This window comes from Callorhinchus milii, unplaced genomic scaffold (assembly GCF_018977255.1).
Source record: "Callorhinchus milii isolate IMCB2004 unplaced genomic scaffold, IMCB_Cmil_1.0 Scaffold19, whole genome shotgun sequence".
In the NCBI taxonomy this organism is placed as follows: domain Eukaryota; kingdom Metazoa; phylum Chordata; class Chondrichthyes; order Chimaeriformes; family Callorhinchidae; genus Callorhinchus; species Callorhinchus milii.
This window is the reverse complement of record NW_024704760.1, coordinates 12,681,392-12,810,394: the sequence shown is the minus strand read 5'-3', so window position 1 is coordinate 12,810,394 and position 129,003 is coordinate 12,681,392. Positions and strand designations below refer to the sequence as shown.

Sequence of the window (129,003 nt, the reverse complement as noted above, 5' to 3'; positions counted from 1 at the left end):
GATTACATGTGTATAGCGCCTTTCACGTCGGGAGGACGTCCCAAGGCACTGGACAGTGACAGCATTTCACACCTGAGTTGGGGTCAGGGGGTTGGGGTGAGGGGAAGGGGGGTGACTGATGGCATGGTCGAAGAGGAGGGTTTTGAGGCGGGACTTGAAGGAGGCTAAGGAGGGGGCGAGGCGGAGTGACTGGGGGGTGGAGTTCCAAAGGTTGGGGGCAGAGTGGCTGAAGGCTCTCCCACCAATGGTGGGTCGGGGACGTGGAGCAGCCAGAGCCGGCTGAGCGGAGGGAGCGGGTGGGTTGGTAGGGGGTTAGGAGGTCATAAGAACATAAGAACATATTTTGAACTGGATCCTCTGAAGGATAGGGAGCCAATGGAGTTGGGTGAGAATGAGGGACATGGGGTCATGGAGTTTGGTGCGGTAGAGGACATGGGCTTCAGAGTTAGTTCTGGATTATCTGCAGCCTGTGGAGGGAGGAGTTGGGAAGGCCGACACGCAGGGCGTTTGCATAGTCGAGCCTGGAGGTGATGAAGGCATGAACAGGAGTTTCAGTGGCCTGAGGGGTGAGGTAGTGGTGGAGTCGGGCGATGTTACGGAGGTGAGGGAAGGCAGAGCGGGTCATGGCCTGAATGTGGGGAAGAAAAGACAGTTGAGGGTTGAACAAGACCCCCAGGTTCCTGACTGACTGGTGAGTTGTAGTGTACACCATGGAGGGCGATGCTGCCAGAGCCTGAGGTCCTGAGGCGCTGCCGTGAGCCAATCAGGAGGGCCTCAGTCTTGTTCACATTCAACTGTAGGAAGTTTGCCCTCATCCAGGACTTGATGTCCGACAGACAGTGTCAGGACAGCAGTGGCCCTGGAGTTGAGGGTGGGGGCAGAGAGATAGAGTTGGGTGTCATCGCGTACATGTGGAAGTTGACCCCATGTCTGTGGATGATGTCCCCGAGGGGGAGCATGTAGATATTAAAGAGGAGATAAGGACAGAGCCCTGGGGGACGCCACACGTGACAGTGCGGGGGCTGGAGGAGAAACCGTTAGAGGCAACAAAGTGGAGACGGTGAGAGAGATAGGATTCAATCCAGGCAAGGGCAGGTCAGTGAAGATTAAGTAAGGAGGAGAGGCGGTGTATGAGGATGGAGTGGTCGACAGTCTCGAAGACGGCAGAGAGATCGAGGAGGATAAGGAGGCAGAGGGAGCCCTGATCACAGATGTTCAGAACGTCATTAGTGACTTTGACCAGGACTAGCTTTGATCATATCTAGTGACTCATGGGCTGACTGGAATATTCTAGGGTAAAGAAGAGTTTCTCACTCCCGATATCCTGGCCAACAACTCCCCAAAATAAAATTGGTCCCTCACTCCATGGCTGCTAGCGGGACACTGCTGTGTGCAATTATGCTGCGTAATTTCACCCACGAAATACACAGTTAACTGCATTTCACAGTAAATCCTGTGAAGTGCTTTGAGATGTGCCTTCGCCGTGATAAGGCACCATATCAAATGCAAGGATTATTATTATTGTTTATTAAAGGCAGACAGCATAAAATTAACATTCAGTTTTTAAAAACTTACTGCTGAGGTGAAAAAAGATTTGATAACCACAGACTATGTTTATAAAGGATGTGTTTTTCCATAATATAACAATATAATAATAATTATTGCACGGTTGAGATGCTTCGTAGAATATACTGTAAAGTGTAGTGACTGTGTATTTTGTGGGCGAAACTCTTTGACAACTTGTCACTCTAAGCGAAAAGGGTTTAATGACGTGTTATCCAGAGTGGTGGGTTAGGCACCGGGATAAATGGGGCTGGGATGTTGACAGCAATGATGACTTAAGTGGTAGTGACAAGTTAAACCGGGGTAGAGTTATTAGGAGATGACTGTGTTGCTGAAGTCACCTCCTCCACCTACCTGACCTCCTCCTAAATCTCTCCGAACCCGTACGCAACCTAGGCGTCAGGTTCGACCCCCAATTATCCTTCCTCCCCTACATCCAGTCCCTTACCAGCACCGCCTTTTTCCACCTCCGTCGCATCGCCCGGCTCCGGCAATACCTCTCCCCAAAAGCCACTGAAACCCTGGTCCATGCCTTTGTCACCTCTCGGCTGAACTACTCCCAACGCCCTCCTCGCCGGTCTCCCATCCACTGCCATCCATAAAATCCAACTCATTCAGAACTCTGCCGCCCGCATTCTCACCTGCACCAAACTCCGCTCCCCGATCCCCCCAGTCCTGGCCCCACCCGTCCTCCCCACCCCAAACCCCACTCCCCGATCCCCCCAGTCCTGGCCCCACCCGTCCCCCCCCAAACCCCACTCCCCGATCCCCCCAGTCCTGGCCCCACCCGTCCTCCCCACCCCCAAACCCCACTCCCCGATCCCCCCAGTCCTGGCCAGACTGCACCGTCTCCTGTCCCAGAGAGGATCGATTTCAAGATCCTCACCTCGTGTTCAAGTCCCTGCACTCCTCTGCCCCCCCCGACCTCTCTGACCTCTCTCCTCAAAACAGTACGCGTTGCCTTCATTCCTCCAAGTCTGGCCTCTTCCTTGTCCCCCGAGTCCTCCGCTCCACCCTCGGCGGCCGCGCCTTCTGCCACTATGCCCCGAGGCTCTGGAATTGCTTTCCTCACTTCCTTCGTCTCACTCCTTCTCTTCCCATTTTCAGGTCTCTGCTGAAGATCTTTCTTTTCGACCGCACCTCTGGTCACCTTCCCCCCACCCCCGGCCCCTCCCCCTCCCCCTCCCCCTCCCCGTGGCTCGGTCCCGGGATCCTAAACTGTAAAGCACTCTGAGACGCCATCCGGCATGGAGGGCGCTGTATAAATCCAAGTTGTTGTTGTTGAGGCATTGAACCCTAACACTAACCCACACACTTTGGCATGATAGAGGGCAGCACAGCACAGGCCTCAAATCAAATCCTGCCAACTTCTTAACAAAAATATATCACAAAATTGTTTCATCTGCTGCCTCATCACATCACAACAAACTGTTGATGTTATGGAGAGGGAATATGCTCCAGGGTGAGTGATCCCAGCTGATGCTGTGCTGAAATAATCAATGTGTATGGCTCCTATCATGTTGCCAATCCCGTGTGCAGAGCTGTGTGATTAAAGTGCAGGTTGGTTTTGAACGGTGTCCCTGTCCTTTACTGTCTGAGCTGCGAGTGCTCTCGAGTGTAGACACTGTCGGAACTCATGCACAATGTGTCTGGCCTGGGAGGATTGGACAGAGGGTGGAAAGGTGCTTTACTCTGTTTAACCCACACTGTATGTTCTGTATGTTTGTGGGGATCTGAGGAGTCGAGGGCGAAAGCTCGGATTCATCGCTCTCCTTTGTCCGCAGGACGTGAAGGCTCAGACCTCCATCCCACTGCTGGGCTACAGTGCGTGTCCATCGGCCAACACCGACGCGGGCTTCGGCTTCCAGATCACCCAGTCCAAGAAAGTCTACACGTTCATCGCAGAGAGTGCAGAGCAGCGGGAGCGCTGGCTGCAGCTGGTGAGGAAGGTGGCCAGTGGGGGCCGCACCGGGGAGGAGGAGGAAGAGGATCTCGAGGGGTCGGAATGAGCAAAGGAACGAGTCATTCAGCGGTGATCTGACAACACAGCTGTCACCCGAGCGATGACAGGAACCTGGGAGGCAGCACAGAGCCCCTCGTCACACACCGACAGGACAACGTTTGGTTACTGAGCCACGAGGGCTGCAGGTCCAAACCCAGCCCCACCCCACCCCACCCGCCCCCACCCAGCCCCACCCAGCCCCCACCCACCCCACCCCACCCACCCCACCCCACCCACCCGCCCCACCCGCCCCCACCCAGCCCCACCACACCCCCACACACCCACCCACCCCACCCACCCGCCCCCACCCAGCCCCCACCCAGCCACCCAGCCCCCACCCCACCCAGCCCCACCCCACCCCACCCGCCCCACCCAGCCCCCACCCAGCCCCACCCCACCACCCCACCAGCCCAACCCCACCCAGCCCCAACCCCACCCAGCCCTAGCCCAAACCAAACCACACCCAGCCCCAACCCTACCCAACCCCACCCCACCCAGCCCCCACCCCACCAACCCACCCAGCCCCACCCAGCCCCACCCCACCCCACCACCAGCCCACCCCACCCAGCCCTAGCCAAACCACAACCACACCCAGCCCAACCCTACCCAACCCACACCCCACCCAGCCCCACACCCCACCCAACCCCACCCCACCCAGCCCCCACCCCACCAACCCACCCCACGCCCCACCCAGCCCCCACCCACCCAGCCCCCACCCAGCCCCACCCCACCCCACCCAGCCCCACCCCACCCGGCCACCCCACCCAGCCCCCACCCACACCACCCAGCCCCACCCCACCCAACCGCCCCCACCCAGCCCCCACCCACCCAGCCCCCACCCCCCCACCCACCAGCCCCACCCCACCCGGCCCACCCCACCCAGCCCCACCCCACCCCACCCGCCAAACCCACCCCATCCCGGCCCCAAACCCACCCGCCCCCATCCCACCCAGCACCCACCCCACCCAGCCCCACCCACCCGGCCCCCAGCCGCCGCCATCCCACCCAACCCGCCCCAGCCCCACCCCAGCCCCGCCCCCACCCCACCCACCCCACCCCACCCAGCCCAAACCAGCCCCCCCCACCCAGCCCCGCCCCCGCCGCCCCCACCCCGCCCCCACCCCGCCCGGCCCCACCCCACCCCCACCCCGCCCCCACCCCACCCAGCCCGCCCCCGCCGGCCCCCACCCCCGGCCCACCCGCCCGGCCCACCACCCCCACACCCGCCCCACCCCACCCAGCCCCACCCAGCCCCCACCCAGCCCCAGCCCACCCAGCCCCACCCCACCCAGCCCCGCCCAGCCCCCACCCCACCCAGCCCCCACCCCAGCCAGCCCCCACCCCAGCCCAACCCACCCAGCCCCACCCCACCCAGCCCCACCCCAGCCCCACCCACCCACCCACACAGTCCCACCCCACCCAGCCCAACCCCACCCAGCCCTACCCAAACCACAACCACACCCAGCCCCCCCCCCTACCCAACCCCACCAGCCCACCCACCCCAGCCCCGCCCCGCCCCCGGCCCGGCCCCGCCGGCCCCGCCCGACCCGCCCCCACCCGGCCCGGCCCCCACCCACCCGGCCCGCCCCCAGCCCCGCCAGCCCCACCCCAGCCAGCCCCCACACCAGCCCACCCCACCCACCCCACCCCACCCAGCCCCCACCCAGCCCCACCCCACCCACCACACAGCCCCACCCCGCCACCGGCGCGGAGCCCCCACCCCACCCAGCCCCACCCACCCAGCCCCCACCCCACCCAACCCCACCCAAGCCCCCACCCCACCCAGCCCCCACCCCACCCAGCCCCCACCCCACCCAACCCCCACCCCACCCAACCCCCCCCACCAGCCCCAACCCCACCCAGCCCTAAACCAACCCCACCCCACCCAGCCCACCCCACCCAGCCCCACCCACCCAGCCCCACCCCACCCACCCCACCCACCCAACCCCACCCAGCCACCCACCCCCACCCAGCCCCCACCCCAACCCAACCCACCCCACCCAACCCCCACCCAACCCCCACCCCACCCAGCCCCCACCCCACCCAGCCCCCACCCCACCCACCCCACCCCACCCAACCCCCACCCCACCCAGCCAACCCCACCCAGCCCTAAACCAAACCCCACCCCACCCAGCCCCCACCCCACCCAGCCCACCCCACCCACCGCCCACCCCACCCAAGCCCCACCCACCCAGCCCCACCCCACCCAGCCCCACCCCACCCAACCCCACCCAGCCCCCACCCACCCAACCCCACCCCACCCAACCCCCACCCCACCCAGCCCAACCCACCACCCACCCCACCCCACCCAGCCCCCACCCCACCCAGCCCCCACCCCACCCACCCCCACCCCACCCACCCACCCAGCCCCAACCCACCCAACCCCCACCCAACCAACCCCACCCAGCCCAACCCCCCCACCCCACCCAGCCCCCACCCCACCCAACCCCACCCCACCCAACCCCCACCCCACCCAACCCCACCCACCCAGCCCCCACCCCACCCAACCCCCACCCCACCCAACCCCCACCCCACCCAACCCCCACCCCACCCAACCCCCACCCCCACCCAGCCCCCACCCCACCCAACCCCACCCCACCCAACCCCCACCCCACCCAGCCCCAACCCCACCCAGCCCTAAACCAAACCCCCACCCCACCCAGCCCCCACCCCACCCAGCCCCCACCCCACCCAGCACCCACCCCACCCAGCCCCCACCCCACGCAACCCCCACCCACCCAGCCCCCCCAACCCACCCACCCAGCCCCACCCCACCCAGCCCACCCACCACCCCACCCCACCCAACCCACCCCACCCAACCCCCACCCCACCCACCCCCCACCCAGCCCCCCCACCACCCAGCCCCACCCCACCCAACCCCCACCCCACCCAACCCCCACCCCACATGCCCCAACCCACACAGCCCACCAAACCCCCACCCCACCCAACCCCCACCCCACCCAAGCCCCCACCCCACCCAGCACCCACCCACCCAGCCCCACCCAGCCCCAACCCCACCCAGCCCCACCCAGCCCCAACCCCACCCAGCCCAACCCACCCAGCCCTAGCCCAAACCCCAACCACACCCAGCCCTAACCCAAACCTCAACCACACCCAGCCCCCACCCCACCCAGCCCCACCCAGCCCCAACCCCCCCCACCCCACCCAGCCCCCACCCCACCCAACCCCCACCCACCCAACCCCCACCCCACCCAGCCCCACCCCACCCAGCCCCCACCCCACCAACCCCCACCCCACCCAACCCCCACCCCACCCAGCCCCAACCCCACACAGCCCTAAACCAAACCCCCACCCCACCCAGCCCCCACCCCACCCAGCCCCCACCCCACCCAGCACCCACCCCACCCAGCCCCACCCAGCCCCAACCCACCCAGCCCCACCCAGCCCCAACCCCACCCAGCCCAACCCACCAGCCCTAGCCCAAACCCCAACCACACCCAGCCCTAACCCAAACCTCAACAACACCCAGCCCCCACCCCACCCAGCCCCACCCAGCCCCAACCCCCCCACCCCACCCAGCCCCACCCCACCCAACCCCACCCCACCCAACCCCACCCAACCCAACCCCCACCCCACCCAGCCCCACCCCACCCCCCCACCCCACCCAACCCCACCCCACCCAGCCCCAACCCCACCCAGCCCTAAACCAAACCCCCACCCCACCAGCCCCCACCCCACCAGCCCCCACCCCACCCAGCACCCACCCCACCCAGCCCCACCCAGCCCCAACCCCACCCAGCCCACCCAGCCCCAACCCCACCCAGCCCAACCCCACCCAGCCCTAGCCCAAACCCCAACCACACCCAGCCCTAACCCAAACCTCAACCACACCCACCCCCACCCTACCCAGCCCCCACCCCACCCAGCCCCAACCTCACCCAACCCCACCCAGCCCCCACCCCACCTAGCCCAACCCCACCCAGCCCCACCCAGCCCCAACCTCACCCAGCCCCAACCCCACCCAGTCCCGCCCACCCAGCCCCAACCCCACCCAGCCCCACCCAGCCCCAACCCCACACAGCCCCACCCAGCCCCACCCAGCCCCAACCCAACCCAGCCCCACCCAGCCCCAGCCCCACCCAGCCCCAACCCCACCCAGCCCTAGCCCAAACCCCACCCAGCCCTAGCCCAAACCCCAACCCCACCTAGCACTAGCCCAAACCCCAAACCAACCGAACCTTGGTTAGCCCACGCTTAGAATACTGTGTGCAGTTCTGATCCCCACATTATAGAAAGGGCGTGGAGGCCCTGGAGAGGGTGCAAAGGAGATTCACGAGGATGATCCCAGATCTGAGAAGTTATACCTATCAGGAAAGGCTGAACATACTTGTGACTCTTTTCTCTAGAAAAGGAGGGGTAAGGGGTGAACTAACTAATGAAAGGTTTGATAGGGTCGACATAGGGAAGATGTTTCCACTTGTGGGGGAGACCAAAACCAGGGATATCAATATAAATAGTCACAAATAATCAATTAATTCTTTCACAGAGACTCCTTTCTGTGAAGATGTGAGAATGTGGAAATGCTCACAAGGAGTTATTAGGCAAATAGCATTGATGTATTTAAGGGGAAGCTAAATAGGTACATGAGGGAGAGAGGAATAGAAGGTTATGCTTGATGGCTTAGTTGAGGAAGGGCAGGAGGAGGGTCAAGTGGAGCATAAACACCGGAATAAACCAGTGGGCCGAATGGCCCGTTTCTGCATTTGGACCCAGCCCCAATCCCAGGCCCCATGTCCATCCTAATGCAACAACAACCCATCCCCAACCCCCAGAACCACCCCCAGACCAACCCCAGTCCAACTACAGCCCAAAGCCACCCCCAGCCCAACCACAACCTCAAAACCAGCCCCAACTCCATCACAAGCTTTACATCACTGCTCGGCCCTGGGCTCTGGTCAGACTCGACCGCCTGAGATATTACACAGTTTTCCCACTGGTTGGTGTAATAGCTGGGAAACCAGTTTGCCCACTGGTTCTCTGCTCCCTCCAACATCTTTCTTCTCGATGTACTGATCATTCCTGTTCAATCACTCTTGCCGCACAGCCCTGAACAGAGAGTCTGCACAGATTGAGTGCTGACAGTCTGTCATTAACACCATCCCCTGAGGGCGACAAGGGGTGACCTTATCCAAACCCCGACCCAAAGCAGCCTTGAGAGCTGAACCCCACTGCCTGCTCCATGTTATTAAGTGGCCACGGCTGATGCTATAATGATGTAATCAATGCTTATTGCTGCCATAATGTTACCGATCCCATTATTTTTCCATGTGTAGAGCCATATAATTAAAGTGCAGGTTGGGTTTGAACGTTCTGTCTGAGCTGTGAGCATTTCTCGTGTATACAGTGTGACCTGTGAGCACAAGTGTATAGTGTAACCTGTGAGCACTTGTGTATAGTGTGAGCACTAGTGTATACAGTGTGAGCTGTGAGCACAAGTGTATAGTGTGAGCACCAGTGAATACAGTGTGAGCTGTGAGCACTAGTGTATACAGTGTGAGCACTAGTGTATACAGTAGTGTATACAGTGTGAGCAATAGTGTATACAGAGTGAGCTGTGAGCACTAGTGTATACAGTGTGAGCTGTGAGAACTAGTGTATACAGTGTGGGCACTAATGTTTACAGTGTGGGCACTAGTGTTTACAGTGTGAGCACTAGTGTATACAGTGTGAGATGTGAGCACTAGTGTATAGAGTGTGACCTGTGAGCACTAGTGTACACAATGTTAGCATTAGTGTATAGTGTGAGCTGTGAGCATGTGCATAGTGTGAGCACTAGTGTATACAGTGTGAGCTGTGAGCACTAGTGGGTACAGTGTGAGCTGTGAACACGAGTGTACAAAGTGTGAGTACTAGTGCATAGTGTGAGCTGTAAATACGTGAATAGTGTGAACACTGGTGTAATACAGTGTGAGCTGTGAGCACTTCTGTGTACAGTGTGAGCACTAGTGTATACAGTGTGAGCTGTGAGCACTTGTGTAAACAGTGTGAGCACTAGTGTATAGTGTGAGCACTAGTATACATTGTGAGCACTAGTGTATACAGTGTGAGCTGTGAGCACTAGTATATACAGTGTGAGCTGTGAGCACTAGCGTAAACAGTGAGCACTAGTGCATACAGTGTGAGCTGTGAGCACTAGTGTATACAGTGTGAGCACTAGTCTATACAGTGTGAGCTGCGAGCACTAGTGTATACAGTGTGAGCACTAGTGTAATACAGTGTGAGCTGTGAGCACTAGTGTATATAGTGTGGGCTGTGAGCACTAGTGTATAGTGTGAGTACTAGTGTATACAGTGTGAGCACTAATGTACAGTGTAAGCTGTGAGCACTTGTGTATACAGTGTTTGCACTAGTGTATACGGTGTGAGCTGTGAGCACCAGTGTATACAGAGTGAGTTGTGAGCATTAGTGTATACAGTGTGAGCACTAGTGTATACAGTGTGAGCTGTGAGCACCAGTGTATACAGTGTGAGCACTAGTGTATACAGTGTGAGCTGTGAGCACCAGTGTATACAGTGTTTGCACTAGTGTATACGGTGTGAGCTGTGAGCACTAGTCTATATATTGAGCTGTGGGCACTAGTATATAGTGTGAGCACTAGAGTATACAATGTGAGCTGTGAGCCCTAGTGTATAAAGTGTGAGCACTAGTGTATACAGAGTGAGCTGTGAGCACTAGTGTATACAGTGTGAGCACTAGTGTATACAGTGTGAGATGTGAGCAGTAGTGTATACAGTGTGAGCACTAGTGTATACAGTGAGCTTTGAGCACTAGTGTATACAGAGTGAGTTGTGAGCATTAGTGTATACAGTGTGAGCTGTGAGCACCAGTGTATACAGTGTGAGCACTAGTGTATACAGTGTGAGCACTAATGTACAGAGTGTAAGCTGTGAGCACTTGTGTATACAGTGTTTGCACTAGTGTATACGGTGTGAGCTGTGAGCACTAGTGTATACAGAGTGAGTTGTGAGCATTAGTGTATACAGTGTGAGCACTAGTGTATACAGTGTGAGCTGTGAGCACCAGTGTATACAGTGTGAGCACTAGTGTATACAGTGTGAGCTGTGAGCACCAGTGTATACAGTGTTTGCACTAGTGTATACGGTGTGAGCTGTGAGCACTAGTCTATATATTGAGCTGTGGGCACTAGTATATAGTGTGAGCACTAGAGTATACAATGTGAGCTGTGAGCCCTAGTGTATAAAGTGTGAGCACTAGTGTATACAGAGTGAGCTGTGAGCACTAGTGTATACAGTGTGAGCACTAGTGTATACAGTGTGAGATGTGAGCAGTAGTGTATACAGTGTGAGCACTAGTGTATACAGTGAGCTTTGAGCACTAGTGTATACAGAGTGAGTTGTGAGCATTAGTGTATACAGTGTGAGCTGTGAGCACCAGTGTATACAGTGTGAGCACTAGTGTATACAGTGTGAGCACTAATGTACAGAGTGTAAGCTGTGAGCACTTGTGTATACAGTGTTTGCACTAGTGTATACGGTGTGAGCTGTGAGCACTAGTCTACATATTGAGCTGTGGGCACTAGTATACAGTGTAAGCACTAGTGTATACAGTGTGAGCACTAATGTACAGAGTGTAAGCTGTGAGCACTTGTGTATACAGTGTAAGCACTAGTGTATACAGAGTGAGCTGTGAGCACTAGTGTATACAGAGTGAGTTGTGAGCATTAGTGTATACAGTGTAAGCACTAGTGTATATAATGTGAGCACTGGTGCATACAATGTGATCACTGGTGTATACAGTGTGAGCACTAGTGTATACAATGTGAGCACTAGTGCATACAGTGTGAGCTGTGAGCACTAGTGTATATAGTGTGAGCACTAGTTTATACAGTGTGAGCACTAGTGTATACAGTGTGAGCTGTGAGCACTAGTGTATAGAGTGTGAGCTGTGAGCACTATTGTATACAGTGTGAGCACTAGTGTATACAGTGTGAGCTGTGAGCACTAGTGTATATAATGTGAGCACTGGTGCATACAATGTGATCACTGGTGTATACAGTGTGAGCACTAGTGTATACAGTGTGAGCACTAGTGTATACAGTGTGAGCACTTGTGGATACAGTGTGAGAAGTGAGCATTAGTGTATACAGTGTGAGCTGTGAGCACTAGTGTATACAGTGTGAGCATTAGTGTATACAGCGTGAGCACTAGTGTACAGTGTGAGCACTTGTGCATACAGTGTGAGAAGTGAGCATTAGTGTATACAGTGTGAGCACTATTGTACAGAGTGTGAGCTGAGCCCTAGTGTATACAGTGTGAGCTGTGAGCACTAGTGTATACAGTGTGAGCATTAGTGTATACAGCGTGAGCACTAGTGTATACAGTGTGAGCACTAGTGTATACAGTGTGAGCACTTGTGTATAGTGTGAGCTGTGCGCACTAGTGTATACATTGTGAGCTGTGAGCACTAGTGTATACAGTGTGAGCTGTGAGCACTAATGTATACAGTGTGAGCACTAGTGTATACAGTGCGAACTGTGAGCACTAGTGTATGCAGTGTGAGCACTAGTGTATACAGTGTGAGCACTAGTGTATACAATGTGAGCTGTGAGCACTAGTATATACAGTGTGAGCACTTGTGTATAGTGTGAGTTGTGCGCACTAGTGTATAGTGTGAGCTGTGAGGATTAGTGTATACAGTGTGAGCACTAGTGTATACAGTGTGAGCACTAGTGTATAGTGTGAGCACTAGTGTATAGTGTGAGCTGTGAGCACTAGTGTATACAGTGTGAGCACTAGTGTATACAGTGTGAGTTGTGAGCACTAGTGTATACTGTATACAGTGTGAGCACTAGTGTATAGTGTGAGCACTAGTATAAAGTGTGAGCACTAGTGCATACAGTGTCAGCACTAGTGTATACAGTGTGAGCTGTGAGCACTAGTGCATACAGTGAGCATTAGTGTATACAGCGTGAGCACCAGTGTATACAGCGTGAGCAATAGTGTATACAGTGTGAGCACTTGTGTATACAGTGTGAGCACTAGTGTATACAGTGTGAGCTGTGAGCACTCGCGTATACAGTGTGAGCTGTGAGCACTAATGTATAGTGTGAGGATTAGTGTATACAGTGTGAGCACTAGTGTATATAGTGAGCTGTGAGCACTAGTGTATAGTGTGAGCACTAGTGTATAGTGTGAGCTGTGAGCACTAGTGTATAGTGTGAGCTGTGAGCACTAGTGTATAGTGTGAGCACTAGTGTATAGTGTGAGCTGTGAGCACTAGTGTATACCTTATACAGTGTGAGCACTAGTGTATACAGTGTGAGCACTAGTGTATACAGTGTGAGCACTAGTGTATACAGTGTGAGCACTGATGTATAGAGTGCGAGCACTGGTGTATAGAGTGTGAGCACTGGTGTATAGTGTGAGCACTGGTGTATAGTGTGAGCACTGGTGTATAGAGTGTGAGCACTGGTGTATAGAGTGTGAGCACTGGTGCACACAGTGTGAGCAGTGGTGCACACAGTGTGAGCAGTGGTGCACACAGTGTGAGCAGTGGTGCACACAGTGTGAGCAGTGGTGTACACAGTGTGAGCAGTGGTGTACACAGTGTGAGCAGTGGGGTACACAGTGTGAGCAGTGGGGTACACAGTGTGAGCACTGGGGTACACAGTGTGAGCACTGGGGTACACAGTGTGAGCACTGGGGTTTACAGTGAGAGCAGTGGCGCACGCAGTGCGGGCACCGGCGTACGCAGTGCGGGCACTGGTGTGTGCAGTGCGAGCACTGGTGTACCCAGTGTGGGCACTGGTGTACACAGTGTGGGCACTGGTGTACACAGTGTGAGCACTGGTGTATACAGTGTGAGCACTGGTGTATGCAGTGTGAGCACTGGTGTGTGCAGTGTGGGCACTGGTGTATGCAGTGTGAGCAGTGGTGTATGCAGTGTGAGCAGTGGTGTATACAGTGTGAGCACTGGTGTATACAGTGTGAGCACTGGTGTGTGCAGTGTGAGCACTGGTGTGTGCAGTGTGGGCACTGGTGTACACAGTGTGGGCACTGGTGTATACAGTGTGAGCACTGGTGTGTGCAGTGTGAGCAGTGGTGTGTGCAGTGTGAGCACTGGTGTACCCAGTGTGGGCACTGGTGTACACAGTGTGGGCACTGGTGTATACAGTGTGAGCACTGGTGTGTGCAGTGTGAGCAGTGGTGTGTGCAGTGACTGATCGCGTGTAGTCTCGGTGGTGTGTGTTGGGTGTGGGTTCCTCCCTCTCTCAGTGGCTGTGGTTGACTCTCTGTTATGATCGGTGTTGTAGGACATTGGGAGATCTCTTCAGGCGGAGCAGTGGTCAGAGAGCACAGGACACTCCCTCTGGTTTCACGCTGAGCAGTTTAATGAATCACACTGTACAAACATTGGGTTCGAAAATGCCTTCAGGGAGCCCGGCCGCTGGGGAGGGGGAGGGGGTGAGAGGGGATGTCCGCGCTCTGGGGGATCGTCTGTGTTGCGGTCACTCGCTCCCTCATGTTGGTGGGAGAATCAGGGAGCGAGTCTGTGCTGCTGTGCAGCTCTCTCCCCACACGGGGCTCAGGCGATGTGCCGGCCAGGCTCTGGCTGGGTGTCAGGGCAGCAGTTCGGTGACATGGCCGCCAGCAGCTGGGATGGGGCTACAGAGCTGCTGTGTCGCGGGTTGGCTTCCGCACTCTCCCATTGGCTCAACTCTGTGTCGCACACCTCCACCATCTCCACCAGGAAGCGGGGGTCTCGAGGGTCTCCGGTCAGCGGCTCTCGCCCTCGGCAAACCAGCAGCTTCACAAGCGGGAAGAGGAGTGCGTAAAACAATGTGGTCACTTTTTGTGGGACGCTGTGCACAATTGGCTGCCACGTTTTGTCCACAAACATAGGAACAGGAATAGACCATTCAGCCGCTCAAGCCTGTTCTGCCATGCTATAAAATCATGGCTGATCTGTTCCTCAACTCGCTATATCCCTTAAATAATACCCTGACCTAACAAATATATATCTCAGTCTTAAAAATGTGAGTTGATCCAGCATCCGCAGCCTTTTGGGAGAGAGTTCCAGATTTCCATTACCCTTTGCGTGAAAAACTGCCTCCTGATCTTACTTGAAGCTCTTTCAGATGTCTCGACAACATGAATAGGGCACTTTATCAAATTCAGGTATTATTATGATTAAAATCACCAGCACTGCCATGTCAGGCTCACTAATTGTGTAACTGTATGGAGTTACTGAAGTTGCTCTATAGGGTGGGGGTTAGTCACTGGGGAGCTGTACCCAGTCGCTGTTTATTTAGACATTTATTTACACAGGTTAACATGCTACAAAGCAGCCGTGCACAATACACAAGCATTTGTATGCCATGTACATGTGTGTAGTGTGTGGCTGCCATATAGATGTGTGTGGTGTGCAGCTGCGGTACACATGTGTACAATATATAGCTGCCTGATACGTGTGTGGTAGGTAACTGTCATGTGCAGTGATCATGCTCTAACAGGGAGTGTGTGGCATTACCTGCTGTAGGACGTAGCCAATGGCTGTGGGGCTGTGGTCGCTCACTCTGTTCTGTCTAGAAATGAGATACACAACTCGTTACAGATTGCAGTACAACCAGCAACAACAACAAATTACATTTACACAGCGACTTTCACGTTCGGACGTTCCAAGGCGCTGGACATTCAGGGATTTGGACCCAAGCCGGGAGTTGGGATCAAAGGAGGGTAGGAGGGTGCAGTCGAAGAGGAAGGTCTTGAGACTTGCCTTGATGGAGGCAACGGAGGGAGAGAGGTGACGGGACTATGAGGTGGGTGTCAGTGACACTGCAAACGGCTTGATTCCCAACTTTTCATCTGGGTATTAACATAGTGAATGGTCACTGGTCACCTCCTGACAGAAATCTTCTCCAATAACCTTCCTTTTACCTGCTGGCTGGGGTCCGGGACTGGGGTCACTGAGATCTCTCGTTTAGGCTCTCTGACCTCCGACCTCCGGGGAAGGCGTCTGTTCAGTTGATTGGGCTGTTTCCTCGCTATAACAGTTAGAGGTAACAAAATATTTTGTTTCACCCACAAAATACACGGTTAATCTACAGTATATCCTGTAAAGTGCTTTGAGATGTCTCAACGAAGTGATAAGGTGCTATATCAAATGCAAAGATTATTGTTAGGTCACCGGTGAGTAATGAGATATTAGGGAGAAGTCTTTTTTTCTGGTTTGATATCCCTTATCTAAGGGCTTTACAGCAATTACTGTGAAATGTTGAGAAGACAAATATGGCGGCCATGTTTTATACAGTGAGGCCCTACAAATAGCCAATAGGTGAATAATACAATACAATCTACAGCGTCTTTTGTCACAGACGGGTGTGTGAAAGCATTTGACAAAGCTGGACCTGAGCTGGGGAGACCGAGGGGCGGGGGGATTGGGGGAGGAACAGAGGACCGAAAGCACGGTCAAAGATATACATCTTGAGATGTGCTTTAGGTACGTTTTGAGGTATTTGTCTGGAGGATTGTTGGTCAGGACATGGGGAGATAATCTCTCCCATTTTCTTGTGGTGTAAAAGGATCTTTAACATATGTCTGAACAGGCAGATGGGGCCTCAGGTTAGTCCACTACAGCGTTCCCCCAGCCCTCCGCCTCAGTCCTGATATGGGGCTTGAGCCCTCCACTGTCTGATCCAGAGCCAAGACCACTATCAGTGTCTGTGTACTACACAGAGTCACCAACATGCAGTAATAGGTGACAGGCTTGCCTCTCATAATCCAGTGGGGAAAGTGAATACTACCTCATCAAATAACAACAACAACAACAACAAGATTCCATTTATAGAGCGGAACAGGTCTATATATATATATATATATAAAGACAAAGGTGTGTTACTGACCTGATCCAGGTGCTGGATGCAGTCTGACACTTACAAATCCACCTTCCTCTTCTCCTGCAGGCATCTGGGCTGCAAGATCCTCACTGAATTCATCTTCATAGTAAACCCTGCAACACACAGTCACAGCCGTTCCTCAGTTCTCGGGCTGTGGATTTGGCCAAAGCAACTAGCAAAGGTGGGGGAAGGGCATGTGTGTATGTGGAGGGGCGGTGAGGCATAGGGAGGAGGTGGGATGGGGGGGAGGTGGGAGCTGTGGAAATGAGTGCCGAACAAGGGGAGGGTTGCTGGAACCTTCAATAACAACAACAGCAACAACAACAAAATTACAGGTGTGTAGCGTCTTTCACAGTAGGAGGACGTCAGCTGGACAGACAGAGTTACGGACCTGAGCTGGGGGTGGGGGAGGGTGGAGGGCAGGGGAGGTAGCAGAGAGACCGAAAACACAGTCGAAGAGGAGGGTCTTGAGATGGATCTTGATGGTGGCGAGGGAGGGGATGAGGCGGAGGGACAGCAGGATGGAGTTCCAGAGGGTCGGGGCAGAGTGGCAGAAGGCCCGCCCGCCAACTTGCATTTAAACAGCACCCATCACGCAGTGCAGCATCTCGGAGCTCTAAACAGTAGCGGAGCACAACCCGAGCCAAGGGGTGAGAGGAGGTGACTGCAGGCACAGTCAAAGTGGAAGGTCTTCAGGCGCGATCTGAACTGGATGTCATCTGACACTTTCAACTAAGAGAAGTTCTTCTTTGGAGCTTGGTGAGTTACCTGGTCAGAGGGTTGGTTATAACAATAATAATCATCCTTACATTTGATATAGCGCTTTTTACGCCTTCTCGACGTCTCAAAGTGCTTCACAGGATATGCTGTAAAGTGAATTGACTGTATATTTGTGGAGTCCTGTAGCTCAGTGGTTAGAGCATTCGCTTTGCAAGCGAGAGACCTGAGTTCAATTCCAGGCAGAGGGCGAAACCTCGGGCAAGTTTCCTTACTCCACACAGAGCCTAATAATAATCCCTCCAAAACAAAACAATAATAAATTGGTCATTTTCAATCTACGACTGTTTGTGGGACATTGCTGTGCGCAATTGGCTGCCGCGTTCGCCCACAAATATACAGTCAATTCACTTTACAGTGTGTTCTGTGAAGCGCTTTGGGACGTCCTCCCGACGTGAAAAGCACTATATCAAATGCAAGGATTATTATTATCCCATCCTTTTATTTTTGTGAGCTCTCACCTTCTGTTTTGATTTTAAGTGCGGTGCGAACCAATGCGAAGAGGGTGGCGTTAAACGTCACAGTTCCATCGCTGTTCATTGGCATGTTCATAGCAACGAGACGCTGTTAGAAGAAGACATTGCTGTGCGCAATTAGCTGCCGCGTTCACCCACAAATATACAGTCAACTCACTTTACAGTGTGTTCTGTGAAGCGCTTTGGGACGTCCTCCCGACGTGAAAAGCGCTATATCAAATGCAAGGATTATTATTATTATTATTATTATTTGTGGGCAAAATGCAGCAGCCAATTGCTAACAGCAGAGTCCCACAAACAGTGGTGGAATGAAGTGACCGATTGTTTTCTTGAGGGATTATTATCAGGCGTGTGGAGTGAGGAAACTTGCCCAAGATTTCACCCTGGCCGGGAATCAAACCCAGGTCTCTCGCTTGTGAGACGAGTGTTCTAAGAGCTATAGGACACCTGGTTACCTGGTCAGAGCGTTTTACCTGCTGGTTGCCCCTTGAGCAGTATTACCTGGCCAGAGCAATATTGTTGGCATTGTTGGTGTTGGAGTTTGGGGCGGAGGGGAAGAATTCACTGGGAGTGAAGGGGGAATCACTGGGCCTCTCGTGTGGAGCCTCCACCTCCTCCCCTCCCCCGTCCGACATGCTGAACTGCAACGGCCGCTGACTTGTGATTTGCTGCTGATAGGAGCCACTCCTGTCCATTGGGAACTGATCCATGTGGACACCGAACAGACCTCCCGACCTCTGTAAGACATGTTTGACAGACAGACAGGCTGAGATACGCAGTGAAGCCACAGTCAGCATTGCTGCGGGAGGTCCATATACCAAATTAAAAGAGTAACTGGGAATTAAATGAGGGGTACGTGATCCTAATAATAATCCTTGCCTTATCACGTCAGAAAGACATCTCAAAGCGCTTCGTAGGAATTGTGAAATAGAGTAATTACTCCATGGCGTGAGCAACCAATTTTATTTGGGGGATTGTTGGCCAGGTACCTAGGAGAGAGAAACTCCCTTCTCTTTTCGAATAAGTGCTCTGAGATTACCGTGCATGAGGGGCTCCATATAAATGCAAGTTATTGTTGTTCAATAGTGCCATGGGATCTTTAACGTCCAACTGAATGGGCAGACAGGACCTCCTTTTTACATCTCATCTGAAGGACGGCACCTCCGACAATGCAACATCCCTCCTAACTCTGCACTGGAGTGTCAGCTTAGGTTATACGAGTTCAAGTCCCGGCATAATAATAATAATCCTTGCATTTGATATAGCGCTTTTCACGTCGGGAGGACGTCCCAAAGCGCTTCACAGAACACACTGTAAAGTGAATTGACTGTATATTTGTGGGCGAACGCGGCAGCCAATTGCGCACAGCAATGTCCCACAAACAGTCGTAGATTGAAAATGACCCAATTTTTTTTTTATTATTGTTTTTTGGTTTTTTTGGAGGGATTATTATTATCTTGTTGATACTCGTCAACAAGGTGATGTCTCACCACTGTAATCATAGACAGACTGCAGACATGGTGCTTGAACCCACAACCTTCTGTTTCAGAGGCGAGAACACTACCATTGAGCTAGGCTGAAACATGTAGTTCATGTAATCAGTGACTGAGAGATACCCACTCTAAAGATGGCATCCTCCACTCCACCCTCTTCCATTGCTCCCTCTTCATCCTCAACAGGCAGCTCTCCAGATATCGTGCGATGAAGCTCATTGGCAGCTTCCTCTTCAATGCTGCGCAAACCAGCCTAGCAGCAACACAGAGACCGTAAGAAAGTGTGAAGCATAGAAAGGCCATTCATATCATTGAGCTCACAACCGCACACAGTGAACAGACATCATCGCATTCACTAGAACAATAAATAATAATAATAATCCTTGCATTTGATATAGACGTCTCAAAGCGCTTCACAGAATGGACAGTAAAGTGAATTGACTATATTTGTGGGCAAAATGTGGCAGCCAATTGTGTACAGCAGTTTCCCCACAAACAGTCGTGGATTGAAATGACCAATTTATTGTTGTTTTTTTGAGGGATTATTTTCAGTCGTGTGGAGTAAGGAAACTTGCCCAAGGTTTCACTCTGCCGGGAATCGAACCCAGGTCTCTCACTTGCAAAGCGAGTGCTCTAACCACTGAGCTACAGGACTCCACATCCACATAAAAGGTTGAGAGGTGACCTGACGCAGCTTTCACCTCTTAGACAAAAGATAGTTGTTCAAGCCCCATGTGAGGACTTCGAAATCAAGTACAAACATGTTGTGTAGGCCGGCATTCCAGCGCAGTGCTGGTGTGTGTGTGTGATGGGGGGGGGCATACATTTACGTGGAGACAACATATTAAGAATTATGGATGGAGAGAACATTCAGTATTACCACATTCATAAACATGCAGACCCTAGCAATAGTTTTCACTAGCATGGCCTCCGCTCACTCCCCCTCCACCAAGGCCAATGATAACCAATGATGGTGTCTGACTGTATTTTTGTTTATTATGATCATATTCTCCTCCCCAGCCTGCACGTGCACACACACACACAAACACAAACACACGCACTCTTCTTCAACTCCTTTCATGTCCAACTAAACGTGAGGTTTGGTGAGAGACGAAGAGATACCTGTTTCTGGGTCTCTATCACAACATCGTTGCATTTAGCCGTCCTACCCGCAGATTGTAAAACAAGCCCAGCTTCCAAATCAAGATTGATTTGAAGAATTTTCCACATACACACACATACCCACCCCCCACCCCACACACATGCTCATAAGGACATAAGAATTAGGAGCAGGAGTAGGCCATTCGGCCCCTCGAGCTGCCCCGCCATTGGCTGATCTTCTGACCTAACTCTAATTACTCTAATTACCTGCCCTCTCCCCATATCCCCCAATCCCTCTGTTTTTTAAAAATCTATCAGTCTCAGCCTTGAAGATTCAAGGACTGACATCTACAGCCTTCTGGGGGAGTGAATTCCATAAATTCCATAAAGTCACTGCCCTCTGAGTGCAGAAGTGTTTCCTCAACTCTGTTCTAAAAGGCTGACCCATAATTTTCAGACTGTGACCCCCGGTTATAGATTCTCCCACCGGGAAAACAGACCCTCAGTGTCTACTTTATCAGCCCTTTAAGAATCTTATATGTTTCAATAAGATCTCCGCTAATTCTTCTGTACTCTATAGAGAATACAGCCTTAGTTTATTCAGCCTCTCCTCATAGGTCAGTCCCCTCATCCCAGGCACTAACCGAGTGAATCTACGCTGCACCCCCTCGAGGGCAAGTATGTCCTTTTGTAAATAAGGACCAAAACTGCACACAATACTCTCGGTGCGGTCTCACCAAAGCCCTATACAGTTGCAGCGAGACTTCCCTACTCTTGTACTCTAAACCTTTTGCAATGAACGCTAACTGCCGTTCGCCTTCTTAGTTGCTGCTGCACCTGCAAACTAACTTTTTGGGACTGGTGTACAAGGACACCCAAATCCCTCTGAACACTAACACTATCTAATCTCTCCCCCTCTAGAAAATAATCTGTTTTTCTATTTTTTCTACCTCGGTGAATAACTTCCCCACATTAAATTCCATCTGCCACCTACTCGCCCACTCCCCTCGCCTGTCTATATCCCGTTGCAATCTTTTTGCATCATCCTCAGAGCTTACTCTCCCACCGAGTTTAGTGTCATCCGGGAATTTAGATACGTTACATTCAATGTCCTCGTCGAGATAATTGATGTAATTTGTAAATAGCTGAGGCCCGAGCACTGATCCTTGTGGCACTCCACTAGTCACATCCTGCCAATTCGAGAATGACCCGTTTATCCCTACTCTCTGTTTTCTACCCGTTAGCCACTCTTCAATCCATGCTAATATGTTCCCATTAATCCCGTGGGCCTTAACCTTGTGCAATAGCCTTTTGTGTGGCACTTTGTCAAATGCCTTCTTAAGATCTAAATATACTACATTTACTGGTTCCCCCCTATCTAACCTGCAGATACATCTTCAAAAAACTCTAAAAGATTAGTTAAGCGTGACTTCCCTTTTGTAAAGCCATGTTGACTCTGCCTAATCTTGTTATGGTCTTCCAGGAATCCCATAACGACATCTTTAATTAAGGACTCAAGAATTTTCCCTCCCACTGATGTCAGACTAACTGGTCTATAGTTCCCCATCTTTTCTCTCCCACTCTTCTTAAATAGTGGTGTCACGTTTGTAATCTTCCAATCAATGGGAACCGTTCCAGAATCCAGAGAATTTTGGAAGATCAAAGACAAACCATCCACTATCTCAGTAGCCCCCTCTTTATAAACCCTCGGATGTAGGCCATCAGGTCCAGGGATTTATCAGTTTTAAGACCTGATAATTTACCTAAAACCATTTCTTTACTAATATTAATTCCTCCAAGTTGCTCGCTAACATTGTCTTCTTGGTTCCCCTCTATTCTTGGTAGGTTTTCAGTGTCTTCTAAGGTGAAGACAGTAGCAAAGTACTTGTTTAATGACTCTGCTGTGTCTTTGTCCCCTACTATAATTCCCCCCGTCTCTGCCTGTAACGGACCCACATTTACCTTTGACAGCCTCTTCCTCTTTATATATTTATAAAAACTCTTACAGTCTGTCTTTATGTTCTTCGCTAGTTTGCCCTCATATTCCATTTTCTCCCTCTTAATCACTTTTTTGGTTCTCCTTTGTTGATCCCTAAAGTTCTCCCAATCCTCGGGTTTACTACTCATCTTAGCTGTTTTATAGGCTTCTTCCTTTAACTTTATACTTTCCCTAACTGCTCTAGTTAGCCACGGTTGGGCCACCTTTCCCGTGGCATTCTTATTCCTCAAAGGAATACGTGCTCGCTGGGAATTTTGCACTATCTCCTTAAACGTCTGCCATTGCTGGTCTACTGTCAAATCCTTAAGTCTAATTTCCCAGTTTATTTTGGCTAAATCCTCTCTCATACCAGCAAAGTTGGCTCTACTTAAATTTAAAACCTTTGCTTCGGACTTAACTACTTTTCTCTCTAACTTAATGCTAAATTCCATCATATTATGATCACGTTGCCCGAGAGGAGCCTTAATTTCCAGTTTGCTGATCAGCTCTGCTTCATTGTACAAAACAAGGTCTAATGTTGCCTGTTCCCTGGTTGGCTCCTCGGCAAACTGATCCAGATAATTATCCCTAATACATTCTATAACCTCTTCCTCTATCATATTTTTCCCAATTTGGTTGTGCAGGTTAAAATCACCCACAATTAATGATTTTCCTTTACTATATGCTCTGCTAATTTCCTGATTTATACCTTGAGAGATACTGTGACTGCTGTTCGGGGGTCTATATACTCCCACTCGAGGTTTCTGCCCCTTGTTGTTACGTACCTCTACCCATACTGACTCTACTTCCTGCTTTTCTGATTTAAAATCTTTCCTCTTTTTATCCCATCCCTTATTATCAGGGCCACCCTCCCCCTCGTTTACCACATTGCCTATCTTTCCTATACACCACGTACCCTGGAATATTTAGCTCCCACCCTTGATCTCCCTGTAACCGTGTCTCGGTGATGGCTTCCAGATCATACCCGTTTGTTTCTATTTGTGCATTTAACTCATCGATCTTTTTTCACCTTTAATTCTGACTTTGAGCTATTAGTACTATTCACCAGTTCACAATCCCTGGGCTTCCTTTCCCTGCTTGACACCCTTTGCTCATCTCCACACATACCTTCATATATACACACACATACCCACCCCACACACACACACACCTTCACACATACACACATACCCACCCCCTCCCCACACACACACCTTCATACATACACACACATACCACCACCCCCACACGCACCCACATACATACACCACCCACACACAAACCCACATACACACACCCCTCCCACATATACACACATACCCGCATACACATATCCCCCCACACACTCACATACCCCTCACACACCCCCCACACACATACCCCCCCAAACATACACAAACACACATAACCACCCACCCCCCATCTCCCCCCCACACATACAGACTGTCTATCATCCCAGGTACCGATTATCTTTTTATACCAGCTACCAAACTAATGCCAGTTACTGCACTGTTCCCTAAACACCAAGCAACAACAACAAGATTACATTTGTATAGCGTCTTTCAGGTGGGGAGGACGTCCCAAAGCATTGGACAGTGATAGCATTTCAGACCTGAGCTGGGGTCAGAGGGGAGGAGAGGGGAAGAGGGTGACCAATGGCATGGTCGAAGAGGAAACCCACTATGTTCATCAACCTGGCACAGCCAATTATTGCATTACATCCTCTACCACACATGTTCCACACCTCTACCCCACCCCCACATGCCACACCCATGTACCACACCCCCATATACCACACCCATGTATCACATACACACATACCACACATATTACCGCCCATGTAGTTTCATATTCTAAACGCTTCTTACCTGAAGCTCAATTTCATTTTGATTTGGATTCTTCTTTGATGGTAAAATTCCATAATATTCTTCCTGACGTTTCTTAAACTTTCGGAAATGGTCTTGGATGAGGAAGGTGGCGTAGAATTTGCCAACCGTCACCTCATCGTCTGCACAGAAAATGTTAGCATAGGTTTTAGTTGCTTTACGTCTCCAGCTGTCGATCATCCCAGGTGAGAAGCAAGGATTGGAGCACTGTAGCTTATTTTTACCTTTATAAAACACTGGTTAGGCCTCAGCTGGAGACTGTGTTCAGTTCTGGGCCCCACACTTTAGGAAGGATGTCGAGGCATTGGAGAGAGAGCAAAGGAGATTGACCAGGATGGTACCAGGAATGAGGGGCTTCAGTTATCAGGAGAGGTAGAGAAGCGAGAATTATTCTCCTTGGAGCAGAGAAGGTTAAGACTTAATAGAAGTTTTCAATATTATGAGGGGATTCGATAGGGTGAACAATTCCACTGGCGGGAGGGCTGGTAACCCGAGGACACCGACTTAAAATAGTTCTTAAAAGAAACAGAGGGGAGGTGAGGTAATGTTTTCACACAGTGAGTTTTGGGATTTGGAATGCATTGCCTGAAAGGCCGGTGGGAACCGATTCGATAACAACTTTTAAGAGAGAAGTAGATAATTATTTGGGGAGGACAAGTTTGCAGGGCTATGGGGAGAGAGCGGGGGAGTGGGGTTGATAAGGGCTATGGGGAGAGAGTGAGGGAGTGGGGTTGATCAGGGCTATGGGGAGAGAGTGAGGGAGTGGGGTTGATCAGGGCTATGGGGAGAGCGCGGGGGTGTGGGATGGATCAGGGCTATGGGGAGAGAGCGGGGGTGTGGGGTTGATCAGGGCTATGGGGAGAGAGCGGGGGAGTGGGGTTGATCAGGGCTATGGGGAGAGAGTGAGGGAGTGGGGTTGATCAGGGCTATGGGGAGAGAGTGGGGCAGTGGGGTTGATTTGGAAGCTCTTTTCAAAGAGCAGCACAGACACAATGGTCCGAATGGCCTCCTTCTGTGCTGCATAATTCTATGATTCTATCATTGTCATGTGTGGGGCTGCCTGTGTCAGTCTCTATCTGACTTTGATGCCCCCACCCTCTGGAACTCGACCCCCGAATCAGAATACCTCTGCCTTGCTCTCTCCTTCAGCTCCTTCATGGCCGGTCTGAAGACCTTCCTCTTTGACTGTGTCTTTGGCCACACTTCCACCACCCCCACAAACCCATCCTCCATCTCTCTTGATACGAACTCCTAGCTCAGGGGCAAACCCTTAACTGTTCAGTGCCTTGGGACGTCCTCTCAATGTGAAAGGCAGTGCATAAATGTGATTTGTTGTTGACTTGTTCATACAAAGTATGAATTGCAGAGCTCCAAAGGCCTCCCAGGGCCTGGTCAATAATTGCACAAGAGAGCCAATGATCTGATGATCATTGTTTGCTCTCTATCCTGAAGCTGTTGAATGAGGGTTACAGCACAGATATCAGAAAGTAAAGCTGAAACAGGTTAGCCAGTAGGATACAATACAATGAAAACTATATAGAACCTTTCATGTTTGGAGGATGTCTGAAAGCCCGTTACCAGTGCTGGATGGGCAGTGGAGCTGTGGTTAAAAGTTGAGGTATGGGGGGAGGGTATGGTGGAGTCCAGCTTGCAGGACTGATAATAAATAGTTTATCAAAGCAAGATGATAAGGTGGGCATTCTGGAAGGATAAGGTTATATTTCTAAATAATAATAAACAATAATTAATAATTTATAATCTTGGGATCTGGAATTTATGCTGGGGTATAGTTTCATAAGCCTACCACCCTCCGTTGCCTTGTATCATCATGGACAGTGAGTCTTAGCTTGATTATGCTTATGGGAGCATCACAACCAAGCCCAAACCTGCTCTCTTCCTTTGTCTGACCTTCCAGCATGGGAACTGGAGATCAGACAGGAGGAGGAAGCCCAGCGCTTTTCCTTTCTCTGCAGATCAGGAGTCTCCTACTGCTGGTACCTGCTGGAGAGAGTCTCGGATACGTGTCCAGGGATAATAATAATAATCCTTGCATTTGATATAGCGCCTTATCACGTCTTCGAGACATCTCAAAGCGCTTCACAGAATATACTGTAAAGTGAATTGACTGAATGTTTTGCGGGCAAATTGCATCAACCAATTGGACACAGCAGTTTCCAACAAACAGTCATGGATTGAATGACTAAATTGTTATATTTTTTAATAATGCAGTGAATGTAATGGACCTAGTTTTCTATTGGTTTGCAAGGCACACTGTAACTCCATTAGAAGACCATCCATGCTTCTCATTCACTATATCTTCATTTGGTTAAAATGATTCAACAATTTATTGCAAGTGTGGATTTAGCAAGCTGATCGACACACTGCTCTGTGCACCCATGCTATAGTTATCCCTGCGCCCTATCATATAACCCACTCACCTCCAATTGGAGGAATCACTTGATCAAGAAGTTTCATGCTTGTCCGTTTCCAGATTTTCTTAATGATAGCTCTCAGCTCTTCATTGGACTTTTCAAAGTTACCTGTGTTGAGAATAAAGTAACAAGGTTAAGGCACAAGGTTAAGGAGGATGTCTGCCAGCCCATCAAGCCTGTTCCCCTGGTTTAGTTTATCTGGACTTTGCTGACTTGCGATTCGAGATTTACTCTCTGCAAGTCTTGCTGTGATTCTCACAAACTGCAAATCTCAAAATGAAAGTTGCAAATAAAACAGTGAGACTGCTTTACATATTACAATTTTAAAACCTCCATCGGCCCTCAAGGTTCACCTGAATGTTTCCTGTTACCCACAGGACTGAACTCCATTCTTTTTAACTTAATATTGTTCAGAATTGCAATTTGCTGACAATAATCTGGATGTCAGCCACTTAGCTCAAAAGACAAACAAGGGTGACCCAATGACCAGAAAGTCAGTTATTTTATAACTGATATGCATGATAAAAATTGGACATGCCCAACAAACAGGAAGTGATGTCAGTGATGACCTGGAAGTTGGCCATTTTTCTTTTAATACAAGAACTGGATTTTCGGGTTCCCCGAGTACTGAGTTATAATAAAACTCCAGTGTAGTTGGTGAAGCCTGTCATTGCAGGACACATTTATCCTGTAGAGTCCTGTAGCTCAGTGGTTAGAGCACTCGCTTTGCAAGTGAGAGACCTGAGTTCAATTCCAGGCAGAGGGCGAAACCTTGGGCAAGTTTCCTTACTCCACACAGAGCCTAATAATAATCCTCCAAAACCAAAACAATAATAAATTGGTCATTTTCAATCTACGACTGTTTGTGGGACATTGCTGTGCGCAATTGGCTGCCGCGTTCGCCCACAAATATACAGTCAATTCACTTTACAGTGTGTTCTGTGAAGCGCTTTGGGACGTCCTCCCGACGTGAAAAGCACTATATCAAATGCAAGGATTATTATTATCCCATCCTTTTATTTTTGTGAGCTCTCACCTTCTGTTTTGATTTTAAGTGCGGTGCGAACCAATGCGAAGAGGGTGGCGTTAAACGTCACAGTTCCATCGCTGTTCATTGGCATGTTCATAGCAACGAGACGCTGTTAGAAGAAGACACAACGATCACAGGCTTGAAAAACAATTTGTGATTGCAAGCTCGAGGTCTGCCTGAAATTCCACCTAGTCTCACGAATAACCTTACAGGAATATTTTTAACCTCAAAATTTGAAGTCGCACAGAATGGCAGAACATTCTTAAATTCCTAACCAATCGCAATGGAAGTGTGAAGGTTCAGTCCACCTGCCTGCCTGAATGTCAGGTTAATTGGCCAAATAGATACAATCCTGAGTTGCACAGACATATGTTTCAGAGAAGCCATTATCCTCCATTCAAATCCTAGTGCAGACAAACACCTTCACAGCTACGTTTTTCATGACTGGTAATGGTAATGTAATTTTTGCCCACAAAGTGAGTCTGACTCAATGGACTGTTTAAGTTCTGTCTTAGGATATCTGCCATGCATGTGGTGCTCTACTTTACAGTCGGGTGACCATATGTCCCCGATTTCTGGGATCAGTCCCTGGATTAGATATCTTGTGTGTGCTGGGGCCACATGTACCCTGTCTTGAGTTCAGCAACAAACTGAACAAGAACAATAATACTCTAAACCAGATACACTCATCAGAGAAACACAGCCATCGATCCAACATTCTTCTCCAGTAACTGCCGGTATCAGCAATTGTGAGGAGTTCAATTGTTTCTTTTTTGCAAAATATTTCACCCACAAAATATATAGTCAATTCACTTCACAGTATATTCTATGAAACTCTTTGAGGAGTCTCAAAACATGATAAGGCATTATATCAAATTTTATTATTGCAAGGTTTATTATTGTTATTGTCACCCTAGCTTACAGGTCACATGGTGCAGAACATACATTAATGGAATCTGGTAGTTACTCTACCCAATCCCAGCCATATCTCCCCCATTATAAGTCAGTGCAGCCAATCCTCCAATCTGCACAGTGTACCAGCACAGCTTTGATAAAATGTTTCCAGTTATAAAATGCAGGATGGACCTTACCTTACAAGCCACCCGATGTGGGCAGAACTTGCCGAACCCCAAGGGTGGCTGAATGCGTCGGAGGAGTGTAACCACATCCAGGTGCTTGATTCTCCCTCTGTGAGGAGAAACAAGGTGTTGAGCAGGGTAACTATGGACATCAAGAGAAGGACTATATTGGGAATTGAACTGCTTTCTCTGCACAATCTCAGTGCATTCAGTGGAAAGGAAATGACACACGCAAATATCTATAGAACAATAGAAATCTACACCATAATAGTAGGCCATTTGAACTATTGTATTAATGTCAGTTTTTGCACCTCTAATGCAGCGATCCATCCCAATGTCTATTTGGGAGGGAGTTTCTCTTGGTGTCCTGGCCAACAATGCCCCAATAAAATTGGTCATTCATTTCATGACTGTTTGTAGGACTTTGCTATATTCAAATTTGCTGCTATTTGCCTACATATACATGGTAACCACAAGTTACAGTAATAATAATGATGATCCTTACATTTGATATACTGCCTTTCACATCACAGGATGTCTCAAAGAGTTCATCACTGTAATAACCCAGGATGCTTTTAATTTCAAAAAACTTATCCAGTTTCTTTTTGAAACAACAACAATTTGCTTTTATATAGCGCCCTTCACGCAGGGTAGCATCCCGGAGCGCTTAAAAAAATAAGAATTTCTAGACAAAAAAGACCAAGGTCCATCCAGTTTGCCTTCCACCATCCTGGCAATAGCTTGCACATATCATGTCCCATACTAGACGCTGTATCTTCAAGATATTATTTCCTAACAGAAATCTATCTCATTTGCTTTTGAAAAAATCGTCACATTCTGCTTCCGCTGTCTTCCTAGGGAGCATGTCCCATACAGTTTTACAACTCGCTCAGTGAAATAGTGTTTCCGCAGATTTATTCTGAATTTACCTCCCTTCAATCGCAGGTTGTTATGGTTCTACTGTCCTGGACATGATAAAACAGCTTATCATGGTCTACATTACCCAGTTCCTTTAGAATCTTAAAGACTGAGCAGTATCAACCCTCAACCTTTTCTTCTCTCCAGTGCGAACACGCCCAGTTTACTTAATCGCTCTTCATAGTTCAGTCTCTCCATCCTTTCATTCATTCTGGTTGCCCTTTAGAGTTCTGTGAAGTTTGTTCCACTGCCTACGCTAATAGTTTATCCACACGTCTCTTTATTAAAGTGAATTCTCCTGCATTTCTGTTTCATTTTATTGTCCTTAAGCTATGATCGTCAGAAACACAGAGAGCCAGTGGGAGTGCTCCTGTGTGCTGCCTTCTCACTTACTTTGCCTCAGGATCATATTCAGCCCAGATTCTCTTAAACTCATCCAAGTGGTGGGGGCCCAGAATTGACCAGTCACGTGTCAGATAGTCAAAGTTGTCCATAATGACAGCAACAAACAAGTTGATGATCTGTAAGAAGAAGAATTCAGTTCTTGGAGATAGGGATGGGCTTCCTGTGCAATAGCCAACAGGAACAGAGTGGGGAGGAAGCAACTTCCTATCATGGTCTAGTACTGGATCAAATACCCTTCAGTCTGATTGCGATCCCATCCCACCCACACCACCACCCGGGTCCACATTTCTTACTGACAGTGTTTCATCCATGGCTCAGGAATCTCTGGCAGGACGTGGAAAAGTGAACAGATTCCACAAGTGTTTGTTAAGAAGAACCCTCCTCCCGAGGACTCATGATCCTGGGCTTCCAGGTCACTCATTACAGCCCTTGACTGTAGGACTTATTCTGACTTATTCTACTCAACAACACATGTCTAAAGCTAAAGCTCTGGCTTCAAAGATACCTTGACTTGACTGCCTTTTCTCCATAAACCTTTAATATTTTTACATTTCATGGACCTGTCTATCTCCCTTTTCATAATACCAATTAATCAACATTATTACAGCCCTCTGTGTGAAGCATGTTTTCTGATCTCACTTCTAACTCTAATTCATTCCAGCTCTAATTTTAATATGTTGCCTTGTTTTGGATCCCATTCATATCTTGTTCAAGTTTCTTAACTTTTCTTTCAACATCTCAGATGAAGAACTTTTATCAAACATTTTCTGAAAGTCAGTTGAATTATTTTTCACTATGAAATGTTATTCCATACAGAATGTGTCAGATTCATGAGGTATTAGCCACTGCTTCTAAATTCACGCTGACTACTCATTGTGACGTCTATGCCATTTACAGCCTATTAATAACCTCTTTATAATGCACTCTGCATTTATACAGTGCCCTTCACGTGGTGTAGCGTCTCGGAGCACTAGAGTAGTGCTCTATTTACAATTTCCCATTCATCACTCTTTTTTCTGTGTTTCACAATATCACTGACCAAAATATTAATTAAAAGTACAGTATATAACCCAAGGCTACTCTCTGAATCCTCATAGCTAAGATACAGTGAATATTTAGCATTGTAACTGACCTGGGTTTTATATAGAGTGTCAGAGCAACAACAACAACTTGCATTTATGTAGCTCCCTTCATGGAGGGTAGCGCCTGACAGTGGCAGAGCTCGATGCTGAGCCCAGAGGGGAGGGTGGCGAGGTGACTGTAGGTCGACGAAGAGGAAGGTCTTCAGGCGCGATCTGAAGATGGGGAAGGGGTAGCAAGGCGGAGCAGTTCAGGTGAACACTAAATCATTGCTCATGGTGTTTCTACCCAACGTCACAAGTACTGAGGCTGACTGTGGATGGTCATGAGTAGGCCGATGGCTTACCAGGAAGGCGCAGAGCATGTAGAAGCTGATGAAGTAGAAGATGCTGAAGTTGGTTCCACAGGTATATTCCTCTCCCGGCTCAAAATCGGACTCGGGGTCGCAGAGTTTGCCAGGCTGGCATGCTAGCATGATTTCCTGCCAGGCTTCCCCGGTGGCACACCTGTCACACGGCAAATGCTAAGGTCACTCACTCAGCACAGCCCAACATTAACAAATTACATTTACACACACTAGACTGCCAGGGATTTGGACCTGAGCTGGGGGCTGGGATCAGGAGGGTAGAGGGCAGGGATGGTAGAGGTGACCAAAGGCATGGTTGAAGAGGAGGCTCTTGAAACAGACCTTAAAGGAAGCAAGAAAGCGAGCGAGGTGAAGGTACTGTAGGATGGAGTTCCAAAGCATGGGGATAGAAGGCTGAAGGCCCGACTGTCGATAGTGGGGCTGGGCAAGCCAGGCAGGGATCCTGGAGCAGGGAGGAGCCTGCTGAGCAGAGGGTGCAGAAAGGTCTTATATGGAGTTAGCAGGTCATAGAGATAAGAGGAGCAAGGCTGTGTAGGACTTTAAAGGCAAGGACATGCGCGGCTAGACTGTGGCTATGCCAACGCCTTACGTACCTAAAGAGCAGCAACACAGCCTGCGGGAAGGTCTGGAAGTTATTGTTGCGATTGATTTGCGCTCCGTCCACATTCGCGATCTTCCCGAACACCTATTTGTCAGATAAAACAAAGCAGAGCTTTAGAGATACACAGAGAGAGGGCAGTCAGCAGCCACACAACCATGTGTGTATCAGGGAGAGCTTTGTTACTGAATTACTAAAGTACATCATTGAGCTCAAATGTATGGATTTGATTTTTATGTTGATGAGAAAGTGACATATTTCAATTGCTGCTGCAAAAATGAAACGGCTTTATTTACCAGAAGGTAAAGGAGTCAATACCTCAGATATTTATGTAACAAAGTCACAAGAGAGATATGGCCCATTTGATCACATCCTTTCAAATCATCCTTTCGGTGGTCAGGCCATCAGCCTTTCTGGCCCCAATCTTTGGAACTCCAGCCCACAGTCCCTTCACGCTGCTCCCTCTCTTGTCTCCTTCAAGGCCTCTTAATGCAGGATCAAGCTGTTAGTGAGGCCTAGTGTCCTGGCCTCAACCACCTTTCCTGGTAACTTCTTCTGTCATTAATTACCTTCTGTATAAAGAAATACTTCCTGGTGTCTGTTCTAAATTACACATCACATCCCTGAATCTGTGCCCTCCTGTACTGCTGCCTATCTCGATGACATAGATATCTGGCTTTACTTTCTCAATCCCATTTAGCATTTTGTGCACCTGGATAAGATCTCCACCGAGATGTCTCTTTTTGAGGCTGAAGAGCCCTAGCATATCTAGCTGCTCCTCAGGCTCCATCCACACAGAAAGAAGATGACACATCAATCTTACCTGCATCCCAATGACAGCGTAGATGAAGAACAACATCACGATAAGCAAGGCCACATATGGTAAAGCCTAGAGTAAATAAGATTAGTAATGAGATACAGTCTGGATCTAATATTACCTGGCTCGTTGCAACCTTACTGGGATCTCGCTAAACCAATGTTATTTTGTATAAACACTCTACAGACAAAAATGATGCCCGATACCATTGCAGCAATGTAAATTGGGTGTGGTTGGGAATGCAGACCCTCAGTTTGGAAATAGTGTATCAACATTTTACACTGAACATAAGAACATAAGAATTAGGAGCAGGAGTAGGCCATTCGGCCCCTCGAGCTGCCCCGCCATTCGATAAGATCATGGCTGATCTTCAGACCTAACTCTAATTACCTGCCCTATTGCCATATCCCCTAATCCCTCTGTTTTTTAAAAATCTATCAGTCTCAGCCTTGAAGATGTTCAAGAACTGACATCTACAGCCTTCTTGGGGAGTGGATTCCATAAAGTCACTGCCCTCTGAGTGAAGAAATGTTTCCTCAACTCTGTTCTAAAAGGCTGACCCTTAATTTTCAGACTGTGACCCCTGGTTATAGATTCTCCTACCGGGGAAACAGACCCTCAGTGACTACTTTATCAGCCCTTTAAGAATCTTATATGTTTCAATAAGATCTCCCCTAATTCTTCTGTACTTCTATAGAGAATACGGCACTAGTTTATTCAGCCTCTCCTCATAGGTCAGTCCCCTCATCCCAGGAACTAACTGAGTGAATCTACGCTGCACCCCCTCGAGGGCAAGTATGTCCTTTTTTAAATAAGGAAACCAAAACTGCACACAATACTCTCGGTGCGGTCTCACCAAAGCCCTATACAGTTGCAGCAAGACTTCCCTACTCTTGTACTCTAAACCTTTTGCAATGAACGCTAACTGCCGTTCGCCTTCTTAGTTGCTGCTGCACCTGCAAACTAACTTTTTGAGACAGGTATACAAGGACACCCAAATCCCTCTGAACACTAACACTATCTAATCTCTCCCCCTCTAGAAAATAATCTGTTTTTCTATTTTTTCTACCTAGGTGAATAACTTCACACTTCCCCACATTAAATTCCATCTGCCACCTACTCGCCCACTCCCCTCACCTGTCTATATCCCATCGCAATCTTTTTGCATCATCCTCAGAGCTCACTCTCCCACCGAGTTTAGTGTCATCCGTGAATTTAGATACGTTACATTCAATGTCCTCGTCGAGATCATTGATGTAAATTGTAAATAGCTGAGGCCCGAGCACTGATCTTTGTGGCACTCCACTAGTCACATTCTGCCAATTCGAGAATGACCCGTTTATCCCTACTCTCTGTTTTCTTCCCTTTAGCCACTCTTTAATCCATGTTAATATGTTCCCATTAATCCCGTGGGCCTTAACCTTGTGCAATAGCCTTTTGTGTGGCACTTTGTCAAATGCCTTTTTTAAAATCTAAATATACTACATGTACTGGTTCCCCCCTATCTAACCTGCAGATATATCTTCAAAAAACTCTAAAGGATTAGTGAAGCGTGACTTCCCTTTTGTAAAGCCGTGTTGACTCCGCCTAATCTTGTTATGGTCTTATGGTCTTCCAGGAATCCCATAACGACATCGTTAATGAAGGACTCAAGAATTTTTCCTCCCACTGATGTCAGACTAACTGGTCTGTAGTTCCCCATCTTTTCTCTCCCACCCTTCTTAAATAGTGGTGTTACATTTGCAAACTTCCAATGAATGGGAACCGTTCCAGAATCCAGAGAATTTTGGAAGATCAAAGATCGAAGATCAGCATATTTGTGGGCGAAACGCGGCAGCCAATTGCGCACAGCAGCGTCCCACATACAGTCCTGGGTTGAAAATGACCAATTTATTATTGTTTTGTTTTGGAGGGATTATTATTAGGCTCTGTGTGGAGTAAGGAAACTTGCCCAAGGTTTCGCGCTGCCGGGAATTGAACCCAGGTGTCCCACTTGCAAGGTGAGCGTTCTAACCACTGAGCTACAGGTACTGATGGTAGGACATTGAAAGTGAAGAATGAGCAACAGACCAGAGATGGAAGAGAGGCAGGTAATGTTCGACTAATTTAGTGACCGTTTTATAGGCAACAGCGATCATTTTGCGTCCATGATTTCCCACAAACATCCATTAAGCGACTGTCTAATTTATCTGGAGCATTGTTTCTCAAGACTAGGAAAAACAACTTTCTCTTTTTCAACAGTCCCACAGGATCTTTAACAGTAACAAAAGCAATCTTACCTGGAATGATTTAATGAAGGTCCACAGCAATGTCCGCACCCCTTCTCCTCGGCTCAGCAGCTTCACCAGGCGCATCACACGGAAAAGACGGAAAAAATTGATGGAAATACGTGAACTATCCTCTGATTCCTGGGAAGCAGTGATGGGAAAGGGATCAGACAGAGGTCTTGGGGAAAAGTTGCTACCCCACAATTGCTGCTTAGTTATTAAAAACAAGTCAGTGAGGTCAACATCAGTGTTATTGATTTTAGATCAGGAGGGAGAGGGGAGAAGAGAGAGTGGAGGAGAGAGTGCGGAGTGGAGAGAGCGGAGAGAAATAAAGAGGAGATTTGGGAGAAGAGCAAGAAAGATTTGAGGAGAGTGTGGAGAGAAAGAGAGAGGAGATAGAAGGGAGGAGAGAAAGGAAAGAATGAAGGAGAGAAAGAATGCAGAAGAGAGGAGGAGAGAGCGTGGAGGAACAGGGAGAGCAGTGGGGAAGATCAGCAAGGAGAGCAGGGAATAGTTCTTTCACCATGAACCTTTCTAGCAGTTTAATAGCTGCTGTGCCTGAGTGAGTGTGTGAGTGCAGCACATATTCTCTCCCTTGTCATTGAGAGTGATAACCATTCAGTGCTTGGAGAGGTGGGTTTGTTGCAGAAGCTGACATCGTGGGCTGGTTCACAGTGCAGTAGTCAGTGTCTACTTCATAATCCCCTGGATTGGGCCACAAAGGTATCTGGAATTAACATCTGGTTAACGTTTGCTGTGACGGGGCAGTGGCGGTGGGGAGTGCTATAAACAAATAGACTCCCATTATGCCACTTCCTTCTCTTAATACCCTCCTTTGATTGGCTGTAGAACTGCCTTTGACCTGTGAAGTGGGAAGTGAACTGTGGTCCTCCTCACTAAACCTAACCCAGGGGCAGGACAATCACGTGGAGAGAAGCAAATGTACTTTTCTTGGCTAACGATGGACGTGAGCCAGACATGGAACAGGCCTCGGGCCTCTGGGTATCAAGGCGGACACCAGCAATCCTTTCACTACAAGGTGGTAACAGGAAATCCCTGGGGTTTGCATCATAGATTTACTGCACTAGTACAATTTACAGCTTGGTGCTGGCAGACTCAGGGTCTCCCCCAATGTGTGATCACCTCCACACAATGGCAACAGATCTTTAATCTAGAACATGGAATGAGATACCAGGTCTGAACCAGGGTGCAGCGCCCAGGCCCTCAACGGGAAGAACTGACGGGAAGAAGCGAAGGGAGTTAGTGCAGGAGAAATCGGAAGCTCATGGGAACAGGAAGAATCAATCTACTGGGATCACAATCGATGTTAAGCAGCCACTGCAGGAAGAATCAATCCTCAGGAAGTTTACACTGGGCTCAGTTATGGGCAGACTAAACAGGAAGAAATCCAGTGTTATTAGTACATGTGGCCGTCTCCAGCAGCCTCCCTGGTTTAATCTGAAACAAACTGTGTGTCATCTGCAAGGTCTGTTATGGGCACACGATCTTCAAAGAAGCAAATGCATGGGGTTTGGGCTGGACACATGGCACAATCCCTCAATGAGGAGGCTCCGAGCTACAGGCTCCGAGCTACACTGAACACATGTGCGTTATCAGTGTGACTGAGCCAGCAAGGTTATGTTGCTGCAATAAATTAGCACTTACTCCCTGGGCTGGTCTTCGGGCTGGGAGCTGGGCAGGTGCAAGAGTTCATCGACCAGCTGCCTTATGGAACAGTGACAGAAATATCCAGGCAAACCTCACAGCTGCCCTGCAGTGAGGCACCACCAAACCAGGGCACAGGCAGCAGTGAGGAGTCCGTGAATTACATATAATGAATAGTCTCTCTCTGTATTTCCAATTTGGAAATGTTCTTCGTAGAATTCACACTGGGCTCTGCCTTCATCATCACTTGACTGAACTTTAATCAGCAAGCGAGAGAGAGAGAGAGGACATTCTGTTTCTTGAACGTGGATTGTGCTAGATCGATCATGTTGTCGTCACTTGCTGCCTACCCCATTCTGTTTGCTTCTCTGAATCCTTTAGAGGTGATTTGACAGTGGATGCACACCACAGAATGAGTGCTGTACAGTACTCTGAGATTCACAGGCACAGTGCAAAGCTGAAGAGAGTTGCAAACCCAGCACACGGCACCATGCAGCCAGATATTTACATTGGGATCGCATCCAGAGCTCAAACAGTAGAGCCCGCCACTGGAAGCAAGAGCAGTCTGTCAAAGGAATAAACAGGTGAACATGCAGAGCGAGACACAGAGAAGAGACGCAACGTACAGCCAGTGGCATGACCTGGGTGACCACAGTACACACACCCCAGGCAGAAGCCCAGGCAGGGTGTTTACAATGGATAAACACGTACAAACACACAAGCACCATGTAAGGCAGCAGCGTGTAGCCCAGCTCAGGCTAGCCTACTCAGGCTTGCTGTGCCTGTTATTCAGGCCTGTGACAGCTGGGACAAGCAGATACATTTCACAAGTGCATGGTGGAAATAGCATATTTCAGTGCTGATTCTAAGCCGTGGCTCTGCTCCAGGCACCGGTTGGAATCCATTCCACAAATTACGTCATTTCTGAAGAAGTATTGGTGTACTGTACAAAGCAACAGAATATTATGACAAATAACTAGCGGCAGGGACAACAAGAACAATTTGCATGTATACAGTGCCCCTCACGCAGGGTAGTGTCCCAGAGCACTTGACAGTTGTGGAGCACAACACCAAGCCAGGGAGATAAATTAGTTAGACAGCAGCAGACACAGTGAAGTCTCTCCTATACAGTGCCTGGCACACTCTTTGGGAGGTTGGCATCTCAGAGCAGTGCTGGCCACAGCTATGACCTTTCATAGATTCATAGATTCATAGAATGTTACGGCACAGAAGGAGGCCATTCGGCCCATCGAGTCTGTGCGGCTCTTTGACAGAGCAACTGACTTTCACTAACCCCACTCACCAGCTTTCTCCCCATAACCCTGCAAACCCGTCTTCCCCAGATACCTGTCCAGTTCTCTCTTAAAAGCTGTTATCGAATCGAACTTCACTACAACAACAACAAGATTCTATTTATTGAGCGCCTTTCACGTCGGGAGGACGTCCCAAGGTGCTGGACAGTTGGGTCAGGACCCGAGCATTGGGGGGAAATGGTAAGGGTGAGGGGAGGGAAGGGAGGGAGCGAGGAGTGGGTAGAGAGTCGAGAGGGGAGCTGAAGGCACGGTCAAAGAGAAAGGTCTTGAGACCGGCCTTGAAGGAGGAAAGGGAGGAGGCGGCGAAGGCACTGGGGGATAGAGTTCCAGAGCCTAGGGGCTGAGAGGCTGAAGGCCCGGCCACCGATGGTAGGGCGGTTGGGGCGGGGGATGTGGAGCCGACTGGAGCTAGAGGAACGGAGGGTACGGGCGGGTAGGTAGGGGGATAGTAGGTCGGAGAGGTAGGAGGGAGCAAGGCTGTGAATGGCCTTGTAGGTGAGGGTGAGGATCTTGAATTCGATCACTACCTTTTCAGGCATATCGTTCCAAATTCGAACAACTCGCTGAGTGAAAACATTTCTTCTAACCTCCCCTCTGCTTCTTTTGGTAGATATCTTCAGACTGTGACCATGGGTCACAGACACACCTACCAGCGGAAACAGCTTTTCCCTATCTCGCCTGTCGAAACCTTTCATGATCTTGAAGACCTCTATCAGGTCCCCGTGTAACCTTCTCTGCTCTAATGGGAAAAGTCCTAACTTCTCCACTATCCTCATAGCTAAGGTTCCCCATTCCTGGTATCAACAACAACAACAAGATTCCATTTATATAGCGCCTTTCATGTCGGGAGGACGTCCCAAGGCGCTGGACAGTTGGGTCAAGGACCCGAGCCTTGGGGGGAAAATGGTGAGGGGAGGGAAGGGAGGGAGCAAGGAGGAAGGAAATGGTCAGGATGAGGGGAGGGAAGGGAGGGAGTGAGGAGGGGGTAGAGAGTCGAGAGGGGAGCTGAAGGCACGGTCAAAGAGAAAGGTCTTGAGACCGGCCTTGAAGGAGGAAAGGGAGGAAGCGGCGAAGGCACTGGGGGATGGAGTTCCAGAGCCTCGGGGCTGAAGGCCCGGCCACCAATGGTAGGGCGGTTGGGGAGGGGGTTGTGGAGCAGACCGGAGCCAGAGGAACGGAGGGTACGGGCAGGTAAGTAGGAGGATAGTAGGTCGGAGAGGTAGGAGGGAGCGAGGCCGTGAATGGCCTTGTAGGTGAGGATGAGGATCTTGAATTCTCGTGAATCTCCTCTGCACCCTTTCCAGTGCCCTAATATCCTTCCTGCAGTAAGGTGCCCAGAACTGGACGCAGTACTCCAGCTGAGGCCTAACCAGTGTTTTGTATAGATTAACCATAACCCCTACTCTTATACTCTATGCCCTACTAATAAAGCTCAGCACACCAAATGCCTTGTTTACTGCCTTATTTACCTTATCGTGGAGTCCTGTAGCTCAGTGGTTAGAGCACTCGCTTTGCAAGCGAGAGACCTGAGTTCAATCCCAGGCAGAGGGCGAAACCTTGGGCAAGTTTCCTTACTCCACACAGAGCCTAATAATAATCCCTCCAAAAATCAAAGACAATAATAAATTGGTCATTTTCAATCTACGACTGTTTGTGGGACATTGCTGTGCGCAATTGGCTGCCGCGTTCGCCCACAAATATACAGTCAATACACTTTACAGTGTGTTCTGTGAAGCGCTTTGGGACGTCCTCCCGACGTGAAAAGCGCTATATCAAATGCAAGGATTATTATTATTATTATTACCTGCCCCACTACTTTTAATGATTCGCTTACTTGAACACCCAGATCTCTCTGTATGTTCACCCCCCTTAAGATTGAGCTCCCAAGTCTATATTTTTCCTCCCTAAGTGTATCACCTCACACTTATCCACATTGAAATCCATCTGCCACATGTCAGCCCATTCCACCATTCTGTGTATGTCTGCCTGCAGTTGGTTACAGTCCTCCTCACTATTTATTACCCGACCTAACTTGGTATCATCTGCAAACTTGGAAATAGTACTCCCTGTGCCCAAGTCCAGATCATTAATATATATTAGAAAGAGCAGTACCGATCCCTGGGGGACACCGCTGCACACTTCCTTCTATTGCGAGAAACACCCATTAACCACCACCCTCTGCTTTCTGTCACTCAGTCAGTTCATAATCCAAACTGCCACTGTCCCCTTAATTACTGTGGGCCTCCAGTTTTTTTATTAACCTCTTATGCGGTACTGTGTCAAAAGCCTTTTTAAAATCCATGTAAATAATGTCCACCGCATTTCCCTCATAGTCACCTCTTCAAAACATTCTATTAGATTTGTTAGGCAAGATTTGCCTTTAACAAATCCATGTTGGGTCTCTAATTACCTCGTGTTCCTCTAAGTAGAGATTTATTCTGTCCCGGATTATGGTCTCCAGTAGTTTTCCTATTACCGAGGTTAGGCTGACTGGCCTGTAACTTCCGGGTTTGTCTTTCTGCCCCTTTTTGTAGAGGGGGTAACATTAGCCACTCTCCAGTCTCTTGGCACCACTCCTGTGTCCAATGACGATTGAAATATAATGGCCAAGGCCTCCGCTATTTGAACCCGTATCTCCCACAGCAACCTTGGGTGAAACCCATCTGGTCCTGGTGACTTATCAATTTTGAGCCCAGTCAATCTTTTCAGAACTTCCTCTCTGTCTATAGTAATCTGATCTATGTCCTCTACCCTCTCATCCAATACTGCGGCATTTGGGGCATCCGTTTCCGTTGTGAAGACAGATGCAAAGTACTCATTCAGTACATCAGCCACAGCCTCTGCCTCCATAACAAGATGGCCGTCATTGCCATTGATTGGCCCCACCCTACCTCTAACTAACCTTTTTTCCTTTATGTGCTTGTAAAATATTTTAGGATTCCCCTTTATGTTACCCGTTAACCTCTTCTCATGCGATCTTCTAGCCTGTCTTATCACTCTTTTAAGATCACTCCTGCATTCTCTATAATGCGCTTTGCTATCCTTAGTATCTTGCGTCTTCCAATTGTCGTACGCCGTCTTCTTCTTTTTCATCCTAGACAGAATATCCCTGGTCATCCAGGCTGGCTTGGTTCTCGCACATTTCCCTTTTGTGGGAATATATCTATTTAGACCCTATTTAGATCTATCTTTGAAGATCTCCCATTGCTCATGAGTCGTTTTACCTGCCATTCTTACTTGCCAGTCCACCAACTCTAGGTACCTTTTTAGTCCATCAAAATTAGCCCTTTTCCAGTCAAGCATTTTCACCCTTGACTGTACTTTGTCCCTGGGGGTTAGTATTGGCATCATTTGCATGTACCCTTGGAGACATGGCTGCCTCCTTTACAGCTCTTACCACACGTCTGATTACAGCTGATGTTAGTCTTCTCTCCATTCCAGAATCACATTCCAATGACACAGAAATAGAACACTTACAGCATGGGAGGCAGCCTTTGGCTAAATGGGTGCTTGGTTCCCCACTGGAGCTCTCTCTCCTTCAATCCCATTCCCTGGCTCTCTCCTCACCATGTCCGTGCTGGTGCTCGCTCCCCCACTGGAGCGCTCTACTCTAACCCCATTCCCTGGTTCTTTCCGCATACCTTTTGATATTATTTTCCCTCAAAGTAATTATTCCTTTTTAAATGCCGTGCTGGTTACAATTTCCACAGGTATTTATGCTGAGGCACTCCACATCGTAACCAACCTCTGTGTATGTGAAAATAAATCCTCTCCCCCCCTCCACACCCACCACCCACTCTTAAATCTGATATTCCTCAATTGTGCTCTTGTTACTGATTTGCTGATGAGTGGCAATAGTCTCTCTTTTTACCTCATTACAGTTTTTGTTAATGTGAAAACCTCAATAAGATCTTTCTCTTCTCCCCGATAACTTTTTTGGCTCCAACAAACAGTCCCCACTCCAAGTCACTGACTGTGTGGTGGGGGCTAGAGGTGAAGCACGTAGCCTGAGGCAGTTAGCTGTCCCCACAAGCAGCTGCGGACATCATACCCACAGTGTGTCAATCAACACACAGCTATCACTGCCAGTGGGCAGCTTAACACAGTCAATGCCAAGCTCTCCTGAACAACTTAGAAATGGGGACAGTCAGAGCCATGTGCACATTGACTGAACGGTGACTAACAGTGACTGAACAGTATATAAACAGTGGATAAACATTGAATACACACACCGTGAATACAAAGCAAGGGACATGGTTTTCCTGCAATGTTTAAGACCACTAGGCCCCAAATTCCCACTGATCTTAGCCTTGCCAAACCATTTTGTCTTAAAATTATAGATGGCGCAGAATTGCTGACTAGTCCTAAATTAATTCTTGTTAAGAACTGTGGGAATCACGTTAAAAATTTAGACTGAATTTTAGAATTGAATTTGAATAATAAAAATCTTTGTATTGCTCTGGTGCCCATGACATCACAATGTCACAAAGACCCTCAGGGATTTGCTGCCCACTGAAATGACTGTTTGTGTAGGCACATTTTGAGCAATTCTGCGCAATCTTGGATTTCAACAACAACAAAATTACATTTATAGAGCGCCTTTCACATCGGGAGGACGTTCCAAGGCTTTGGACAGTCAGGGATCAGGATCCAAGCATGGGGGAAGGTTGGGGTAGGGGTGCAGGAGGGCAGAGAGGTGGGAGGGAGACTGAAGGCATGATCGAAAAGGAGGGTCTTGAGACCAGCCTTGAACAACAACAACAATAACAAGATTGCATTTATAGAGCACCTTTCACGTCGGGAGGACGTCCCAAGGCGCTGGACAGTTGGGTTGGGACCCGAGCGGGGGGAAGTGGTCAGGGTGAGGGGAGGGAACGAGGAGGCGGTAATAATAATAATAATCCTTGCATTTGATATAGCGCTTTTCACGTCGGGAGGACGTCCCAAAGCGCTTCACAGAACACACTGTAAAGTGAATTGACTGTATATTTGTGGGCGAACGCGGCAGCCAATTGCGCACAGCAATGTCCCACAAACAGTCGTAGATTGAAAATGACCAATTTATCATTGTTTTTGGTTTTGGAGGGATTATTATTAGGCTCTGTGTGGAGTAAGGAAACTTGCCCGAGGTTTCGCCCTCTGCCTGGAATTGAACTCAGGTCTCTCGCTTGCAAAGCGAGTGCTCTAACTACTGAGCTGAGGTAGAGAGTCGAGAGGGGAGGTGAAGGCATGGTTGAAGAGAAAGGTCTTGAGACCGGCCTTGAAGGAGGCAAGGGAGGAAGCGAGGCAAAGGGACTGAGGGATGGAGTTCCAGAGTGTGGGGGCAGAGAGGCTGAAAGCCCGGCCACTGATGGTAGGGCGGGTCAGGAAGGAGACATGGAGCAGGCTGGAGCCCGCTGAACGGAGGGAGTGGGCAGGCTGGTAGGGAAGCCAAACTTTTCTGAAGGAATTTGAGCCTCAGAACACAATTGGATTCTCGTTGGAAAACACCAAACGACAAAGCAGGTTTTCCTGAGCTAGAAAGCAAAGAATAACGTCATGCTTCACCCAGATAATGATGGCTGAGAGGTTGACTTGGGCAGCGCAAGCCTTGAAATGTGCTCATTTCAGGATGCAGTGAGGACTCCTCAACATTTGGACTCCAAGCTACACTTCACGTTCCTTTAGTGGCATCTTAGATAATGACAATAAGTTCATGTCTTTGGTGCTTTAACTGATTATCCCACTTCTGTCTTTTGACTCTTATATTTATCTCTTGCAATATTCTCTCTTCTCCTGGGGATGGAAACATTTCTTCACCAGAAGGCTGTAGATGATCAGTCAGTCCTTGAACATCTTCAAGGCTGAGACTGATAGATTTTTAAAAAATAGAGGGATTAGGGGATATGGGGATAGGGCAGGTAATTAGAGTTAGCTCAGAAGATTAGCCATGATCTTATCGAATAGCAGGGCACAGGCTCGAGGGGCTAAATGGTCTACTCCTGCTCCTAATTCTTATGGCTCCCCCTGGCTCTGGCTGCCCTTGTTACTGTGTCCGGATTTTGCACATATGCTCCCAGCAGGAGTTACAGAACAGCGATGAAGAACCAGACCCAAGCCAGACATTGTGGCCAAATATCACTTCATTCTCTGCCCAGACCCAGAAATTGGGAATTCACAATCTAATTCTTCCCGTGTCTGTGATTCACCCACAGAAGCCAGATCCTGGCATTTTAGCTCGCCTTGGTGGGTACCTTCCCTTGCCTGTTCTCAGGGCATTTAGAAGTAGAATCCTAGGATTATATAGCACAGAAGCAGTCCATTCAGCCATTGTGTCTTTGCCGCCTCTTTGGAAAGAGCTATCCAATTCAATCCTACTCCTCCGCTCTCTCCCCATAGCCCTGCAAACTTGTCCTCCCCAAATAATCATCTACTTCTCTAACAACTTAAAAGTTGTTATCAAATCAGCTTCCACCAGCCTTTCAGGCAATGCATTCCAGATCCCAACAACTAGCTGTGTAAAAAAATTGTGCATGCAACCGGCTGCCCTGCCATATTCCCAAACATGTTTTATTATTCTATTGACTAGTATATATTTTATAATTATGCACCTCTGCATCAAATTCCCACTCTCACCAAATTCCTTAACAGAATTCTCACTCTGTTCCACCTCACTCAGTTCCCGCCTCATGCTTCTCTGCTCGGTGCTCAAGTGAGTGAAAATGTGAACTGAACGCAGAAGTACTTACATCAACTTCACTGAGAATGACATCGACGATGCTTCCAATGACAATCAGGAAGTCAAAAACATTCCATGGATCTCCGAAATATCCCTGAAGAAGAGATGGTAGAGAGAGAGGGGGTGTGTGGTGCGGGGGGGGGGGTAGGATGGAGGATAGTGGAAGAGAGAAAAAGATGAAGGGAGAGAGACGGAGGGAGGGTGGGAGGATGGGAGACAGAAGGAGAAAGGAAGAGAGAGCAAGGGGTAGAAAAAAAGGGGAGATTGAAGAAAAGGAGGAGGGAGAAAGGGAGATGTAGACGGAGGAGAGAAAGTGTGTTATGGAGAGGGAAAGGAGGAGAGAGAGAGATAAACAGAATAAGTGAGACAGAGAAAAACAGGAGGATGGTAGCACAAGGCAAATAAGTTTGGATGATGACAGCATTGAAATCTGCAGATAATTTTGCCTGTTAAGGCACAGAACAGGCATTTAAAAGTCAGCAACAACTTTATATTTGTTTAACGCCTTTCACATTCCAAGGTGCTGAAGAGAATACAAGAATGGAGAAGAGAATCGAGATTAGACAGTTTAGGCTTGATAGACCAAGTGTTAGAAATTGGACTCATCAGGAGCTTGCACTGGGACGTCCACCCGATGTGAATGGCACTGTACAAATGTAATTTGTTGTTGTTGCATTGACTCTACATAATGTCATTGGAGTGGGTATTCTGGAAGATGAAGTCCAATGGCTGAAGGGCTTTCTTCATCTCACTCAATTGACTATCAGGATGAGATATAACCAGAGGTGGATGATGACAGACATTGAATGTGACATGTAACAAAGTCTATGAGGTGATTACAGGTATATATATATATATATATATATATATATAGCTAGTGGTAATTGAAATGATCTGAGGTCTTTAAGCACAATCTTCGTGCATTAATATCATTTGTCTGAAAGGATTCCCTAACTTTTACCTGGAAGGGAAACTAACAAGTAACTTGGGGTACCGTGACCTTCCCCTCCTGGGGTATTAATAATAATAATAAAAACGATAATCCTTGCATTTGATATAGTACCTTATCATGTCATTGAGATGTATGTCTCAAAGCGCTTCACGGGATATACTATGTATACAGTGGATTGACTGTGTATTTTGTGGGTGAAAAGCAGCAGCCAGTTGCGCACAGCAGTGTCTCACAAACAGCAGGGTACAATTCCACAGGCTCCTCAGCTACCTGAAACGAGGGGCTGAGATGAAGAAGGCCCTTCAATTTATTGGATCTCACCCTTTCAGAACACCCACCAACTGCCTACCCATGGCAACATCACCCCGTTTCTTAAATTAAAATCTCTATCTGATTATTGCATTGGCTAAACACATATTATTGCCTTTTAGAACATAGCAGCAATACTTCCTCATTGTCTTGTGCAGAAAAAAGGATGTCGATCAAAATCCATTGGTTGCCTAACCCATTATGCCTTATGTTGTGTTGGCCAATGCAGTGATGCCGATAATTCTTGCATTTGATCTAGCGACATATTATGTTATTTAGGCATCTCAAAGTACTTCACAGAATATATTTTAAAGTGGATTCACTATATATTTTGTGGGCGAAACGTAGCTGCTGATTGCACAAAGCAGTGTCCCACAAACAGTCATGGATTGAGTGACCAAGTTTTTTTTAAGAGAAGTTATTATCCCCGGAAAGTGATCCAACAACTGCTGGGGAAACAGGCGTGTGGAGCAAGGAAATTTGACTAAGGTTTCAGCCTGCCTGGAAATCAAACCTGGGTCTTCTTGCTTGCGAGGCGAGTGGTTAGAGCACTCGCCTCGCAAGCAACAAGACCACTACACTACAGGACTCCATATCATTATCAGTTATAACAATCGCACCATTAACAAACAAAGCTTTGAGCTGCTGTAACTTACCCAGTGGAGACATCCTCCGATCAGGTAAAAATAGAAAAAAGAAATCAAGAATTCAGTGAAGCTGCTGCCTGCTAACGATGGCTGTCCCTTAATGCAAAACGGCAATTGCTTTACAACAGGTTTGATGTGATAATTATCTCCCCCTTTCAGTACAATGGCTTGGTCCGAAGAAGCCAATCACCACATCTTTATTTCCACTTGTGGTGGGCCATCACTAACGTCTCTTAGATGGGAGGGAGTTAAAGGGAAGTGGGATAGAGGGGAGAGAGTTCTAAAGGAGAGGGATGAGGCGAGCAGGTTAGGAGGGATGGGGAGAGGGTGGAAGAGGTGCTCAGTGCTGACACTGTGGGGCTTAATTGCTTTTGCTCATTAATTTCTCACTAATCAACGTCCCTCACTATCCATGACCTCACCGTTGACGAAAACATTGACATCCTCGCCCTCACCAAAACCTGGGTCACCCCAGGCCACACCTTCCCACGAGTCGAGGCTAGACCTCCAGGTTACACCTTTCACCAAAACCCACAGCATAATTGTCGTGGCGGTGGTGTGGCTCTCATCTCCCGGTCGCCTCTCTGCCTTTCCCCTTACTCCTCCGGAACCTTCCCCTCGTTTAAACATCTTACCCTCTACCACCCCTCCAGGCTCTCCCTCAAAATCATCCTTGTCTACCGTCCCCCCAAGCCTTCCCCCACCTTCCTTTCGGATATCTCCACCCTCCTATCTTCCCTCTCCCTCTACTCTGAATGCCTCCTAATCCTAGGCGACCTCAACCTCCACTTCTCCCCCTCCTGCTCTACCTCTGCCGACTTCTCCTCCCTCCTCTCTTCCCTTAACCTCTCCCTCCTCATCCATTCCCCACCCACGTCCGTTGCCACTCCCTTGACCACCACAAGACCTACCTCTGCGCTCTTGCCTCTGCCAAATCCTCCTTCTACTCCAAGGTTATCTTGGAGTCAAAGGACAATCCGTGGCTTCTCTTTTCCACCACAAACCGTCTCCTCCGTCCAGCTTCCCATACCTCGCCCATCCTCTCCTCAAACTCCACCTGTGAGGAGATGCTGGATTGCCTCGAAACCAAAATCGAGGGGATATGTTCAGCCACCTCAGCCCGGCCACAGTCACTCCCACATCACTTCTCCCTCATGACCCCCCCACCCCACCCATCCACCCCCTATACTCCTTCAACCCTATCTCTCCCTCCTCCCTCTCCGCGATTGTTCACAAACTCAAACCCACCACCTGCTCCCTCGATCCCATCCCCACCTCTCTCCTCATCTCCCAGATCCACCTTCTGGCCCCTCTCCTGTCCAATGTCATCAACCTCTCCTTGTCTACCAGTTCAGTTCAACGCCCCTAAAAACAGCCGTCATCACCCCCATCCTGAAAATACCTTCCCTGGACCCATCCCTACTTTCCAGCTCCTGCCCCATCTCCAACCTTCCATTCCTCTCCAAGGTTCTGGAATGAGTCATCGCTTCCCAGCTCCGCTCCTTTCTCTCCTGCCACTCCCTCTATGAACCCCTCCAAACCGGGTTCCACACTGCCCACAGCACGGAAACAGCCCTGGGGGTCACAGTCACTAGTGACGTTCTGAACATCTGTGATCAGGGCTCCCTCTGCCTCCTTGTCCTCCTCGATCTCTCTGCCGCCTTCGAGACTGTCGACCACTCCATCCTCATACACCGCCTCTCCGCTTTACTTAATCTTCACTGACCTGCCCTTGCCTGGATTGAATCCTATCTCTCTCACCATCTCCACTTTGTTGCCTCTAACGGTTTCTCCTCCAGCCCCCGCACTGTCACGTGTGGCATCCCCCAGGGCTCTGTCCTTATCTCTTCTTTAATATCTACATGCTCCCCCTCGGGGACATCATCTACAGACATGGGGTCAACTTCCACATGTACGCGATGACACCCAACTCTATCTCTCTGCCCCCACCCTCAACTCCAGGGCCACTGCTGTCCTGACACTGTCTGTCTGCCCCCACCCTCAACTCCAGGGCCACTGCTGTCCTGACACTGTCTGTCGGACATCAAGTCCTGGATGAGGGCAAACTTCCTACAGTTGAATGTGAATAAGACTGAGGCCCTCCTGATTGGCTCACGGCAGCGCCTCAGCACCTCAGGCTCCGGCAGCATCGCCCTCCATGGTGTACACTACAACTCACCAGTCAGTCAGGAACCCGGGTGTCTTGTTCGACCCTCAACTGTCTTTTCTCCCCCACATCCAAGCCATGACCCGCTCTGCCTTCCCTCACCTCCGTAACATCGCCCGACTCCACCACTACCTCACCCCTCAGGCCACTGAAACTCTTGTTCATGCCTTCATCACCTCCAGGCTCGACTATGCAAACGCCCTGCGTGTCGGCCTTCCCAACTCCTCCCTCCACAGGCTGCAGATAATCCAGAACACTGCAGCCCGTGTCCTCTCCCGCACCAAACTCTGTGACCTCATCTCCCCTACTCTTACCCGACTCCATTGGCTCCCTATCCTTCAGAGGATCCAGTTCAAAATCCTGGTCCTCTCCTCCAGCGACCCCAGCTCGGGTCTGAAATGCTATCACTGTCCAGTGCCTTGGGACATCCTCCCGTCGTGAAAGGCGCTATACAAATGTAATCTTGTTGTTGTTGTTTTGGTTACAGCTGAGCTGAAGGACACAGGTTGATCTCCCCAGCATGTGTATACATCAGCTAGGTCAGACTGGCCGGTGCATGTCTGTGTTTGCGTGTGTGAGTCTGTGTGTATGTGTGTATGTCTATGTGTGTGTATGTATGTATGCGTGTGTGTGTGTGTGTATAAGTATGTGTGTGTGTGTATGTGTGTGTGAGGTTTCTCTGCTGCGCAGTGTGTCTCAGGCTTACTTTGGCTTTGAAAGCACAGAGTTTCAGAACCATCTCCAGTGTGAAGAGCCCTGTGAAGACCACATTCAGCTGGTCTGAGAGGTAACTGAAGTCATCCGACTGTCCATAATGCTGTGGGGAAGAACAGAGTTCCATCACAGAGCGGACGAGGCACAGCATTAACATGAGTCTAATAACATCAGGCTCTCACTTCACCTCCCAGCCCCTCAGCTTCCACATTCACCTCACGGGATCACAGCGAGATTCCAATGAAGAAAGCTCCTCACTCATTCAACCTTTCAGAATACCCATCCTCCCATTACACTATCAAATATTTCTTAAATCAGTATCCAAACCAAGCTGAGATGTCCACCTGCACAGGGAAATCCCAGAGATAGATTGTTGGGATGGAATGTGCACCTGGGTTGGACCTGTAAGATCCTCAGTGTGTGTTCTCCATCTCCTTCCTCAGAGCAGTTTTTAGGAATTCAGTCTTGATGCCGTCCACACCAGCTGCCTTGCCACTGGCCAGGTGATCTCTGCACTGCATTCAGGCCTGGCCAGTCCCTTGCATTGAGATGGCCAGAACTGCACACAGTTGTCCAGCCTAGCCTGACCACAGCACTATCCAGCTTGAGCATGTCTTCCAGAGATCTGAACTCAACTGGCTTGACAACAAATCCCAGCACATTGTTTCCCTTGCTTATCCGTAACTCACATTATCAAGCAGTGTTTCCAATAGGAATGGATCCAGCAACACTGAGACTTACCTGCATTGCTAGACAGATGGTGTTGAGGAAGATCAGAGCAAACATCAGGTACTCAAAGTAGGACGAGGTGACCAGGTACCACACCTTGTACTGATACGGGTTCTTGGGGATGTAGCGCATCAGCGGCCGAGCTTTGAGGGCATACTGAACACACTGACGCTGTGAGAGAAACATCACTGGTCAGTGCAAAGGCAATAACAACAACTTGGATTTATATAGCGCCCTCCATGCTGGACAGCGTCGCAGAGCGCTTCACAGTAACGGATCCCGGGGCCGAGCCAGGGGAAGGGGGAGGAGCCAGGGGGAGGGGGAAGAAGGTGACCAAAGGCGCGGTCAAAAAGAAAGGTCTTCAGCCAAGACCTGAAAATAGGAAGAAGGGGAACGAGGCGAAGGGAGTGAGGTGGGGAGTTCCAGAGCCTCGGGGAGTAGTGGCTGAAGGCATGGCCGCCAATGGTGGAGTGGAGGATTTAGGGGACAAGGAGGAGGCCAGACCCGGTGGAGTGAAGGTAACGATCACTGTTGTGAGGAGAGAGGAGGTCAGAGAGGTCAGGGGTTGCAGAGGAGTGGAGGGTTTTGAAGACAAGGGTGAGAATCTTGAAGTCAATCCTCTCTGGGACAGGCAGCCAGTGCAGTGTGGTAAGGACTACGGTTATCGGGGAGCGGAGATTGGTGCAGGTACATGTTAGCATGTTATGTCAGTTAGCGGGGGCGTGGAGGGGTTATACCACTGGAGGGATTTATCTCTGGAGTTTCCATGTGTAAGTGGGATGCACCGAATTCTCACCTTATCCTGGTGATGAAGGGGGTGGGGGGAGGTCCCAGAACGAAGGAGCGTTATCTTAAATTTAGAGCTAGGCCATTTTGTAGTGAAGTCAGGAGGCAGTTTTTCACCCAAAGGGTAGGAGAAATCTGGAACTCTCTCTCCCAAAAGACTGTGGATGCTGGATCTATTGTAATGTTCAAGACTGAGGTGGATGGGTATTTGTTAGTTCAGGGTAGCAAGAGATATGGGACAAAGGCTGATACCTGGAGTTGAAATACAGATTGGCCATGATCCAGTAGAATGTTGGAACAGGCTCAAGGGGCTGAATAATCTATTCCTGTTTCTATGTTGGGGAGGGGAGGGCTAGTGAGTACCTGGTTCTTGTCCAGCTCGCAGTTCTTGTACTCGGTCTCGCCTTGTTCCTGAAAGGTCACAATGACAAATCCAACAAAGATGTTCATCATGAAGAAAGCAATGAGGATGATGTAGATGATGAAGAAGATGGAGATTCCGACCCGGTAATTGTAGATTGGACCCATATCCTCGTTGTGGGAGTCAATGGCCTTGTAGAGCAGCCTGGAGGGATGGGCAGGGAGTTAGTGCCAGCCCCCACCATTGAACTCATGTTCGGTCTGACCTGGAATAACCTTTACCTAGCCATTAGCAAGTGCCTGTGCGGCAGAGGAAGCTAGGGGTAAAGAGAGGGGAGGTTATTGGTGTGGGCGCAGGCAGAGAGGGGTTAAAGAGGGAGGGAAATTACTGGGGCTAGTGAAGACAGACAAAAAAAGACCAAGGTCCATCCAGTTTGACTTCTACCATCCTGGTAGTTGCTTGCACATGTCATGTCCCAAACTATATACTGTATCCCCAAGATGTTATTCCCTAACAGAAATCTATCTCATTTGCTTTTGAAATAACCCACATTTTCTGCTTCCACTGACACCGTAGGGAGCCTATCCGATACATCAACTACTCGCTCACTGTAGTGTTTCCAACCAACGCATGGAGCAAAGGGTTAAAGAGTAAGGTTACTTACTGGGGTCAATAGAGGAAGTGAGGGGTTAAATAGACAGGATACTTACTGGGGCCAGCCCTCGAATGTGGAGACTGTGAACAGAGCCATCATTGCCGACAGTACATTATCAAAGTTAAAGTCACTGTTTAGCCATCTCCTCTCCTGGATCTGCAGGTGATTGGCATCTCCCTCCTTAAACACGATATAGGAGCCTCTACACACAGACACGAGGGAAAGTGAATGAGCAAGCGAGTGAAAGAGGGAATGTGTGAGACAGAGAGTGAGTGAAACAGTGCATGAGACAGAACTAGAAAGATAGAAAGATAGTGTGTGAAAGGTAGAAGAGATAAATAATAATATTTGTATTTGATATAGCGCTTTATCACGACTTCAAAACATCTCAAAGCGCTTCACAAAATATACTGTTAAGTGGATTGACTAGGTGTTTTGCAGACGAAATGCAGCAGCCAATTGCACACAGTGAATGGAGAAAGGGAAGTGGGTAGAAGGTGTGAGATAAATGGGAGAGAGATATGCATAGAGAGAGCAAGAAAGAGAAATAGAAGGGAGCGAGATGAGGAGAGAGAAAATTTGAGTGAGGGAGAATGATAAAAGGAATGAGAAAGAAAGATTCATGGATTGATTTTTTATTTTGTATTAAACACAGGAAAAGAATATCAGACAAACAAGTCTTGTTTCTGGCTTCAGATATGTGTACAGTGACGTGGTAAATAATATTTTTTGCATTTGGTACAGGGCCTTTCACATCAAGCAGACGCCTCAAAGCGCTTCACAAGATATACCATAGAATGTAGTGTAGTAGGTAAATGTAGCAGCCAATTTGCACAGAGCAATGTCCCTCAGAATGACAAATTCTCTTTGGGGGATTGCTGGCCAGGACAGCAGGAGAGAGAAAGTCACTTCTCATTCCAAGTACTGCCATGGGATGTTTACATTACTTAAACAAGCAGACCTGGCATTAGCGACCCATCTAAAGGATGGCACCCCCAACAATACCACGCTTCCCTACTAGAGTGTCAGCCTAGATCATGATTACAGCTTCCTGATGTGGCTTTACTTTTAATTATTAATTAATTATTATTATTATTAAGGGCTCAGGCATTAATGTCAAGCCTCAGTGACAAGTGATACAGTAATCCTTGCATTTGATATAGCACTTTATCACATCTTTGAGACATCTCAAAGCGTTTCACAGAATATACTGTGAAGTGATTTGACTGTATATTTTGTGGGTGAAGCACGCCAGCCAATTGCACACAGCAGCGTCCCACAAACAGTCATGGATTGAGTGACCAAATTGTTGATACTGTTATTATTTTTTAAAAAATTTGAAGGCTTATTATTACCCCCGAAAAGCGATCCGCCAATCAACTAACAAGCGGGTTCCTACTTACTGCTAGGTAAATAGAGGTGTGTGGAGTAAGAAACCTTGCCTAATGTTTCACCCTGCCCAGAAATCAAACCCAGGTCCTCTCGCTTGTGAGGCGAGTGCTCAAACCACTGAGCTACAGGACTCCACTCAGACTTATTGCCCCGGGCTTCAGTGTCTGGGTTCATGGCTACTCTCACTGGGGAGCCACTCTCACTGCAGGGCACTTACTTGCATTCCTCTTCTGTCATTTTGGTTAGGTCAGTACAGCTGTAGAACTTTCCCTGTATTGCCAAAACACAGACAGGAGTTTGCAGATTACTATATAACTGTATAACTCGTGATTTTTCACAGCTGCATTATTTTCACTCTATTTGTATATTCAGAAATGTTTATGCTAAATTAAATGGGCCACAGAAATCAGACCAAGTGACTTATACTTTTATTCCCATTGGCTAGGCAAGCACAATCCATTACAATTGCAATCGCCAGCCAAGAGTTTGGATCATTGTGCAAAACAAGTTCTGGTTTGACCAAAATGTCATAAAATCATTACAATGTCTAATAAGTCTTCGATAGCTAATGATATGTATAGATTTTTTAAGATAACTTGCATTTATATAGTGCCCTTCACGTGGGTAGCGTCCTGGAGAGCTTGATAGGGTAATAGATAATATGGTAGATATCACGACTTTTTGATCATCGTGTACAATAGCATCGCACCAGGAACACAACACAGGCTGTATAACACTGTATTACACAGACTGTCTAATTCATATTATTATGAATAATCATAATAATAATTGTTGCATTTGATATAGTGCTTTATCGCATTGTTGAGACGTCTGAAAGTGCTTCACCGAATATATTGTAAACAACAACAACAACAACAACAAGATTCCATTTATAGAGCGCCTTTCACGTCAGGAGGACGTCCCAAGGCGCTGCACAGTTGGGTCATGACCCGAGCAGGGGGAAATGGTCAGGGTGAGGGAGGAAGGAGGAGAGAGAGGGGGAAATGGTCAGGGTGAGGGAGGGAAGGGAGGGAGCGAGGAGGGGAGAGAGTCGAGAGGGGAGCTGAAGGCTCGGTCAAAGAGAAAGGTTTTGAGACCGGCCTTGAAGGAGGAAAGGGAGGAAGCGGCGAAGGCACTGGGGGATGGAGTTCCAGAGCCTCGGGGCTGAGAGGCTGAAGGCCCGACCACCGATAGAGGGGGGGGGGGGGGGAGCAGACCGGAGCCAGAGGAACGGAGGGTATGGGCAGGTAGGTAGGGGATAGTAGGTCAGAGAGGTAGGAGGGAGCGAGGCCGTGAATGGCCTTGTAGGTGAGGATGAGGATCTTGAAATCAATCCTCTGGGGGATGGGGAGCCAGTGGAGGCGAGCGAGGGTAGGAGTAAAGTGAATTGGCTGTGTATTTTATGGGCGAAATGCGCAGCAGTGTCCCACAGACAGTCATGGATTGAGTGACCACATTTTTTTTGGGGGGGGAGGGATTATTACCTCGGGAAATTGATCCACCAATCGACTAACTAACTAACTAACTAACTAACTAACTAACTAACTAACTAACTAACTAACTAACTAACTAACTAACTAACTAACTAACTAACTAACTAACTAACTAACTAACTAACTAACTAACTAACTAACTAACTAACTAACTAACTAACTAACTAACATACTGCTAAGTAAACAGTGGTTTGTGGAGTAAGTAAACTTGCCTAAGGATTCGCCTCGCCCGAGAATCAAACTCAGGTCCTCTCGCTTGTGAGGCAAGTGCTCTCACCACTATGCTATGTGTCTCTACAAGTAAGGCTTGTGGTGCTTGAGAAGTTTACACAGAGTATGCTACATTCAGGCCACTCTCAGCCCCCGCTCACCCCCCACCCCAGCTCCCGCTCACTTTCTCCCCCAGCTCCCGCACAGCGGTGTGGCTGTTTACCTTGAAGAGTTGTACCCCGATGCAGGCAAACATGAATTGCAGGAGAGTTGTGACAATCACAATGTTCCCGATTGTCTTGATGGCCACAAACACGCACTGGACCACGTGCTGAGGGACAAAAACAGAGACAACTGGTCAGTCTGATCTTATCACAGCATGGCTCACACATGGAGAGACACACACAAACACAGAGAGACATACAGACACACAGAAAGAGACTCACACACACACACACAGACATACACAGACACACTGAGAGAGACATACACAGAACACACACAGACAGACACATGGAGAGAGACACACACAGACACAAAGACACTGAGAGAAACCTACACACACAGACACACAGAGAGAGACACAGAGCGAGAGACACACAGACACAAAGAGACACAAAGACATACAAAAAGACACACACACACAGACATACAGAAAGACACACATACATACATGGCTGATGTGTTCTCTCCCCCACCCCCCACCGCAGTCATACCTGGCTGATGTGCTCTCCCTTCTCCCCAGCCCACCCCACAGTAATGCCTGGCGTGCTCTCCCCACTCATCAAACACCCCGCAGTAATACAACAACAACAAAATTACATTTATATAGCGCCTTTCACGTCAGGAGGACGTCCAAAGGTGCTGGACAGAGTTTCAGACTCGAGCTGGGGTTCAGGGTGGGGGAATGGAACCAGGGAGATCGAAAGCACGGTCAAAGAGGAGGACCCTGAGATGGGTCTTGAAGGAGGCGAGGGAGGGGGCGAGGTGGAGGGACTGCGGGATGGAGTTCCGGAGGGTGGGGGCAGAGTGGCAGAAAGCCCATCCGCCAATAATGGGGTGAGCAAGGCGGGGGACGTGAAGCAGGCCAGAGCCCGCTGAGTAGAGGGAGCGAACAGAATGGTAGGGGGTTAGGAGGTGGCAGATGTGGGGGGAGCAAGACCATTGAGGGCTTTGAAAGTGACCGCGGAGGGCCTTGAACTGTATTCTCTGTGAGATGGGAAGTCAGTGGAGTCGGGTGAGGATGGGGGTGATAGGGTCATGGAGCCTGGTGCGGGAGAGGACATGGGCTGCAGAGTTCTGGATGATCTGCAGCCTGTGAAGGGAGGAGTTGGGGAGGCCGACAAGCAGGGAGTTTGCATAGTCGAGCCTCGATGTAATGATGGTGTGTATGAGGGTTTCGGGGGCCTGCGGTGTGAGACAGTTGTGGAGCCGGGCAACGTTGCAGAGATGGGGAAGGCAGAGCGGGTCACGGCACAGATGTGGGGTAGAAAGGATAGTTGAGGGACAAACACGACCCCGAGGTTCCGGACTGGCTCAGTGAGGTCGAGTGTGCAACCATGGATGGTGATGCTGTCAGTGTCTGAGGTGAGGAGGCGCTGATAAGAGTCAATCAGGAGAGCCTCGGTCTTGCTGATGTTCAAATAAAGTTAGCTCTCATCAAGGACTTCAGTGGGTCCTGGAGTCAAGGGTGGAGTCAGAGAGAGAGAATTGGGTGTTGATCCCATGTTGCGGATATGTCACTAAGACATAAGAACATAAGAACATAAGAATTAGGAGCAGGAGTCGGCCATTCGGCCCCTCGAGCTGCCCCGCCATTCGATAAGATCATGGCTGATCTTCTCACCTAACTCTAATTACCTGCCCTATCCCCATATCTCCTAAACCTTCTATTTTTTAAAAATCTATCAGTCTCAGCCTCGAAGATGTTCAAGGACTGACATCTACAGCCTTCTGGGGGAGTGAATTCCATAAAGTCACTACTTTCTGAGTGAAGAAATGTTTCAACTCTGTTCTAAAAGGCTGACCCTTAATTTTCAGACTGTGACCCCCGGTTATAGATTCTCCCACCGGGGAAACAGACCCTCAGTGTCTACTGAATCAGCCCTTTAAGAATCTTATATGTTTCAATAAGATCTCCCCTAATTTTTCTGTACTCTATAGAGAATACGGCACTAGTTTATTCAGCCTCTCCTCATAGGTCAGTCCCCTCATCCCAGGCACTAACCGAGTGAATCTACACTGCACCCCCTCGAGGGCAAGTATGTCCTTTTGTAAATAAGGAAACCAAAACTGCACACAATACTCTCGGTGCGGTCTCACCAAAGCCGTATACAGCTGCAACAAGACTTCCCTACTCTTGTACTCTAAACCTTTTGCAATGAACGCTAACCGCCTTCTTAGTTGCTGCTGCACCTGCAAACTAACTTTTTGAGACTGGTGTACAAGGACACCGAAATCCCTCTGAACACTAACACTATCTAATCTCTCTCCCTCTAGAAAATAATCTGTTTTTCTATTTTTTCTACCTAGGTGAATAACTTCACACTTCCCCACATTAAATTCCATCTGCCACCTACAGATATTGAAGAGGAGGGGACCAAGGACAGAGCCCTGAGGAACACCACACAAGAGGCGGTGGATGAGGATAGAGTGATCGACGGTGTCGAACACAGCAGAGATGTCAAGGAGGACGAGGAGGCAGACGGAGCCCTGATCACTGATGGATAGAATGTAATTTGTCACTTTGACCAGGGCTGCTTCTGTGCTGTGATCAAAGGAGGGGAAGGTTCAGAGGAGTAAGAGTATAGGCCGAGCGAGGACTGGGAGATGAGAGCCACCCCACCACCAGGCAATGAGGTCGTGGGGTATGATGGGAGGTGTAGCCGGGTGGTGTTGCCTCTGACAGGGGGAAGGTGTCGGCTGGAGTGATCCAGGTTTCAGTGAGGGCGAGAATATCGATGTTTTCGTCGACAATGAGGTACTTGCCAGATGTGCTCTTCCACCCCCCACCCCTCCCTCCCCAGCAGTATTGCCTGACTGATGTGCTCTCCTCATGCCACACCACCCCCCTTCAGAGATTCACAGGTACATTGATGGAGACGGGCACAGATACACAGACACAGAGGAAGAGATACACAGAGACACACTCAGCATTGGCTGATGTGCTCTCTTCCCCCCACTGCAGTAATACCTGGCTGATGTACTCTCACCTTCAACCCTTTGGCTCTGTTGATAGCTCGCAGAGGTCTAAGAACACGAAGGACTCGAAGAATCTTCACCACGGAAATGGCACTGGACCTGGAGCAAGCAGAGGAGCATCAGTGCTGCCCAGCCCTGCCCCATGCCTCTCGAGGGAGGCATCAGGGTGAGCGTTCATGGAGCATCAGGGATATGGATGCAGGAGGTTGGGGTAGAAGGCAGGGGAGTATTACAACAAGAACAACTTGCATTTATATAGTACCCCTCACACAGAGTATCTTCCCAGAGTGCTTGACAGTGATGCAGCACAATGCCAAGCTGAGGGGAGGGAGTTTCAAATAACAGGAATCAAATCAGAGGGATCTGGAAAGATCACGGAGCTTGCCTGACAAGTGGCAACTGTCTGTTGCATTTCGCCCACAAAATACACAGTCATTTCACCTTACAGTGTATTCTGTGAAGCGCTTTGAAACATCTCATCGCTGTGATAAGGCGCTATATGAAAAAAAATCGAATTATTATTATAAATGTCAATTAATATGGACAAATGTGGCACTGTCACACACCACAGTGATATGGGTGTAAACATACTCCCCACTGACAAGTGTACACACATTCCACTGACACACATGCACTGGGGGTACTCACTGCATTCCAAAGGAGATGAGAGACACACCGACCACTAACAGGTCCAGAATGTTGAAGTAATTTCGACAGAATGAACCTTTGTGCAGAAAAGCTCCATATGTGGTCATCTGTACATTAGCGCAAGAGAGAGAGAGAGAGAATGTGTGATACAGAGAAAGAGAAGGATAGAGAGAAAGAGACAGAAACAAAGAGGACAGAGAGAGAAAGGGGAGAGGTGAGAGAGGTACATCAAAGTATGTACATATATATAGAGAGAGAGTAATAGAGATAGAGAGAAAAGTGTTAATGAGCGGTGTAAAGAGATGGAGAAAAAAATATTTCCATCAGTTGGTGAGTCAGTGATAAGGGAGGATAGATAACAGAAAGTTAGGGAAGTTTTCCCCTCGGAGGGTTGGGCTTGTCCCTCGCACCCTCCTCTCCACCATTGGAGATCGTGCTTTCAGCCACTACGCCCCGAAAATGTAGAACCCTCTCCCTCAATCCCTCCACCTTCCCCCCTTCTCTCCTTTTTCAAGTCCTGCCTGAAAACCTTACTTTATGACTGTGCTTACAGTCACCTCCCGCCCACCCCGGCTCAGAAGCAGGTTCCACCACTGTTAAGTGCTCTGAGATACTTCCCTGTGTGGAGGGTGCTACATAATTGTAACCTATTGTTGTTGTGGGTTGGTTCGGAAATTATTACAACCGAGGTGATTAAAAACAGCTTCAGCACAGACATGAGGGACTAAATAGCCTCCTTCTGTGTAGAAAACTGCAGTTTCTGTAAGATAATATTTGAGCTATCCAATGATGTTGGTGATAATTATCCATGCACTTTGCGGTGTTTATTGTGATCAATAGCACAATAGGTGAATGCCAATAGGTGTCAGCAGCGTCCCCACAGCACTGGCTCCCAACGCCCACATTTCTTGTTGCCATTTTTGTTTTTGTTTTGAGTAATTTTTGGCTTTTAAATGGCAGTGACTAGATGTATGATGTTGTAATTTTTTGGGGGGTTTAATATTGATCTTCAGGGCTGGGTAACTGCCCAAGATTGGAGAAATCTGCTTACTCCCTGCCCCAGAAAATAGTTTTTTCTCCGGCTGAGAACAAGGCTTTGGGCCTAACTAAATAACTTCCATGTTGACATTTTTTTTTATCCTTGTATGTTTCTACCGTTACTCAGAAGGGTGTTTAGAGGATGCACTGAGGAAGGTAGAGATTGGAGAGTGTTAGTAAACTGGGATTTGGAGGGGTTTGTTACTGGGCACATTAGCTTAGGGTTGGAATAGCAAATGCTGTAACCCCAGGAGCCATACACACTAAATACCTTCAGGACAATCTCCAGAGTAAAGATTGTAGTAAAAACAATGTCAAAGTAGTAAAGAACCTGAAAGGAAAAAGAATGTGCTCAGTTATTAACTGAACAGACAGATAAGACTTCTATTAACATCTCATCTGAAGCACCGCAGTACAATCCCTGTGCTACACTGGAGTGTCAGCCACGATTACATCCAACATGGGCTTGAACCCACAAACTTCTGACTGAAGCAAGAATGTTCCCAAATGAGCCAGAGAAGACAGGTGAATAAATACTGTACAAAGCACAGGCCCCGGCCTACACCGCGCAGGCCCCGGCCTACACCGCGCAGGCCCCGGCCTACACCGCGCAGGCCCCGGCCTACACCGCGCAGACCCCGGCCTACACCGCGCAGGCCCCGGCCTACACCGCGCAGGCCCCGGCCTACACCGCGCAGGCCCCGGCCTACACCGCGCAGGCCCTGGCCTACACCGCGCAGGCCCCGGCCTACACCGCGCAGGCCCCGGCCTATACCGCGCAGACCCCGGCCTACACCGCCATTGTGAAGCTTAATCATAGAGAGAGAGAGACATGCTGGGAAGATAATGGCGCTCACCTGATTCCGGAAGGAGTCGTGACGAATGGGATCCTCTGCTGCCAGCGAGATGCTGCTCAGGAGGATGAAGAGCAGGATGAAGTTCGTGAAAGTTGTGGCGTTGATGGCTCTATGGCACAGCACCCGGATTCTGGGAGAGACACCACAGAGAAAAATTTTAATTTGTCCCCTGAAATGGATCCTGCTATGCAGCAGAATGGTTGTCCACTATCTAAGCTGTAGATTAGTTTCATTATCTTACACATATTAACCACTGAGCTACAATGATTTGATCAGAGTGCTCGCCTTGCAAATGAGTGACCTGGGTTTGATTTTCAGCAGGGTAAAATGTTGGGCAAGTTTCCTAACTCCACACGCCTTAGTAGTAAGTAGGAACCCGGTTATTAGTCAATTGGTGGATCGCTTTTCCGGGGGTAATTATTCCTTCCAAACAAATAATAATAATAAATTGGTCACTTCAATCCACGACTGATTGTGGGACGCTGCTGTGCACAATTGGCTGTCTTGTTTCACCCACAAAGTATACAATCAATTCACTTTACAGTATATGATGTGAAGCGCTTTGAGTCATTTCGAAGGTGTGCTAAGGCGCTAAATCAAATGCAAGGATAATAATTGTTAAATTACCTCTTAATCACCCCTGCTGGAAGGAATTTAACCCCAGTATATTCAGTGTCTAACCCCCTTCAGCCCTGAGTACTAATCTAGTGAATCGTACATCAACACGCTACAAGATTATTTTAGTATATATCCTTCCTATGATTGGGTGCCCAAAACTCACACAGTATCCAAATAAGGTCTAACCATTATATAACCACAGACACATCTCCTTACCTCTATTTTCCAGATCCACTGTTATAAATACAAGCAACTCATTTGCCTAATTGCCCAAGTTTCTCCACTTACGAGTCGGATGTTAATGATGAATGAATGAATGTGTCGCCTACTTGTTGGTGGGGCTGAAGATGAAGAAGGCGCTGGCATTAGGCATGGGCACGGCTTTCTCTTTCAGCTGCAGCTCAGCGAGGGGCCGGGGGCGGGGGCTCAGGGGAATCTCGGGTTCCTCTTCCTCATCGTCACCTGAGACAAAGCAGCAGCATCACACAGCGCTCGGGCACATCTCAAATCACTGAACTGTAACCATGATATAACCCACCATCCACTGTAACCCCTACATACCCAACCCACTGAACCATCATAGTCATACTTCCCACTCTACCCTGGTTAGAGCACTCGCCTCACAAGCAAGAGGACCTGGGTTCAACTCTTGGGTAGGGCAAAACGTTAGACAAGTTTCCTTAAACAAAAACATAAAGAGCTGAGAAAACTTCGTCAGAACTCGTGGACCTGAAAAGTTGACTTCACTTTCCTTTCTCCATAGATACTGCCTGACCTGCTGAGTTTTCCCAGCTCTCTATGTTTTTGTTTCAGATTCCAGCATCTGCAGTATTTTGTGTTTTGTTTAGGCAAGTTTCCTTATCTGTTTACCAGTTGTTAAGTTGATTGGTGGATCACTTTTCCAGGGTAATAATCCCTTAAAAAAAAAATTATTTTGACTCTCAATCCATGACTGTTTGTGGGCCACTGCTATTGGCTGCAGTGTTTTGCCCACAAAATATGCAGTCAATCCACTTTACAGTACACTCGTGAAGCGCTTTACGACGTCTGAATGACATGATAAGGTGCTATATCAAATATGAAGATTATCATTATTATATGGTGCTATATCAAATGCAAGGATTATTATTATAGCCGTGATATACCCACATCCCGCTGTAACACATTGCTCACTAGGCAACATACACTGTTCACTTGTTCAGTAAAACTCACATAAGTATTATCAGTCGGGACCCTAATGTTTAATATAACTAATGTGAAGTATGAGTTACAGGCAAACTGGTGAAAGTCGTATAAAATCTGATTTAATCAATAGTCTACACTGTGCATGCATACTTCAATGTAAGTGTGCATGTGTGGATAGATCCTTCATTTCCTGTGTTTCAATGCAGATAGTAAGTGTGGTTAGCAGTGTTATGAGTTCGTTAATGATTTGCTTCATAAAATGTAAATACATGTAGTGATTTGGGGTAGGAAACTGAATGGGACTCGGGTGCAAGCACGATTTATAAAGATAAGACTTATGTGAGTTTTGCTGTACACACTGCTCACAAGTGCACACTGACCACCAGGAAACCTCCTGGGCAATTACCTGGGAAGTCATCAGATGGGTAGGGATCTTTGACTTCATTCACATTTGCTTCAAACTCGTCCACTTTAAGCTGAAAATAAAATCACTGTTTACTCAGTAACACAGCCTCCTCTGAGAGCAGCACCCAGAGACAGGAGGAAAGAACGCACAGGCATCAGGAACCTTGTATGTTCTTATTCATAGACACGTCAATGTGAACATCACTGTGTAGAAACACCCCAGTGTGTATCTCCCCCATACATACATCCCAGGGTATAACCTACCCCTTTGTCCTTAGTGGATATGAGAATCTCCAGCATGTACAGCTTGGCTTGGTTGGTAACACCCTCAACTTGGGCCAGGATTTCAGCTCCTATCCCAGGTGCCAAGCGCCTTGGTACATCTTTCCGATATGGAAGGCGCTGTATAAATTTTGATTGTATTGTTTATTTATCACAGTGTAAACCACCCTTTATATACTCATTGCAATGCGTACCTCTTCCGATATATCGATCGTCGTCGGTACCCTCAAACCTGGATACCTATCTGCACCCGCCCCCCCACCCTTGTGACCCCAGCCCAGGCCCCAGGGTTGCTCAGTTGGAACCTGTGCTGTGGTGGGAATTCCCTCGGATTTCAGCTTCGCCATTTCCAGCCTCTTCAGCAGCAGCTGTTTGTCCTCCTCGGCCTTGTTGGGGTTGGCAGCCCTGATTAATCAAACCAAGAGGTCAACAGTGAACAAACACCTTACATGTAAATCAAAACAACTAACAGCACCATCTCCATCTCTCCTTCACCTCTCCCAAACCTGGCGTTTAAGCCCCATGGTAGAGGTTTGAGCTGGTAATCTTGGCTGACACTCTAGTGCAGTGCTGGGAGTTGTGTTGTATTATTAGAGTTGTTAAAACAAGGTCTTATCTGTTAGGTTCTCTGTTTGGATAGATGTTAACATCCTATGGAAGCTTTTGAAATGAGAAGGGAGTGCCTTCCCACTAACCTGACCAACAATCGCAAAGATAAACTTTGGCCTTCACAGTCCCTTCACCTCACTCCCTCCCTCACCTCCTTCAACAACAACAACATCCTGCACCCACCCAATATAGTGCCCTCCACACAGGGAAGTGTCTCAGAGCACTTAAGAGTGGCGGAGCCTGACTCCGAGCTGGAGTGGGAGGGAGGTGACCATAAGCACCGTCAAAAAGTAAGATTTTCAGGCAGGACTTGAAAAAGAGGAGGGAGGGGGCAAGGCAGTGAGATTGAGGGAGAGTGTTCCAGAGTTTCAGGGTGCAATGGTGGAAAGCACGACATCCAATTGTGGGCTGCGGGTACTTTATCAAAATCAAAGATTATTATCGTTATTATTATCCCTGTCCCCTTTTTCCGATCCCTGCCCCATATCATGTTCCCTGTCTCCTCTCCCATACTGGGTCGCTCTCCCAATCTCCCAATTTCTCACCTCTCCAACTTCCTCCTCAACTTCTCCTCGGCAGCTTCTTTCTGAGCTGAGGTCAGACTCTCTGCATCGGCCAGGTTGTCCACAGCGATGGCCAAGAATACATTTAGCAGGATATCTGCGTACAACAAGCTAAGGCCCGCACAGGGCACAGTACGTACCACAACAAATACAAATTACATTTACACAGCACCTTTTAAGTCAGGAGTCCCAAGACACTGGTCAGTCAGGGATTTAGATCTCAGCAGGATGTTGGGATCGGGAGGGGTGGGGGCAGGGAGGCTAGGAAGGTAACCGAAGGCACAGTCAAAGAGGAGGCTCTTGAGACCGGCCTTGAAGGGGGCAAGGGAGGGAACGAGATGAAGGGACTGTGGGATGGAGTTCCAAAGGGCTGAGGGAAGAGAGGCTGAAGGCCTGACCATCGAAGGTGGGGTGGACCGGGCGGGTTACATGGAGCCAGCTGGAGCATATTTATATGGAGTCAGCAGGTCACAGAGCATATACAACACGGGGCACACTGTGCACCCCTCCCCACAAACTGCCCCCCCCCACCACACACTTCCCACGCCACCAACACAAAAAAATATACACTGCAACCCTCCTCACATCCACACACTGTCCCCCACATCCCCCCACAGGGCGGGGGGGTGGCAGGGCGGGGCGGTGGTAGGCAGGGGCAGGGGCGGGGCGTAGAACCAACAAAAACACTAACAAAAAACTTTTTTAAAAAACTTTAAACCTTTTCTTTGGAAAATCCCTAAAATCCAGAGTGAGAGATAGGAGGAAATGTCAGGACAGGTGATGGGCGAGGACTGCAGTATATGGGAGTTGATGGAGGGCAACCTGAGTCCCGGGTGACTACATCTGCAGTAAGTGTCTGCAACTGAGGAAGCTCCAGGTCAGAGCAGCTGAGCTGGAATCTGAGGCGCAGACATTGCGCAGCATTAGGGAAAGTGAGAGCTTCCTGGATAGTTTCATCTTGGAGCCAGTCCCTCCCCTGAGGCTCAGGGAATGTATAGATTACGTGACTCGTCGGGGATAGGGCAGGATGACTGACAGTCAGGTAGTGAAAGGGACCCCAGAGAGAGTGGTGGAGAAGCCCCAGGCTTTAATCTTGTCCAACAGGTACAAGATACTTGCAACCTGTGTGGACAGGGAAGCCTATGAGGAGGAAGAGGATGAGCAAACTGACTCCAACACTTCTATACAGGAGACCACACAAGTGGGGGGAGATAGATGGAATTTAGTTGTAATTGGGGAGACAGTCAGGAGGGCAGACACACTTCTCTGCAGCCGCAACAAGGGGACACAAAGGCTCTGTTGCCTTCCTGGGCCCAGGGTGAAGAACGTCTCTTCAGGGCTGGAGAAGAATTTAAGGCAGGAGGGGAGGATCTAATTGTGGTGATCCACATAGATACCAACAATACAGATAGGACTAGTGGGGACTAGCAGGGACTAGCGGGGACGAGTGGGGATGACCTGAGGAGAGAGGTCAAGAAATTAGGAATGAAATTAAAAAGTAGATCTTCCAAAGTAATAATATGAGGATTGCTGCCCAAGCCAAGCAAACTGGTACAGGCACAAACACATTAAAGAATCAAACATGTGGCTGAAAGAGTGGTGCAGAGGCACCACTACCTAACTGGGCTGGGACCAACGGCCTGGAAAAATGAATAAATAAGGAGGTAAGCATAACTTTAAACTACTGAGGGTGAGGGGGAAGGAAGGCTACAACTACAGCCAAAGTAAGAATGATGAAGTGGTAGAGCAGTTTAGCGAGGGAGATAAACAGTGTGTCAAGGAGGGACAAGAAGCTCAGAAAAAAAAATAGGGCTTTAGCAAGTAGGGGAAATAGCAAAAAGTTAAAATTAAAGGCACTATATCTGAATGCATGAAGCATTTGTAATATGATAGATGAATTAATGACTCAAATAGAAACAAACAGGTATGATCTAGTAGCCATTACTGAGACAGGGAGATCAAGGGTGGGAGCTAAATATTCCGGGGTATTCGGCATATGGGAAAGATAGGCAACGTGGAAAATGAGGTGGGGGTGGCCCTGCTAATAAAGGATGGGATAAAAACAGTAGAAAAGAAGAATTTTAAATCATAAAATCAGGATGTACAGTCAGTGTGGGTGGAATTACGAAACAACAAGGGGCAGAAAACACTAGTGGGAGTAGCTTATAGACCCCCAAACAGCAGTCACAGTATTGCGCGGATTATTAACCAGGAAATTAGTGGAGCATGTAGCAAAGGAAATGCACTAATAGTGAGTGATTTTAATCTTCATATAGACTGGGAAAACTAAATTGGCAAAAGTAAGTTAGAGGAGTTTATAGAATGCATTAGAGATTGTTTTCTAGATCAGTTTGCTGAGGAACAAACAGGAAACAGGCTATCCAGGATTTTGTTTTGAGTAATGAAATAGGGCTAATCAGCAATCTGGAAGTTAAGGCTCCTCTAGGGCAGAGTGACCAGAACATGGTGGACTTTAGCATTAAGTTAGAGAGTGATGTAGTTAAGTCCAAAGCAAGGGTCTTAAATTTAAATAGAGCCAACTTTGCAGATATGAGAGAGGATTTAGCTAAAATAGACTGAGGAATAGATTAAAGAATATGACAGTAGACCAGCAATGGCAAACCTTTAAAGATATAGTACATAATTCTCAGCGATCACATGTTCCCTTGAAAAATAAAAATACCACAGGAAAAGTGGTTCAACCATGACTAACTAGAGCAGTTAGGGATAAAGTATAAAAGTAAAAGAAGAGGCCTATAATATTGCCAAAAAGAGCAGTAAACCCGAGGATTGGGAAGGTTTAAGAGACCAACAAAGAAAATCTAAGAAACTGATTAGGAGGGAGAAAATGGATTAGAAGGGCAAACTGGCTAGGAACATAAAGACAGACTGCAAGAGTTTTTACAAATACATTAAGAGGAAAAGACTAGTAAAAGTGAATGTGGGTCCATTACAGGCAGAGACAGGAGGAATTATAATGGGGGATAAGGATATGGCAGAGTCATTAAACAAATACTTTGCTTCTGTCTTCACATTGGAAGACACTGAAAACTTACCAAAAATAAAGGGGAACCAAGAAGCTAATGTTAGTGAGGAATTTAGGGAAATTAACATCAGTAAAGAATTAGTATTAGGGAAACTGTTGGGATTGAAAAATGACAAATCCCCTGGATCTGATGGCCTGCATCCTAGGGTTTTAAAAAAGGTGACTGCCGAGATAGTGGATGGCTTGCTTTTGGTCTTCCAAAATTCTCTGGATTCCAGAACGGTTCCCATTGATTGGAAGATCACAAATGTAACACCACTATTTAAGAAGGGTGGTGTTAGTGTTAGTGTTCAGAGGTATTTGGGTGTCCTCGTACACATGTCACAAAAAGTTAGTATGCAGGTACAGCAGCAACTAGGAAGGCTAATGGCATGTTGGCATTTATTGCAAAAGTGTTAGAATTGCTGCAACTGTATAGGGCCTTGGCGAGACCGCACCGAGAGTATTGTGTGCAGTTTTGGTCTCCTTATTTAAGAAAGGACATACTTGCCTTAGAGGAAGTGTAGTGTAGATTTACTAGGATAGTTCCTGGGATGAGGGGACTGATCTATGAGGAGAGGTTGAGTAAACTAGGCCTATATGCTCTAGAATATAGTAGAATTAGGGGTAATCTTATGGAAACCTATAAGCTTTTTATGGGGCTTGACAGAGTAGACAGTGAAAGACTATTTCCCCTGGTAGGAGAATCTATAACCAGGGATCACAATCTTAAGATAAGTGAACTTGTGGAATTCTCTACCCCAGAAGGCAGTAGATGCTCAGTCCTTGAACATATTCAAGACTGAGATTGATAGGTTTGTAAAGGATAGAGGGATTAAGGGATATGAGGATAAGGCGGATAGATGGAGTTAGGTTAGAAGATCAGCCAAGATCTTATTGAATGGCGGGGCAGGCTCGAGGAGCCGAATAGCCTACTCCTGCTTCTAATTCCTATGTTCCTATCATGGTCTTGGGAGCCTGATATGAGAGGCAGTGTCGCAGTCGGGCAATGTTGCGGAGGTGTGGAAAGGCAGAACGGGTCATGGCCCGAATGTGGGGTTTGAAGGATAGCTGAGGGTCGAAAAGTACACCGATGCTTTGGATTGGCTCAGTGAGGTGAAGAGTGCAGCCATGAATGGTGATAGTTTCAATGGCTGAGGTGAGTTGGCTCTGCCGGGAGCCAAGCAGGAGGGCCTGTCTTCCTAACATTGAGCTGGAGGAAGTTGGCTCTCGTGCAGGACTTGATGTCAGACAGACAATTAGCCAGGACATTAACGGTGTCACACACACACTGCCACCCTTCCCCCCCATACACACTGCACCCCCTCCTACCCCCTCCCTCCCCCTCCCCCACCCACCACACAAACACTCCAAGGCGGGGACACAGCCCTAGTAAAGGATACAGTTCCCGCAGACAAAAAGGATGATGAAGTAAATACAGACCAGCACTCCAGGGAAGGATGTGCCTCCGTACGCCATGATCCCATTATTCATAACAGAATTCCAGTCTTCTCCGGTCAGTATCTGCTCCAAGAAGCCAGAGGTCAGAGCGCAGACATACATCCGCACTTACATAGCTTTGGCCCCAGCATAAAATATCTCAAAGGGGACCATATACAGTAGCATAAAATGCTATGTGGGATTCAGAAAGTGTCGCAGAACAATACTTCGGTAGCATCTTGCCTTTTGGTCAGGAAATTCAAGCTCCATGTTGAGACCTGTATTATGGCCGACAATTCTCCAGATTAAATGGTCATTCACTTCACAGCTGTTTGTGATTCCGAGCTGTGTGTGAAATAATTGCTGCCTTTACCTAAGGACAGTCACTACAATTGAGAGTTTGAGAGCGCAAAATGTGATAAGCAGCTTAAAAAAAATTCAAGTTCTTGCTTCCTTTTCTGAGTCTTAGAATGTAAAACAGGACATGTAATTATTCTTTAAATACATGTTGAAAAATGTAACGTTGAACAGTATTAAAGGCGTTTCACAAGAAATTGCTGTTAAATATACTGACTGGTTTTGTAGGCAAACAGGACAGACACTTTGTGCACAGCTAATGTCTTACATATAGTGATTAATTGAATAACTAATTTATCTGGAGGATTGTTTGCAGGACACTGGGAGAAATTTGCTTACCTTTGTTGATCACCTGAAGAGCAGGCCGACAATTCTCCATTTTTTGGACAGTCAGTTATTTGACACACGAAAAACCCATCACCACGCATGCATAAGAGCATCCAAACCAAACTCCTGACAGTACCACCTACACTTAGAAATTTCCTTTGTATGGAATGAAATGTGCACTCTCTCCCTGTACCCTGCTTACCTAATTTTGGAAAGTATTAGATACTTTCCAGATGGGAGCCAAAGGTTGGGGTGTGCCCTAGGGTTTAACCAGCTACAAATGCACAGCTTGCCATTGACAACACTGTCTGGTTTGTCCGCTAGGATCACTGTACCATTAGAGCTTTGGCTTGCATAACAGGAGCTGTTTAGGAAGAATCTCAGCCACCAATGACCTGTCTGCACCTCCAAGAGCCATAGACAAGCCAGGCTGGTTGCCTTTCAGTAGCAGTATCTTGGATCCACTGTCTCAGCTGTGTGTTTAATAGCCACTGTGGAGATTGTTACTGACCTGGAAGACACTGAGGAGAGCCTGAGGGAAGTTGTCAAACGTACTCCTCCGCACCTGCATGTCATCAAAGATGAACTTGCCACCAAACAGCTGCATCCCCAGCAAGGAGAAGATGATGATGAAGAGGAAGAGAAGGAGGAGCAGCGAGGCAATGGAGCGCACGGAGTTCAAGAGGGATGCCACCAGATTACTCAGGGATGTCCAGTATCTGGGAGGAGAGAGAAGGCAATACAAGAATTTGCTAGACAAAAGAAGACCAAGGTCCATCACCTTCACCTTCCACCATCTTGGCAGTTGCTTGACATGTTGTGGAGTCATGTAACAGTGGTTAGAGCACTCGCCTCGCAAGCAAGAGACTTGGGTTTGATTCCCAGCAGGGCAAAACTTTGGGAAGTTTCCTTACTCCACATGCCTGTTTATCTAGTAGTAAATAAGAATCCAGTTGTTAGTCGATTGGCGGATCACTTTTCTGGGGTAATAATTCCTTCCAAAAAAACAAAACAATTCATGACTTCAATCCACAACTGTTTGGGGCACACTGCTCTGCGCAATTGGCTGCTGCGTTTCACCCACAAAAAATGTATAGTTAAGTCACTTTACAGTATATTCTGTGAAGTGCTTTGATACATCTCAAAACGTGATAAAGTGCTATTATCAAATTCAAGAATTATTATAATAATTATTGTTATTATGTTGTAAACTATATGATGTATCCTAAGAAATCAATAAGAACATAAGAATTGCTAGCCAGAAGAAGACCAAGGTACAACCAGTTTGAAAGGTTTTGTGGTATTTCTTTTATCTGATTTCTTAAATTAATCTGATTGGGAGCCAATACAAGCAAAACCTGCTCTAAAAATTGATTGAGTTTAGGTGTTAACCTAGCTCAGTCAGTCACATTCTCTCTCTGTCCCCCTCGCGTCTTATCCCCACTTGACCATCCCACAACCTCTCTCTGCTCTGGCCTGGAAATCCTCCATCAGGCTCACCGTGACACTCGCTGTTGGTTGTCAAGCAGCAGCCACAGTGACTGCCCCATTCCCCACTATCACCACAAGCCCCTCTGGGCCCATACCCTGGGGACCAACCTCTCCTCCCTCATCCTCATTCCCATCCTACCTGCCAATCCCTCCATCATCGCTTCCCATCTGATACATTCCCCTCGCAACCGTCCCCCCAGCACCGGCCTACAAAATGTCTGCTACCTCTGCAACAAGGCTCTCACCATCAATCATTGCTGAAAATATCGATATCATGGCTCTAACTGAAACCTGGATCGCCCCAGGCAACAACTTCCCCCTCACTGAGGCCACACCATTATACCTTCCACCATACCCCACGTACCCACTGCCATGGCGGTGGTATTGCCCTCATCTCCAGGACCTCACTTACGTATCCCCTTACTCCTCTGGCTCATTCCCCTCATTCAAGCACCTAACGCTCTACCATCGCTCCAATCTTTCCCTCAAAATTCTCCTCATTTACTGCTCTACCAAAACCTCCCCCACCTTCATCTCTGATGTCTCCAACCTACTAGCTTCCCTCTGCCTCGGTTCCGAACGTCTCCTCATCCTCAGCGACTTCAACCTTCACTTCACCCCTCCTGCTCTATCTCCTCTGACTTCTCCTCTCTCCTCTCCTCTCCCAGCCTCTCCCTCCACATCCACTCTGCCACCCATGTTCATGGCCACCCACTCGACCTGGTAATTACCATGTGTCTCGGATATCACAATCACAGAAAAGCCATCTCCGATCACCATTTCCTTCAACTCCTCAATCCCTCTCCCCACCGTCACCCAACCCACCTCCATCTCCTACCGCCCCTGGAAAAAAATCTCCCCACAATCCCTCTCTGCTGCCCTGGAGTCATCGCAACTCCTCCCCCTCTGGCTTATCTCCCGTACCGATTTATCCTCCTCGTTCACTCACCTCTACAACTCCCTCTCCACCACTCTTGATGCCTTTGCTCCTTTCACCTCCCGAACTGCCTCTGACTCATGAACCTCACCCTGATACACCAGACACCTCTGCTCCCCTCAAGGGTCAGGTGACAGCCGCCAAACACACCTGGCTCAAGTCTGATCTAACAGTCCACCAGCAGCTCTGGCTGGATGACGTCAAAACACACTGCTCTGCCCTCGCCTCCTCCAAATCATCCTTCTATTCAGCATACATGGTTGCATACTCCAGTCAGGAAGCTGGGCGCCATGTTCGACCCTCAACTGTCCTTTCTCCCCCATATCTGTGCCATGACCCGCTCTGCCTTCCCCCACTTCTGCAACATTGCCTGACTCCACCACTAAGTCACCCCTCAGGATGCCGAAACCCTCATACATGCATTGGTCACCTCACGGCTCGACTATGGAAACTCCCTCCTCGTCGGCTTCCCCAACTCTTCCCTCCACAAGCTGCAGATCATCCAGAACTCTGCAGCTCGTGTACTCTCCTGCACCAGGCCCGTGACCTCATCAACCCCACCCTCTCCGGCTCCACTGGCTTCCCATCGCTCAGAGGATAGAGTTCAAAATCCTCGTCCTCACTTTCAAGGCCCACCATGGGCTGCCACCCCACTACTTCTCTGATCTGCTAACCGCCTATCAACCTGTCTGCTCACTTCGCTGAGCAGGTTCCGCCTGCTCCATGTCTCCCGCCCAACCTGCCCTACCATTGGCGGCCGGGCTTTCAGCCTCTCTGTCCCCACCCTTTGGAACTCCATCCGACAATCCCTTTGCCTTGCTTCCTCCCTTGCCTCCTTCAAGGCACAACTCAAGCCCCTCCTTTTCGACCGTACCTTCAGTTGCCCTCCTACCTCTCTGCCCTTCCTCACCCTAACACTGCTACCCCATGCCTTAGAAGACACTATCAAGAATAGAGGGGAACTAAGAAGAAAATGTTAGCGAGCAACTTGGGGAAATTAATATTAGTAAAGAAATTGTTATAGGTAAATTGTCAGGTCTTAAAACTGATAAATCTCCTGGACCTGATGGCCTACATCCGAGGGTTTATAAAGAGGGGGCTACTGAGATAGTGGATGGCTTGTCTTTGATCTTCCAAAATTCTCTGGATTCTGGAACGGTTCCCATTGATTGGAAGATTGCAAACGTAACACCACTATTTAAGAAGAGTGGGAGAGAAAAGATGGGGAACTGGTCTGTAGACCAGTTAGTCTGACATCAGTGGGAGGGAAAATTATTGAGTCCTTAATTAAAGATGTCGTTATGGGATTCCTGGAAGACCATAACAAGATTAGGCGGAGTCAACACGGCTTTACAAAAGGGAAGTCACGCTTAACTAATCCTTTAGAGTTTTTTGAAGGTGTATCTGCAGGTTAGATAGGGGGGAACCAGTAAATGTAGTATATTTAGATTTTAAAAAGGCATTTGACAAAGTGCCACACAAAAGGCTATTGCACAAGGTTAAGGCCCACAGGATTAATGGGAACATATTAGCATAGATTGAAGAGTGGCTAACGGGTAGAAAACAGAGAGTAGGGATAAACGGGTCATTCTCGAATTGGCAGAATGTGACTAGTGGAGTGCCACAAGGATCAGTGCTCGGGCCTCAGCTATTTACAATTTACATCAATGATCTCGATGAGGACATTGAATGTAACGTATCTAAATTCCCGGATGACACTAAACTCGGTGGGAGAGTAAGCTCTGAGGATGATGCAAAAAGATTGCGACGGGATATAGACAGGCGAGGGGAGTGGGCGAGTAGGTGGCAGATGGAATTTAATGTGGGGAAGTGTGAAGTTATTCACCTAGGTAGAAAAAATAGAAAAACAGATTATTTTCTAGAGGGGGAGAGATTAAATAGTGTTAGTGTTCAGAGGGATTTGGGTGTCCTTGTACACCAGTCTCAAAAAGAGATTAGATAGTGTTAGTGTTTAGTGGATTTGGGTGTCCTTGTACACCAGTCTCAAAGAGTACAAGAGTAGGGAAGTCTCGCTGCAACTGTACAGGGCTTTGGTGAGACCGCACCGAGAGTATTGTGTGCAGTTTTGGTCCTTATTTAAAAAAGGACATACTTGCTCTCGAGGGGGTGCAGCGTAGATTCACTCGGTTAGTTCCTGGGATGAGGGGACTGACCTATGAGGAGAGGCTGAATAAACTAAGGCTGTATTCTCTATAGAGTACAGAAGAATTAGGGGGGATCTTATTGAAACATATAAGATTCTTAAAGGGCTGATAAAGTAGACACTGAGGGTCTGTTTCCCCGGTGGGAGAATCTATAACCAGGGGTCACAGTCTGAAAATTAAGGGTCAGCCTTTTAGAACAGAGTTGAGCAAACATTTCTTCAGCGCATTGGCACGTCCTCCCGATGTCAAAGGCGCTTTACAAATGAAATTTTGTTATAAAAATTTTCATTCATTTCATTGCTGTTTATAGGATATCTTTGTGTATAAATTGACTGTTGCTTTTGACTATAAATCACTATCTTTCCAGTAAAATCCTGTGAAGCCTTTGAGACATATGAAATGCAAGGGTTATTAATTCTGCAAGTTATCGGCACTGATTTTTAGATTTCTTAAATAAGAAATTCCTTTGGAAATACAGCAAAATTGTCTCCATAGTTTCACTTCAAACAAGGCACAAGATTAGTTTGGATGAAGAAGGTCCTTTGGCCCATCTAATCTCATCATCCAGAACACCCACTCTAACAACAACAACAAATTGTATTTGTATAGTGCCTTTCACGTCGGGAGGACGTCCCAAGGCACGAACATCCTCCCATCACACCATCAAACTGCTTTTTAAATGAGTCGAGTGTCCTGGCCTCAACCACCTTTTCTAACAACCCTGTTCCAGTGATAAATCACCCTCTGGGTAAAGAAGCACTTCCTAGCACTTCCTCGGCTCTGAAATTGCCCTTTTGTAATTCTAAACATATGACCTCTTGATCTACTGACTTGGTCCATTCTAAAGTATTGTTACTTTTTCAATTCCATTGCTCAAAGCTCATTCCTCTAACACCAGGGATCGTGCTCGTTGCTCTCCTCTGCACTGTCTGGGCAGACCCCTTATGTCATATTGACAAGAACTGTGTGCAATACTCTAACCACGGCCGAAGTCTGATATCTGGGGATCTAAACCCATCTGATTTGGAAATGTAGCATCCCTTTCTGCCTTGTTTATTGCTGCCTTAGACTGTTTTTACGTAGTGAACAATGAGGTAACACTCCTTGATCTCTTTCACCTTCTAACTTGTCAAGTTGTTTCCCATCCACGGAGTGCTTGTGCTCCCTATTCTTAAGTCAGCATCACTGGCCTAAAGTCCCACAAGAAAAAGAACACAACAAAGGAATCTGTCACAGCAGGAGGCTATTGGACATCTTTGCTCCTTCAATAAAGCTGTAGAATAATAATAATAATAATCCTTGCATTTGATATAGCGCTTTTCATGTCTTCTAGACGTCCCAAAGCGCTTCACACAATATACTGTAAAGTGAATTGACTGTATATTTGTGGGCGAATGCGGCAGACAATTGCGCACAGCAATGTCCCACAAACAGTCGTAGATTGAAAATGACGATACCCAGTGAGTTTAATCTCGTGGTGACAGTACCTGGTAATTTTGAAGATGCGGAGGAGCCGGATACAGCGCAGGACGGAGATTCCTAATGGCGACATTATCTGCAGCTCCACCAGGATGGTCTCCAGGATGCCCCCACATACGACGAAGCAATCGAAGCGGTTAAAGAGTGAAACAAAGTAAACCTGGAATCCCAGGCTGTACATCTTCAGCAGCATCTCCACCGTGAAGAGAGCCAGCAGCACCTTATTGCCCACATCTACAGAAGGATCAGTGAGAGAGTGAGGTTAGGTCAGATGGAGCAGACAGCGAGCCATATTAGTATGGGCCTGCATTAGTGCTGGTGTGTTCTAGTCCAGATGTGCATTGATGCTGGTGTGGAACTGTTGGTGCTGGTGCGGAACTGTGTTGGCGTGGGTGTGTTGGCGTGGGTGTGTCGGTGTTGGTGTGTGGAGCTGTATTGGTGTGTGTGTGGAACTGTTTGGTGTGTTGAGCTCTGTTGGTGTGGTGTTGGAACTGTGTAGGTATGATGTTGGTGTGTTGCTGTGTGGAGCTGTGTTGGTGTATGGAGTTGTGTTGGTCGGTTGAGCTGTGTTGATCTGTGGAGCTGTGTTGATCTGTGGAGCTGTGTTGGTGTGGGGGGGCGGTGTGGGGGGGGGCGGTGTGGGGGGCAGTGTGAGGGGGCTGTGTTGGTGTGGGGGGCTGTGTTGGTGTGTGTAGCTGTGTGGAGTTGTGTTGGTGTGTGTAGCTGTGTGGAGTTGTGTTGGTGTGTGTAGCTGTGTGGAGTTGTGTTGGTGTTGGTGTGTGGAGCTGTATTGGTGTGGTGTTGGTTTCGGAACTGTGTAGGTATGATGTTGGTGTTGCTGTGTGGAGCTGTGTTGGTGCATGGAGTTGTGTTGGTGTGTTGGGTGTTAGTATGTTGGTCAGTTGAGCTGTGTTGGTGTGTGGAGCCATGTTGGTGTTTGGAGGTGTGTTGGTGTGTTGATCTGTGGAGCTGATCTGTGGAGCTGCGTTGATGTGTTGGTGTTGGCGTGTGGGGCTGTTTCGGAGCGTGGGGCTGTATCGGCGTGTGTTGGCGTGTGGAGCTGTGTCGGTGTTGGCATGTGCAGCTGTGTCGGGATTGGCGTGTGGAGCGGCGTTGGCGTGTGGAGCTGTGTCGGCGTTGGTGTGTGGAGGTGTATTGGTGTATGGAGCTGTGTTGGTGTAGTGGTCTTGTTGTGTTGCTGTGTGGAGTTGTGCTGCTGTGTTGGTGTGTTGGTGCGTTTGTGCATGGAACTGTGTTGCTGGTGTTGGTATGTTGGTGTTGGTGTGCGGAGCTGTGTTGGTCTGTGGAGCTGCGTTGATATGTTGGTGTTGTTGTGTGGAGTTGTTGTTGATAATATTGTTGTGTGGAGTTGTGGTGTTGGTGTGTGGAACTGTGCGGGGCTGTGCAGGTCTGTGCGGGGCTATGTGTTGGGCGGTGTGTGTTGGGGCTGCGTGTGGCGATGTGTGTTGGGGCTGCATGGGGCAGTGTGTGTTGGGGTGGTATCTGTTGGGGCTACATGGGGCAGTGTGGGTGCCGATGCCTGGATGCGCCGGTGCCTGCATGTGCCGGTGCTGGTGAGTTGATGCTGGTGCGTTGGTGCATGGAGCTGTGTTGGTGTGTGGAGCACTGTTGGTGGTTTTGTGTTGGCGTGTGGAGCTATATTGGTGTTGTGTGTGGCTGTGTTGGTGGGTTGCTGTGCGAAACTGTGTTGGTGAGTGGGGCTGTTTTGGTGTTGGTGTGTTGAGCTGTTTTGGTGTTGATGTGTTGATATGTGGAGCTGTATTGCTGTTGCTTTGTGGAGCTGTGTTGGTCTTGGTGTGTTGGTGGGTGGAGCTGTGTTGATGTGGTATTTGTGTGTTGGTGTAATGTGTTGCTGTGTTTCTGTGCAGAGCTGTGTTGGTGTTGGTATGTTGGTGTGTGGAGCTGTGTTGGTGTGTGGAGCTGTGTTGGTGTGTTGTGGTGTAGAGCTGTGTTGGTGTGTGGAGCTGTGTTGGTATGGTTGTGTTGCTGTTGATGTGCTGGTGCGTGGAGTTGCATTGGTGTGAGGAGCTGAATTGGTGTGACATGCTGTGTTGATTTTGGTGTGTTGGTGCGTGGAGCTGTGTTGGTGTGTGGAGCTGTGTTGCTGTTGACGTGTTGACATGGGGGGGTCCTGGTGTTCGTATGTTGTGGTGTGGAGCCATGTTGGTGTGCTGGTGTGGTGTGAAGCTGTATTGGTGTGGAGCTGTGTTGGTGTTTTGTTGTTGGCGTGGTGTAGAGCTGTGGTAGTTTGGTGTTGGTGTGGAGCTATATTTGTGCGTAGGTGTTGGTGTGTTGCTATGTGGAGCTCTGCTGATGTGTTAGTGCATGGAACTGTGTGGCTGTGATGTTGGTGTGGTGGTGTTGGTGTGTTGCTGTGTGAAGCTGTATTGGTGTGGTGCGCAGAGCTGTGTTGGTGCGTGGAGCTGTGTTGGTGCGTCGAGCTGTGTTGGTATGTTGTGGCGTGGAGCTGTGTTGGTATGTTGTGGAGTGGAGCTGTGTTGGTATGTTGTGGCGTGGAGCTGTGTTGGTATGTTGTGGCGTGGAGCTGTGTTGTTATAGGTGTGAAAGGCGCTATAGAAATGTAATCTTGTTATTGTTAATGTGTTGATGTTGGTAGGTGGGTGTGAGTGTGTTGGTATTGGTGTGGAGCTGTGTTGGTTTTGGTGTGGTGTGTAGTTGTGTTTGTGTGGTGTTCGGTTGGTGTGGTGTTGCTCTTGATGTGTTGATGTGGTGTTGGTGTGTGGAACTCTGTTGGTATGGGTGTGTTGGTGTGTGGAGCTGTGCTGATATTGGTGTGTTGGTGCATGGAGCTTGTTGTTGGTGTGTGGAGCTTTGTTGTTGGTGTATTGAGCTGTGTTGTTGGTGTGTTGTGGTGTGGAGCTGTATTGATGTTGGTGTGTGGAAGTGCATTGCTGTTGGTGTGTGGGCAAGTGGAGCTGTGTTGGTGCCTGGAGCTGTGTTAATTGTCATAGAATCATAGAATTATACAGCACAGGAGTCCATTTGGAGGAGTGTATTGTCTGTGCCGGCTCTTCAAATAGAGCTACCAATTTAATCCCATTCCCCCGCTCTCTCCCCATAGCCCTGCAAACTTCTCCCCAAATAATTATCTGCTTCTTTAACAGGGTTATCTGTTATCGAATCGCTTCCACCGGCCTTTCAGGCAATGCATTCCATATCCCAACAACTCGCTGTCTAAAAACATTTCTCCTCCCCTCCGTTTCTTTTAACAACTATTTTAAATCAGTGCCCTCGGGTTACCGACCCTCCCGACAGTGGGAATAGTTTCTCCTTCTTCACCCTATCAAATCCCCTCATCATTTTTTAAACTTCTATTAAGTCTTCTCTTACCCTTCTCTGCTCGAAGGAGAATAATCCTCACTTCTCTGCCTCTCCTGATCACTGAAGCCCCTCATTCCTGGTACCATCCTGGTCAATCTCCTTTGCTCCCTCTCCAATGCCTTGACATCCTTCCTAAAGTGTGGGGCCCAGAACTGAACACAGTCTCTCGCTGAGGCCTAACCAGTGTTTCAAAGGTTTATCATAACTTTCTGACTTTTGTATCCTATGTCCCTATTTACAAAGCCTAGTATCCCGTTCGCTTTTTTAACAACGTTATCTGCCTGTCTTAATACCTTCAAAGATTTACTTATATGAACCCCCAGACCTCCCTGTTCCTTCGTGTGGTGTTGTGTTTGTGTTGGTGTTTTGGTGGTCGTCTGTGGAGCTCTGTTGGTGTTGATGTTTTGTGGAGCTGTGTTGGCGTTGGTGCGTGGAGCAGTGTTGGTGCGTGGAGCAGTGTTGGCGTTGGTCCGTGGAGCAGTGTTGGTGGGTGGAGCAGTGTTGGTGGGTGGAGCAGTGTTGGTGTGTGGAGCAGTGTTGGTGCGTGGAGCAGTGTTGGTGGGTGGAGCAGTGTTGGTGGGTGGAGCAGTGTTGGTGTGTGGAGCAGTGTTGGCGTTGGTGCGTGGAGCAGTGTTGGTGTGTGGAGCAGTGTTGGCGTTGGTGCGTGGAGCAGTGTTGGTGCGTGGAGCAGTGTTGGCGTTGGTGCGTGGAGCAGTGTTGGTGTGTGGAGCAGTATTGGTGCGTGGAGCAGTGTTGGTGGGTGGAGCAGTGTTGGTGGGTGGAGCAGTGTTGGTGTGTGGAGCAGTGTTGGTGCGTGGAGCAGTGTTGGTGGGTGGAGCAGTGTTGGTGCGTGGAGCAGTGTTGGTGTGTGGAGCAGTGTTGGTGCGTGGAGCAGTGTTGGTGTGTGGAGCAGTGTTGGTGCGTGGAGCAGTGTTGGTGCATGGAGCAGTGTTGGCGTTGGTGCGTGGAGCAGTGTTGGTGTGTGGAGCAGTGTTGGTGCGTGGAGCAGTGTTGGTGCGTGGAGCAGTGTTGGTGCGTGGAGCAGTGTTGCCATTGGTGCGTGCAGCAGTGTTGGCGTTGGTGCGTGGAGCAGTGTTGGCGTTGTGTGGAGCAGCTACGCTGGGGGTGTGTTGGTGTGATCTGGAGCTACGCTGGGGGTGTTGGTGGTGTGTGGAGCTACGCTGGGGGTGTTGGTGATGTGTGGAGCTACGCTGGGGGTGTTGGTATGTGGAGCTACGCTGGGGGTGTTGGTATGTGGAGCTACGCTGGGGGTGTTGGTGTGTGGAGCTACGCTGGGGGTGTTGGTGGTGTGTGGAGCTACGCTGGGGGTGTTGGTGGTGTGTGGAGCTACGCTGGGGGTGTTGGTGGTGTGTGGAGCTACGCTGGGGGTGTTGGTGTGTGGAGCTACGCTGGGGGTGTTGGTGTGTGGAGGTGATGTGCACTTGTGCTGGTGGAGCATTGTATTTGGGATGTCACAGTGGAGCGCTGATTGGCTGTGTTCTGGGTATTTACCCTGCATTTGTGTCAGCCACTGCGGCTCCCGATGGTGCTCCAGAGCGATCAGCAGTGTGTTCAGGAACACCAGGAAGATCACCAGCCAGTAAAAGAAGTTGGATTTTACCACCACTCTACACTTCCTCCTGAACAAGCGGTTCCACCTCTTGGAGCGCCAACTAGTGAGAGAAACAGGGTAACAGCAACCCGGCACCAACCCTCCAGCCAACCCGGCACCAACCCTCCAGCCAACCCGGCACCAACCCTCCAGCCAACCCGGCACCAACCCTCCAGCCAACCCGGCACCCACCCTCCAGCCAACCCGGCACCCACCCTCCAGCCAACCCGGCACCGATCCTCCAGCCAACCCGGCACCGACCCTCCAGCCAACCCGGCACCCACCCTCCAGCCAACCCGGCACCCACCCTCCAGCCAACCCGGCACCGACCCACCAGCCAACCCGGCACCGACCCTCCAGCCAACCCGGCACCGACCCTCCAGCCAACCCGGCACCGACCCTCCAGCCAACCCGGCACCGACCCTCCAGCCAACCCGGCACCGACCCTCCAGCCAACCCGGCACCGACCCTCCAGCCAACCCGGCACCGACCCTCCAGCCAACCCGGCACCGACCCTCCAGCCAACCCGGCACCGACCCTCCAGCCAACCCGGCACCGACCCTCCAGCCAACCCGGCACCGACCCTCCAGCCAACCCGGCACCGACCCTCCAGCCAACCCGGCACCGACCCTCCAGCCAACCCGGCACCGACCCTCCAGCCAACCCGGCACCGACCCTCCAGCCAACCCGGCACTAACAATCTACCCAACCCGCATGAACACGCTACGAAGCCAACACCAACATTGTACTCAACCCGGCACTAAAAGTCTACACAAGCCAGCACGGACACTCTACTCAACACAGCACCAATACTTCATCCAACCCAACACTCTACCGAACCGAGCACCAACACTCCACTCAACCCGGGAACAACACTCTACCAAATACACGAGCACTCCAACCAAACAACCAACAGTCTACCCAACCCAGCAGCAGCACTCTATCAAGCAGAGCACCAACACTCTTAGCCACCCTGCACTAACACTCTAGCCAACCCAGCGCTGCCACTCTACCCAACCCAGCGCCGACAATCTACGAACCCAGTGCCGACACCCCCCAACCCAGCGCCGACACCCCCCCAACCCAGCGCCGACACCCCCCAACCCAGCGCCGACACCCCCCAACCCAGCGCCGACACCCCTCCAACCCAGCGCCGACACCCCCCAACCCAGCGCCGACACCCCCCAACCCAGCGCCGACACCCCCCCAACCCACAACAACAACAACAACAACAACAAGATTCCATTTATAAAGCGCCTTTCACATCAGGAGGACGTCCCAAGGCGCTGCACAGTTGGGTCATGACCCGAGCAGGGGGGAAATGGTCAGGGTGAGGGGAGGGAAGGGAGGGAGCGAGGAGGGGGGAAATGGTCAGGGTGAGGGGAGGGAAGGGAGGGAGCGAGGAGTGGGGAAATGGTCAGGGTGAGGGGAGGGAAGGGAGGGAGCGAGGAGGGGGGAAATGGTCAGGGTGAGGGGAGGGAAGGGAGGGAGCGAGGAGGGGGAAGAGAGTCGAGAGGGGAGCTGAAGGCACGGTCAAAGAGAAAGATTTTGAGACCGGCCTTGAAGGAGGAGAGGGAGGAGGCGGCGAAGGCACTGGGGGATGGAGTTCCAGAGCCTGGGGCTGAGAGGCTGAAGGCCCGACCACCGATGGTAGGGCGGTTGGGGCGGGGGACGTGGAGCAGACCGGAGCCAGAGGAACGGAGGGTACGGGCAGGTAGGTAGGGGGATAGTAGGTTGGAGAGGTAGGAGGGAGCAAGGCCGTGAATGGCCTTGTAGGTGAGGATGAGGATCTTGAAATCAATCCTCTGGGGGATGGGGAGCCAGTGGAGGGGAGCGAGGGTGGGAGTGATGTGGGCGCGGTGTCTGGTGCGGGACAGTACACGAGCTGCAGAGTTCTGAATGACCTGCAGTGTGGAGGGAGGTGGCGGGAAGGCCGGCGAGGAGAGAGTTCCCATAGTCCAGCCTTGAGGTGACAAAGGCGTGAACCAGGGTTTCAGCAGCGTGAGGGGTGAGGTAGTGCCGTAGTCTGGCGATGTTCCGGAGGTGATGGAAGGCGGTGCCAGTTGTGGTGCGGATGTGAGGGAGAAAGGACAGCTCAGGGTCGAACAAAACGCCGAGGTTCCTGACTGGCTTTGAGAGGTGGAGAGTGCAGCCTTGGATGCTGATGGTGTCAGCGCCTGAGGTGCGGAGGCGCTGACGTGAGCCAATCAGGAGGGCCTCGGTTTTTCGCACGTTGAGCTGAAGAAAGTTGTCTCTCGTCCAGGACTCGATGTCGGACAGGCAGCTGTCAGGACATCGGTGGTCGTGGAGTTGAGAGTAGAGGAGGAAAGGTAGAGTTGGGTGTCATCCGCATACATGTGGAAGTTAACCCATGTCTGCGGATGATGTCACCAAGGGGGAGCATATAGAGGGTGAAGAGGAGGGGACCGAGGACAGAGCCCTGAGGGACACCACATGAGACAGTGCGGGGGGTGGAGGAGAAGCCATTCGTCGAGACAAAGTGAAGACGGTGAGAAAGGTACGACCTAAACCATTCAAGGACAGTGCCTTGAAGGTTGAGGTGGGAGGACAAGCGGTGGAGTAGGATAGCGTGGTCGACCGTATCGAATGCTGCCGATAGGTCGAGGAGGACGAGGAGACAGAGGGAGCCCTGGTCACAGATGGTCAGGATATCATTGGTGACCTTGACCAGGGCAGTTTCTGTGCTATGGGCAGCACGGAAACCTGACTGAAGGGGTTCGAAAAGAGAATGGGTGGAAAGGAAAGAGCGCAGTTGGGAGGCGACAACTCTTTCCAAGACCTTGGAGAGAAAGGGGAGGTTGGAGATGGGCCGGTAGCTTGATAGCTGCGACGCATCAAGGGAGGGTTTTTTCAGGGTGGGCGTGATGATGGCAGTTTTTAATGGAATGGGGACAGAGCCAGAGGAGAGGGACAGGTTGATGATGTCAGTGATATGTGGGGCAAGAAAGTGGAGCTGGGAGATAAGGAGTGGAGTGGGGATGGGGTCAAGGGAGCAGGTGGTTGGTTTTAGGGATAGGATGAGTTCAGTGACAGAGGGTGGGGAAACGGGTACGAAGGTGTGTAGGGGAGGATGGGTAGGAGTCGGAGTGTGGGAGGGAAGGGGTGGGTGGTGGGTGGAAGTTGGAGGGGAAGTGACCGCGGAGCGGATTCCCTTGATCTTGGATTCAAGGAAATCCAGCATCTCCTCGCAGTGAAGGTTGGAGGAGATGACCTGCGCGGGGTGGCGGGGGGGACGGAGGAGTCGGGTTGTGGTGGAAAACAGTAGCCTGGGGTTGTTCTTCGCCTCCAGGATTATCCTGGAGTAGAAGGACGACTTGGCCGAGGCTAGAGTGGAGCGGTAAATTTTGAGGAGGTCCAGCCAGATTTGTCGGTGGACCGTTAGGCCAGATTTGACACAGGTGCGTTCAGCAGCCCGCACCTGGCTTTTCAGTGAGCGGAGGTGGGTGGTGTACCAGGGGGAGGAGCGGGAGTAGGAGACAGTGCGGGAAGTGATGGGGGCAAGAGTATCGAGTGTGGAGGAGAGGGTATTGTGGAGGAGGGAGAGAGGAGAAGAGGGGTCGGTGAGGGTTGAAGGCCAGAGGGAGAGGAGTTCAGAGGACTCCAAGGCATCGGTTAGGGATTGTGGGGGTAACTTCTTCCAAGGGCGGTAGAAGATGGTGGTGGGTCTGGTGGAGGTGGGGAGGGGGGTGGAGGTGGTGAAGGAGATGAAGTAGTGGTCAGAGATGGCCTTGTCGGTAATAGTGACATCCGAGACACTGAGGCCCCGGGTGATCACCAAATCGAGTGGGTGGCCGTGACTGTGAGTGGGGGAGTTTATGTGTAAGGAGAGGTTGAGTGAGGAGAGCAGGGAAGAGAAGTCTGTGGAGATGGAGCAGGAGGGTGTGAAGTGTAGGTTAAAGTCGCCCAGGATGATGAGGCGCCGACACCCCACCCAACCCATACACATGCATGCATATACACAGAGACACACAAACATGCATAAACGCACATACATACATACACATAGATACAGACATAAATAAACGCACACATGCATACCCACACATACACACACCCACACACTCCAGTACCCAGGACCCCAAGAGCAGGTTGACCATTACTGAGAGACAGATGGTGATTGGCTGAAGCACCTACCTGAACCTTGCGCAGATGTTCATCCCCTCCATCTCTAAGAGCTCCTGGGAGCCCATCGAGCCACTCTCGTCTGAAGCCAGGATCCCTGTGGATATGGAGAGGAGACAAAAGTTTATTCCAGACCGGGTTCAATTGCCTGGAGCTTCAACTATCCCAGTCTGGCAATTACCCAACAAACTCCAATAAAATACAGTCATGGAATGTTGCAGGAGAGAAACAGGCTGAGCTGGTGTATGTCTTCACCAGTGCCACCTGACCAGAGACTTTCCATTCACCTTAACGCTTAACACACTCATCAACACTCCATACACCCAACTCACCAACACTCTACACACCCAATTCCACACACCCAACTCCCTCCACACAGTCTTTATTTGGAACCGGCTTTTCCACAGTTTCTGACCAAGCTTTCAAATGAAGGCAGAATTTAATAATTTTCCCAAATTATGTGGGATCTTGTGATTTTAAGCCAAAAAGGAGAGAGTGTGGAGAGAGGTCGGTCTATAGCCTCACCAACTAAAGCATAAGATCTGGTCTCCAAAGCAGGACGCACAAGGGAATTCAGTGCAATAATCATAATAATAATTAACAATCCTTACAATTGGTGAAGCACCTTTCACGTTGGGAGGTTGTCTCAAAATGCTTCACAGGATATTGTATAGTACAATAACTATATTTTGTGGGCGATCAGTGTGCACAACAACTTGCATTTATATATATATCGCCCTTCACATAGAGTAATGTCTCAGAGTGGATTACAGAGGCAGATATGGATGCTGAGCAGAGGGAGGGGGTAAGGGAAGGGGACTATATGCATGTCGAAGAGGTAGGCTTTAAGCCGGGTTTTGAAGACCGATAGAGAGTGGTTAAAACTCCCACCCCGCTCCAATTTCTCAGAAATACCAGTGCCCCATACCTTCCCCATGTTTGATGTGATCCAGATCGATGTCCTCGGCCTGTGTGATCCAGTCCAGGTAGCCCCTCAGATCCTCGTCCAACAGCTGCTTCTCCCTCAGCTTCTGAAAGTCTCCACGTGACTTGGCTTTCTCTCGCTCCTTGGAAAACTCACTGGGGGAAAAACATCCACAATCAGCTTAGGCAGGAAATTCACTCCTCTCGCCATTAGTGTCTCCTAGTATTCCCCCTCCCCTCCCCACCACTAGTGTTTCCTAGTATTCCCCCTCCCCACTAGGTGTCTCCTAGCAATCCCCCTCCCCCTCCCCGCACTAGCATCTCCTCGCATTCCTACTCCCCTCCCCACCACGAGTGTCTATTAACATTCTCACTTCCCTACATCCCCGCCAGGTCTCTCACTTGCAAAGCGAGTGCTCTAACCACTGAGCTACAGGACTCCACAACTCCACAATGTAACATTTCCCCTCCACACACTAGTCTCTCCTAGCATTCCCCCTCTCCTACCCACCATTAGTGTCTCATAGCATTCCACCTCCCTTAACACCCCCTTCCAGTGTCTTCTAGCATTCTCCCTCCCCAACTAGGGTCTCCTAGCCTCCCCCTCACCCCACTAGTGTCCCCTAGCATTCCACCTCCTTCCCCACCCCCACGTGACTCCAAACATTCCTCCTCCCTTCCCCCACTTGCGGCTCTTGCATTCTCCTCCCCTATCCCCCCACTAGTGACTCCGAGCATTTCCTCTCACTTCCGCCTCCCGCCATTGTCTCCTTGCATTCCCTCTCCCCTCCCACTCCCCCAGTGACTCCCACACCCTCCCTACCCCCACTAGTGGCTCTTGCATTCCCCCTCCCCCCAATAGCAATCCCCCTTCCCTCCCCCATGTGTCTCTAACATTCCCCCTTTCATCACCCCACTAGTGGCTCTTGCATTCCCCCTCCCCCCACTAATGGTTTCCAGCATTCCCACTCCCCACAAGCAGTGTCTCCAAGCATTCCCCCTCCCCTCCCACCCCACTAGTGTCTCCTCTCATTCCCCTTCCCTCCCTCCCACTGGTGTCTCCTCCCCCACTCTGTACATACTCTGGGTAGCTCGTATGGATAAAGCAGGAGGTGGGTATGTGAAGTGACTGCCCCATCACTCACCCACTCAGCACCCCGAGCACCAGGTTCAGCACGAAGAACGAGCCAAGCAAGATCAGGCTGACAAAGTAAATCCATGGCCATTCATTGCCAATCGCATCATTGACCTGCAGTTAGGAGACAGGACAGGTCTGGATACATCGACTAGATATGAAGTCATTATATTTGCAGATGATACCAAGTTGAAGGTAACTGTGGAATCAGAGGAGGCAGGAGAGGAGAAACTCTCTGCTCTGTTGAACCGTGTCATCGGATCTTTAATGTCTACCTGAAGTGAACAAGATCTAGATTAAACATCTCATTGAATGACAGGACCTCCCACATCCCAATTTAGGGCTTGAACCTCCAATGCACTGATCTTGCAGTGATGTCTTCGTTCCTGATTTCTAAGCCACATTAAGGCTCGCTGCCCTGACCTTGAACGACTCACCCAGTATAGCACGTCTGTCCAGCCCTCCATGGTGATACACTGATACACGGTCAGCATTGCAAAGCCAAAGTTATCAAAGTGGGTGATGCCACTGTTGGGCCCCGGCCACCCTGACCTGCATTCCGTGCTGTTCACATTGCAGTGGTGCCCGTGCCCAGTGTGAGCACATGGAGCAGGCCTGTCCTCAGCTATAATATCTATGTGAACACAATGAGATTGCAAGGGGAGAGAGGCAGAGGGAGATGAGAGAAAGGGGAGAGAGTGAGAGGGGAAGAGAAAGGGAGAGATGGTGAGAGAGCAGAGAAAGCAGAAGATAAAGAAAGAGAGAGACAGTGAAGGGGGAAAGAAAGAGATATGGAGAGAGAGAGAGAGAGGAAAGAGACTAGAGAGGTGGATAGAGAGAGATAACAGAGAGGGGAAGAGAAATGGTGAGAGAGCAGAAAATGGGAGACAAAGAGAGGGAGACAGTAAGAGGAGAAAAGGAGAGATACCGAGAGAAAAAGAACTAGAGAGGGAATAGAGGTGGAGATAGAGAAGCAGCAGAGAGAAGAGAGAGAGGGCAGAAATAAAGAGAGAGAGGGAGGAGAGCAGAGAGAGTGAGGTGCAGAGAAAGTGAGGTGAAGACAGACAAGGTGAGAGAAGCAGAGAGATTTAGGGTGGGAGAGGGAGAAAGAGAAGAGAAACTGAGATACAGAGAGAGAGGAAGAGATACAGAAAGGGAGAGAGCCGAAAAGAAACCGAGAGAGAGAGAGAAGACGGGGAAAGAGAGACACACGTACCTGTGCCCGTATAGTAGCATGTTTTGTGCATTTTGCCCATGAAGAGCTCGAGGCCAATGATGGCATAGATGATAATCATGAAGAGGACGAGCAGAGCAATGTGCAGGAGGGGCACCATAGCCTTAATGATGGAGTTCAGCACCACCTGCAGGCCTGAGCACACAGCCATGAGCACTCAACTTTACTCAACCCCAACCTCACACTCAGCCCTTCACAGACACAACCACTCAACTCACCCACACCCCCAACTTCATACTCATCCATTCACCTTCACAACTGCCCAATCTTGCCCTATTCACAATGGCACAAGATCGGTTCAGAGGGGCCTTCACCCCATTTGATCTCACCCTTCCATATCACAGTATCAAGTCCAATGTTTTCGTCTCAACCACTCTTCCTGGTAACGTATTCTACTTGTTAATTACCTTCTGGGTTAAGGAAACCTTCCTGGTGTCTGTCCTGAAATTGCCCTTTGTAACTCCAAGTCCATGTCATTTTATCTCAGTGTTTGGTTCATTCTAAAGTATTGAGTTTACTTTTTCAATCCCATGTAAAACGTTACACATTGCTGCGGTGTCCTCTCTGAAACATGTTATTTCAAGACCGAAGAGCCCTTGCTTGGCTTATTATTGCTTGAAACTTGTTTCTCCAATACTGGGGATCACCCTCATTGCTCTCATCTGCACTGCCTTTAGTACGGGGACAGCACCCTTATGTCTAGGTGAGTAGAACTGTATACAGTGTGGGAACTGTCTAGGTGTGACCTGACAATAGCCTTGTACAGTCTGAGTATTGAAACTCAACCGATTTAGCAAAATGGCCCAGTAGTCTGTTTGCTTCGATTATTGTCGTCTCACTCTGTTTTGACATAGTGAGCGATGAGTCAACAAACATCTCCAGTCTTGGCATCAGGCTCCACACTGCTAAGTGCTCCAAGATGCTGACCCGCATGAAGGACGCTGTATAAATGCAAATTGTTGTTGTAATCTTCAATCTGCTGATTATACAACCACTCTGTTACTCTGTACAGTTACAGGGTGAGTAGTCCTCACACTGCTAACTGAAGAGTTACTCACTGTTTTCTGACAGCCTATTGATTTTTAGAGCTTTCTCTTGAGAACAAAATCTTTTCAAATGACACCAGAGACAGACAGATTGCCCAGAGTGTGTACTTACTGGGAACCCCAGACACCAAACGTAACGGTCTCAGCACTCGGAATGCTCGCAATGCTTTCACATCGAAGCCAGCACTCTTGGGCGCCATGGGTGATGGACTCAACTGTTCAAGGGCGACCGTACACAACCTGTAGAGGTGGATAGTCAGTCAGGTCTTTAGCCAATCAGTCAATAGGCTGGTTGGTCGGTCAGACAGACAGACAGACAGACAGACAGGTCAGTAAGTTCTTGAAAGAGAAATCTAGCTAATTTGTTCTTTCAAGAATTTGGGAACGGTGGGAATTCGGGAACGGTGGGGATTCGGGAACGGTGGGCATTGAGTACCCAGTAAACTGAGCCCCAGACTTACCCGACAAAGACAATGATGAAATCCAGGATGTTCCAGACATTGCGTAGGTACGCGTCAGGGTGGAAGAGGAATCCGTACGCAATTATCTTCAGAGCAGCTTCTATTGTGAACACGATCAGGAAGATGTACTCAACTTTCTCCTGCAACAGGGCAAGAGGGGTCAGGGCTCAGCAATGCTCAACCTCCAGGCACTGACACTACAACAATAACAACCACAAATTACATTGTATAGCGCCATTCACATTGGGAGAACCTCCCAAGGCACCATCACTCACTAAAGCTTCACAGCCAAAAGCCTCAAAAAGCTTTCCATAGTTTGTACCACTCCCTCCTCTCAGGGCTTCTATAGCCCTTCATCTCCCCCTCTAGTTGTTTATAGGGAGTTCTATCGCATGTTGGTTAAAGTCAGGGTTTTGGACCCGAGCTGGGGTTCGGGGTCGGGAAGGATAGGAGGGTGGCTGAAGGCTCAGTCAAAGAGGAGGGTTTTGAGATGTGCCTTAAAGAAGACAAGGGAAGAAGCAAGTCGAAGGGAATGTGGGATGGAGTTCCATAGAATGAGGGCAGAAAGGCTGAAGGCCTGGCCACCGATGGTGGAGCGAATCGGGCGGGAGACATGGAGCAGGCCAGAGACTGCTGAGTGGAGCAAGCAGACAGGTTGATATGGGGTCAGCAGGCCATGGAGGGCCTTGAAGGCCCTCAAGGTGATTTTGAACTCTATCCTCTGGGAATGGAGAGTCAGTGGAGCTAGGCATGGGTGGGAATGATGGGGTCATGGAGCCTGATGTGGAGAGGACACGAGCTGTAGAGTGCTGGATGATCTGTAGCTTGTGGAGGGAAGAGTTGGGAGTCCGACATGCAAGGAGCTTGCATAGCCAAGCCTAGATATCATGAATGGATGGATGAGGGTTTCAGCAGCTTGAGGGGTGAGGTAGTAGTGGAGGCAGACAATGGTGCGGAGGTGGGGGAAGGCAGATCAGATCATGACACAATTGTGGGATAGAAAGGATTGCTGAGGGTCAAACAAGATGTCAAGGTTCCGGACTGGCTCCATGAGGTGGTATATACATCCATGGATGGTGCTGCTGTCAGTGCCTGAGGTGAGGAGGTGCTGATGGGAGCCAATCAGGAGAGCCTCAGGCTTGTTCACTGTAGGAAATTTGCCCTCATCCAGGACTTGATGTCCGACAGGCAGTCTGTCAGGACAGCAATGGTCCTGGAGTCGAGAGTGGAGGCAGAGAGATCGAGTTGGGTGTCCTCTGCATACATGTGGAAGTTAACCTGCCTAACTGCCCACATCCTCACTATGACTGTGGATGATGTCACCAAGAAGAAGCATATAGATATTGAAGAGGAGGGGATCAAGGGAAGAGCCCTGAGGAAAGCTGCACGAGATGGTGCGAGAGCTAGAGGAGTAGCCATTTGTAAAGATGAAGTGGAGACAGTGTAAGAGTACTATTTGAACCAGTCAAGGACAGAACCATGAAGGTTGAGGTGAGAGGAGAGGCGGTGGATGAGGATAGAGTGGTCAACAGTGTTGAAGGCAGCGGAGAGGTCAAGGAGGATGAGGAGGCAGAGGCAGCCCTGGTCTCAGATGGACAAAATGTAATTTGTCACTTTGACCAAAGCTGTTTCTGTGCTGATTGGAGAGGTTCGTGAAGGGACTGGCGGGAGAGGAAGGAGCGAAGCTGGGAAGTAACGACTTGTTTCAGGACCTTGGAAAGGGAGTTTTGAGATGGGGCAGGAAATTGAGAGCAGGGATGGAACCAGGGAGGGTTTTTAATGATAGGAATGTTTTTAAGTGGGTGGGAATGGTGCCATTGGACAGGTTGATGATGTCTGTGAGTAGTGGGGCAAGAAGGTGGAGCTGGGAGGTAAGGAGAGGGGTAAGGATGGGGTCAAGGGAGCAGGTGGTGGGTTTGATGAGGGTTATAGTGGTGGTGAGAGAGGGGTGTGGAGGGAGGAATGGGTAGGGGCCCGGGGTGTGAGGGGGAGATGGGGAGGGGTAGAAGTTGGAAGGGCAGAGGTAGCTGAGGGGATCCCCTTGATTTTGGTTTTGAGAAAGTCCAGCATCACCTTGCAGTTGGCACTGGAGGAGAGGATGGACGAAGTATGAGAGGGTTGGAGGAGGAGTGGTTGGTAATGGAGAAGAGGAGCCTAGGGTTGTCCTTGGCCTCCAAGATTGTCTTGGAGTAGATGGACAATTTTGCGGAGGTGAGGACGGAGCGGTAAGTTTTGATGAGGTCCAGACAGTTCTGCCGATGGATGGTTAAGTTAGATTTGAGCCAGGTGTGTTCAGTGGCACGCACCTGTGCCTTGAAGGAGAGCAAATGGCTGATGTACCAGGGTGACTTCTGTGAGTAGTATGGGTTTGGGAAGTGAGGGGAGCAAGAATATTGACAGTGGTGGAGAGGAAGTTGTGGAGGAAATTGACCAAGGAGGTTAGGTCTTAGTGGGAGAGAGCCCAGAAAGGGAGGAGTTCAGATGACACCAAGGGAGCTGAGAAGGGAATTGGGGGGGAGATTTTTTTCCAGGGGCAGTAGGAAATGGATGTGGGTTTCATGGCGGTGGGGAGAGCAATTGAGGAGTTAAGGGACATGACGTAATGGTTCAGACATGGCTTTATCAGTGATGGTGAGGTCCAAGTCGCTGAGGTCCTAGGTAATCAGGTCAAGCCCATAGTTATGGACTTGGGTGGCAGAGTGGATATAGAGGGAAAGGTTGCGAGAGGAGAGAACAGGAGAGTCAGCAGAGATAGAGCAGGAGGGGGTGAAAAGCAGGTTGAAGTCACCGAGGATGAGGAGGCGTTTAGAGCAAAGGGAGAGTGAAGATAAGAGGGTAGAGATGTCTGAGAGGAAGGTGGGAGAGGGTTTGGGAGGGGGACAATAAATAAGGAGGATATTGAGGGAAAGGTTGGAGCGATGGTAGAGGGTAAGGTGCTCAAAGGAGGTGAAGATTCCAGAGGAGTAAGGGGATAGGCGGAGTGGCGACCGGGAGATGAAAACGACACAGCCACTATGGATAAGAAGAAGAATTTGGTCACTCTATACATGCGTTTGTGGGACGCTGCTGTGTGTAATTGGCTGCCACGTTTTGGCAACAAAGTGTACAGTCAATTCACTTTACAGTATATTCTGTGAAGCATCTTGAGATTTCTCAATGATGTGATAAGGTGCAATATCAAACTTAACAATTATTATGATAATTCTTATTATTCTCCCATGCCCATAGGGTCTGTAGCCCTCCCTCACCTCAGGCCACGGGCGCCTGTGGGCAGAGCGCCTGTGGGCAGGGCGCCTGTGGGCAGGACGCCTGTGGGCAGCCCTAGTTACAGTTCTGTCACACTAACACTTTATAAATTGGTCAACAAGTTATTAATAAGGCCTGAGATCTTGTCTTGTGTGTTCAAGCTCATTCTGCCATGTAGGGTGAGTGAACCTCAAAATGCAGCCTGTAGGCTGAGTACCGCACTCACTCTGTCGCCTACTCCCTCCCTCCTTATTTGTTTTATCATTTGCCAGGTAGGACACTGAGAGAAACGTCCTTCTCTTTTCCAATAATGCTACGGCATCTTCAATAGTCACCCGAACAGGCAAATGGAACTTGGTTTCAATGTCCTAACTGAAGAACGGGGCATCCAACTTTGCAACCGAAACTCCCCCAGCGTTGCACTGGAGTACTAGCCTAGACTAAGAACTCATATTTATGAAGTGCAGCTTGTACACTCAAACTTCTGAACAGGACACAATGGGATGAATAATAATACCAATAACTCTTGCATTTCATACAGCACCATAACATGTCATTGAGGCACCATAAAGCACTTCACAGGATACACGGTAGAGTGATGTACCTGTGTATTTTGTAGGTGAAACAAGGCAGCCAATTTATACCCAATGTCCCTCAAACAGCAATAGAATCAGTGACCAATTTTATTTGAGGGATTGTCGGCCAAGACACTGGGAGAAACTCCCTTCTCTTTTCGAATATGCAGTGGGATCTTTATTCAGTATTCTATTTACTCAGTAGTGGAAAGGTTAAGAGAGCTATTTTTAAAATCGTTCATCTCACCTCTTTAGAGTAGCCAACTTCTGTACTACAAAACTACGTTCCTACTATTTCATAATCTGAGCCCTAGTCTGTATTCTGTATCACAGTTTGGGTGCTGTACTATAGCCCCCGCTATGGCCCGCTCCCACACCTCTCTATTCCCCTCCCCCTCTCTAGTCCCCTCTCATTCCTCTCTCCTATACCTCTCCTATCTTAGCGCTCTGGGACGCTACCCTGTGTGTTTGTGAGGGAGGGTGGGAAGTGCTATACAAATGTAAGTCGTTGTTCTTGCTGCCTATTCCCTTCTACATCATGTATGCATCATTATTAATTGGTTATGTATCACTGAGTAACTATTGGATGTCACACAGCAAAACTAAGTCCCTTTGCTAGACTGGTCAGTGATCCTGACACTGTTCAGCAAGTGGAAATAACTGAACCATTGCCAACAATGACCATACCACAGTGACATTCAATCCAACCTGGCAAACAGTTCAAGGACACCACAAACCCTTTCATAGAATCACAGAATTATACAGCACAGAAGGAGACTATTCAGCCCATTGTGTCTGTGCCGGTTCTTTGAAATGAACTTCCAATTTAATCCCATTCCCCTACTTTCTCCCCATAGCTCTGTCTTTACCAGTCTGTCTATGTCCTCTTGCAGTCTGCTACTAACCTCCTCACTGTTTACTACTTTTCCTAGCTTAATATCATCTGCAAACTTAGAAATTGTACTCCCTATACCCAAGTCCAGGTCATTTATATGGATCAAAAACAACAGTGTCCCCAATACTGATCCCTGGGGGACACCACTGCACACTTCTCTCCAGTCAGAAAAACAACCGTTCACCACCACTCTCCGCTCTCTGTCTTCCAGCTAGTTCTGTATTCTCTGCCGCTGTCCCTTTAATACCGTGGGCTTCTATTTTGTATAGACCTCCTGCTTGTATAGAACTCAAGATGGACAAGCTGAGAATGTGGGAGTTGAACTTAGTGACCAAGCCTGGAGGAGCACTAATAAGTATGAATCAATCCAGGACAGTCTATCTACCAGTTTGAGCGATTGATGAATATAATTTACGGGTCAATCAATGGTTAGGAACATAGGAATAGGAGTAGGCATGGGACGTCCTCCCGACATGAAAGGCGTTCTATAAATGTAATTTTGTTGTTGTTGTAGGCCATTCAACCCCTCAAGCCTATTCCACCATTCTGCTAGATCATGGCTAATCTGTACCTCAACTCCAATTACCCGCTTTGCTCCATATTCCTTGATACCCTGTCCGAACAAACATCTATTGACCTCAGTCTTGAAAATTTGAATTGATCCAGCGTCCACAACCTTTTGGGCGAAAAGAGTTCCAGATTTGCACTACCCTAGGTTCTATCAAACACCAAAAGCTTAAAAAGCAGCCTGCTCTAACTACAATTGATGAGATACTGAGCATGACAAATGTGCTTTGTAATTCTATTATAAAATCATAGCATCACAGAAGGAGGCCATTCAGCCCATTGTGTCTGTGTCAGCTCTTTAAAAAGAGCTATCCAAATCAATCCCACTCCCCTGCGCTCTTCTCATAGCCCTGCAAACTTGTCCTCCCCAAATAATTATCTACTTCTCTCTTAAAAGAAGTTATCGAATCAGCTTCCACCAGCCTATCAGGCAATGCACTCCAGATTCAAACAACTCGCTGTGCGAAAACATTTCTCACCCCCCCTCTGTTTCTTTTAACAACTATGTTATGTTAAATCGGTGTCCTCGGGTTACCGACCACCCACAAGTGGAAAACGTTTCTCCTTGTTCACCCTATCAAATCCCCTCATCATTTTGAAAGCTTCTATTAAGTCTCCTCTTAACCTTCTCTGTTCCAAGGAGAATAATCCTCACTCCTCTACCTCTCCTGATAACTGACGCCCCTCATTCCTGGTACCATCCTGGTCAATCTCCTTTGCTCTCTCTCCAATGCCTTGACATTCTTCCTAAAGTGTGGGGCCCAGAACTGAACACAGTCTCTCGCTGAGGCCTAACCAGTGTTTTATATAAAGGTTCATCATAACTTCCTGACTTGTGTATTCTATGCCCCTGTTTATAAAGCCTAGTATCCCGGATGCTCTTTAACAGCTGTATCTGCCTGTCCGGCCACCTTCAAAGATTTACTATATGACCCCCAGGTCTCTCTGTTCCTTCACCCCCTTTAAGATTGTACCATCAGCTTATATTGCCTCTCCTCATTCTTCCTCACAAAATGCATCACTTTGCATTTCTCCACATTAAACGTCATCTGCCACGTGTCTGCCCATCTGACCAGTCTGTCTATGTCCTCTTGCAGTCTGTTACTATCCTCCTCACTGTTTACTACTTTTCCTAGTTTAGTATCATCTGTAAACTTGGAAATTGTGCTCCATATACCTAAGTCCAGGTCATTTATATGGATCACAAACAGCAGTGGCCCCAATACTGATCCCTGGGGGACACCACTGCAAACTTCCCTCCAGTCAGAAAAACAACCGTTCACCACCACTCTCCGCTCTCTGTCTTCCAGCCAGTTCTGTATTCTCTGCCGCTGTCCTTTTAATACCGTGGACTTCTATTTTGCTTACAAGTCTCTTATGTGGCACTTTATCAAACACTTTTTGAAAATCCATATAAACTACATCACCTGCACTACCTTCATCCACCATTTCATCAAAAAACTCTTATCAGGTTTGTTGGACATGATTTGCCTTTAACAAACCTGTGTTGGCTGTCCTTTATTAACCCATGTTTTTCTAAGTAAAAATTTATTTTATCCCGGATTATAGTCTCCAGAAGTTTCCCCACTACTAACGTTAAGCTGTTAGCCTGTAGTTCCTGGGTTTATCCTTCTGCCCTTTTTTGTACAGGGGAGTAACTGCAACCCTACAGTCCTCTGGCACCAACCCAGTGTCCAAGGAGGATTGAAAGATTGTGGCCAGTTGCATCCCGTTCAGAATGGGTGACTTATCTACCTTGAGCACCAACAACCTCCTCTCGGTTTATTATCTTATCGAATTTCTCTCCCCTTTCCTCCGATACTGTGGCACTGGCTGAATCCTTTCCTTTTGTGAAGACAGATGCAAAGTACTCATTCAGTACGTCAGCCATGCCCTCTGCCTCCACAAGACGATTTCTATTTTGGTCTCTAATTTGACTAACTTTTATTCTTTATATGCTTATAAAATACCTTGGGATTCCCTTTTATGTTACCCATTAATCTTTTCTCATACAATCTCTTTGCCCCTCTTATTTCCCTTTTTAGTTCTCTTCTGTACTTTCTATATTCTATTTGATTATCTTCTGTATTATATGGACCTGACATTTATCATACCCCTCCTTTTTCTATTTTATTTTGATCCCAATTTCTTTATTCATCCAGGGAGGTTTGGATGCCCTACCTTTCCCCTTTGTGGGAATGTATTTGTTCAGTCCCTGAACTATCTCCTCCTTGAAGGCTTCCCATTGCTGTTTTACCTGCCAATCAAAAAAAAGGAATCCTGTAGCTCAGTGGTTAGAGCACTCGCCTTGCAAGCGAGACACCTGGCTTCAATTCCCAGCAGGGCGAAACTTTGGGCAAGTTTCCTTACTCCACACAGAGCCTAATAATAATCCCTCCAAAAGAAAATACTAAATTGATCATTTTCAATCCATGACTGTTTGTGGGACACTGCTGTACACAATTGGCTGCCGGGTTTTGCCCACAAATATACGGTCAATTCACTTTACAGTATATTCTGTGAAGCGCTTTGAGATGTCTAGAAGATGTGAAAACCGTTGTATCAAATGCAAGGATTATTATTATATCTTTCTTCCCAGTCCACCTTGGCTAGGTCCCTTTTTAACTCACTCAAATTAGCCTCTTCCAGTTGAGTATCTTCACCTTTGATTGCTCCTCGAACCTTTCCATAAGTACTCCAGCCTAATGATGTTGTGATCCCTGTTGTCCAGATGCTCTCCTATTGAAATCTACCCCATTTCATTTCCCAGAACTAGATCTAGCACTGCTTCCTTTTTCGTTGGGCTGGAAACATACTGATCCAGAAAGTTATCCTGCACACATTTCAGAAATCCTTCCCCTTCCACTGTTATTTTCCCAGTCTATGTGAGGATAATTGAAGTTCCCCCATTATCACTACTCTATTGGTTTTGCACCTTTCTGAAATCTACTGCAGATTTGCTCATCGATCTCTTTCCCACTATTTGGTGGTCTATAGTAAATACCTAACAGAGTAACAGCTCCTTTTCTGCTCCTTAACTCTAACCAAATAGATTCTGTTTTTGGACCCTCTAACACATCATCCCTTTCCAGGGCTGTAACCGTCTTTAATCAACATTGCCCCCACCTCTTTTTTTCCTTCCCTATCCCTCCTGAATACATTGTAGCCAGGAATATTCAGCTCCCATTCCTGCCCCCGTTTGAGCCAGGTCTCCGTTATTGCCACTACATCATAACCCCATGGGGCAACTTGAGGCTGCAGATCACCAAGCTTATTTGTCACACTCCATGCATTTAGACACATGCACTCCAAGACCTACTTAGTTTGTTCTGCATTTCTCCCCCATCTAATCCCTCCTTTTTCTGGATTACTCCTTATTACATTGCTATTCATCTCTCCCAGCCCTCTATGTAATGTGTTTGTCCTCTCTAATGCTACATCCTGATTCCCTTCCCCCCTCAAAATTAGTTTAATCCCTTTCCCACAGCACTAGTTAACCTCCCTGTGAGGACATTGGTCCCAGACCTGTTCAGGTGTAACCCATCCACCTTGTACAGGTATCACCTGCCCCAGAACTGGTCCCAATGATCCAGGACCCTGAAGCCCTCCTTTCTGCTACATTTCTCCAGCCATGCATTCACATAGTTGATCTGCTATTTTGATACTCACTTGCACAAGGCACTGGGAGTAATCCAGAGATCACCACCTTTGAGGTCCTACTCTAGCTTTTTCCCTAGCTTCTGACACTCTCCCTGTAGGATCTCAGCCCTTTTTTCCCTACGTCATGGATCCCAACATGGACCATGACTTCTGGATGTTCCCCTTCCCCCTGTAGAACATTTTGCACCCGTTCCATGATGTCTTCAACCCTGGCACCTGGGAGGCAACATACCTTGTGAGAGTCACGTCTTTAGTGCAGAAACATGTTTACTCCTTTCACCATTGTGTCCCCAATGACAATTGCACTGACACTCTTCCCTGTGCATCCATTTGCTTTTGGCTCCCCTCCCCAGAGGTGTCATCACCCTGACCGGTATTCAGTACAGAGAACTGGTTTGTGAGTGCCACACTCTCAGGGGATTTCTGTACTGCCCCTCCCCTCTTCCTACCATGCCAAGTGGTCACCCACTCACTTTCCTTCTGAACCCTCTGTGGCTGTGGGGTGACCACCTCCTGAAACGTTCGATCCATGAACTCTTCAACCTCCCGTAGGCTACAGCCTCTCCTCAAGCTCAGAGCTCAAGCAACCAGAGGCACTTTCTAAACTGCTAATTGGCTTGTTTGGCTGCTTCATATAAGGTTGCCTCTACCTCAAGATACATTTTCCACTCTTCTGCTGAATGAAAGAGTTCTCTCTCACTCTCTGGTCTCTCTCTGGTCGCTCTCTCGTTCTCTGGTCGCTCTCTCACTCTCTGGTCTCTCTCTGGTCACTCTCTCGCTCTCTGGTCGCTCTCTCGCTCTCTGGTCGTTCTCTCGCTCCTCTCTGGTCGTTCTCTTGCTGGTCTCTCGCTCGCTCTCTGGTCGCTCTCTGGTCACCTCAGCACCTCAGGCTCTGGCAGCATCAACCTCCATGGTTGCACACTACAACTCACCAGCCGTTCAGGAACCCGGGTGTCTTGTTCGACCCTTAACTATCTTTTCTTCCCCACATCCAAGCCATGACCCGCTCTGCCTTCCCTCACCTCCGTAACATCGCCCAACTCCGCCACTACCTCACCCCTCAGGCCGCTGAAACTCTTGTTCATGCCTTCATCACCTCCAGGCTCGACTATGCAAACGCCCTGCGTGTCGGCCTTCCCAACTCCTCCCTCCACAGGCTGCAGATAATCCAGAACTCTGCAGTCCATGTCCTCTCCTGCAACAAAATCCGTGACCCCATCTCCCCCATTCTCGCCCAATTCCATTGGGTCCCTATGCTTCAGAGGATCCAGCTCAAGATCCTGGTCCTCACCTACAAAGCCTTCCATGGCCTCGCCCCACCCACCTCTGCGACCTCTTAACCCCCTACCAACCCGCCTGCTCCCTCTGTTCAGCCGGCTCCGGCTGCTCCACGTCCCCCGACCCACCATTGTTGGGAGAGCCTTCAGCCACTCTGCCCCCAACCTCTGGAATTCCATTCTCCAGTTATTCCGCCTCGTCCCCTCCTTAGCCTCCTTCAAGTCCCGCCTCAAGACCCTCCTCTTCAACCATGCCATTGGCTACTTCCCTTCCCCTCCCCTCCCTTCTCCCCACCCCGACCCCAGCTTGGGTCTGAAATGCTGGGACCTCTTCCCAACGTGAAAGGTGCTATACAAATATAATCTTGTTGTTGTTGTTGGTTGCTTTCTCGCTCTCTGGTCGCTCTCTTGCTGAAGAATTCCCATTCTGACCAAATTCCCTAACCGGATTCTCACTCTGTTCCACCTCACTCAGTTCCCTCCTCACGCTGTTGGGTTCTCCCCTCCCACTGCTCAGCACTCTGATACACTATTGTATATCTCCATCACCCAGCTCCCAGCAATTTAATTACTAGATGTCTAATACAACTCAAATGTCCAAAATACTGTGACCACCTACTGTTCTCCCATTATGGTATCAAGATGTTTATTTAACACGCCCACTCTCCCGGCCACTACCAATCTTCTTGTAACCATTCCAGCTGTTCATTCCCCTCTGTGGACAGAAATTATTTCCTGTCTATCCTGAAATTGCCATTCAACCCCTGAACTGCCCCTTTGCCCTGCTGACTTGCTGTATCTGAAGGGATTGTTCTGGGCTTAATTTCTCAATCCCATTTATCCTCCTATCTCACCAGTTCTGGCCCAGGCTCTTTTGGCTCCCCATTATCGAATGGATCAACTTCAAGATCCTCTCATTTGTGTTCAAATCCCTTCACTCTCTGGCACCTTCCTGCCCCTCTGACCTCCTCACTCCCCAATCTACTACCCGGCGCCTCCGCTCGACTGGCACCATCCTTCTGCTTGCCCCTCGCACCATTGGAAGTCATGCTTTAAGCCACTATACCCCAAAACTCTGCATCACTCTCCTACAATCCCTCCACCTTGTCCCCTTCTCTCCCCCTTTTCAAGTCCCACCTGAAGATGTTCCTCTTCAATCGTGCTTACGGCCCCCTTCCCCCCACCAGCTCGGAGTCAGACTCCGCCACTTTTAAGCGGTCTGAGACGCTCTCTTGCGTGAGAGCCCTATATAAGTGCAAGTTGTTGTTGTCTTATATACCTCTATAGAATCCTACTTGAGCTGTCTTTTTCTTGAGGTTGAAGAGCCATATCTTATCTAATCCTTCTCCTGTTGTCCTGGCCAACAAGTTTTCAGATAAATTGATAATTCACTTCATGGCTGTTTGTGGGATTTTGCTATATGCAAATTATCTATTTCATTTGCCCACAAATTCACAACAAGAGCAATAATAATCCTTAAAATTTGATGTGTACCTTTCACATTGGGGGGATTCGAGAGGATATATTGTAGTGACCGTAATACACTGTATTATGTAGTCGCCACTGGATAACGATTCCTTGTGAAGCTTTTATACAATTCTTTATGTGAAAAAAATATTTCCTAGTCCCTGCCCTAAAATTGCCTTTGCTACACTGAACCTGTGGCCTTGTGTTCTGCTGCCTCAGTGGATCTGAAAGCATTATTTTCAGTTTACTTTCTCAATCCCATTTTGAATCTTCTAGGTCTCCTCTGAGTCTCTTTTCCTAGTCGAGGAATTCCAAGCTTATCTAGATACCATACCATCTCCGTACCATCTCTATCTTGCTCATAGCTTCTTTCTCCAACACAGCTAATTACTGCTGCCACCAATCCCCCAAAAAAATTGTTTATTCACTTCATGGCTGTTTGTGGGACATTGTTATTTGCAAATCCGCTACCATAATTGTCTATAAATAACAGTCATTGTACTTTATATTTAATCCTGTGAGATATCCCCTCAGCAGGAAAGGCACTTTATTCTTGTTCTGTGTAATTTATGTCAAAATTCTATCATAAAAAAGGCCCCTTCTCCCCCTCTCCTGCAGCATGGTCCATGCCAACTGGCTGGCAAACCCCTGGTAAAGTCACTGAATAATAATAATGCATCACAGCACCTCTCATGTCAGGAAGATGTCTCAAAGCACTTGACAGGATTTACTGTAAAGTGTAGTGACTGTCTGTTTTGTAGGAGAATTACCAGTGCTGCACTCAACAACAAGAAAACCTGCATAGCATCTCAGAGCATTGATAATGTCTCCTCCGGCCACACATTGTACAGTCTATTCACGCTCTCACCCCATCTAACTCTCACCTCGCAGTTCCAGACCTCTTTCATAAATAACACCAAAACAGAACAATACCAGCACAGACTGGGTAAATAATAATAATAATAATCCTTGCATTTGATGTAGCGCCTTATCACGTCATTGAGATGTCTCAAAGCGCTTCACAGGCTATACTGTAAAGCGACTGTGTATTTTGTGGGCAAAACGCAGTAGCCAGTAAATGCACAGCAGTCCCGCTGAAGTCACACAGTCTTCTTCACACTGTGATTTACATCAGTAATTAGTGGTATTGTACCCTTTATGCCCAAGTCCAGTTTGTTTATGTCAATGGGGAAGCAACACTATATAGCTGTGGTCTGACAAACATCCATTTCTCCTTTAGCCAATCCTATCTCCATGCCAGTGGGTAGAGGTCCCAGGGCAGACTTGCTTGCTTCTATGCTGTAACGCTCTGTGATACCATGATACCCACAACCTGCATCCTCAAGAAGGTAAGCCATGCAACACTTCTGTTCCTGTCAGGCCCATCCACCCCCACCCTCCCTGTGGAGCAGCTCAGGCAGAGACTTCTCATTCCCTACACATACTAGCTGCATCTCTATACCGACCTGTCCACTCCCTCCGCTCAGCGGACTCTGCTCCATGCTCCCCTGCCCAGCCCGCACCACCATCAATGGTTGGGCCTTCAGCCATTCTGTCTCCACCATTTGGAACTCCATCCCTCCAGTCCAATTACCTCACCCCATGCCTTGCCTCCTTTAAGGCCCAGCTCAAGACCGTGCCTTCAGCCACCCTCCTACCCCCTACCCTTCCTGTACTACACCTCTCCTGATCCCAACATCCTGCTCGGGTGCAAATTGCTGACTATCAATTGCCTTGGGATGTCTTCCCAATGCGAAAGGTGCTGTGTAAATGTAATTTGTTGTTGTTGTTGCTGTTACCTGCTTACTTCTGCAGTGCCCTCTCCTCTACACCAGGCACTTACCAATTTGAAATTCAGGTTGTTGGTGTCGTCCTCTGGAAGTGGCAGGAAGATAGCCAGTGCCACGCAGTTGGCAAAGATGGTGATGAGGATGATGATTTCAAACGGCCTACGAAACAAATTAAGGACATAAAACTGGCATTACGAGGTAGGGGGAAAGGTTTGATATTCGCATGGGGTGAGCCAGTGATGGCACAGCAGAGAGTGTGACCAATAAGGTTGCAGAAGATCACAGAGACAAGTTAGGGCCATGGAGGCTTGAAAATAAGGAAGAGGATCTTATAATCGGCCAGCTGGGAGGATGGGGAGCCAGTGGAGTTGAGTGAGGATGGGAATGATGGGCTCTCAAACCCCAGGAAGGGAGAAAACTTGGACTGCAGGATAATGGATGCTATGAAGCTAGTAGAGCTGGGGAGGCCAAAGAGCAGGGCATTGGAATGGTTGAGTATGGAGGTGACAAAGGCGTTGGTGAGGGTTTGGGCTGAGTTGGGTCTGAGGTAGTGTCAGGGTTGGATACGGTGGTGGAGATGAAAGAAAGTGACATTGGTCTGGGAGTGGATGAAAGATTTAGGAATGGTGGAAGTTGAACCAAATGCTGAGGTTCTGCACATACTCTGTCAGTTGGACTGAACAACCAGGGAAGTCACTGCATCTGAGTCTCAGGTGAGGTTACATTGGCATTGGTGTAAGACTGGCACTGGAAGATGGACAGATAGAGTATGGGAGGGAGGGTGTGTGTTTGTGTATGTATATGTATGTATGTGTATATGTGTATGTATATATGTGTGTATATATGTGTGGGTGGTGGTGTGGGGTGGGGGGGGGGGGGAAGAATTGTACAAAGGGAGTTTTCACCTTTGAGAATTGTCTCTCTCTCTTATTTCTCCCTCTTCTCTCTGATTGTCATTGCCTGCCTGGCTGATTTCTCAGTTTGCTTCAATAGTTTTTCATTTCCTCTGATTTCTCATTTTCTTCACTGATTGCTTCCTCACATTGATTTCTCTTTCTTTCTGTGAATTCGCATTGTCTCACACTGATTTCTCATTTTCTCACACTGATGTCTCTCTCTCTCTCGCTCTGGTTTCTCATTCTCTTGCACTAATTTCTCTCTCACGTTGATTTTTCTTTCTTTAACTTCTTATTTCTCCCACGGACTTCACATTCTCTCAAACTAATTTATCTTTCTCGTTGCCTGAATTAAGAACATAAGAAATGCTTGGCGACAAAAGATCATCTAGTTTGAGTTCCACCTTCCCGGCGGTCGCATGCACGTATGTCCTGAACTACTTATGTACTATATCCCATAATGGTATTTATAATTCTCATTCTCTCACACTGACTTCTCTCTTTCATCTGAATTCTCATTTTCTCACACTGATTTCTCTCTCTCTCTCTCTGACCACAGGGTAAAGGATATTTCCATTCCACGATGTTGATGCACGTTTTCCTGACCGGGCTCTGGAGGTTGAGGCAGAAGAGGGATCTGGCAGGTCTTGGGAGGGCTGGAGTCACAGGTTTTTTGGGTTTCTTGCTGTCTTGCCGTTTCTTCAGTGAGGGATCAGCATTGTCCACCGCGTTGGGTTCCATCTTTCCTCCAATCCAGCTCTGCCTTCCTCAGCCCCGGTCCGAGCAAGCTCCCGAGCTCCGGCACAGCCCCAGACGATCTGCTGAGCTTCGCTTCTCCCTGTCCAAAAATACCAGCGGTCGGCAGGCAGGCAGCTGGGTTAAAATTAGAGTCAACTCGAACCAGGACAGAATGCAGTATCTTCCAACAGCTGTTCCCACTCACACAGCCCAGAAGAGAAGCGACTGAGTGAAAAAACAGAGATAAATAGTTAGAAAAAGAAAAGAGTGTAAGCAAATAAGCAAAACACTGGGTGAGAGAAATAAGGACACCCACCCAATTATACACTTGGAAAAGAGAAGGGAGTTCTTCCCAGTATCCTGGCCCACAATTCCCCAGATAAAATCGGTCATTCACTTTGTGGCTGTTTGTGGGATGTTGCTGTGTGCAAATTGGACTGTTGTGTTCAACTATAAAATACACATATAAAAGTCACTACACTTTACAGTAAATCCTGTAACACAACCATAAGGCTCCAAATCAATTGCAAGTATTCATAGAATCATAGAATCATAGAACTGTACAGCACAAAAAGAGGCCATTTGGCCCATCGAGTTTGTGTCGGCTCTTTGAATAGAGCAATGTAATGTCAGTCCCACTCCCCGGCCCTTTCCCCATAACCTGCAAACTCGTCCTCCTCAAATACCGTCCACCGCGTTTTTAAAAGTAGTTATTGAATCGGCTTCAACCGCCCTTTCAGACAATGCGTTCCAGATTCGAACAACTCGCTGTGAAAAAAATTCTTCTCACCTCCCCTCGTCTTCTTTTAGAGACTATTTTGAATCTGTGACCTCGAGTCACCGACACACACACCAATGGGAACAGTTTTTCCCTTTCTAACCTATCAAATCCCTCATGATTTTGAAGACCTCTATCAGGTCTCCTCGTAACCTTCTCTGCTCCAATGAGAATAATTCCGGCCTCTTCAGCCTTTCCTCATCATCACGGTCCCTCATTCCTGGTACCATCCTCGTAAATCTCCTCTGCACCCTTTCCAATGCCTTAACATCCTTCCTATAGTCTGGTGCCCAGAACTGGGGCAGTATTCTAACTGAGGCCTCACCAGTGTTTTATATGGGTTAATCATAACCTCCTGACTCTTGTACTCTATGCCCCTGTTTATAAAGCCCAGTATCCCATATGCCCCTTTTACAGCTTTATCTACCTGTCCTGCCACCTTCAAGGATTCATTTACCTGCACCCCCAGGTCTCTCTGTTCCTTCACCCCCCTTAAGATTGATGTCTGCATCTGTCTGAGATCTGCTTGCAGATCTGCTCATCTATTTCCTTCCCACTATTTGGTGGTCTATAGTATACCCCTACCAGCGTAACAGCTCATTTTTTGTTCCTTAACTCTAACCAGATAGATTCTGTTTTGGGGCCTTCCTGCACCTCGACCCTATCCACGGCTATAACGTATCCTTGATTAACATTGCCACACCCCCTCCTTTTTCTCCTTCCCTATCCCTCCTGAATACATTATAGCCAGGAATATTCAGCTCCCATTCCTGTCCTTGTATTATAATTATTATATAGAAAAACATTCAGAGAGACACACACACTTAGAAACTTTCAAAGAGAATGGCAATACATTAATTTACTTTGCCATTAATGTCTATTGACAATAATAACATTCTAAATTCATATACACTCGAGGAAAAATAATATTGAGGAATATAGGAAAAGAGCAGAGGAAAAGATTAGAGCGCCCCAGAAGGGGAGCATTCAGCACAGAAATGGGTGGAATTGAGAGGAATGATTTAGGAACTGGAGGTAAAACAACAAACAAAAGGATTTTTTTAGGAACAATTAGGAGAGTGTAAATTATGGATAAACTTTGTGGTGGTAGAACTCTTGTGATCAGTAATCAAATGGGAATGTCGGAAAACAGATGGAGAAGACAGTAATAATAATAGTAACAATGATTATCCTTGCATTTTATAAGTGCATACAAAAACCTAGCAATTTAAGTTTTCACTGAGGAAAATAATACTTTTGGAGGCATCAGAGGTACAGATGGAGAACCAGCAGCCTGGCGCACTCAGGGGCTCTCTCTGCTCCTGGCTAGTTTATAAATCGATTCAATAAGGCAGACATTAATAGGCTGTTCTTACTTGTTGGTGGAGGATAACTGTGAACCAGTGGCAGATCTAAAAGAAGTTTAGCAGGAACTTCTTTACACTTCCTTTAGCAGGGCAGTGAGAATATCTGGAAGTTGTGGTTGAAACAGAAAACATCCATTTATTTAAGAGGAAACTTGATGCATACGTGAGAGAAGGTCGAGGGGTATGGGAGAGGGAATAATAAAAATAAATAATAATCCTTGCATTTGATATAGTGCTTTTCACATCTTCTCAACGTCCCAAAGCGCTTCACAGAATATACTGTAAAGCGAATTGACTGTATATTTGTGGGTAAACGAGGTCCCACAAACAGTCATGGATTGAAAATGACCAATTTATTATTGTTATTGTTTTTTTGGAGGGATTATTATTAGGCGTGTAGAGTAAGGAAACTTACCCAAGGTTTCGCCCTGCCTGGAATTGAACCCAGGTGTCTCGCTTGCAAGGTGAGGGCTGGTGTAAATACTGCCCAAACACTGGCCTGTTTCCAGGTAACTCTATCTTATGTAAATCAATTCAGTGTTGTGAAGCAATTTAAAACATTTGTTTCAAGTGAGAACTGAACATTTTTATTGGTAAAGTGTTACGAGACGCTACACTGCATGAAGGTGCTATCTAAATGCAAGTAGTTGTTGTTGTTGCTTTGATGAGTGGGCAAAGGTAGATATCTGAATGTTCCCAGCTGAGCTGCAATACCACAGTAAGTGCATCAGAGGGAGACATTCACCTTGATTAATTATGATATTCATCAAAATGGGGAAAATTCACAGTGACAACGCCCTCCAACCATTATCATAGCTGCAATGTCAAATCAATTGATCCGTTTTGTTATTTTGGAGTCCTGTAGCTCAGTGGTTAGAGCACTCGCTTTGCAAGTGAGAGACCTGAGTTCAATTCCAGGCAGAGGGCGAAACCTTGGGCAAGTTTCCTTACTCCACACAGAGCCTAATAATAGTCCCTCCAAAACAAAAACAATAATAAATTGGTCATTTTCAATCTACGACTGTTTGTGGGACATTGCTGTGCGCAATTGGCTGCCGCGTTCGCCCACAAAATATACAGTCAATTCACTTTACAGTCTATTCTGTGAAGCGCTTTGGGACGTCCTCCCGACGTGAAAAGCGCTATATCAAATGCAAGGATTATTATTATTATTATTTTAATCAGAATGGCAACTGGGGGCTGTTGGGGACTTGCACAGAAAACCATAGGAAGATAAAGATTTTCCTGACTGTTGATCAAAGTGAATTTCCATTCCAGGAGAACAGAGTGTCTCCAATACCCAGGTTCCCATCTCCCACTCGGACTGTGTGTGACACTGAATGTACCTCACAATCAAAATGACCAGAGTTCATTCTGGCCGTTCCAAAAACGATTTTGGACACTCAATCCACGACTGTTTGTGGGACGCTGCTGTACACAATTGGCTGCCGCATTTCACCCACAAAATACAGTCATTCACTTTACAATATATTCGGTGAAGCTCTTTGAGACGTCTCAACAATGTGATGAGGTGCTATATCAAACATATGGATTATTATTTTAGTTCAGGTCGGACTGGCTGCAGAAATGGTACCAGAGACAAACAAACTATTCAAATAAAAATGGATTCTATCTATGTTGGTCAAGATAAGCAGTGGAAGGATGCACTCTGATTCTCAAATGGTCTTTCCTCAACCCAGATCTTCCTTCTTATGATATAAACTTAGTTCAGTTGGTTCTGGGCAGAAGATGATGGGCTAAAGACCTTTGAGCTCCGAGCATTGGCTTCTGAGACCCAACTCCACATGAATGGCTCTTTGTAGATGGAAGTTGTTGTTTTTATTGTGAAACCAATGCTGGGGGTGTGCTGCATTGTGAAGGGTGACATCCTTCAAATGAATGTGCAGTAGGGTAACTGTTGGGAGTTTATTCAGCTAAAACCACATAGCTTGTCATCGACAGCACTGTCTGGCTTCCCACTGGTTATACAATTACCCTGCTGGTTAGGGCATGTAGAGAACTGAGTGGGAAGAAATAGTTTCAGTCCCAAATCCTGCCTATGAGCCAGGCTGGGCTGGTCTGTCATCGGTTGCCCTTGAGGACTATAAACCCATTTGGCTCAGGAAGCAGACTGCCCTACAGATGAGATGTTAAACTGAGGCCCTGTCTGTCTGTCTGTTCAGATGGATGTTAAAGATACTGCAAACCTATGGAAAGAAAAGGAACTTTCTTACGGTATCCTTCAGATGAATTGATCATTGTGTCAGCCTGGCTCTCGCCTGTGACTCAGAAGATTGTGGGTTTGTCAGGACTTGGAATCCTGTAGTCTAAGATGACCCTTGATTGCAGTGCAGTGGGGAGGTGTTGCATTGTCAGAGATGCTGACCTTCAGATGAGACGTTAAACTGAGGTCCTGTTTATTATTATTCACTTTATGGCTGTTTTATAACACTGAGTAAGGTAGAGGTATCAGATTTGACATCAGTTTGACCCACAAATATACGGTCAAGTCACTTTACAGTATATTCTGTGAAGCACTTTGAGACGGCTAGAAGATGTGAAAAGCGCTATATCAAATGCAAAGATTATTATATAATTACTTGTAAAGAGATTTGACACATTTCAGCATATTAGGTGCATTACAACTCACCAGAACGGATTGTACAGGATTGAAAAAGCCCATTGAAGTCCATCTGGCTGGTTCAAATATCAATAAACAATCATACAGACAAACGGAAACCAGGCATATTTGTAACTCTCAGTAGTTTGTCGTTGTCCGTTTCCCCTCCCCCCCCATTTGTGGAGTCCTGTAGCTCAGTGGTTAGAGCACTCGCTTTGCAAGCGAGACACCTGTGTTCAATTCCAGGCAGAGGGCGAAACCTTGGGCAAGTTTCCTTACTCCACACAGAGCCTAATAATAATCCCTCCAAAACAAAACAATAATAAATTGGTCATTTTTAATCTACGACTGTTTGTGGGACATTGCTGTGCGCAATTGGCTGCTGCGTTCGCCCACAAATATACAGTCCATTCACTTTACAGTCTATTCTGTGAAGCCTTTGGGACGTCCTCCCGACGTGAAAAGCGCTATATCAAATGCAATGATTATTATTATTATAAGTAACACCATTGACTGCCCACACGTCAGGGAGACAGAGGGAGAAGTGCAAAGAGTAAATCACAAACAGAGAGAGACATGGTTGCTCTTAGTTGCAGAGGTTTACAAAGTCTGAGCTGTGCAGATGAATCTCTGAGCTCCCTCTGTCACTCTGCACCAAGCTGTAATAATCCTCAGGAACTTTCCCAGCTGTTATTCTCAGTCAGATGGTGTTCAGGGCCTGTGAAGCTGAAACAGTGGCCAGGCCGCCCAGTCCACACTGATGAAATCCTTACAAACGTGAAATTTTACAATATGAAGCTTTCTGATCAACCCTTAAAACAATTGCCATCTCTGTTTGACCCCCACCTCACACTCATAGACTATAGGTCAGTTGCCTCATCATGCATATGCTGGCTCTTTGAAGAGTTATGTATGCATTTAGTCCCATTACATTGCCTTTTCCTCACACCCATTTATAATCTGAATATAAGTCTGTCCTGCAGATCAGTTTGATATCAGCCTGGATCAATCAGTAACAGTCAGTAACAGTCTTGGCTCTGAAGTTTGTGAATTCAATCCCCATGTCAGGACTGGGGAGCATCGCATTATGAAGAGGGTCCCATTCATTCAGATGAGACACAAAACTGATGACTTGTTTGCCTATTCAGATGAGTGTTAAAGATCCCGTGACATTTTTGGAAAAGAGAAGGGAATTTCCTCTGGTGTGGTGGCCAACAATCGTCTAGATCAATTGACTGTTCATTTCATCGCTGTTTGCGGGAGCTTAATGTATACAAATGACTGCCGCGATGCCTACAAACAAAACATTCATAAATTCATAGAATGTTACGGCACAGAAGGAGGCCATTCGGCCCATCGAGTCTGTGCGGCTCTTTGACAGAGCGTCACTTTCACTAACCCCAATCACCAGCTTTCTCCCCATAACACTGCAAACCCGTCTTCCCCGATACCTGTCCAGTTCTCTCTTAAAAGCTGTTATCGAATCGGACTTCACTGCCCTTTCGGGCGGATCATTCCAAATTCCAACAACTCGCTGAGTGAAAACATTTCTTCTAACCTCCCCTCTGCTTCTTTTGGTAGATATCTTAAGACTGTGACCACGAGTCACAGACACACCTGCCAGCGGAAACAGCTTTTCCCTATCTCGCCTGTCGAAACCTTTCATGATCTTGAAGACCTCTATCAGGTCTCCGCGTAACCTTCTCTGCTCTAATGGGAAAAGTCCTAACTTCTCCACTGTCCTCATAGCTAAGGTTCCCCATTCCTGGTATCATTCTCGTGAATCTCATGACACTTGAAAGTAATTACCTATGAAGTGCTTTGAGATATTGTAATATGATAAAATATATAATAATCCTTGCATCTGATACAGCACCTTATCACATTGTTGAAACATCTCAAAGCACTTCACAAAATATATTGTAATGTATATTTTGTGGGCGAAATGTGGCAGCCAATTGCGCAGGGCAGTGTCCACAAACAGTCGTAGATTGAGGACAATGTTTGTTTTGAGGGATTATTACCTCGAAAAGCGATCCGTCAATCGACTAACAACTGGGTTTCTACTTACTGCTAGGTAAACAGAGGTTTGTGGAGTAAGGAAATTTGCCCAAGGTTTCGCCCTTCCCAGAAATCGAACCAGGTCCTCTCGCTTGCAAGGCGAGTGTGCTAACCACTGAGCTACAGGACTGGGATTGAGGAGATTGGACACAGGGGATGGGGGTAGGACAGGACAGGATAGAAAGGGGGAGTGAAGGTATGGGAATTGAGAGTGAAGGGACAGGAACTGATGGACGTTTGGACAGAGAATATGAGTCTCACATCGCAGTGTCACATAGACATTGACGGCTCCGGAGGAATCTGACCATTCAGCCCTCAAACCTTTGTGACTTACCCACCACTTGTGGGCAGGTGTGGGTACAGGTGAGGTTTTCAATCCATGAGTCTGAATTGCAGGTGAGTTACAGTGAGAGCTGTAGCTGTCACTCCCACCACATGTGCAGTGCTGAGTGTGAGTGGGTTCTGAGCAGTGAGTGCACAACGGGACACGGAGAGGGGTCAGTGCTCCTCGTGTTGTTCCTGTTGCTGTGTTGGGAGGGAATCCAGTGGCTGTTTACACTAATCGACTCCTGTTTCTGTCCAGGTTTGGAATCGGACTGTGCGCCATGTCAGCCGTGTCCAGCACAGGAAGTCTTAACACGTCACTCTCACATTTTTCTCTGCCTGTTATTGTGTGACATGTTTGTGTGGATATTGTGTGTTCCAGTTTTGTGATCATGGAGTCAGGTATGCACACATGTGTGCATGTGTTGCTCATGTGGCTGTAGAAGCTCTTGAAGTCCTGTAGGAGTTAAGTGTAACAGTGTTCTGGGAGACAGGCTAAGTCTGTGTGTGTACAGTGTGCTGGGAGACAGGCTAAGTCTGTGTGTGTACAGTGTGCTGGAGCCCAGCAGATGGAGTTGGATCTGATCGAGGAGTCCCTGAATGAATAGAATCCTACCCTTGTCTGTCCAAGCGAGGATGGCGGGGGTGGCGAGGGTGGCGAGGATGGCGTTCACCTGGGCTGTGAAGGAGGAGCAACGTGCACAGGTGAGGGAGGTACTGCAGTAATGCAGACTTAGACCCTCTTTCTCCCCCATCCCCACGACCAAGTCCCAATGCCTCCCCACCCCCGATCCCAAGGTACTACTCAAACAGAGATGGGAGTTTCTCTCTCACAGTCCTGGCCAACAATCCCCCAGATAATTAATTATTCACTTCTTGTGTAAAATTGTCTGCCACTTTCACAACAAAATATAGTCATTACACCTAGCAGTAAATAATGTGAAGCGCTTTGAGACATTTTGACTTGACATCAAATGCAAAGATTATTATTATTATCATCATCCTCCCACCTGATTCCCAATGGCTGTGGCTTTGTTGCAAAAACAACAACAACTTGCATATATATATATATATATATAGGTCCCTTATGTAGCATATCGAAGAGCTTAACATTGGTGGAGCTTAATGCCAGAACCCCAGGAGCAGGGAATGATAACCTTATCACTCCTTCGAGACGTTTCAAAGCTCTTCACAGAATATAAAGTGAATTGACTGTATGTTTGTGGGCTAACCACGGCAGCCAATTGTGCACTGTTGTGGATTGAGTGATCAAATTATTTTTTTTTTTTGAAGGGATTATTATCCCTGGAAAAGAGATGTGCCAATCAACTACCAACCAGATTCGTACTTACTACTAGGTAAACAGAGGCGTGTGGATGAAGGAAACTTGCCCAGTGTTTCTTCCTGCTGGGAATCAAACCCAGGTTTCTCGCTTGCAAGGCGAGTCTAACTGCTGAGCTACAGGAATGCCTGGGAACTCCAAATTGTTTTTTCTAGGTTTTATTTAGATCACATCAGGAATCTCCAGGCTCCTCAGCGAATCAATGACTGCCTAGAGTGTCCCATGGACTAGCCCAGCCCCAGGGGTCTGATAAATGTAGTGACTGTGTGAAACTTTGACTCAGACTGCAGCCATTTGTGGGGTGGGGGGCACATGAACGCATATGCAGACTGATACTTCAGGGCAGTATTGGGAGAGCGCTGCATTGTTAGATGTTGTACTTCAGATAATATGTTAAACTGAGGTCTCATCTGCCTGTTCAGGTGGATGTTAAGGATTCCTGTGTGGATATTCAAAATGAGAAGAGAGGTTCCCAGGTGCTCTGGCCAATAATCTTCCGGATAAAATTGCTAATTTATTTTATAACTGTTTGTGGGACATTACTGTGTGTAAATTGACTGTTGTGTTTGTCTACAAAATACACAGTCACTACACGGTACAGTGAATCCTGTATGGAGCGCTTTGAAATGTTCATTTCATGGCCTTCTGAGGCATTGTCGATCATTTTCATATCCCTCTGTGATGTGAGGGAATATTTCCTCAGCTCAGGTTTAAATGGCTATAAGATTACCTGTCCTTGTGTTGGATCCTCCACCACGGGGCAGTTATTCCACTGTTGATTCCCTTGGGTATAATGATGACATGGTCTCTGGTTCTGCTTCTACCGGTGGCTCACAGCTCAGAGTCTGGCCAGAGCTGGGAGTCTGATTCCCCTCATTCCGCTTCAGCTCCAACCCCAACCAGGGCCCCGCCAATCACACCGTCAGGACAGGTGATTAGCCCACCCTCTCCCCAGCCCCCCCACCCCGCCTTCCCCAGCCCTCCTCCCCTCCCACTCTGCGCTGTTCAATGCCAAGCTGAGTGGCACATATACCAGCCAGGGGCGTAGTTTGTTCTGATCTCCTATCCTAGCCAGGTGTCAGAACAGTAACATCATCTCTGCTTATCGAGCAGACAAATGGGGCGAGCACCTCTTCCAGTTCCTGTACGAGATGCTGCAGGACCCGGGCATGGAGCACTGCATCTGCTGGCTTCAGGGCACCGCTGGCACCTTCCAGTTCTCCTCCCAGCACAAGGAGAGCCTGGCAGAGCTATGGGGCGTCAGAAAGGGCAACCGCAAGATCATGACCTACCAGAAGATGGCCAGAGCCCTTCGGAACTACTCCATCACTGGAGAGATCTGCAAACTTAAACAGAAACTCACCAACATTAAATCCTGCCTATTCCATTGCTGACTGAATTGCAATATAAAGCTGACCTAATGATTAGCAGCACAGGACAGATCTAACCTCAAAGTCCAGGCTGGGCCTCGCTCCAGCACAGTAACTGGGGAAGCGCAGCATTATCACACGTGCCATCTTTCCGATGCGATGTTGAACTGTCTGCCTGCAAAAGTGGATATCAAAGATCCTGTGACAGTATAAATAATCCTTGCATTTGATGTATCGCATTATTACGTTGAGATGTCTCAAAGGGCTTCACAGGATATACTGTAAAGTGGATGCACTGTGTATTTTGTGGAAGGAACAGCAAAAAACGAGGAGGGAGTTTCTTGTGATGTGATGTCCTGGCAAACAATCCTCCATATAAACCAGACATTCACTTCATGGCTGTCTGTGGGGCTACTGTGTGCAAACTGACTGCTTGTTTACCTGTTTGAGATTTTGATGTTTATAGATGCTCTATTGAATGCAATGATTTTAATTATTTCTCTTTTCTTAATAAACACGAGTAACAATACAGGAATGCAACAGAAATTGCGTTGGTGACATCATCCGCAGACATGAGGTCAACTTCCATACGTATGTGGATGGCACCCAACTCTATCTCTCTGCCTCCACCCTCAACTCCAGGGCCACTGCTGTCCTGACACTGTCTGTCGGACATCAAGTCCTGGATGAGGGCAAACTTCCTACAGTTGAATGTGAACAAGACTGAGGCCCTCCTGATTGGCTCACGGCAGCGCCTCAGCACCTCAGGCTCCGGCAGCATCGCCCTCCATGGTGTACACTACAACTCACCAGTCAGTGAGGTGTCTTGTTCGGGTGTCTTGTTCGACCCTCAGCTGTCTTTTCTCCCCCACATCCAAGCCATAACCCGCTCTGCCTTCCCTCACCTCCGTAACATTGTCCGACTCTGCCACTACCTCACCCCTCAGGCGCTAACACTCCTGTTCATGCCTTCATCACCTCCGGCTCGACTGCAAACGCCCTGCGTGTCGGCCTTCCCAACTCCTCCCCCCACAGGTTGCAGATAATCCAGAACTCTGCAGCCCGTGTCCTCTCCCGCACCAAACTCCGTGACCTCATGTCCCCCACTCTCACCCGACTCCATTGGCTCCCTATCCTTCAGAGGATCCAGTTCAAGACCTTGGTCCTCACCTACAAAGCTCCCCATGGCCTCCCTACCTCTGTGACCTCCTAACCCCCTACCAACCCGCCCATTCTCTCCACTCAGCCGGCTCTGACTGCTCCACGTCCCCCGACCCATCCGCCCCACCCCCCTTCCCCTCACTTGCAAAGCGAGTGCTCTAACCACTGAGCTACAGGACTCCACAAGACTCCACAAGATTCCATTTATAGAGCGCCTTTCACGTCGGGAGGACGTCCCAAAGCGCTGGACAGTTGGGTCAGGACCCGAGCATTGGGGAAATGGTCAGGGTGGGGGGGGGGAAGGGAGGGAACGAGGAGGGGGTAGAGAGTCGAGAGGGGAACTGAAGGCACGGTCAAAGAGAAAGGTTTTGAGACCGGCCTTGAAGGAGGAGAGGGAGGAAGCGGCGAAGGCACTGGGGAATAGAGTTCCAGAGCCTCGGGGTTGAGAGGCTGAAGGCCCGGCCACCGATGGTAGGGCGGTTGGGGCGGGGGATGTGGAGCCGACCGGAGCCAGAGGAACGGAGGGTACGGGCAGGTAGGTAGGGGGATAGTAGGTCAGAGAGGTAGGAGGGAGCGAGGCTGTGAATGGCCTTGTAGGTGAGGATGAGGATCTTGAATTCGATCCTCTGGGGAATGGGGAGCCAGTGGAGGCGAGCGAGGGTGGGAGTGATGTGGGCGCGGTGTCTGGTGCGGGACAGTACACGAGCTGCAGAGTTCTGAATGACCTGCAGTGTGGAGGGAGGGCCGGGAAGGCCGGCGAGGAGAGAGTTCCCATAGTCCAGCCTTGAGGTGATGAACGTGCGGACCATAGTTTCAGCCGCGTGAGGGGTGAGGTAGTGCCGTAGTCTGGCGATGTTCCGGAGGTGATGGAAGGCGGTGCCAGTTGTGGTGCGGATATGAGGAAGAAAGGACAGCTCAGGGTCGAACAGAACCCTGAGGTTCCTGATGGCTTTGAGAGGTGGAGAGTGCGGCCTTGGATGCTGATGCTGTCAGCGCCTGAGGTGCGGAGGCGCTGACGTGAGCCAATCAGGAGGGCCTCGGTTTTGCGCACGTTGAGCTGAAGAAAGTTGTCTCTCGTCCAGGACTCGATGTCGGACAGACAGCTGTCAGGACATCGGGGGTCGTGGAGTTGAGGGTAGAGGAGGAAAGGTAGAGTTGGGTGTCATCCGCGTACATGTGGAAGTTAACCCCATGTCTGCGGATGATGTCACCACAGGGGGAGCATATAGAGGGTGAAGAGGAGGGGACCGAGGACAGAGCCCTGAGGAACCCCACGAGACAGTGCGGGGGGGGAGGGAAAGCCATTTGTGGAAACAAAATGAAGACGGTGGGAGAGGTTCGACCTAAACCACTCAAGGACAGGGCCTTGAAGGTTGTGGTGGGAGGACAAGCGGTGGAGGAGGATAGCGTGGTCGACCGTATCAAATGCTGCCGATAGGTCGAGGAGGACGAGGAGGCAGAGGGAGCCCTGGTCACAGATGGTCAAGATGCATTGGTGACCTTGACCAGGGCGGTTTCTGTGCTATGGGCAGCACGGAAACCCGACTGAAGGGGTTCGAATAATGAATGGGTGGAGAGGAAATAGCGCAACTGGGAGGCGACAACTCTTTCAAGGACCTTGGACAGGAAGGGGAGGTTGGAGATAGCTGCGACTCATCAAGGGAGGGNTTTTTCAAAGTGGGAGTGATGATGGCAGTTTTTCCGGGAATGGGAACAGAGCCAGAGGAGAGGGACAGGTTGATGATGTAGAAGGTAGTCTCCTCTGCTGTCTTTTGATCTGATAAAATCCCTTTCTTATTAATGAGGCCTGAGGATTTCACCTGCCCCTTGTGCGACTGGTTCAGATCGTACCTTTCACACCGCCTCCCCTTCATCTCCACAAATGGATTAGCCTCTAGCCCCCGCACCATTTCGTGTGGCGTTCCTCAGGACACTGTCCTTGGTCCCCTCCTCTTCAATATCTATGTGCTCCCTCTTGGTGACATTATATGAGGTCAACTTCCACATGTATGTGGATGACACCCAACTCTATCTCTCTGCCTCCACTCTTGACTCCAGGACCCACTGCTGTCTGTCAGACATCAAGTCCTGGATGAGAACTAACTTTCTTCAATTGAATGTCAACAAGACCGAGGCTCTCCTGATTGGCTCCCGTCAGCACCTCCTCACCTTAAGCTCTGACAGCATCACCATCCATGGTTGCACACTCCACCTCACTGAGCCAGTCCGGAATCTCGGGGTCTTGTTTGACCCCCAACTATCCTTTCCACCCCACATCCGTGCCATGACCCGCTCTCCCCTCTGCAACGTTGCCCGGCTCTGCCACTGTCTCACACCACACCGAAATCCTCGTACAAGCATTCATTACATCAAGGCTTGACTATGCAAACTCCCTGCTTGTCGACCTCCCCAACTCCTCGCTCCACAGGCTTCAGATCATCCAGAACTCCTGCACCAGGCTCCGTGACCCTATCACCCCCATCCTCGCCCGACTCCACTGGCTTCCCATCACATAGAGGATACAGTTCAAGATCCTGGTCCTCACCTTCAAAGTCTTCCATGGTCTTGCTTGCCCCAACCTCTCCGACCTCCTAACCCTCTACCATCCTGCTCACTCCCACTGCTCAGCGGGCTCCAGCCTGCTTCACGTCCCCCGCTTCGTTCACCCCACTATTGGCGGGCGGGCCTTCTGCCACTCTGCCCCCACCCTCTGGAACTCCATTCCATAGTCCCTCCACCTCGCCCCCTCCCTCGCCACCTTCAAGACCCATCTCAAGACCCTTGTCTTCAACCGTGCTTTGGATCTCCTTGTATCCTCCCCTGCCCTCCACCCTCCCCAACCCCACCTCCCAGCTCAGGTCCGAAACTCTGTCTGTCCAGCGCCTTGGGACATCCTCTCAACTTGAAAGGCGCTTTACACATGTAATTTTGTTGTTGCTGTTGTTGTGCATCACATCTATCACCTGGTTTGTGCATCAGTGTTTTTGTGATTCAAATCACTTGTGCTTATAGGGGAGAGCGGGAAGTATTTCTGGGGAAATAACTGGGATTAAGCAACATTTATATAATAATAATCCTTTCATTTGATTATATCTTCATTTATTATGTCTTCAAGACATCTCAAAGCGTTTCAAAGGATATACTGTAAAGTGTTGTGACTGTGTCTTTTGTAGGCGAAATGCAGCAGACAATTGTGCACAGCAGTGTCCATAAACAGTGCGTTCTGACGAAAGGTCGTACCCGAAACGTTAACTCACTTTCCTTTCTCCATAGATGCTGCCTGACTTGCTGAGTGTTTCCAGCGATCTCTGTTTTATATACTCAAACAGTTGTGGATTGAGTAACCACATGTTTTTGGAGAGATTATTTAACCCCAGAAATCCGTTAATCGACTAACAACCAGGTACTTACTCACTGCTACGTAAACAGAGGTGTGTGGAGGAAGGAAACCCTGACCTGCCTGGGAATTGAACCCAGGACCTCTCGCTTGAGAGTGACACCTACTACTACTAATAATCCTTGCATTTAATACAGCGTCTTATCACATCATCGAGACGTCTCAAAGCTCTTTACAGAATATATTGTAGAGTGAATTATCTGTATATTTATATTTTGTGGGCCAAACACAATACTGTATACTGTTATGCAGTATAAAACAGAGAATATGTGATCTGTCCTGCATGTCTAAGCTGGATAAAAATGAATAAATTTATATAATATGAAAGGAATATTTGTATGTTGCAATTGACAATCACTTTGCTCTCCATAAAGCAACTCTGTGCTGGATTCACTATAGAGTGTGATCTCTGTAACTTATCTAGGATTTAGAGGGCTCTGGACCATATTTTCTATATTTTTGTTATTCTGAGATCTTATTTATTTTGTAGAGGTCTTTCATAAATATTTACTGTATATTTTGACTCTGCATGCTATATATTCTGTTATATCCATTTACTGTATAGTGTGACTATATCATTATAAATTGTCCATGTCCTCTCCTGTACCAGGCTGGAGAGCCGCTCACCCCAGCAGATCAAATTCAAGATCCTCGTTCTCACTTTCAAATACCTCCATGGTCTTACCCCCCCCACCTCTGTGATCTCCTTCCACTCGACTGACCTGGCTTCATGTCGCCCGCACTATCTGCCCTACCATCAGTCGGTAGCGCTTTCGCCCCTGAGTCAAAAGGTTGTGGCCTCATGTTCACATCGGGACTTTGAGGCACGACTCAAGACCTTCCTTTTCAACCGTAACCTTCAGCCGCCCTCCTACCCCCTCTGCCCTCCCTCATCCCAACCCTGCCCCCCACCCTCGGGTGCTGATCCCCGACTGTTCAGCGCCTTGGGACGTCCTCCTGGCGTGAAAGGTGCTTTATAAATTAATAAATGTTATAAATGTAAATTTAAACAAAATTGATGTTGTTGAGCTCATAGCCAATGCAGTGTTGGGCTGCATTGTCAAAGGTGCCATGCTTCAGATAAGACATTAAACTGAAGTCTGCTTCTCCCAGTGTGCTGGCCAACAACACCACCTTCCAGATAAAAATATTCATTCACTTCACAGCTATGTGCAAATTGGCTGCTGCGACTGCCTAAAAAATACACAGTCACTTCACATTTCACAGTAGTTTCTGTGAAGTGCTCTGAAACATTTTGATGATGTGATGAAGCGCTATATCAAATGTAAGGATTATTATTATGATATGATGGAAATTTCTCTTAATTACTATTAGATTATCTATGAACAGCTGCCGCAGGAGACAGAGCGTCTGACACATGCGGAAACCCATCACCCGCTTAACAGTATCCAAACCAAGCTGACAATTCCATGCATCGCAACTGCACATAGAAATCCCAGAGATAGATTGTTGGAATGGAATGTGCTCTCTCTCTCCCTGGAGGGAAGAATCCTGCTTACCTAATTCTGATAAGTATAAGGCACAGGAGCCAAGACTTGGGGAGTGGGTGGGTTGGAGTCTATGGTTTGAGAAAGAGTTGGTCTGTGGAAGGAATAGGCTGTTTCCATGTTGAGTTAACATTGAAAAAAGAGGTTTGTATACAGATGAATACAATTCCTTTGTGTAATTAATACCTGGTGTGTTCTGTTCAGTGATGTCAACTTACAGTAAACTCCTGATAACTCATCACTCTAAAGGAAAAGGGCTCAGTGATGAGGTATTGGAGCAGGGAGTTAGGCATATGTATAAATACATTAATAAATGCTTCCGGGATAATGACAGCAATGATGATAGTGATGAGATAAGGCAGGGTTTATTGCCAGGAGTTTACTGTCATTGGATACATTCCGAGATAATGATAACAATCCTTGCATTTGATATAATGCCTTTCACGTCAGGAGAAAGTTTCAAAGTTTCTGTAGTGACTGTGAATTTTGTAGGTGAACATGGCAGCCAATTTGCACGCAGCAAAATCCCACAAAAGGCCATGAAGTGAATCGGTGACCGATATAATTTGGGGCTTGTTGGCCAAGACACGGTGAGAAAATCCCTTCTCATAGAGCACAGCACAGAAGGCCACCGGATCTGCACTCACTCTTAGAGCAAGGCGTTCATTCATTCCTACCCAGGCCGTGCGAAACCTTGGGTAAGTTTCCTTACTCCACATGCCTAATAATAATCCCTCCAAAAAACAATAATAAATTGGTCATTTTCAGTCCACGACTGTTTGTGGGACGCTGCTGTGCGCAATTGGCTGCCGCCTTTCGCCCACAAATTCGCCCACAAGTCAATTCACTTTACAGTCTATTCTGTGAAGCGCTTTGAGACATTGATAAGATGTAAAAAGCGCTATATCAAAAGGAAAGATTATTATTATTACTGTTAATAATATATATTATATATACCTTATATCCTTTACCTGTTCAAGTCTTTGTCCTTCATATACCCGTCAACTTCCTGGATACCTCACAATACATTCAGCCAACAGACAGACAGACAAAACAATGTTAGAATAATAATAATAAATGATTCTTGCATTTGATATAGCACCTTATCATGTCTTTACATTTTACATTTTATGGGCGAAACGCGGCAGCCAATTGCGCACAGCAGTGTCCCACAAACAGTTGTGGATTGAGTGGCCAATTATTTTTTTTGAAGGGATTATTACCCCCAGAAAAGTGATCCGCCAATTGACTGACATCCAGGTTCCTACCTACTGCTGGTAAACAGAGGCGTGTGTAGTAAGGAAACTTCCCTAAGGTTGCGCCATGCCAGGAATCGAATCCAGGTTTTCTCGCTTGTAAGGTGAGTGCTCTCACCACTGAGCTACAGGACTCCACATTAAAAGGGAACTAGAGAGATTTGTAGAAAAGAGGAACACTGAAGCTGCAGAGACAGAGGAGTGAGCAGGAGTGGTCAGGCTAATGATTGATGGGCACAATGGCAGTTTCTGTGCCGGTCACACTCTGACTCAATCTCTAGTGTTGGCCAAGATGTAAGGATGTGTTTGAAAGGTTACCAATGATGCGATTTATCTGTTGCAAGTACGTGTTTGCCATCTTGCTCTCAGCTCTCAGTTCTCAGTCTGGGGCTTGGGTTAAATATGGAACATGCGCTTCCAGCAAATAGCATTACACTTTGCAAAATCCTTCCCTCAGCTCTCCTTTCGCATCCTATAATAATAACGATAATCCTTGTATTTGATGGAGCACCTTATCATATCTTCGAGACGTCTTAAACAAAGCGTTTCGCAGAATATACTGTAAACTGTATATTTTGTAAGCAAAACTACTTTTTTTAATTAAGAATTTTAAAAAAAAAAGATTGGCTGATTTCCTTGTCAAACTCATGCTGTTGGAGTGAGCAGTGGGCAGTGGGCAATGGGCAGTGAGCAATGGGCAGTGAGCAGTGGGCAATGAGCAGTGGGCAGTGAGCAATGGGCATTGGGCAGTGGGCAATGGGCAGTGGGCAGTGGGCAATGGGCAATGGGCAGTGGGCATTGGGCAGTGAGCAGTGGGCAGTGGGCAATGGGCAGTGGGCAGTGGGCAATAGTCAGTGGGCAGTGAGCAATGGGCAGTGGGCAGTGAGCAATGGACAGTGGGCAGTGAGCAATGGGCAGTGGGCAGGGGGGCAATGGGCAGTGGGCAGTGGGCATGGGGGCAATGGGCAATGGGCAGTGGGCAATGGGCAATTTGCAGTGGGCAGTGAGCAATGGGCAGTGGGCAGTGAGCAATGGGCAGTGAGCAATGGGCAGTGGGCAGTGAGCAATGGGCAGTGAGCAATGGGCAGTGGGCAGTGAGCAATGGGCAGTGGGCAGGGGGGCAATGGGCAGTGGGCATGGGGGAAATGGGCAGTGGGCAATGGGCAATGGGCAGTGGGCAGTGGGCAATGGGCAGGGGGGCAATGGGCAGGGGGCAATAGTCAGTGGGCAGTGAGCAATGGGCAGTGGGCAGTGAGCAATGGGCAGTGGGCAGTGAGCAATGGACAGTGGGCAGTGAGCAATGGGCAGTGGGCAGTGAGCAATGGGCAGTGGGCAGTGAGCAATGGGCAGTGGGCAGTGAGCAATGGGCAGAGGGCAGTGAGCAATGGGCAGTGGGCAGTGGGCAGGGGCAATGGGCAGTGGGCAGTGGGCAATGGGCAGTGGGCAGTGGGCAATGGGCAGGGGGGCAATGGGCAGTGGGCAATAATCAGTGGGCAGTGAGCAATGGGCAGTGGGCAGTGAGCAATGGGCAGTGGGCAGTGAGCAATGGGCAGTGAGCAATGGGCAGTGGGCAGTGAGCAATGGGCAGTGGGCAGTGAGCAATGGGCAGTGGGCAGTGGGCAGGGGGGCAGTGGGCAGTGGCAGGCAGGGGGGCAGTGGGCAGTGGGCATGGGGGCAGTGGGCAGGGGCAGGGGGCAGTGGGCAGTGGGCAGTGGGGCAGTGGGCAGTGGGCAGGGGGGCAGTGGGCAGGGCAGTGGGGCAGGGGGGCAGTGGGCAGTGGGCAGTGGGCAGGGGGCAGTGGGCAGGGGCAGTGGGGCAGTGGGCAGTGGGGCAGTGGGCAGTGGGCAGTGGGGCAGTGGGGCAGTGGCAGGGCAGGGGGGCAGTGGGCAGTGGGCAGGGGGCAGTGGGGCAGTGGGGCAGTGGGCAGGGGCAGTGGGCAGGGGGCAGTGGGCAGTGGGCAGGGGGGGCAGTGGGCAGTGGGCAGTGGGCAGTGGGCAGGGGAGGGGCAGTGGGCAGTGGGCAGGGGGCAGTGGGCAGGGGGGCAGTGGGGCAGTGGGGCAGTGGGCAGGGGGGCAGTGGGCGGGGCAGTGGGCAGGGGGCAGGGGCAGTGGGCAGTGGGCAGGGGGGCAGTGGGCAGGGGGGCAGTGGGCAGTGGGCAGTGGGCAGGGGGGGGGCAGTGGGGCAGTGGGCAGTGGGCAGGGGGCAGTGGGCAGGGGGGCAGGGGCAGGGGCAGTGGGCAGTGGGGCAGTGGGCAGGGGGCAGTGGGGAGGGGGGCAGTGGGCAGTGGGGCAGTGGGCAGGGGCAGTGGGGCAGTGGGGGGCAGTGGGCAGGGGGCAGTGGGCAGTGGGCAGTGGGCAGGGGGCAGTGGGCAGGGGGGCAGTGGGCAGGGGCAGGGGGGCAGTGGCAGTGGGGCAGTGGGCAGTGGGGGCAGGGGGGCAGTGGGCAGTGGGCAGTGAGCAGGGGGGCAGTGGGCAGTGGGCAGTGGGCAGTGGGCAGGGCAGGGCAGTGGGCAGTGGGCAGTGGGCAGTGGGCAGTGGGGCAGTGGGCAGGGGGGCAGTGGGCAGTGGGCAGTGGGGCAGTGGGCAGTGGGCAGTGGGGCAGTGGGCAGTGGGCAGGGGCAGTGGGCAGGGGGCAGTGGGCAGTGGGGGCAGTGGGCGGTGGGCAGTGGGGGCGGTGGGCAGTGGGCAGTGGGGGCAGTGGGCAGTGGGGGCAGTGGGCAGTGGGCAGTGGGAGGGGGGCAGTGGGCAGTGGGCAGTGGGCAGGGGCAGTGGGCAGGGGGGCAGTGGGCAGTGGGGCAGTGGGCAGTGGGCAGTGGGGCAGTGGGCAGTGGGGCAGTGGGCAGTGGGGCAGTGGGCAGGGGGGCAGTGGGCAGTGGGCAGGGGGCAGTGGGCAGTGGGCAGTGGGGCAGTGGGCAGTGGGCAGTGGGGCAGTGGGCAGGGGCAGTGGGCAGTGGGCAGTGGGCAGTGGGCAGGGGGCAGTGGGCAGGGGGGCAGTGGGCAGTGGGCAGTGGGCAGTGGGGGCAGTGGGCAGTGGGCAGGGGGCAGTGGGCAGTGGGCAGGGGGGCAGTGGGCAGGGGGGCAGTGGGCAGTGGGCAGTGGGCAGTGGGCAGTGGGCAGGGGGGCAGTGGGCAGGGGCGGCAGTGGGGCAGTGGGGCAGTGGGCAGTGGGCAGTGGGGCAGTGGGCAGGGGCAGTGGGCAGTGGGCAGGGGGGCAGTGGGCAGTGGGCAGTGGGGCAGTGGGCAGTGGGGCAGTGGGCAGTGGGCAGTGGGCAGGGGGCAGTGGGCAGTGGGCAGGGGGGCAGTGGGCAGGGGGCAGTGGGCAGTGGGCAGGGGCAGGGGCAGTGGGCAGGGGGGCAGTGGGCAGTGGGCAGGGGGGCAGTGGGCAGTGGGCAGGGGGGCAGTGGGCAGTGGGCAGTGGGCAGTGGGCAGGGGGGCAGTGGGCAGTGGCAGTGGGCAGGGGGGCAGTGGGCAGGGGGGCAGTGGGCAGTGGGCAGGGGGCAGTGGGCAGTGGGCAGGGGGGCAGTGGGCAGTGGGCAGGGGGCAGTGGGGCAGGGGGCAGTGGGCAGTGGGGCAGTGGGCAGTGGGGCAGTGGGCAGTGGGCAGTGGGGCAGTGGGCAGTGGGCAGTGGGCAGTGGGCAGGTGGGCAGTGGGGCAGTGGGCAGTGGGCAGTGGGCAGGGGGCAGTGGGCAGTGGGGCAGTGGGCAGTGGGCAGGGGGGGCAGTGGGCAGTGGGCAGTGGGGCAGTGGGCAGTGGGCAGTGGGCAGTGGGCAGTGGGTAGTGGGGCAGTGGGCAGGGGGCAGTGGGGCAGTGGGCAGGGGGGCAGTGGGCAGTGGGCAGGGGGCAGTGGGCAGTGGGCAGGGGGGCAGTGGGCAGTGGGCAGGGGGGCAGTGGGCAGGGGGCAGTGGGCAGGGGGCAGTGGGCAGTGGGCAGGGGGGCAGGGGGCAGGGGGGCAGTGGGCAGTGGGCAGTGGGCAGGGGGGCAGTGGGCAGTGGGGCAGTGGGCAGTGGGCAGGGGGCAGTGGGCAGGGGGCAGGGGGGCAGTGGGCAGGGGGCAGTGGGCAGTGGGCAGGGGGGCAGTGGGCAGGGGGGCAGTGGGCAGTGGGACAGTGGGCAGTGGGGCAGTGGGCAGTGGGGCAGTGGGCAGTGGGCAGTGGGCAGTGTGGACAGTGGGCAGTGGGCAGTGGGCAGTGGGCAGTGGGGCAGTGGGCAGTGGGGCAGTGGGCAGTGGGGCAGTGGGGCAGTGGGCAGTGGGCAGTGGGGCAGTGGGCAGGTGGGCAGTGGGCAGTGGGCAGTGGGCAGTGGGCAGGGGGCAGTGGGCAGTGGGCAGTGGGCAGGGGGCAGGGGGCAGTGGGCAGGGGGGCAGTGGGCAGTGGGCAGGGGGGCAGTGGGCAGGGGGCAGGGGGGCAGTGGGCAGGGGGCAGTGGGGCAGTGGGCAGGGGGCAGGGGGCAGGGGGCAGGGGGGCAGGGGGGCAGTGGGCAGTGGGCAGTGGGCAGGGGGCAGTGGGCAGGGGGCAGTGGGCAGTGGGCAGTGGGCAGTGGGCAGGGGCAGTGGGCAGGGGGCAGTGGGCAGTGGGCAGTGGGCAGTGGGGCAGTGGGGCAGTGGGCAGTGGGCAGTGGGGCAGTGGGCAGTGGGGCAGTGGGCAGTGGGCAGTGGGCAGTGGGCAGTGGGCAGGGGGCAGGGGGCAGGGGGCAGTGGGCAGTGGGCAGTGGGCAGGGGGCAGTGGGCAGGGGGCAGGGGGCAGGGGGGCAGTGGGCAGTGGGCAGTGGGCAGTGGGCAGTGGGGCAGTGGGCAGGGGGCAGTGGGCAGGGGGCAGTGGGCAGTGGGACAGTGGGCAGTGGGCAGTGGGCAGTGGGGCAGTGGGCAGTGGGCAGTGGGGCAGTGGGCAGTGGGCAGTGGGGCAGTGGGCAGTGGGCAGTGGGGCAGTGGGCAGTGGGCAGTGGGCAGGGGGCAGTGGGCAGGGGGCAGTGGGCAGGGGGGCAGTGGGCAGGGGGCAGTGGGCAGTGGGCAGTGGGCAGTGGGGCAGTGGGCAGTGGGCAGTGGGCAGTGGGCAGGGGGGCAGTGGGCAGTGGGCAGGGGGCAGTGGGCAGTGGGCAGGGGGGCAGTGGGCAGTGGGCAGTGGGGCAGTGGGCAGTGGGCAGTGGGGCAGTGGGCAGTGGGCAGGGGGCAGTGGGCAGGGGGCAGTGGGCAGTGGGCAGGGGGCAGTGGGCAGTGGGCAGGGGGGCAGTGGGCAGTGGGCAGTGGAGGGGGCAGTGGGCAGTGGGCAGTGGGCAGTGGGGCAGTGGGAGTGGGCAGGGGGGCAGTGGGCAGTGGGGCAGTGGGCAGTGGGGCAGTGGGGCAGTGGGCAGGGGGCAGGGGGGCAGTGGGCAGTGGGCAGTGGGGCAGTGGGCAGTGGGCAGTGGGCAGTGGGCAGGGGGCAGTGGGCAGGGGGCAGTGGGCAGTGGGCAGTGGGCAGTGGGGCAGTGGGCAGGGGGCAGTGGGCAGGGGGCAGTGGGCAGTGGGCAGTGGGCAGGGGCAGTGGGCAGTGGGCAGGGGGGCAGTGGGCAGTGGGCAGTGGGCAGTGGGCAGTGGGCAGGGGGGCAGTGGGCAGGGGGACAGTGGGCAGTGGGACAGTGGGCAGTGGGCAGTGGGCAGGGGGCAGTGGGCAGTGGGCAGTGGGCAGTGGGCTGGGAGTGGGGCAGTGGGGCAGTGGGCAGTGGGCAGTGGGCAGTGGGGGCAGGGGGCAGTGGGCAGTGGGGCAGTGGGCAGTGGGCAGGGGGGCAGTGGGGCAGTGGGCAGGGGCAGTGGGCAGTGGGCAGTGGGCAGTGGGCAGGGGGCAGGGGGCAGTGGGCAGTGGGCAGGGGGCAGTGGGCAGTGGGCAGTGGGCAGGGGGGCAGGGGCAGGGGCAGTGGGCAGGGGGCAGTGGGCAGTGGGCAGGGGGGCAGTGGGCAGTGGGCAGGGGGGCAGTGGGCAGGGGGGCAGTGGGCAGGGGGCAGGGGGGCAGTGGGCAGTGGGCAGTGGGCAGGGGGCAGTGGGGCAGTGGGCAGTGGGCAGTGGGCAGGGGGGCAGTGGGGCAGTGGGCAGGGGGCAGTGGGCAGTGGGCAGTGGGCAGGGGGGCAGTGGGCAGTGGGCAGGGGGCAGTGGGCAGTGGGCAGGGGGGCAGTGGGCAGTGGGCAGTGGGGCAGTGGGCAGTGGGGCAGTGGGCAGTGGGCAGTGGGCAGTGGGCAGTGGGCAGTGGGCAGTGGGCAGGGGGCAGTGGGCAGGGGGGCAGTGGGCAGGGGCAGGGGGCAGTGGGCAGGGGGCAGTGGGCAGTGGGCAGGGGGGCAGTGGGCAGTGGGGGCAGTGGGCAGTGGGCAGTGGGCAGTGGGCAGTGGGGCAGTGGGCAGTGGGCAGTGGGGGCAGTGGGCAGTGGGCAGGGGGGCAGTGGGCAGTGGGTAGTGGGCAGTGGGCAATGGGCAGTGGACAGTGGGCAGGGGGCAGTGGGGCAGTGGGCAGTGGGCAGTGGGCAGTGGGGCAGGGGGCAGTGGGCAGTGGGCAGTGGGCAGTGGGCAGGGGGCAGTGGGCAGTGGGCAGTGGGCAGGGGGCAGTGGGGCAGTGGGCAGTGGGCAGTGGGCAGGGGGGCAGTGGGCAGTGGGCAGTGGGCAGGGGGCAGTGGGCAGTGGGCAGGGGCAGGGCAGTGGGCAGTGGGCAGTGGGCAGTGGGCAGGGGCAGTGGGCAGTGGGCAGTGGGCAGGGGCAGGGGGGCAGTGGGCAGTGGGCAGTGGGCAGTGGGCAGTGGGCAGTGGGGCAGTGGGCAGTGGGCAGTGGGCAGTGGGGCAGGGGGCAGTGGGCAGTGGGCAGTGGGCAGTGGGCAGTGGGGCAGTGGGCAGTGGGCAGTGGGCAGTGGGCTGTCGGCTGTTGCTCCTCCGGAGCTGTGACTCTCTCTCTCTCTCT

General features: G+C 49.6%; 2 protein-coding genes across 4 annotated transcripts in view; one reads left to right on the top strand and one right to left on the bottom strand.

Annotated features, from left to right (window-relative positions):
- The window catches only part of LOC103172509 (FYVE, RhoGEF and PH domain-containing protein 2-like), a 30,732-nt gene extending 26,991 nt beyond the window's left edge, over positions 1 to 3,741 (top strand). Inside the window, 1 exon segment of the mRNA XM_042342142.1 lies at positions 3,348 to 3,741. Within this exon segment, the coding sequence (XP_042198076.1) occupies positions 3,348 to 3,572 (225 nt within the window). The 3' untranslated portion in view covers positions 3,573 to 3,741.
- Positions 3,742 to 13,916: 10,175 nt separating this feature from the next.
- Positions 13,917 to 105,069, bottom strand: LOC103190861 (voltage-dependent L-type calcium channel subunit alpha-1S-like). Of its 3 annotated transcripts, XM_042342024.1 has the most exons (44): positions 104,747 to 105,069; positions 103,333 to 103,438; positions 89,803 to 89,942; positions 89,454 to 89,581; positions 88,278 to 88,430; positions 87,499 to 87,695; positions 87,072 to 87,175; positions 85,931 to 86,082; positions 85,015 to 85,099; positions 80,760 to 80,920; positions 75,893 to 76,118; positions 70,324 to 70,531; positions 69,092 to 69,212; positions 64,646 to 64,760; positions 63,797 to 63,896; positions 63,211 to 63,280; positions 61,949 to 62,081; positions 61,002 to 61,131; positions 60,416 to 60,475; positions 59,107 to 59,213; positions 58,470 to 58,557; positions 55,481 to 55,588; positions 53,772 to 53,824; positions 52,218 to 52,364; positions 51,510 to 51,711; positions 50,373 to 50,531; positions 49,624 to 49,734; positions 44,853 to 44,936; positions 37,320 to 37,376; positions 35,159 to 35,287; positions 32,886 to 32,951; positions 32,058 to 32,149; positions 31,444 to 31,603; positions 30,006 to 30,133; positions 28,707 to 28,803; positions 27,622 to 27,724; positions 26,592 to 26,693; positions 24,136 to 24,275; positions 19,316 to 19,441; positions 18,197 to 18,432; positions 16,449 to 16,555; positions 15,484 to 15,590; positions 15,077 to 15,131; positions 13,917 to 14,353 (listed from the first exon to the last, which is right to left on the bottom strand). In XM_042342024.1, the coding sequence occupies exons 1-44, from the start codon at positions 104,914 to 104,916 to the stop codon at positions 14,166 to 14,168; spliced, it is 5,511 nt and encodes a 1,836-aa protein (XP_042197958.1). In that variant the 5' UTR covers positions 104,917 to 105,069; the 3' UTR covers positions 13,917 to 14,165. The 3 variants fall into 3 exon arrangements, with proteins under 3 accessions (XP_042197958.1, XP_042197959.1, XP_042197960.1); XM_042342025.1 differs by lacking the exon at positions 37,320 to 37,376; XM_042342026.1 differs by lacking the exons at positions 37,320 to 37,376; positions 44,853 to 44,936.
- Between the last annotated feature and the right edge of the window lie 23,934 nt (positions 105,070 to 129,003).

What these genes read in the sequence shown, in the direction of transcription:
- LOC103190861 (XM_042342024.1), bottom strand. Translation starts at nt 104,916, where the DNA reads ATGGAACCCAACGCGGTGGACAATGCTGATCCCTCACTGAAGAAACGG. An exon ending in ACAGAGCCAAAGGGTTGAAG is followed by an intron (nt 55,589 to 58,469) that starts GTGAGAGTACAT and finishes TTTGTCCCTCAG; the next exon opens with CACGTGGTCCAGTGCGTGTT. An exon ending in GCATCCAGCACCTGGATCAG is followed by an intron (nt 15,591 to 16,448) that starts GTCAGTAACACA and finishes TAACTGTTATAG; the next exon opens with CGAGGAAACAGCCCAATCAA.